General features: G+C 41.2%; 3 protein-coding genes across 4 annotated transcripts; all 3 read left to right on the top strand.

Annotated features, from left to right (window-relative positions):
- The first annotated feature begins 392 nt into the window (after nucleotides 1-392).
- Nucleotides 393-18,042, top strand: zgc:91976 (uncharacterized protein LOC492359 homolog). The gene is made up of 6 exons (XM_034608679.1): nucleotides 393-680; nucleotides 11,773-12,641; nucleotides 12,742-12,859; nucleotides 13,990-14,143; nucleotides 15,059-15,225; nucleotides 15,728-18,042. Exons 2-6 carry the CDS (start codon nucleotides 12,031-12,033, stop codon nucleotides 15,902-15,904), a joined length of 1,227 nt encoding a protein of 408 aa, XP_034464570.1. The 5' UTR covers nucleotides 393-680; nucleotides 11,773-12,030; the 3' UTR covers nucleotides 15,905-18,042.
- A 17,341-nt stretch (nucleotides 18,043-35,383) lies between these two features.
- On the top strand, nucleotides 35,384-115,500 carry LOC117775561 (cGMP-dependent protein kinase 1). Of its 2 annotated transcripts, none has more exons than XM_034608860.1 (18): nucleotides 35,384-36,131; nucleotides 45,094-45,260; nucleotides 64,439-64,552; nucleotides 83,921-84,026; nucleotides 86,823-86,886; nucleotides 92,342-92,419; nucleotides 94,303-94,397; nucleotides 102,397-102,462; nucleotides 104,678-104,752; nucleotides 109,089-109,185; nucleotides 109,277-109,416; nucleotides 109,837-109,926; nucleotides 110,742-110,883; nucleotides 111,514-111,677; nucleotides 111,941-112,063; nucleotides 112,160-112,222; nucleotides 112,332-112,398; nucleotides 112,836-115,500. In XM_034608860.1, the coding sequence occupies exons 1-18, from the start codon at nucleotides 35,875-35,877 to the stop codon at nucleotides 112,932-112,934; spliced, it is 2,007 nt and encodes a 668-aa protein (XP_034464751.1). In that variant the 5' UTR covers nucleotides 35,384-35,874; the 3' UTR covers nucleotides 112,935-115,500. The 2 variants fall into 2 exon arrangements, with proteins under 2 accessions (XP_034464751.1, XP_034464750.1); XM_034608859.1 differs by lacking the exon at nucleotides 35,384-36,131 and adding an exon at nucleotides 39,025-39,926.
- Nucleotides 115,501-117,393: 1,893 nt separating this feature from the next.
- LOC117775866 (dickkopf-related protein 1-like) lies at nucleotides 117,394-119,389 on the top strand. Its single transcript, XM_034609409.1, is given in 5 exon segments — nucleotides 117,394-117,778; nucleotides 117,914-118,055; nucleotides 118,244-118,378; nucleotides 118,509-118,642; nucleotides 118,645-119,389. Coding segments are annotated over 5 exon segments (759 nt in total). The 5' UTR covers nucleotides 117,394-117,562; the 3' UTR covers nucleotides 118,777-119,389.
- The last annotated feature ends 2,493 nt before the right edge of the window (nucleotides 119,390-121,882 follow it).

Raw genomic sequence — 121,882 nt, forward strand, 5'->3', positions numbered from 1 at the left:
CCTTTACATGCTGCCTTGTGTGTAAAAGTTGATTTTTGTCTGTTCACTCAGGGATCGTGCTTCCCTTTCTGGAAACACAAGCGAGTAGTTGCCTGTGTACACTTGTTCAACTTGTGGAGAGACTTAGAAAACCCTCTCAACTAAAATAAAAGAACAAACCAATCAATCAATCAATGAATCCGTGGTGTGTTCACAGCTCCACCGACAGATGGCTTCAGGTGGAGTCGAGCTGGACATTTGGCCTCTGCTGCTCCAACGCTGCATTTTCTGCGTGGCTGTCACTGTTGCTGCTGCTTTCACGTGCGTCTCCGATTTCCGAGTTGAAGTTGTGATAACTCGTCTCGTCGCGTAATATTTTGCTAAACAGTACATCGAGTACACACGGGTGTTGCTTTATTAGTACATGTAACAGTCCGGGTTAGGATCGTGGTGCTGCAAACACATAAACCAGCCACTCCGTTGAACGGTCGTACGAGTTAGTGTGTGTGTAGCGCTTCTTCGGGGGAATATGTTTGACGGCGCGTGAACGCAGCACGAGTGACGGAATGATGAGAGCTCGCCGCCTCAGTCAAACCGCCCACTCATGAAAGCACCGGACGGACCCAGGCACAGCGACGGGCCACCGCGCCGAGCCGACCGACACGATTAGAGGAGGGCTCCCTCAACACTTCCACAACAAGGTAATAACACTGAACTCGTGTGTTTCACTGCCGTTCGTGTCGAACAAACCCCGGAGCCTCGGCCACGGAGCCTCCTCGGTCCCGTGTTGTGTGTGTGTGTGTGTGTGTTCGCGGAGCCGAGTGAAGGTAAACTGGTCGTGCATGTGTTACACAAACTCTCAGGTGAACGAGCTGTGCGGCAACACACGCAAAACCCGCGGTTCCTCGGCCGTGTTGCTGTGTTTAAATGGCCGATGTTGTCGTGTTGTGTTTACGCTCAGCTAAGGGACGCTGCTCGCCGGCCTTGTGTTCAAACATTACACCGGCTGACGACCGAACATCTCCCGTCCCCGTTGATCCCGATGCAGCGCGAACGGGCGGAGCAGCTACACCCGAGTTGTTAGCGTCGAGGTTAACGTGCAGTTCACGTGAACGTGTTCGCACCATGTTCGATCCAACAGCCGCGAAGCTAACTGGCCGTTAACCCCCCCCCCCCCGAAACCCCGCACTACACCAGGACCCCAGTGTTGTTGCTAGCGAGCTTAGCACCGAAGACGCCAGTTTGCCGTATCTATTTTTAGGGTTTCAGACTATAAGCTCTTAAGCCCGCGCTGTACAGCGGCTGTCGGGGCCTTTAATGTGAAAGTAAGCAGTGTTTTGAGCCACCTTTGGTCAGCCATGGTGTTTTTTTATGTAACGCTGTGTCACAGGTGTGCCGCCGACTAACGTTACACTGGCGGCGGTGGGAGTGATGGTCCAAAATATTCCCAGGCGGATTCCCCCTGTCAATATTAACCCTGGAGTTTTGAACATTCGCCTGCTCTGTTGTCCTGGCACGGTCTGTTTTGTTTTGCCTGGTTTGGCTCGGAACGGCTGACCTGATTTAGCATTGAATTCCACTAAGTCTTACAGACACGTATCTTCTTTCTGGGGAGGAAAGAGTTGATCACAGATGTGTTTCAACAGTTTGGGAGGGGGGGAACACCCACCTGCCCTGTTAGCAAGAAATGCTAACCCAGCATCCACTGATGCCACAGTAAGAGACAGAGAGATGACCCAGTGAAATGAACAGGGAGATGTTTGTGTGCAGGGGATGGTGAGAAAGCAGCTTTCCACACAGATACAAACAGTGTGAATGCTCTCTGTGTAAAAGGCTGCAAAATGTTAGGAAGTCAATGGGATGCATTGTTGTCACTGCATCCACAGCCTCCCTCGCAGAGAAGCAAACATCATTGCCAAAGCAAAAGCATGTCAGACTATCAACAAGCAAGCGGGTGCATTTGACAAGCACAGGCACAGCAGTGGTTCTTGTCCTCTAGTGGAAACAATTACTTTTCTGTAGACATAGCTGTGATTCAGCCCTGGAAAACCGTCTCAGCTGACAACCAAACCCATTGACTAATCCGAGATCATCAACTTTCCAGACACTGGCAAAAAAGCAGGTTTCTCGCCCCTGTTGTGTTAAGGCGAGAGGCAATTTATTTTTTAATATCAAGTTTCACATTTCCTCTTGAAAGAAACGTCTTTTCTAACTCTGAGCCGAGCGCACACACTGCTACTTCTCTATCGAGGCTGTTGGTTGCACTCATTGGCTGTTCTTCACGTCACGACATTAGAGTACGCTGTAATTTTTATGAATGAAAGCAGCGTAGCTTTACTGGATATGACTCAGTCAGTCAGAGCTTCGGATGTAACATTCCATAGCTAACTGATAGCATCCCTTTTAGCGATGTTTGCACTTTTCTGTATGCCACGTTAGTGTCAGCTTCCTCAGATATGTCATCTTCATTACGGAGAAAAGACAGAAACAAGGAATAGGACAATTTTACATGGCGCCTCAGAGAAAGGATGAGTGAAAATACTACAGATCTTATGGTAAATGTTGCCTGTCCAAACCGTACCGGCATACTTGCCGGTACGTGTTTATAAAGGCGAGTAGAAGTCTCTGGGTGTTTTTGATGAAGTAATAATGCACATAAACCCCCTTAAATACCTGGGTAATCACTTCGCTGCCTGAGCAGATCGGACTTGAGCAATAGAAGCTAACATTTAACAAATGTTTCCTCACCATCAACTTAGAGAAGAGCAAACACAGTCTTAAAGACTGTATTTGCTATTTTCTTCTTACCCCACTTTGGGTATAAAACAATGTTAAATTGTGCCAGACTATACAGACGGTACTTTATTAGGTACACCTGTAGGATCTAATACGATCCAATAAAACAGAAGTGCCACTACTTTTGTCTTTACAATGTTAATAATGATGAGTTTGGAGAAAATGTCTAAATACAATTATATGTTTATTATTGCGTGAAAAGATTAAGGTGATAATGTACATTGTACTGAAAGGTGAATAATCTGTGTCCTTCACATTTAAATGCTTGTTGCAGTGATTCGAAACACCTTAATTTATTATCATACATTATATTTAAATATACTAATGTATATACATCCACTAACCCCTCAAGGCTAAACACATAATAGCATTAATACCTGTATCATCGTGTCAATAAATCTGGACGTTATTTGTGTCAGACTTTATGACAGACCAGTTTTTTTTTGTGTATCTAATGAAGACTGAGTACATGTTTTTGTCTCCATCACACATTCAGTACGTTATTCTCTATTCTATATTAAACCTCACCTCCATAGATGTAATATAATATAATCACCTTTACTTATCTCAAGGGTACATATTGAGTGTAGTGTAACACGTCACTGCAAACTTTGTTTTTCATTATATGTCAGTGTTTGTTGTCCGGACGAAGGTGAGAAAGACGATCAAACCATTGCTTCATTAAATGTGTTCATGCTATTGATTCAGTTTTGCTGAAATACTCAATGTTTATTTTGTTGTACAAAACTCCATCAGATACCTAATGGAAAATACTGTGTGGGTCTTAATACATCCTAAAAGTGATATACATTTAGCTCTTGAAAGGCTAATTGGACATTTCTAAAATGATTACAAATTTACAAATACTCACATCTGCTCCTCTCCAACATATTTGAGGCTCAATCCTCAAACCACAGTTTGGGTATAATGCTATTACCTGATGGCTTTGGCCTGTTTGTTGTTCAGGCATATGGCACCAACATGTTAATCCCAGCCGACAGCCATTGATCATTTGATTGCCATCATATGTTTTCCTCCAGAGACACAATATGTAATGGTTTTAATCTTGTTTTGGCCATAATTAGAAACACATGAAGTTTTACGGCCAAGCATGTGATGCCCCAGTTTCCTGTGGCCTACAACTGCTTTTCGTAAATCTAGGCTAGTAGCACTTTGATTAAGCCTGTTTTGTGTATTTTAGAAAATAAATTGCCAGAAAATTAAATGAAATTGTAATAATCCTTGTTTGAATCTATAAAGGAGCCACACAGACTTAAAGTGAGTTTTTTCCCTCAATTTGACTTCAAATAATGTGTACGGGAGATTTTGTATTGAAAAAGATGGTGCAGGTACATGACAAATGCGGTGGTAAATGCATGTGGACAAGGATGTGGGGTGGGAGTGATGGTAAGGAATTTTAAGTAGTGCAAGCTGCCCCTGTGAACACTAGCTTATTCTCTGTTTTGTGCTATTGTCTGACCTGCTTACACCTGAGCTGCGTAACCCCTTGTCCTGACTTGTTTAGAGTAACTCTGTCTTTCTCACGCATTCCACATATGTTAATCAAGTTTCTCAGGGAGTTTGCTTTACATGCACTTATAATTTGAGTATTTTCAATTTAAAGTACGCTTTCCGTGACATTTTTAAGCAGTAAACCAGACACCAAAGTAGCCTAACCGCTCCCGCCCTAAATTCTTTTAAATTAAACAACTTCCCTTCTATTTTTTTCTATGATAAGAGTTAGACAGATGTAGGATTGGTGGGCCTTGCTCTACTGGATTCCATTCAATTTGAAATTGTAATAGGAAACCGGGTTTAAGCTCTAGGTACAATGGGGGAGATCTTCATATTAAAGTTGTGTAATACAACACATCAGTCTGATGTGTATACCCACAGAGCTATATTCATGTCCAGGGCTGGAGTCATCAGGTTATATTACAGTATTTAAAATTGTAGATTGGTTTACATTTCCTTTTGACTTTAAGTTTAAGAAAGATGAGTATTTTGTGAGTTGCGTTGTGTTCAACAACATTTGTGGACTATGCCATTACAAGTCTATTTAACATGGCTCTTGTTGCAGGGTATCAATGATCATTCAAGAGCACGGTTGGAAGGAAACATGATTTTCTAGTTTTATCCACGTTGTCAGCCCTAGTAAAAAACTGTCATGTTTTTGTCACAACATGCAAAGTCATTGCAGGTTTGCGTATTTTCTCTTGTCCGTTGTCACAGACCTTCTGCAGCTTAGATATTATATATGTTATATAGGTCCGATGAGTGTTGGTCCTATGAGGCTTGCACACTCATCAGTGACTCATAAAGCCACAGCTGATTCTTCTCATTAGCAGACAGCACCTACCAGTTCAGTGGTTGTTGTGCCATTCAGTCCAGCTCCTCTGAGAATTCTTTGTTTTTTACGGTCTGTCTCACCTGTATACTTGGCCACACACTGTTGGAACATAACAATTGTTCTGTGAAGATAAGGTTGCTAAGGGTCTGTATGACGGAGCACAATCTGAACTCGGCTTGCTGTAGATTTTATCATATCTCTGTGTTTACACAATTAGATAATGTAAAGAAAGATCAACTAGTGGTGTTGTAATGTGACGTAGTGAGCACTCCTATAGAAAACAAGCTGGGGTCAAAACTTTTCTGTTTGGGTTTCTTCTTCACCTTAAGCGCGAGTATAAAAGGGAAGGCTGTCTTGTCGACATCACAGTTGGCATGTGCAATGACCAATCCACCAGGAATAACCACAGCTTAACTGGTGGGGAGCCCAGGGTATTTGACCTCTGGGGTCATTATCAAGGCCATTGATTTCACTTGGTTCATTAGTGCTCCTGGTCGTCTTAACAACAGTTGTTCGAGTCCTTGAAATCTCCTGAGGCAAAGTGTAAAGTAGTTGTTAAATCTCTTGTGAAGGGATAAAAGGACAGAACAATAGCTTGGGGGTAAGTGGTGTCATAGGCCTATAGTAGGTCCCCCACCAACAAAGTTAAATACCTGGGACTCCCCACCAGTCAGTCAAAACTAATGAAGCCTCTTGGATGAGAGTTGAATGTTTAAGTACAGCCAAGTCCAGTTGCCCTCATTTCAAACCCTAATCTATAACCATGACCTCGACAGTCAATCAGAAATTAAATAATTGAATTAATTTACACTTAAAGCAACCACAGAGGAAGCATTTTTTTGTTTTATCTCCTATTAATAATGGTAAGGTTTTTCACTCTCCCCTCAAGCATTAATTTAGAAAAAATAGAGGTGCAGTGTTTCTAGGTAGTTGTACCTTTCTTGTAAACGGAATGATTAAAAATATATATATGGATAAACATCTGTGGTATCAAGAGAAGCTTGGAGCCTTTCTCCATTAACTGCTTTATGCCTATTTTATGCGCGTTTACTAACATGTCAGTTATATTGATCGATTGCTGTGAGCCATTGTTCCCCATGGTTGCGAGTAAGCTGTTTCTCAAGGAAGCCGTAGCTCTTGCGCTGAATGGCATCCAAAGATTATTTCTTGACAAAGGAAATTAAAGCCCTGAAGCAAAAAAGAGTGGATGTGGTACAAAATGTAGAACGGATGCTTGTGCACTCAAATGCACTGTAACACGCTCTGCATTGGCTTAAGTATTGATTTGGTCTTGTGGAAGGCTGTGTTGATTTATGTAATCTACAGGTGCATTGACTTTGAATGTTTGGGAAGAGTATAATCATACAGTCATCAAAACCAAGTGAATAGTTTCAGTATTTATTGTTTACTTAACAAGGGACAGAATTAGAAGTAAGCAAGAGTTAATGTGTCATATCAGTTTATTTATAAGAATGTGTAGTACATTTACAAGGTAAACACCATAATATGATGACACCAAAGCTGTTTTCAGACATGAACTGCAGTAAGGTTTCAGAAATTTAGGTCCTGACACGCAGCAGGAGATTGTCCGTATCAGACGCGTACACAGCAACAGGGAAATGTTTGTTAGGGGAGCTCACCATGTAATCTCTAAAAAGATGCACATTCCAAGCATTTTGTCATCCTGTGTGCTTCATTGCTGAATCAATTAGTCTGTCCCTCCCAAACAAAGATAAGGTATTACTGCAGCTGCTGAGCATCTTAGAACTTTACAGTGTATTATCAAACTTATGTACGACGTATGAGTGATTGTCCATTTGATTTTGCGTTATGAATGATTTATTGTTAGTAACTTACAGTTTGTTAGAGCATCATGCTTGGTATAAGCATATTTCCTCATTCCACCTATAGGGTTAAACTCATATATAATCAGCAGCAAGAACATACAGTTAATTTTTAACCACAAGATATTTCTCTTAACCAGGTTGGCCACTTGTGTAAATATTGGCCCTAGTATTTTCCACCTATAGGGTGTTTGTATATTGGGTGTAAATGGATACAGGTGAGAAAAAGTTTCAGCCCCCACAATAGAAAAAAAAAAAACTGTAAATGGATGAGACTCCTTTCAAAAGCTGTAGAAAGAAAAGGACAACACCCTGAAGATTAAGTTGGGGAAATGGCAAACAGAGCCATTGAGGGGGAATACCATCTTTGTTTGGCTTTTTTGTGACTGACATTGTTTGCAGGTTATGCAATGTCTTGTCGTTTCAAACTGTCCTAAGATTTGACCGATTTGTGTATCACACAAAGATAGTATCTGTTATATCACAAACAGGACTGCTCTGTTGACAGCAACAGCTCAAGAAAAGTAGTTCAGATGTCCCTTTCCCTTGCAACATTTCTCAGGTCCTCCTGGGAAATCACAACGCTATCCCAGGCCAGATAAGATATATAAATAACGTCTAAAAATCTGCCCTGAAGACAGTTTGCTAGTTATACTGATCGTGTGTGTGTAAGGGTCTTACCTAAGACCCACTCCTGATATACACTGACCACCTGTGGATGGTTAAGGCCTGCATTTGAGCTGGAGGTCCTCCTAAACTATAATGTTCCTGTCAGGGTGGTGTAACTGTCTCACCTAGACGTGACTGAATGTGAGCCCGCGATCCAGGAACATCTTGTGGAAATCCAATGCTACAACAAGGCCCAGACTACTTTCTATACCACTGAGTGAAGCAGCATGTGGGTCAAAATATACCCTGTTTGACTCGGCTCTCTGGGACATGTCCAAGCTGCTTTTTCTTGCTGGCCCTGCAACATCGTTGAGCAGAGATTCAATCAGGTCTTCTACAGCCCATAATCGGTAGGACTTCATGCATACAGCTTTTAAGTCCATAACCTTTACTCTGGTGATACCGATGTCTTACTTACTACCAGGCACTGTTAAAAAAGGGGGAAATAAACATGTATATTTAGATGTATCTATAAAACATCCCAGAGAACACTTCTGTACCTCATTTGACAAAAAATAAGAATAGCCAACACAGAATGAAATGAATAGTGAGAAATGTATGTGCAGCTGTTGAGATAGAGTGGGATAAAGGAAGAGGTGGAAACTGAAAGAGAGAGTGGCGACAGGTCAAAAATATAAATGTTTCTCCCCTCTGAAATCAATTCTGTTGGAGAGGAGGGAATGTATGAACATGAGCGATAAGTTGTGTATCGCAAAGATCCCTTTTTGAGAGTTGCTAAGCAATCTCCTGAAAGAACATCTGGCCTATTTACACAAGCAAATGTTTAGTAACGCCATGTTTAGATGTAACCTGAAGTTTGGTTAAAATCAGTGGTCTGTCTTCTTTTTGGAAGTTGTTATGCCCAAACTGAACAGACATTTCCCTTCTTTGAAAGGCTGTTCAAAAACAATGTGACTGAGTCATTTGGTTCTACTTCTGGCTGCTTGAAGATGGGCTACGGATGGTTTGTTTATGGTTGTGTCGGCTTGACATATTGTCGCCCCTGGGTGGGATCTCTTTCTCCGGTGAGGTCACATGTACTGCCTTGTGCTGAACTACCCATCCCCCCCCCCCCTTCCTCTCTTCTGCCTTTAGCCTCACCAAACTTTCAGGGCCCTGATTTATGAGACAGGACCAGTTGCAGTAATGTTTTATTATACTGTGATACAGTCCCATTTTTAGTTTTAAGGCTTGTCAGATTTTCCAGTGAGCACAATTCATTTAGCTGCTCCATGTACACTCTTGTCATTTTAGTTTGTCGGAACAATACTTGGTAGTATTTAAATCTGTTTGGCTTGATTTAGGTGTATACAGCACAGACAGATCTGAAAACTAGAGTGAGCAGTGACATCAAACACATGAAAGATCAATGCCCACAATGTCTCAACTGTCACGTGAGCTGCTTCTTCTTCATTAAAATGTTTCTGCAGGTCTGTTCTACTTTGATAATCCGTTTTCAGATATGACCTGCGGATTAAGTCCGGAGACTTGGATCCAGACTTCACCTGCGTTTCTTCGGGGGGGGTGTTTTTAACACTAGTCCTTACACTAGAAAGGAAGAGGGCAACCATGTTATAGATCAAAAATGTTTTACTGGATGAGACCTCACTGGAACGTGGAGTGAGAAGCTTGACTAGAGTGAGAAGCTTGACTATAGTAGAAAGGATGAAAAGTGCAAAAGGACCATAAGTGCTTTCTTTTATCTTTATGAGTGTGACTGCTGGCTGCTAAAGTTTTCCTATTTTGGAGGGGGGGGGGGGGGGGGGGTTGTTCACCAACATCTTCTGCATTCTTCAACTGATTTCAACCATGATCTGTCAAAAATTCAGCTTGTTTAGCACATTCCTGCTCCCATTTTTCTTATTCCTACTCCACATACTTTTTTCAATTATTCAACCTTTTCTGCAGTTCTTGTTTACTAACAACTCCTGCATACTTCAACTGATTTCAACCACCAAAAGGTTCAACTTGAGCAGAACATTCAACATATTAATTTTTTCCTACACTTTTTGACTGGTGTCTGTGGGAGCTTTACAGTGTTGGTTTAGATTATCATGTTAATTAGATTTTTGCTTTGTGACATTATATTCTATTGATGGGCTCTACTTTTAACTATTATACATTTTCAGCTTGATTCAGAAAAGCATTCACCACATTATGAGGCTGAAGCATTTCCAGACTTTATTTTGCTTCTGTAGCTCTCTGCCCTTAAACACGATCGTCCTGAAGTCATGTTCATTCAGACTTCCATCTGTTTTTCCTTTGGTAGAAACATTTGATCAAGCCTTCTACTTGGTGATCAGGTGTTGTTTTTCAGCACACACGGGCAAATGCAAATTTTTTACAACCTCTGTATCAGTGTGTTCCTGCAAGGTCAAGTTACAGCTGTTGAAAAGTAACTCTCTGTACTCCAGGAATGTGTCTCCATGCTTGAATAGGAGAAGGACGTCACCACCCTCTTTTCATTCCACAATTAAATGGAAAAGCTAATTCTCATGGATTATTAGTATGAAAATCACAAAACACAGCTAACTTTGAAACCGATTTCCACTTCATAGTCAGGATACGTGTTCCCTGATATCTGGGTAAATAAAGGTTAGTTTCAGGATTAGTTTGTTTTTCCCAATCCCAGCACAGTCGAGTGAGATTATTTCTTCACCGAGCACATTGTAAGCTGATTCAGACTAAAGGTCCTCAGCACACAGCTGACTCAATGACAGCTGATCTTTGATCTGTCTGAATTGCACACTGTTAACCGATTAGTGCTCTTTGTCTCCGTTTCTCCTTATCTCTACTTACTCCTTCTCTCCCTTGCATTCTTCGCCGTATGTACACATCTGGGTTGTCACGTAGCAATGAGGAGACTCATGCTGTGTCGTTTGCATGCTAACCGTGTGCTTATTTTTACTCTTCCCACCTCAGTGTTTGTACATTACATTAGAATCAGCTCAGTTTGTTCTCCAGGCCTCAGCAGGAATCGGTCTGATTCCAGGTGTTGTAGATGACCCAGCTTGTAGCCTGTTTTATTTGGCGCTGATTTGCTGGCCTAAATGTGTGCAGCCCTCTGAGCAGAGCAGAGGTGAGATGAGGCAGTGATGTACAGTTTGTTGTCCTGCCAACCAGTCAGCCTGCCAGTGTATTTAGCTGCTATTGGCCTGAGCTGATCTGGCTGTGCTGGGGCCTGCCTGCTGGCTGACTGCCCTCTTTACAGGGGTGGGGCTGTCTTGTTGCTCGTCACTGACCGTCACTCTGATTTATGAGTTCCTCGTTGGAGTCTGTTTCCCCACCATCCTCCTCCTTTCCTCTTGTGCTTGCAGTACATTAGAACTGGCTCGCAGCTGTACCTCACACTCCCCCAAACATAAGCAGGCCACCCTGTGTCCACCACAGACATCGCGGTCTATAAACAAATGCATAATATGCAGCAGATGTGTGAGAGCTCCTTTTTTTTCTAAGCTATGGGCTGTTGCCAGATGCCTGGATGAGAAACACACAGCAGTGCCAAGTTAAAATACAAGACAGAGCACAAAAAATCTGTCATTTATCAATAAGTTGATGAACAGATAATCAAGCTATTTGAAAATTGAATGAATGTATCTGACATTTTAAAGCAATATTTCAGCTTGTTAAATGCAATCTCTTATCAGGTTTTCTCTGTCTTCTACGACTAAAGAATATCTGTTGGTTGCACAAAACACATCTATAAATAAACCCACTCAGGATGTTACACTATATAGTTTTCCTGTTTCTTTTTGATAGTCTTAATTTTTAGAATTTTGGTCGCCAATACCTCCTGCATACTTAAACCGATTCAAACATCAAAACTTTTAGCTCATAAATGCGTTTTCTAGTTCATTTAATATTTTATGTCTGAAATGGAGCCTGAGTGGTTTGGTCTATGATATTCAGTAGTTCAGAGTTGACTAAGCAGCCTGTGCCTCATGCTGCTCTCTTATTCAGTCAGAGTATACATACAGATTTCCTGGACTGGCCAGGCATCCGCTCTAGGGCTACACCCACGAGAGTTTAGTAGTCATTCTAGCATTATGAATCATATAACAGGGGTGGAGAATGTGGAAATGGTTAGTCATCACTATATTGATTCACAGTCTTTTTTTGTTTCACTTTTAACAGGGGCTCAGTGTTTGGGGGTAAAGCAAAAAGAGGCCACTGTGGTTCATCAGCTGTATATTGGATTCAACCCTGAGTGACCCTGCTTCTACTTATCTACATCATTGCAAGAGGAGGTGGGCGTCCCTCTGGGTGTAAGAAACACCATGTGCCAAACCTGGAGAGGACTTCCCTCCGCATCGTGAGACTGCCAAACCTCTTGAGAACCTTCCTCTTTAGTCTGAGGACCCTCCTAATCCTCCACGTTGCCCACCGGCAAAGATGAAGAAGGTGGCGACGTGGTCAGCAGAGGATGTTTCTGACTGGCTGAGCAAAGAGGGGATGCCAGAGTACATAGACGCCCTCTGTCAGACGGATGGGCCTTCTCTGCTCAAGCTCACCGAGGCAGATTTCCAGAACCCCCCCCTCTTGCTGGTTTCGTCCGATGGAGGGCAGCAGATGATGGAGCGACTTGAGACGCTGCGGATAGAGAACCATATGGAGGCTCACAAAAACGGTCATGCGAACGGGCATGTCATCGGACTACCTAACGGGACGAGCAAACCCCAGAGGAATGGCACACTGGGGAGGAAGGACTTCATGGAGATGGTGCGAATCTCTATCCCCACAAAGGACGCTTCACGCACATCGTTCCCTATTGAGTGGAGAAAGACAGGCATTGCTTTTTCCTATGCGGTGCTGTGCTTTGTTACCACCACCATTGTCATTTCAGTGGTCCATGAGAGGGTACCGTCAAAAGAGCACACCCCACCGCTACCTGATAAGTTCTTTGACCTGTTTGACAGAGTGGAGTGGGCCTTCTCCATCTGTGAGATTAATGGCATGTTGCTAGTGGGACTGTGGCTGATACAGTGGATTCTACTAAAGCACAGGTACAGTCACAGTTTGGTCAGTAAAAAAAAAGATACAATTTGAATTCCAACTCAATTAAAACATCATGTTAATACTTTTCTTCTGTCTATTTTTCCACAGGTCAATTGTAGGCAGGCGGTTCTTTTTCATTGTGGGCACACTTTACATGTACCGGTGTATTACAATGTACATCACCACTCTGCCTGTTCCAGGGATGCACTTCAAATGCTCTCCAAAGGTAGAATACATACTCACTATTATTTTTCTCTCCACTACAAAACATCTCTTTTTATACTTGGCTGCTTTTGGAAAAAATGTGCTGAACGGGCAACTGCAGCAAAAAAAGAGATCTCTTTTGTAAGCAAAAAGCATCTGAGGGCTCTCTACTGAACACTTAATGTAAGATTAGTGCCTGCTCCTCCTAATGACTAAGAGGAGCTTTAAATAGTTGATTCACTGTTGTTCCTGTTAGATGTTGTTGCAAATTCTTTACTAGGAAAGCAGTTTCATGCATATTTACTGAACTTCATTTGCTCAAAGCCACTGTGTGCAGAAGTTCTCGTTCACTTATCTCAAGTTTATTCAAGATTTATGTAGCACGTTTAAAACGGCCGTTGTTGTTAAATTATATATATATATATATATATATTGAGTTTGTATCTTACCAGTGTTAATAGAGCGGGAACATTTCATCAAAAGTGGAAAACTATTTCAAAGCTTTAGAGCTGCCACCACAAAGGCAGGATCCCGATTTTCCAGTAGCCTCTCCACCAGGGAACAATTAAAAAACTAAGAACAATTCCTCTTAGAGGCAGAGAGAAAAACATTAAAGAACCAGGGCAGACTTGTATTAAAAATACAACCTTGACATGTTTTTTGTATTTCTCTGCAGGAGTATTTGCACTTTGTACTATTTATTTCGTCAATACCACCACTAATATTTTAGAGGATATGTTCGTGGAATATAATACTATCCATTGTTGTGGACGGATTGCCCTACAGCATTACTTTGCTTGTTAGTGCTGAATGCTTTACTCTGAAAAGAGCCATTCTTCATACAGTTAATTAGTGTTTTTACTTGTGATTCTTCAGCATTTTTACTTATAACTAAAAACTTGGAACTAGGAGTTTAACATGTAACTAAGTATTGTTATGCTACAACTTCTTATATCAAGCTTCAAGAGACCTGTGACCTCTGTAACCTGGGGTCTAACTGTCACCGGGCAACATTTGTAGCAAAAGGAAATGTATGAATATGTTGTCTTTCTTTCCTTTTATATTTCTAAGAAGGTACCGTTAACAGTATCACTTATCCTACTTATGTTAATGATCTATAGATGATGTTATGTGTGGCTCTGTTTCTTTCAGCTTCTTGGGAACTGGGAGCTACAGATGAGGAGAGTGATGAAGATGATCGCTGGTGGGGGCCTGTCCATCACTGGTTCTCACACCATGTGTGGAGATTATCTGTACAGTGGTCACACCGTCATGCTAACGCTAACATACCTCTTCATCAAGGAGTGTAAGTTGTACTGCGTCTTTGCTGTGGTTGTAGTAACAAGTTGTGTTAACAAGTTGTGACACCCTCTGCCCTTAACCCTCAACAATAGTCAGGAAAAACTACAAAAAAAAACTTTTAACAGGGTAAAAAGAACGTAGAAACCTCAGAGAGAGCCACATGTGAGGGATCCCTCTAACAGGACAGACAGAAGTGCAATAGATGCCACGTGTAAAGGAGAACATCAGAAAGATAAGGGTGTTTGCAGCCTTGAAACCTATTCTCAATCTTAGTAATTTGTGGTTTAGTTTCACAGAAAACCGAATTTCTCAATCCCATTTATGACTCAGTGACAACAAGTCACACTTCTTTTATTTTGCAACACTTCTCTAAATTCGGTCAGAAAATGTAGCCACACAGGAAATGTAGTGTGCACTATACACTGACATGTCTGCTAACATGTTCGACTCTGCATGGTTAGATATCACACTGTTGCGTAATCCCATTTTCTGTCCCTCAGCAGGCATTTTCATTATCTCACTCACTGGTTCTGCACATTCAGTTAGTTCAAGACAAAGTACGAGGGTCAGGAGTTGGGACATTTTAACTGCTTGGAGAAGTTGTACAAATTTCTCCTGAGAGCTTTAAGTAAACAACTTTCATCCATGGCATCACATGCTCCTGTCAAGCATGTCATTGAGCCTGATTGATACAGCAGTGACATCTAGTGGTGAAAAGGAGAACGGCTCGCTTAATACTTAAAAAAAGCCCAAACTTCTGAGGCCAAATGAACAGTTTTCCCACCTGCTCGTAGACATTGACTGAACCTCACGAGCCAGTTAGCTGCTAAAGAGAATCCCGTCTTCTATAGGGTTGATACTGTTTGTTTAATCTTTTGCGTTTACCCCTGATGTTTTTTTTTATCTGTTTGATTTGCAGATTCTCCCAAGCGGTTCTGGTTTTACCACTGGTTTTGCTGGACCTTAAGCGCCGTGGGGATTTTCTGCATCCTCCTGGCCCATGACCACTACACTGTGGATGTGGTGGTGGCATATTTTATCACAACACGCCTCTTCTGGTGGTACCACACTATGGCCAACCAGCAGGTAAGAGATGTTATTTAGATTTAGAATTATTTAAAATGTTCTGCCTTCTAGTCCTGATTCTTTTCTCCTTTTAATGAACAAACTGGATTGTATTTTAGTTGCTAATGGTGGGAGAATGTACAGCTACGCAGCCTGTAGGACTGTGTAGGCCCCGTCATACGTAACCTACGTTGTTGTGAGCATTTACACTTGTGCTACTGACCTGATTGAGGAGGTGATGATATCTCATTGTGTCTAAGAGACATGGATGAGGTGTTGCTTTGCTGTGTAGTTGAACCTGTTGGGGAAGGCTTTCAGAAAATCAGTGTGATGAATTATCAGAACTTTATGTCGCAGGATTTGCCATAATATCAAAGCTTTTTGTTAGAAAAATCCAGGTGAAAAAAAAGTGTGAAATGACAGTAGTGGTCAAATAATTATATAATAATTTTTTTTAATTTAATTTGGATTTGATATTTATTGACTACGTTAACAGCATTTGGTTTTGTTGTTTTTGTTTCAGTCGCTGAAGGAGACGTCGCAGAGCAACCCCTTCTCGCGGGTGTGGTGGTACAGACTGTTCCAGTACTTTGAGGAAAACGTCAACGGGACAGTTCCTCGTAACTATCAGCTGCCGTTTTCATGGCGAGGGTTTCAGTGGAGCCGCAGCGTCAAGTACAGCAGACTGGACAACCAGTGACAGCTGCACGTCACAGCAGGCGAGGGCTGTGACTTCCATAAGTGCTGTTTTTACCCAACGAAGACGGCACCGGTTAATGTAGCGCTGTCCTTTCACCTCTAGCAACAGACACATCCATGTTCAAATGGGTAAATGGGTAGCACTGTGACCCACCTAGTATTTTTTTTTTCTGGTTGTCATCTTTTCTTTTCTGGTCGTATTTGTTAAGACAGCACTAATTTATATTTGTTTTATGTCTTTCCCACTTTGTGGGCAACAGTTTCTGCCTCTGGAGCAGATCTATGAAGCATTTCGATAAACTTGTAAAAAACGTTTTTTCGGCCATGAGGACTCAAACCCCTTTTCTTCCTCTCAGCACAAAAACCATAAATGTGTTCATGTTCTTACGAGACTCTTTGTGCAGATGGTGTCAATTCAATTGCTTATTTGATAACCAAAATGCCATAATGCTGTTTTTCTTTCTTTTTTTTTTTTAAATAGCAAATTACTTTTTGTAAACTGTCCTTGCTAAACTGAGTCAAAGGTGCAAAAAAAAAGTTTTTTTCTAACTATGTCAAACTTTATTTTTCAAAAGCAAATGATGTCCAATAAAAGATTTTTAGATTTTTACCTTTTTCAAGATGGATGACAGAGAGCATAAGAATCCAATGTGGTAAAACATTATTCCAGTGCCTTTATTAGCTTGATTGTAAAACAGTTCAAGTACTATGTGTCTTGTATCTCTCTGCCGTTGGTGTGATCACGCTACGGAGCGAGTTGGTACTTAGTTAATGGTCTAATTCCCATGAATGTAAAAAAAAAACAACTACGCCAGCCTTACCAGAAGATTGGTCTTCCCAAAAAGAAGTGCAGTGAGTGAAATGTCCCGTTATTTATTGATGCTTTATGATGTCAGTTTGTGCTTAGTTGGATAATGCTGTTCTAACAGGAAAAAATGACTGTTAATGATTTACTTTTAAATGTCCGTTACATTTCATTTGAACCAACACCAGCCATGTTTGAAGCCTGATTGTTGAGTCTGCTAGTTTTGTTTTTCCTCCACAATATTATCTGCTAAGCATCACTGCCTAATTTAGAAACTAATGTGAGAAATGTCTCCAAGGTGCAAGTTATTCTGGACCTGGACATGTCTTGCGCATCATCGCTGCTCTGGAGATAATGAGCCCCCATCTTGTTCTCCACATCGAACCCCAATTTAAATCAGAATTATCCTCATTACTGTCTTCTCCGGGAACCTTTTCACCGCTGAGATGTGGAGGAAGATGTTCAACGTGACTCCGGCGCTGAGCTTAGGGAATATCACAGTCGTGAAAACAGAAGCTTCAGACCAAGTTTCCGAGCATGGCTGCAATGAATTTGTCAGAGCTTCGTTTAGTTTGTGTTGCACTAAAAAGAGTTCCTACCTTTCAGATTGTAGACGGTGTGCACGTCGAGCAAATGTTCAACGTGCACATTATTTTATGTGGGGAACAGAGTAAAGCACGGAGAAGGTGATTTATTTGGCCACGTGTGCAAACATTGATTTCCATGAATGTGAAAATTCTTTTTTTCCTAATCATTTACTGGTCTTTTGCTTTTCTTTGTGTAACTATGAATGGACTGTAAAGAATAAGTATTATACAAGTTCATCTATAGGGAAAACATTTAACTCATGTTAAAGAAGAAACGTGTTCATTCAGCTTTAGATGAGACAAACTCCAAATCCATCACAACGGTGATTTTTTTCTTTAAACGCTGTCAAAGGGAGGAGGTGAGAGAGTATGGTCGGTTTTTAATGTGAATCAAATTTGAGGCGCTCCCTATTGTAGCATTGTTCAGATGTTTCACTTGTACAGAGAATGGTTTTAAAGAGCACAGCTCGTGTAGGGCCATATTTCGGTTTCGGATAATATTTGAAGTCATGTTGAAAAATTATGTTTGATGAGGATAAAGTTTGGAGTCGATGTTTGTCTTCTAGATTGCCAATCATGTTGATATGGTTTTTTTGTTTAGTTTTTTTATGTCTCCAAGAAATGAAAGTTGTTTATGTATATTTCTTTGTAAACATCTCACCCCTTTTTTGTGCGTATAACATGTTTGTAAGATATGATGGAAGAATCCTTGGGACGCTTTTGAATAAACCATTTTATTATAATGTATTTGATTTATCCTCCGTCTCTTGGCTTATCGGTGTAGAACAGCTCACTGTGCCAGAGGATGACGTCATGACAGACCCACGAGCAGCCAGCAGATGGACACATTGAGCTGAGTAAATAAAAGCAGTGAGGGGTGGTCTCGCCCTGAAAAGACGTGTTTTTGCTTCCAGGATGTGTTGGTACACTCCACCTACTGCAAGTATGTCTGACTTAGTCATATCCTGTCTCTTCAGCTCGTTCTCTGCCTCACATGTGTTTACAAGTGTTTACTTGCTCATGTTTCAAACTTAAAGTAACGTCTCATCTCATCTACCCACTACAAAGATGGACAAAAAAAGAGTTGGGCCAAATCATCATCGCCCCCTGGTGGGATCAACCAAATTAAAAGTACATGACAAATAAGTTGGCTTCTGTCATTTCACGTTTGGTTTTAATCATTTATTTGATGCTATAAAAACAAGGCAAAACATCATTATTGACAGCTGAGACTGACTCGCGATTGGTTCAGTGTCAAATTGATGCCACAACATCAAGAACGCAAGATGGCTGTACCTTAATTCGGGATATTCAGCTTTATTTTTGTACACCGAAGGAAGTGGAAACCCATTGTCTATCTTTATGTAAAGTCCGTTGAATAAACATGCACAACCGAGACACATTTAAACTCAGGATTTCTATCTCCATATAGCCACATATACAATACTTCTAATACATGTTTTATAGTGACAACTGGAATTGGCTATAATCTATATTTTTATTACAACATGTTAAACGACAATGTGAAAGAATCTGCAGCTCTGTAATTTTCTGAGCAGCAGACGGTCGTAGTTAGTGACGAGCAGGTGAACATGGGGGAGCAGACGGGAGCTAAAGAGAGACATTTCCCTCATGAGACACAAGACACAGTGATTATTGGAGCTACATTCACCAGGTGGTCCGAATCACGACTCCATATGACTGTTGCTGTGTTACTGCTGGAGGTGTAAGTAAGCAACCGTTTGAAAACCAACTCAGAATATCAGCTCCAATGTTGTGTTTACAACTTGTTTCCACTGCTTCTGAGTATATATATATTTCCCTGTTCTAAATTTTGAATAATAATTTGTTAAACAAATAAAGTTAAAGGGGAAAAAAACAACATACTAATTTAACTCAGCAAATCTACATCCTCAGGACTTTGTGGGTGTATATTGATCAGAACTGATCGAAAGTGGCAACATGAGCAAACAACCCTGCATCACATTTATATTCAAATCCTCATTGATGCACATAATCTTTTCTAATCAACTGAAACTCAGTGACCAGTGAGAAGAATACAGACAAGACTGAAATACAATAAATCTTGTGTCTAACAACTAAAACTGATCAAAGGTGTCCGGGAAGTTAGCTTCCAAGTTGGAACTGTGTGAATAAACATGTTCATCACTCATTTCATTCACTGACTCCTCTACTCCTGATTGTCGGTGATTCTTGCCACAACAGACCTCCGCGGCTGATAAACCGTTGCTTAGTTTTCGGGGTTCACTTCTGGAGTTTTGTCTGTAGTCGCCTGCTAAAAGAGCAAGAGGTCCTCATAATTCCTTGGCTGAAAACAGACATGTATTTATTTTGAGCTGGCTGCTTGACTTGCCGGGGAATTTGCTGGCACCCTGGAGCTGACTGGTCAGCCCAGCCAAACTCCCACGCTACTACTGTACATAGTCAAATGAGGGAGGGAGTCTGTGCCCTGAACATCGGACAGTTTCAGCTGAACTTTATTAAATAGGCCACAGTGATGCTCTGAAGATATTTCACAGTGAAATGTGTCTGAAAAATACCTAAATTATGCAGCTGTGAAGGAAAAAAACTGTCTCGTCCTTATTACTGTCACCTTGGATGTGATTTGGGAGTGTGTGTTGGTGAGATGCTTTGTGTCTTCCCAAATATAGTTTCATATTATTCAAATTATATTCTGGAAAAGATTTTATTACACAAACAGTGTGACAGCATGTGAAAACACAGCCTCTGCTCCGGCTCCTGTCCGCTCTGTTTTCCAATCTGGCAACTCGCTGCAGTCCACCAACAATGTCTCTATCAAAATAACTGTCTGTGTCAATATGTGAAGGTACAAACCTTATCTTTAGTGTTGCACAACTGCATCACAACACAGTCTGCGGCTGTAAAGAAACCTATCCTCCCTCAAGGCGACCAGGCCAAGAGAAACAACACTTTGATTCATGGTTTCACAAGCAAATTTTAGTCTATTCTCAGCAGTGCGGCGGCCTTTTCACTGTAATACCATACTTAGTCTGAGCAGATAATGTTGTTGGAGAGAAAATGGAGTTTTGCCTATTAATGGATGGCTTGGAAAGTGGGTGGTATGAGAAAGAAGGATTTGGGTAATAAAAGTGCCACGGTGTACACAATTGTGCTGTCCTCATCCCCTCCTGTGTTTACACTGCACTTAATGGACAGAAAGATACACGGCACTCACATGAATCAAAGGAGACGTATTGGGCTGATATTCAGGTTAATAATTTTACTACTTAAAATGGTTCACATGATCTAATGCTCAGTAAATGCATCACTTTCCTCAGACTGTCCATTGCTGTAGCTCCTCTTTTCTGCCCTCTGTCTAAAACTGTACTTTGCTCTCACTTTAACTTGCTTTGTTCGTGGGCAAGCTACACTAGAGCTGCTAGGTGCATTATACAAATGTGAGGCTTTATGACGTCACTATGATGAGGAAGCATCGGCCGGGCTACTGATGCAGCGTTTCCGGATCTTCAGGAACCATTTCTTCCCTTAAATGTAGACTTTAAGCTTTTAGCCTTTGCTGAATTTTTACATACACAAAAAATACATGGGGAAAGAAAAACTGAAAAACCATAGCATGTCCCCTTTAAGTGTTATTGTTAGAAATCATGTAGATTTTAATAAGTTTGATTTAAGGATGAGTTCCTCTACACATTTCTGTTTTGAATATTTTCTATTGTCTTTTGAGTGTTTTTGCATGTTAAATAATTATAACTTTTGGTCACTAGTGGGCAGCAGAGACAAGTTGTCAACTTGACACAGACATATGATATATTATATATATGATGTATAAATATATATAATCACCTTTAATTTGATATGGCTTAAACAAACAGTTGCTTATTTGCGCATTCACAAAGTACAGAGCAACATTATCATTGACTCAGAGTTGTGTTCTTGTAAATACAATAATTCCTGTGTTGTAGCTTTTAGGTTTTGATCTCTACAAACTTCTGGAGGAAATTTCTGGCTCCGCTATGTTCACCAGCTCCATTTGTGGTTGTCTGGCGTGTTTGATGCTCAGCAGTTAGTGTAAAGGGGGGGTTTGTATAATTATCACAGTTAACAGCTGCCTGTGACACAATGAGAGAGGTGAGAGTGAATCAAAGCTGTAAAGTTGCGGCTGAGCAGCTGAACGATGAGATGAAACTGCCTCTAAAGCTGCAGAGCTGCAGATTCAGGTGGCAAATCTCATCACTGCCAGAGACACCTTCCACATTGTCACACTGTTCACATTCAAATTTCATATATGCTCCCTGTCTGTTTTTTGGTTTGTTTGTTTTTCAGCAGGATTATGCAAAAACACCTGAGCTGATTGGCACTAAATTTGGAGGAAGGATGGGACCTGGGCCAAGAAAGCACCTGTTAAATTCAGGCTTAGACCAAAGAGGAAGATCCATGAATTTGTTTTTAGTTTCTTTAACATTGCATGATTGGGCATTTCACCAATTTCCCATGAAATTATTCATAGATCTTGATCAAAACACTATTAGGAGACTGATATTTCTGAGTGTGTGGGATTTAGTGCAGCTTGAATGAACTTAAGAGGCTGTTGGCCTTGGTGAAGGTGTGTGCTCTACTGAGTGCCCTTCTAGTCATTATTCAAAATATTGACCATAGCCACTTTAAGTATAAATTATCTTTGTTAAGCTCTATTTTCCTGCAAGCACAGATTCAAAGGACTGCAAAAAGGCTAAAACAGTGACATTCAAAAACATCAAGATAAGCTTTTTAAATCTAATGTACTGATAACTGCATTTGAGGTGCGGCGTAGTCAAGACAGAAACAGCACTACATAATGTTCATTTCAAGTTCCCCCTCAAGAGCCCATATATCAACGCATGATACTTGATCGTTATTCTCATCACAGACACAATTATCAATGCTGGTGAGATGTAGTGGCTCCCTCCCCTCCCCTCCATCAGGGCTCCACACACTTCTGAAGAAGCCATGAAATGACCAGCGCCTTAAACAAGCAGCCGTGTCATCCCCTCCCTCCTCACCGCCAAGCTTATCCTCGCCTCAGAACTCGCTCGAGTCGCCACGCTCTGTCAGTTGGGCCAACATTCCCTACGGCCTCTGACCATTTGAAATTGCATTGCAGTTTCAGTCTATCTACCCCGGCCCTGGAGAACTGACACAGTAACTGGCAGTCATAACAGCCAATGTGACAAGGTGGTGATATTCAGTGGTGGTGGTGGTGGTCTCCCCTCAGGCCGTGTCACGCTCTTAAGGTCTGAGGCTCCAGCTCAGACTGTGTTGTTAAGTTGGGACTTGCTCTGTGACACGATCTACTTTCTGTAATCTTGGACAGGCTCCCTGGCTGAGCTGGAATCAGCTCAGGGAGCGACATACTGCGTGATGTAACAAGTCAAAAGTCAAATCCCGCCAACTGAGGGGACACCGTCATGACTGATGGTAACTGTTTCTGTGCCATCTGTCGTCAGCACTCGGAACCGGAGCCGGCACAGCGGACCGAACAGACACATACGTCCTCGGTCACCTTGCCGCTCTGCCTGGAAGGCCGAGCTCGATGCATCATCCTTGAACAGACACTTTGATCTGTGGCTAGTGAGTAGTTTATTTCTGTTGAGGGAATTTTGGAAACGGGCCATGTTGCCGACATGTTTGGGTGAGCAGATGGAAGAATGAGTCAGATCCTGTTGTCAAAGGGCCATTTGTATAAAGACCACACCTCTGCTGAACTATGGCATCAACAATGTGGAAATAGCTTGTCCTCATATTTCAGTGACTCTACTCATCGGTTCAAAGGTCAATCAACAAAATTTTAAGTGTTTTTTATTTTTTATTTGAACCCATTACTATTTTGTTTCCTGGAGGGTGGGGAGGGAATGGGTGGATTATTTTTATGTGAAATTATTCGATGTTATTTGTATACATGCTTAACGACAAAAATATATATCATATCTTTATAACAGAAAAAAAAACAGACGGTCATAATTTGCTGCATGACCTTGTCCCTATAGGACATGGCTCTCAAGGCATTAAGGGAAACTGAATATGACCCGTTTTCTTGCATTGACTAACATTACTTGCTCAAAGCCTCCCATAAAAGCCCACAGTGAAAAGTTGAAGTGTCTAAATTCAGAGACTACATTTTTTTTTTCTCCATCGGTTTATGCTGAGTCAGAATCCAGACCTGATCGGGCTTTAAAAGGCCCATCAGCACGGAGTCGATCAATACAGAATGGTTTTGAAGCATCGCAGCCAACTGCAACGTCGACTGAAAGCGAGCCTCCCTCGTCCTTCCCTCCTATTTTCTGCTCCTCTGATCATTCTCAGTGGGACGGTGAGTAGCGCTGATGATGATTCTTGGCAATCACGGTTTTCTGATGCTTTGCATCAACTTTGACTGACTCTACTCCATGTGGATCTTTTTTTTTTTTTTTTTTTACAGACGCCAAAAGCCACAGACACAGGGCTTTGAAGTGAGAGGACATCGTGTTTTAGCGTTTGGATGGCATTTGGACACGGAGAGAAGAACAAAGCATTTGGTCAGCAGCAGAGGGGAAACAGGGAAATGTCAGCGAGAAGTAAAGAAAGTCTTATGCAACACTGTATGTGACTAAATTAAAATGACCACAGACAAAATAATGACCATACATAGACAGTGTTAAAGCAAGAAAGCTTCCACCCAGCATGATGTCCTTGAGCAATTCACTGGAGCACTTCCAGCTTCACAGGATGCTCCACTGCAGTTCAGCTCAGCCAAAATGCATGTGGTTATTTTGAATGTCTTATAGACTAAATGTGTTATCTCGCCTTTACAGGAGGAGGCGCTGTGTTCTGATCTATAGCTTCTCCATTCAGAGATTTTCAAAACTCAGAGGAGAGCCTGTAAAAGCTTCAACACTCATTGTTTCATCTTTATCGTATTTTTTGTTTAAAGGCTGATTTATGTGCCTGAACCTCTCGAGTCCACCCAGTTCGGTAATCAGGCTTTTTTTGGGACTGTGGGAACGTTACCTTTTGCTCTACTATAAATAAGAAGAAAAGGAGTTTCATGAGCAGATGAGACGTATTTGACTTGGTTTCTGAGGCCACGATGGTAGAAATTGGAGAAACGCTGAAATCTAAAAGGGGATCTAAAGTGTAGGGGATGATGAGCGTGTACACAGAGTGATGCAGCTTGTCTTGATGAGCATGTGCGAGGTCAAGGGGGTTGCTATGATGGAGACCTGCATGGCTGATTCACTGCAGCACACACAAATGAAGAGTGATCACGCCTGGAACATGAGGACTTGGGAGTGTTTCCCAGCAGCCATGCATGACTTAAAACCAGAACTCCTTCAGGCTCAGAGTTGTCCACCAGTTCTTCTTTTCTTTTTCTTGCAGCGGTGAACAGCGACATGCACTGATCCAGAAAACACGGTCAGATATTTTACTGCGTATGCAAACTCAGAAGAGTCTAAATGCAGGGTCAAGCTACTGCACGCTGTTATGCAACATAGGCAAAGATTCACCCGAGCGTCTTTTTGGAAGGTCTCTGTTTCTGTTAAAATCTCTCACATGCACTAACGCTCGGCCGTGATATCCGTGAAGGAGACGGCCACTCGCCTCATACATATTACATTAGTGAGCAGTTGCCTCTGGAGGCCTGTCCAGTTATTCTGGGTGAGCTCTTCTGGCGCCAAGTGATGTCGATTGGAAATGAAGAGGGCGTTGCTGGCTACTAGGCAACTGCAACAACGCGCAGATCAGCAACAACTGAAGAGGAGCCACGGACAAGATCTCCGTCTCACCTAATATCAGTCCTATCTTTGTTATGCAAATGTAGAAACTACATTTGCACGTAATCAACAGTGAGCCTGCTCCTTCTTGCTGAGGGATGGTTTCTTCCATCTGACATCAAAGCTGATTGTTGCGTTTAGCTGCCAAAGACAATTAATGATGCTTGTTTCATTATCTTTTTAACAGATGACTACAACAAAAAAAAAAGACTCAAATTGTTAATGGCCACACGCTGACTCACACCAATCTGAGCGAGACGACAATGAGAACGAGACAAAGTGATGCGGGAGGAACAAATGATGTTCCAGTGTGGTTTCATCAAGTTGGTTGGAGGGGATGTCAGCATGTGGATGTGACTGACAGGCAGAGTGTGGGCTTTTTTTTTTCCTCACGTTTTTCCCACCACAGGCTCAGATGTGACAGCTGAGACAAGACACGGTATCTCTCCTTCCCTCACTGTGAGCACGCACAGCCATGGGCGAGTGTCAGTCAAAAACATCAGCCTTTTGTTTTAAGCTTTAACTTCATCATCTATATCTTCAGCATCTCTGGATCTTTTGTTAATCAGCTTTTATCTCTTATCTGTTCTTTGCTTTGTGTGTTGCTTTTTATACTGTGATTTTATTCCAAGTACTCCTCTTGTATTTTTTCAGTTATTACTTGACAATGTTCACTAACAAGTACTTTCAGACTCTATTTTTACAGCACCCCGCAGTTAGGGTGACGGTAAATGGTTTAACAGTGAGAAGGGGATTGTTAACCCTGCATGGTTTGTTGACATGCTGCAGGTGGTGGCCTGTTGAATGTCCAGCTGAGCCAGGAATGTGGAGGCCCTCTGGGCGCAATGCAGCCAGGATCTACTGTGCAGGCAGCAGAGGGTTCTCCTAAAGGGCTAACGCTTTAAGTATCAGTATATTAGAGGACTGATGAATCTTCAAGTCATTGTTGGGAACATAAAAGCACCAGGATAGACTTCAGAGCAGAAAAACTGTACAGCTGGGTTATTAGGTCACAGTAAACATCATGCGAGGGCTTTAGTTCAGCGCATTGGAAGCCAGCTAAGCTTCACCATCTGAGGACCCTTTCTCGACCCTGGGGGTCTCCGACTGATTTATTGCCGTCCCTCTGACCGCCTGTGTCTATCTTTAGCTGCGCTGACTTTTATGAGCACATTGAAATAAAGGCGTGCTGTGGCACTGCTGTCAGAGCTGGCTCCAGACGCTTGGGCCGGCCTCAGTCCTGACTTTACATGATGCCCCTCCATAGGTTGTGCAAAGCTTGTGTAGTGTGCAGGGAACCCTGCAGAGATAGGCATGTGCCAGAGGAATTCAGGGGGGCAATGGTTGTTTTTTTAACACTTCTGCAGCTCAACTGCAAATGTGTTACCGTCTGCTACAGCTACTGAGTGTAGGTACCATTACTCAGTTGAACATTTACAAATTTGAAGTTTTTAACTTTGAGTTACAAGCTTTTCCTCTACTCCAATATAAAGCAGAGGGAAATAGCTTATTTTACATACCAAACATGAGCTGAGTTTATACAATTTGATGCATTATTAAATATAAAACTACATCGGCGTATAGCCCAATTAGAACTGAAACAATTAGCTGACTGACAGAAAATGTGATTTATTTTAATAAATGATTCATTAAATAAAGTTCATGTAAAAATTCCAGATTGATGGTTACAACTTCACAACTTGAGGACTTGCTGCTTCTACTTGACCTTAATTACAAAATAAATGAATAATTTGGGGGTTTGACAAATCCTCAGGTGCTATAGACCAAAATAATAATCAAGAGAACAATCAGTACATTAATCAATAATAGAAATTATAATCAGTATTAATCATTTGTCGCAACACTTCACAAAAGTCTCCACCTAAACCAAACACAACAGTAAATTCTGCAAATACTCAAACCAGTGAAAAATAGCAAATAATGATATAATAATCTAAGGATATTATACACAGTATAATGACCCTCAGTTTTATGCAACATTTATTTAACTTTTCATGTTTTAGCACATTTTTGTGTTAATATTGATGCACTGCTGTCCTCCCCTGCTGAGACATGATGACTTTGTCTACATGGTTGTGGTGATATTTTGTATTATTTAATGTGTAATTATTTGATCATTTACTATTGTTATTGACTTGTTTTTGCAGACTATTATTAAAGGCGCTGTTGTTGGGATGAATGTCTCTTAAAGATTCACTAAAACCTCCCAGAGGAAATTCACACAGCAAATCCAAAGACATTAAAAACTAATTTAACAAAATAAACTAACATTTCCCCTGTTGTCTGTTGTTATAAAGATCTGTTTTTGTTATATGAGCTTTTTTTTAAAATTCCAACCTCATTTTGTTTTTATGTGCTTTAATAGTCTACTTCAAGCTCCTGAGGTCTTTTGGGGATTGAACATTTTCAATTTGAGAAAAGTTTAAAATGTCAATTATTAATTTGGTTGAGTGTGAAATTGAATGAGCTCAATCATGAAGCCCCTGACATTCAGCTCTTAGAGAACATGTGTCCTGCCTCAGCTTCTTGCTGCTATTTTCTCCTCTGTTTAAAAAAACCCTCAGTTACATAAAACTTTATCTAAAGGCACATAAAGCATCTCTCCCGTCTCATGATGACAGTTATTCACCAGGAGCTAAAAGGTTGTCAAGTAAAAACAGTTTTTAGAAAAAACAACGGAAAATTATTGTGTTGGGTTTCTCAGTTCCCCTGGGTACTGACAAATATATAAGTAAAAAAGTTTAACTTGCCACAGTTAGAGATTTCCATTTATATTAAGAGCAAATGTTAAAAACCTGCATTCATTTTTTATTACACATCTCTTCAGGATAAGAAAAATATCTTAAGTCAAAGAAATACAATATGTATACATAAACATAAAAAAAGGTTCAAATCAAGCATTATAGCTCTATTAACATTTTTATAACCAAAAACTATTTTTGATGATGCATTGTTGCCACAACACTAGTTGACATGTAACAACAGTTTTGAGAACTAGTTTCATGCTGTTTGATGTTTTGTCTTCTGTGAGAAACGTTCTGAATTTTAAGAAAATGTTTGCATGAGAAATGTTATTGCATGAAATGCATTTATGGTGTTGTTGCTGTGTCTTATTAATTTAGCTGACTTCCCCCCCATATAAAGTAATGATATCCATAAACATAACAAAGAAATACACATTATTAGCAGTTCAGTATTTATAGAAGCAGATCAGACTTGTTCTTCTGTGTCGAAGTGAAGAAGCTTAACTGTTTATTTGGGAGATGGTTCATCTTTACGTAGTTTTTTACATGTGACTGTTGACTTGCTTTAATCATCAAAAATCATACTGCATTTACCAGATTAAGGGCTGAAAAATAAATAAACCCAATGACATAATAGGACTTATTTGGCCAAGTCTTTTAACTCAATCTGGTCTGTACATTTTTATTAAAATCAAAAACAGTCATAGAATATATATTCAATCATCACTAACAAGTCAATAACTAAGATTTGTTTTTCTTCCTGGAGCAAAGCTACAAGAAAAAGTCTTGTTTTGGAAACTGTTTTTTTTTTTCACTGAGAAGTGCAATAAATCTTTCAACAAGTTATCACAGGTTAAAATGTGCTCTACTAAACGACTGAGAATAGCTTTGAAAACATCCTCAATCTAAGGCTCCTACCAGAGGAATAATCTCACTGTACAGTAAGTAAGAGCTCTCCCTCCTGACCTTGCAGAAGAAGACTATACTGTTGTGGCCTAAAGCTGAACATATAGGCTCCATATGGTATGGTTTACGCTGGGGGAGTAACGTGCTCGCTCAAACTAGCTTCCATTAAACGCATTCCTTGCAAACAGCCTGATAACGACACGCTAGTAGGTCCCAGCTTTATGTGACTCATCAGTCAGGTGTGTTTACGGCGTATTACGCAAGAAGAAGAGGGAGAAGCCTCTCGGGAGACAGACTCTGTATCACGTTCCGAGCTCCAGGAAAAAGTCATAGTCACTCATCCTCACAGGCAGTTATTCACCTCAAATGTGTCGCAGGTGACGACCTTTTCAAACATGTGCTCACACTTAGCACAGACGCACAGGAAGAGCGGCAGAGGGAGTGTGATCATGCACGTGTGAGGCTGAGGGGCCTGAGGTGAGTTAAAGACGCCAACAGGGTCATTTCATTTCACACCGAACCATCAATTACATCCCACCTCTATATGAGTTTGTTGCTTAAGTGCGGCGGCTGCACAGCCAGCTGGGGATTATAAAAAATGTTTGTTGTCTCACAGCCTGAGAGATGAGAGGGATTCTCCACAGCTTACATAACATGTCTCGTTTCTTTCAATACAGGCCGGGCTTCGTCCAGCACTCTTGATGGTTTTCTATAATATGAAGGGTGCAGGGTGGGTTTGTTTGGCACCAAATCTGAACCAGAATGAGATACAAGGCAAACAATTATATACAACATGGGTATAATGTGTATAAATGGGTAAATAAAGCCAGATCACCATACCTCCTTTATTGTGGTTAACTCCCCACATCAACACACATATCAGCCTTCTAAACTATCGCAGGCCACAGTGCAGTTTAGGTAAACACGTTTAGGAAACCAAAAAGTAAACACTTTTTTCTGAGATCACATCACAGCCGTTTTCGTCGCTGCTTCTCAATGGTACAGTGTCACAGAGCTCAGGCCATGCTTGACAAGAGACACCTCTTACACCAGAGAATTACTGAGGGAGCAGAAACTAATCCTGATCCGAGCGAGCCCAGACGAATGCAGCCTCCATTTTCTCCAGAAAAATGAGCTGATACAGAAGTGATGTGGAGTGGTTTGGCAGAGTGACAGAGGGATAAGAGCTCATGTAGATATCTGTGGGTCTGTTTCGATCTCTTTTCCTGTTACCATGTTTCCACGCCGTTTCTCCTTGAAGCAAAGACTTCATAAACCCTGTTCACTTATCTTGACCACAAAAGATCAGTCAACTGAGACAACAACTACCACAGCTACTTTTTTTTCTCCTTTTCAGCTTAACTTTTGATAACGCCACCTCATATGTCAACAAAACAAAGGCGGCGGATTGCTGAAATAGATGAAAGACAGATTGTGTGTGTGAAATGAATATTTCATTTCAGTATATTGTTATTTTCAGTTGACATTTTGTTGATATAAGATGCAACTCTGAGACAAAGCGCCGCTGTCACAAGGTGGAGAACCCGGTCATCCATTCATACTATCTAGACAGCTTAATCCTTGAGGGTCACAGAGAGCCAATCCAATTCTGATATACGTCATACATAGAGGTGGGTGCACCCTGCTGACATACAGTGACAAACAACCACACCTACGGGCAATTTAGAGTGACCCACCCTTTGTCAGAGAAAACCCAAGGGGTGAACATGTAAACTCCACAGATGCAAACTGACCTCCTAACCACCTACTAACTTTTACTGTGAGGCAACAGTGCTAACCACTGTGCCAACCCCTGTGCCATCCTCAAGACCCAGTAAGTGGCCCTGAAAGCTTAAAGCATGCAACTGAAGAAAACATGCAAATAGACAAAACACAAGCAGCTAAAGACAGACAGACACACACACACACACACACACAGCGCACTCATATGTACTTCAAATATGAAAGAGAAAACTAAACCAAATAAAGAAGAATGCAACAAGCACAGAAACAAAAAAAGCAGCAGATAGAGAATCAAAGATACAGACTAACTCAAACTCAAAGATGGATTGCTCAACTCCCTGTGCCCGCCAGCTACAGAGCAAGAACAAAGAGAGGACAAAACTGTGACAAAAAGACGAAAAACAACCTCAAAGAGACAAAGCGGTTACGAAGAGACACAAAACCAATATAAAGAGACATAACATGACAACAAAGAGACAACGATGCACAACACAGACGCACAGGAACGTCAAGGAGAACAAACAAAATGAAGTTTGCTTTATTTTGTATTTTTCAGAAGTTGTCAGCGGTAGACCTTGTGAAAGTCTGAGCCCAGGAGACTTGTTTCATAATCTGTCCATGCTCACACTAAGCAGGTCATTGTGGGGATTTGATCGTTTTATTTGAGTTTGGCAATAAATACCTGCGATAATATATGAATCATTCTCGGAGTACACTTAAACTAAAATAAGCTCCAAACCAGCTGACAAGTCAACTTCAGCAGCTGCACAAGGTTTTTTGTTCCTTTGCAGCACTTGTTTCTGAATGCTGCTTATGGTCCTGTCAAAGTGGGGATGACGTGTTCTTCTTCATGTTCTTGTGACTGATCATTAGCAACTTTATGAACGTGGAACACCTGGACGATGACGTGAATGCAGACTTCCAACCAGTGACCCCCGACCTTCTGTTCACCTCACAGACTCCTCTCTGTATAACACCAGGGCCAACACCTCATCTCACACTCAGTCATGTTATCTTTGAATCAGATTACTGTGTTCTCTTTCAATCAGACTTTACTATTAAAGCAGCGCTTGGAGCCAAAACTATTAGTCTTTTAATACATAAGACGATCTACAGAATATGTACTGATGATGATTTTATCAATATATTGGTTGTTTGAGTGATAAATGAAGTAAAAACACCAAATACACACTGATTTCAGCTTTTCAAATGTGAAAATATAAGGATTCTCTGGAGGATTTTCTTTTCTACCTTTTAAAGTAGAAAATCTATTATAGACTTAAACGACTGAGATTAAACATTAAATCAACAGGAACATCTGACGAGAAAAAATGTTTTGTAACACATGAGACTAATGACCTGTAAACACAACACTGGCATGCAGTATTATTGCCTTTGCATTGATATGGTGAACCTTTCAGAAACTGGTTGCCTGGTTACACATTCAACAGATGCAGAGCAACATTATCGTATATTATATTTCAAGGTTTAAGTCCAATACTCCCTCTCATTTTAGCTCTGTTTTTGGTCTCCACCTTCTCCTGAGGGAAATGTTTTGCTCTGTAGCTAATAAATGTGCCATGATATTCACCAGGTAGTAGCTAACGTTGTCTGCAGGTAGTGTACAGTGAGTTTAGCAGAGCCATTGAGCTGGAAACTACCTGGTGTGGTTGGTAACAATGTTGATGAGTCGTGAGAGTGAACTAAAATGGTAAAGTCGAGGCCTCTGAGACTAAAACAATTACTTAAGAGCTAAAACAGCAGAGTCTGTGATAATTCTCATGAAGGTTTGACACTGCGCGTCCCCTTTCACATGCAATTAACAGGGCCGTATTTATCTATTTTATCACCATATTGCATGCATTGAGATCAGGTCCTACATAATACATATTTAGTTTTCTGAAATTTACTTAAAATTACTGGATCTGCCGGTTTATCCGGAGCCAAATCTTAGTGGGTCTTTCTTGGGTAATGTCCCAACCCTCCACAAAATTTCATGGAAATCGGTTAAGTAGCTTTTGAGTAATCCTTCAGAGAGACAGACAGAAGGCAATGAAAACATAACCTCCTCGGTGGAGGTCATGTGATCTATTGAATCTTTAAAGATACTGATTACAGTGACTTTAAACACAAGTACTGTCTTATTATATAACGTATCACAAGTCCAGCTACCTCTGAGTGAAAATCGTCATAGACTCATTTGTTAATGCATTTATTAATAATTAAAATCATTATTTGCAGCTCTGGCATTGTGACAGTGAAATACACCTTATTCTTACCTATCTGATTTTGACAGTACTAAAGCAGGAAGGCAGGAAGGAAGTATCATTATTGCGTTCGCTAAGTCAATTTCCTGAGCTCTGGTTATATCCATCTCCAGTGTGAGCCGCGTGATCAATCTGCAGCTCTGGATGTGAGATCATGTTACATTTTGAGACTACGCGGTTGAGATGTGAAGTCAGCGTATGATATTGCTGCTTAAGTGCTGGACTTGCTGCAGTTTCTTTACGGGACCGGAGGGGCACAGAAAAAGATTGCTCCAGGCTTAAGCATCTCTCCTGTCCTCGTCACATGATGTCTCCCTCTCAGTCTTTCGCCTCCTTTCAGCACTCGTCTCACTTCTCCTGGGACTGCAGGCCCAGGCAGGTGGCCAGCTGGTGGAGTCTCGCTGGGACGGCAGCAGAGACGACGAGCACGCAGTCGGACGTTGTATCAAAGACATTTTGGGCTCAAGGGGGTATGATTCTCCAGAGACGTAGCAACATACTGTTCTTACCATTGCTCTTATTAATCCCCTCCAAGGTTTCCTTATGAGCTGCTGGCATGACCAAGTTTGTGTCTGCAGGGATCTCAGCTTTGTGAATGGTTACATAAATCCTCGTATGTGAGCGTGTGCGTGGGTGATTATGATGTGCAAGCATATGTCTGGGTATACCCAAGACACCTCTCTCTCTAGTTCTTGTATGAGTGTGTGTGAGTGTATTACAGGAAAACAGTGACTAATGTCTGCCCTCTTCTCTTCCGTAAGCTGATCTGTCCCCGAGGCCAACGAGAGGGCACCAGCTTTTCTCTGCCCAGAGACGCTTCAAAACCGCTGTACAGACAGCACATGAACCTTTTATTACAGCGGCCAGACTCAGCAATAATGAACTCAGTGACGCCCGTGATCGGCCACTCTTGTGTGCCGACAGACCATCTATCTCTGGGCGCTGCGTGGTCAACTTGGCGTCCATTACCTAACCCACAACATCCAAGGGAGATGACCCATGTAGCGCTCAGACAACACAAGCACAAACTGGTGCAGCATAACTCGCTCTGTGTAAACATGGACGTAGCCAAGTGTGGGGGCAACGCAGAAACAGGTTTTGAGCCAGTGATGCTGATATAGTCATGGTGACGATGTAATGAGTGTGTATGTAGGTGCAGGCACTGATAGCAAGTATTGATTCTGGTAATAACATGAGATCAAACACCCCTGATGAATGATATTCTGCTTATTTTGGACTGAATGCATGAATGCTCTTTTCTTGAATAAGAATTCTGTAGTGCTTTTCCACTGCGACCACATTTTCTGTTGGATATGGATAAGGTCATAGAAGGTGACACTTAATCTACCGCTGTCATAATGGGCACAGTGTCTGCTGCATACATAATTAATCGATCACTGTTTTCCACATTGATAACAGCACGACCGGGGTCCTCACCTTGTCTTTCAATGCTGGTTGCATTCACTTTGCTGCTCACAATGACTGCCCAACATGCAACACTCTCACACAGAGAGAGAGCAGCAGTAGAAGAGGGCAGATCACATGGGCTTCATGATGAGAACAGAACTGCAATCTACAGCGGAGATAACTCTCTCAGAGAAATTATCAAGCCTGGCTAGTTAAGTGGGTTATCACAAGCCACACATGGGAGATGAAGGTTTACGATCAGTTATTATTATGGAATAATATTCTACCCTCTGGATGCATTTGGAGAGCTGCAGATTAAAGACGGAGTTGAAATGTCAAATAATGTGCAATAAAACTCTGCAAATAAAGACGTACATACTTCCCAGCGTTAATCTCTGGCCCAGTAAGAGGTGAATGGAATAAGGAGAAGGCGAGCAGTAGACATACGGGTGGGATATGTTGAACTACACCAGCAAAGAGAAGATGTGTTCTCTCTATTTTTAACCCAGAATCTTAATGAAACACCCCCCTCTTGCCCATGAGCTCGCTTTTTTCTCAATGAATCCATTGAGCTGAAACAGATTTAGGCAGCAGAATGAAAAATGATGCATAGAAATGACTTGACTGGGTCTGGAGATTAATATTACAGCGAGAAAAGTGATGGTCTTGTACTGAACTCTGGGCGCGACGAGGATGAAAGTGATGCGCACTGTAATTAAGGATTAGTCTAATCTGTGAGATAACACACTCCAAACCTGTTGTCTCATTAACTTCAATTCATTTTTGATGCACACAACAGCCTCTTTTTTTTATCTTCTGCTTTAGTTATCATTCCTCACTTCAAACTAGTTTCTGAGCAAAGTCTAGACTATTTTTGTTCTGATAAAATTATCAACTCCACTCTAGTGTTTTAAAAAGTGCAATCTTCCCACAATCATGGACATAAACCAAATTAATCTCCATAGCAATACTGATAAGCACACATAAGTGCCATTTGCCTTATAAGGATATTACTTTCACTTCACTGATGTGTGCCTACTCCATATATAATATAACGTGACCCCATTGCAACACAGACCTGTCCTATGAGGCAAAGGGTGTGGGACAAATTGATTTTTCCCCTCAAGGGTTTGGGTCGGGGAGGTGATCTGGGTGTTTAACATTGCGCTTTTGTCGCTCCAAGAGGGCGCAGGGTTGTGCCGATTGACCGTAAACAAATATTTGACAGCAGCAGCAGCAGGAGCAAGAGCAGGAGCCGCAGCAGTTCCCTCTGTGGTGTTTGCAGTGTGAGAGGCGGTGAACTACAGGAGTTACTCTCGGCTCTCCAGTGCCCAGCTTGACGGCCTGCCTGCGTCCTCGGAGAGGAAGAGCCGCTGTAATTGTTTTCTCAATGAAGGATCATCAGCGGCTCCCCGGAGGCTCGGTGGACTGTAGCGTGGCGCGGCTCCATCAATCGTCCGCCTCCCGTCTGTAAACACCGCTTTGCTCTTTTCTTCTGAAATAAACAAGTGGCCGGTGAAGCAGGGGGATATTCACGGAGCACCATCACCATCATTCCGCGCGTACCAGGCGAGAGAGAGAGAAGGGGTGGGGGGGTGGGGGGAAGGATCCGTGTGCGTCCTCACAACCTGTGCGAGTACAACACGGGGAGTTGACCGTTTTTCGCGGAGAATCGCGGCAAAGTTTAACGCGGATTTCGACATGAGTGACCTGGAGGACGACTTTGCCAAGATCCTGCTGCTGAAGGAGGAGCGGATACGGGACCTGGAGAGGCGGCTGGCGGACAGGGAGGACGAGATCCAGGAGCTGAAGAGAAAATTGCACAAATGTCAGTCCGTCCTGCCCAGCGCTCAACTTATTGGGCCGAGGACCCGCAGGGCGCAGGGCATCTCCGCGGAGCCGCAGACGCACCAGGACCTGACGAGGCAGTCCTTTCGGAAATATGCCAAGACCGACTGGTAAGAGCGCGCTGCTGCTTTATTTTGACTCAAACACAAGCTTGTGGAGGCTTAATGTCCCATCTTGAAATCTGTCACAATCAAAATGTGTGTCATAAAAGGTGTGAATATTGTGTAGGACGCACAACTCTCGCTTTAACTGAGAATAAACGTGCTGGTGCGGACACTACTTCCAAACACACTTCTTGAGGCACTTTTTGTGTCCCGTCTCTTTTCCCTTCCATTTTCTTTCCTTTCCTCTGCTTTTCTTTAAATGAAAGATGGGGATGTTCGCCATGAATGGACGAGCACTTTCATTCTTGGCGGCCGATGACGCAGCTCAAAGGCGAGCTTCAGAAAAGAGCTCCTAATTGATCAGATCCATCATGGCAGTCCCTGGGGACACAGACAGGAGGAAGTGCGATGCATTATTGGCTTTTAGTAGCTGGACGCTGAGGACCCGAAGTGCATGTCTGAGGATATTTAATACTCCATTAGAAAACGCTTTGTTTGACCATATGCTTCCTTTATCACCTTTAAAGGTGCTCGTTTTAGCTGCACAGTTTGGGTGCCTGAAGGATGAGCATCTCATCCTCTCACTTTTAGTCTCAGTTTGTTTGATTCAGCTGTGAGCAAAGAAAAAGTTTGACTCTTTCTCTTCATCATTTCATTTCTTATCATCTGCATTTTTACTATCACAATCCCATCAGATCAAATCACTGTGTTCACTCAATTAATGTAACAGAGAACAAGGTTAATTGTATTAAGGTGGCAAGACTTAGATTTCCAACCTTCTTTTCTATTAGCGCACAGCATACAGACAGACTGTTCCTTACTTATTTATTTAAGGATGCTCAGTGTACTTTCAAACAAACACTGCTGTCCACAGAGAAAAAGAGGAAAGCAGAATAAAATATAAATACCAAACAATGAGTTGTGGAGTCGTGCTGACCCTGGGAACAGCTACAGCCTATAGAAGGCAGAAATAATCAAGTGAGCTACTAATCATCATATATCAGCCTTTCTACAGGACCTCTAGATCCACAGAGTTCAGGCTGCATGTGCTCATGCACTCAGGGAAACTGAAGTAAAGATGTCTGCGTTTTTGTAAAGCACAGTTGAGATGACTTAACTGCTTTGAGCTCTTCCGGTGACTGGAGGAGGGCGTCCACCTGCGCCCCGCCATACAGGCTTGGGCCGCCACGGGGTCGGGGACGCTGTGACCCCTCATCATTAGAGTCAGGACGTGGCACCAGCCGGCGGCCCGCCCCGCTCATCGGATTACCGCAGCATGGAGCAGCGGATCCAGTTTCTATTGATCTGCATAGGAAAAGGGCTGAGCTGGATGGTTAGAGAGGTGAAATTTAAAGCGCAGAGGTGCTTTGAAGGACAATGGGAGGGAGCCTTTTTAGATGATGTGAGGATGAGGGGATGGATGCAAAGCTGGACCGGGGAGAGACTGAGATCTCCAGACACAAATTCCTGATGCCCTGCACCCTGACCTTGACCGAAATGGGCCTAAAAGAAAATATGATGCATGCTTTTAAATGACCTCACATGATAAAGGCTGTTCTTCTGTCAATACATTGGTTGTTTGAGTAATAAAGTAAACAAAAACACCAAATACACACTGGTTTCAGCTTTTCAAGTGTGAAAATATGAGGTTTCCCCGGAGGATAAGGATTTTCTTTTCTACCTTTTAAAGTTGAAAATCTATTATACACTTGATCTCGACTGAGATTTAACACAAAATCAACTGGAACATCTCAGGAGAAATCACATGTTCTTCTTTAGACTTGTTTGATGTTTGAATTTAGAGACAGTATAAACCTTACAGCTTCCATTTTAATGACTTAACCAGACAAATGTATCTTTGTTGACAGGTGTTCCCCACGGTTGCTTAATCTCATTTAAAGTCTTGCTGAAAAAGTTTGGCACTGTTTGCTATGATGCTGAATGTTGGCTGATTCCAATGGTTGACACCTTGGAGCACTTTTTTGCACACATGCCTACTCTATATGCAAGTGTTTGCAATCACAGACATAACTGTCGATTACAGTATAACCGACCTATTTCCTGAACACATTACTTCATCCATTAATTCAGGGACCATTGCTAGAGGGATGCCACCTTCTTGTTTAACGCCTGAGTTGATCCTACAAACCACCACAAGAGGGCAGCTGTGATCTGTTATTAGGCACACCAGTGTCAGTCTGGCATTGTTTACATGGTGTTTGCCAGGAATCAGATGCTGTGCACCAGCACACTAAATAACAGAAGACACGTATATGTGCTCGCAGCCAGACAGACCTTGTTCACGCTGCTTTTCGTTTTCACTGTCACCCTGTGATTCGCCCACCCTCCCAGAACAGTAATTGCAGTTTCAGCCTCAGAAACATCTCATCCTATCAGATTGTCCTTGGCAGTTTATCCTCCCCTGAATTTGTCCCGAGCACATGAGGCCAAATGCTGTTTCGCTGAGCTCCAGATGACTCATTGGGATAATGTGGACGGACACCAGCGGCATTCGGGAGTCCGCGCTCGTCACAAGATTAGATGAGGAATGTGGAGCTGCATGTGGCGGCTCGTGAGCCTCAGTAGCTTTTAGCATTTCCACCTCTGCTGCTTCTGTTTGACAATATTCAAGATTATCATCTGTTCGCCTTTAGTTATTCCACTTTTAATCAGTCACTAAATGAGCCGTTGCAAGGCAGGGATTTGGATTTAGCGTCTTCCGCCTCAGCATGCTCCAATCAAAGCAGTGGAATCTACATTCAGATAATAAATCACGTTGTGTTATTCGCACCATTGTTGACGATGCATGCAACAGCCTGCTTCCTCGACAGTCCATACAACGCGTTGTTTATTTTGGCATCGAGGTTCATTAAGTTTCCATCGCCTCCAACTTCCATTAAGGCTCCGATGCTCATCTATTTGTAACTCCGCAGCCTCGGGGCGAGCAGCTGAGGTATGATGACATGTTTCTGAGAGCCGCCGCTTTCTCACGCAGTCCATTATTCATGTGAGACGAGCTCTCCGTGGAGTGGCAGGCTGCACTGTGCCACAGATTCCTGTAGGCGCCCTTCTCGCCATGCACTCTCTCCGGGTCGCAGCCTGACGCACTCGGAGAGGACGCTCCTCCACTGTCTCACCGCCGAGGGAGGGAGGGAGACACACAGAGAGAGAGAGAGAGAGAGAGAGAGAGAGAGAGAGAGAGAGAATGAGAGAGAGAGAGAGAGGAAACTTTGCGTGATTGTGCACGAGGAGCTTTACAAGCTCACCTTGGTAGTCGCGGTAACCACCGAGCACACCTTCTCTCAAATTCCCAACATCCGCTTGCGACGCACAGCGGCGAGGAATCCCCCCTCAGGAGAGCCAGGGGCTGCATCCTCTCGAGCTGTTCATGCCGGATAAAGTTTACGAGCAGCGTGGCAGAGGAGAGGATAAAGACTCGACTGCGCACCTTTCCGGAAAAACTTGTTGGGAAAGTCGCTCGTCGCCGCCAGCGGAGATGGGCACCTTGCGCGACCTCCAATACGCGCTACAGGAGAAGATCGAGGAGCTGCGCCAAAGGGACGCGCTCATCGACGAGCTGGAGCTGGAGCTCGACCAGAAGGATGAGCTGATCCAGAAGCTGCAGACCGAGCTGGACAAATACCGCTCCGTTATCAAACCGGCAACCCAGCAGGTCCACAAGCATAACGATCTCAACGAGCAGCAGCGGACGAAGAGGCAGGCGATTTCGGCCGAACCCACTGCCTTCGACATCCAGGATCTTAGCCATGTCACCCTACCCTTCTACCCCAAAAGCCCACAGTAGGTGTCCAAATGTTGACCGTTTGATAATTCACATCTTGTGTATTCTTTTTGCATCAACTGTTGGTTCTCCAGTTCATTCTGGACTCCGTTCACCATTGGCCACCTTTCTAGATTCCTGTGCGTAATGTTATCGTGTGGCGCAGCAGGTGCGGCACCTGTAGCACATATGGATGGGGTATTGCTCTCTACTCCATACACACACGCACACACCCTGCATGTGAAGAAATGCCTTCACGCGTGACAGTTATCAATAACACGATCAGCAGCTCAGTGATTAAAGGCAGATTATCAATAAGCCACAGGCTGACAGAGAACTCATCTAATGAAGGGGGATTACATCTCTGTGTAATGTACCAGTGTGTATTTTATACAAGCTGTGATTCTGTGACAGGCTCTCGTGGATGTTTGCCTTGTGATTTAACTACTCTCACTCATCTCTCTCTCTCTCTCTCTCTTCTTTTTCTCTTCATACTCTCAAACAAACACCTTCCTCCTGCTTCTCAAGATGAAGCCGTCACTGAAATAGCTGTAATAATCCAGCTGTCTGTTGGGTTTGAATTTAAAGGTTGTGTTATTATCAATCAATACACGTACCCCCCTGGTGGACAGCTCTTCATTGTGCCAGGGCACTGTAAAGTGGACATATTCAATATAATCAGTTTCAAAAAGTAAATCCAGCTGTGAAATGTGAAAAGGCTCAGACAAGTCAATATAGTTAATATACGCAATTACTGCAGCTAAATCCATTACCTTATCAAATCAAACATTGTTCTCTCATGTGGGTGTTTAATGCACAGATGTTGAACGCACTAATTGTAAGTCGCTTTGGATAAAAGTGTCCGCCAAATGACATGTGATGATGATGTAATGCTCAGTGGGGGGGGGGGGGAAACACCAATCAGACTTTGCAGATAGATCAGATGTGTCAGATATGAGAGTCATTATTGGGCTGAAACACAAACAAACAAAAGCTCCAAGGATTTCATCAAAGAAGATTCAAAAATAAAGAATGTTATTCATCTGAGCAGGAACAGGCCATTAGTCTTTGTTTTACCTGTCAGCTCTGCGTGTTGGGAGAAAAATTGTGAAAGTGGACTCTTGCTTGTATTTTGCTTTTCTTTGTGTCACTGTCATGAATGAACGCGAGATCCTGGACGCTGGCTTTGGAAAGGCAGACGAGGAAAACACTGTTTCATTATGATAACTACCCTCAATGTTAACATCCTTACTTTAAATGTTTATTGCCATTACAAGGTTTCCCCAAAGAGGCTTTTTGTGAGACCAACTCATTCAGAAAAAGTGAAGGATTGTCCTGCATTTTTAAAAAACAATTTCCTGATCTCTCGACCAAAGAAGAGTTTCAATCATTTGTCAGCTACGATGGGAAAGAGGTGGAGATTTGACAGTGGTTTTGAATGATTGCACGATTTCTGATAGAACTGAAAATCAACTTCTACCTATCGAGAGGTTGGTTTCTGCCGAGCATCTGCCGCACCTGTTCACGCTCCCCGTCTGACAGAGAATGACATTTGTTTTGAGCGTCTCTATTTTAATGAGCTCATGTATGAGACAAAATTATGAAGGACAAGCTGACAGAGTCGAACGCAAATGACTTGAGTGTGTTTGGGCACCGACCTTGTACTTCAGCATTATTATCATCATCATTCAATTTGTTTGGACGCCTTTGCTTGAGAAAAGTTTGTGTTTTTCTCTCGACATGCAGCAATTAACGTCAGAGTCAGAGTTATTTAGTTTTTGTGTGACTCTTCGAACTCTGTTTTTGTTATTGCTCAATTGAGAATAAAGAGGTTTTCTTTTTTTATTAAACATGCAAGTTCCCTCATGGGGTGAAAAAAGCTCCACTGCACTTTTTATTTTCATTGGTTATTAAAGAGTAGCAATAATGTTGGATTCGGCAAAATGTTTATATTTTTCTTTCATTCTCACCCTTTTTATGTTCTTTACAAGGCCCATAGAGCCTTCCTAGCTCAAACTTCATCCCCCTGTCTGCCTCTTTTTTCTGCCACCCCTTTCTTTTTTCCTTCTAAAAGAGCATATTTTCTCCTTTTAAGGAAGGCTGAACTTGCTCAGCCCCAAACTTCACCAGTGGACGAAGGCAAATATATCATCCTCACAAAAGGAGAGAGGAAGAGCAGATGTTTTTACAAGGGAAGACATTGCTCAATGCTGCTATCAGAGGCTGAAGTCCGGGGGGTCCCAGTGAGGGTTTAAAAGGACAGAAATCTCCTGGGTGTAAATAAAACAGCAACAGGGTCAATGAAGCGCATTTCCCGAGGACGGGGGGGTCAACTTTGGGAAAAGAATGGATTTCCAGTTTGTTACTGTTTGTTGACTTATTTACAAGCAGAGTCTGCAGGCTCAGCATAGAAAAAACTGTTTTGATATAATGACCAGAGCATAAGGATCGTCACAGTCTGAAAACAGCACTTCAAACCTTTATTAATGTTTTCAAGATGAATTCCAAAAGATCCTCTCCTGCTGCTGAAAAGCAGAGGAGGGTCTGAGAAGCACAGTGCACATATGAACATAATCAAACGGTGGGATTTTAAAAATAGGCACAACGCCAGAATTTTCCCTTCAATACACAAGCCCCTTTACACAGCCTGTTCTAAGCGGGAATGTTGTGCCTTTATTCAATCTCGCCGTTCTATATCAAAGGTGCGAACGAAGGATGGGCGGGGGACATTGCCAGCAGCGGAGGTAGTCAGATGTTCAAGCTCTCCTTTTTACTCAGTTGGATCAGCGTCTGTGTAGAAGTGAGAGCTGGAACACCGAGACAGACGTCGATGCGGTTGTGTTACGCACCTCACCTCTGATTTCGGAACGCCAGTATGCTGTCTAAAATCATACACGGGGGAGGCGTTAGTCGAGCTTGTTTGTTTCAGTGCAAAAAACCAAAGGGGGTCTTCTTAACAGCAACAGGATCTCTGTATAAAACGGGTGGGCAGAAACTGTACTGCAATATCCTACGTTCAAATCAATTCAAATCCTGAGAGTCTGGATGCTTGTTACCTGACCGTCTATTCTCATGTTTGCTCAGTAAAATGTCAAACAAGGGAGAAGTTTTCTAATGTAAATTCCACCACAAATGACAGGAGGGTCTGGAAATATGACCCCCGCTACAGGACAGTCTGAGTTGGCTCAAACATGTCCCTTTAAAGCAGGTTTTCTGACCTCTGTGTCATATATCAATGTAAGAATCATCACTGAGAAACCAAGGATGGCAATTTTTTTCTTCTACTTTTTTGTACTTTGTTTAAATAACTGAAGTAACTGGGCCCTTGAGAATGCATCCTCCACCAGGGCTGATTGGCCACTTTATCACCATGTTGCATCAGATACATACGTAGGCAAGATATCAAAGAAAATCAGTTTCGTAGTTTATGCGTAATCCTGCTTACCGACAAACAGCAATGAACACATGACACTTTGTTGGAGATAATAAATCAGTGTTGGCTAAATAAAGTTGGTTGTGAGTTATTCTTCACTTTTATTGACCTTTTTAATGCAAAATACACATTAGGAAAATAACGTTATTGATATCTTTTCACACTATTTATGATCCAAACCAAATGTGATCGTTCAGCCGAGGGTGGGAAAGTGACACACTTGAAAAGTGTAGATGCTGTCCAGCTAGGCTTGAAATTTGTATTTATGCTCCAGACGTTGATCGCTGCTTTTCAGCTGAGACTGGCAACTCTCTCCGTTTCAGCAGATTTGATATGAGGGAGCTACAAAGTTTTCTTTGACAGATTAAAGTGATAAAGTGTGTCAAGATTTAATGGAGCGGCGTTAATGAGACCTTAAAAGATCGAAGTTAGCCCTTGTCGAGATTTAAGACCATAAAACTTAACCTCACATACACATGAACGTACAGAAGAGTTTTATTATTTGTTCTAGAAACATGGATATGTGCTAAGTGCTCAGCACATAAAAAACTGGGCCCTGCCGATATTGTGGCAGACAGTGAAGTTTTGTTTGTGTATTTCTGTGGTTTGTCTAAGACTTTGCTGCAGGCTGGCAGCAGGACAGAGATGCCTGTGTGAAGTGAGAGCACCGCTTCATAAAATGCCTTCAAGGATGTTTGCCCTTTTAGCTAAAGCTCCTCAGGTGATCTGCGTCAACAGTGCACATAGAAATCAGAAAAGGACAACAAGCATAAAAAGGCAACAGGCAGTTCACCAGTGCCTTCCAATCGCGCTGGAAGGGAGTAGTAGCTCTCTGTCATTTTTTAATGAATTAGGTAAAAAAAAAAGATTCACTGCTCAGTAGGATGGGACTTCTTGTTGGATTAACCCTGATACATATTATTAACCTCATTCATCCAGCTGACACTTAGCAGCCACGCAGCACTCAGCTGAGCAACTCAGATTGTGGTGATGACATGCTTCAATGAATGAGTGATCTTGACTCACTGCAGACTTCTCTCCAATCACACCGTCCCATCACAGAGGATCTGACTGACGCTTGGCTTTGACAGTTTCAAACTGCACGGCGTTCATCTGTCGTCAACACATGCATGGGACACCTTTTATGAACAAATGTCTCTCCTCCATTGGTGGTACATCATGTCTAATTTGCTCTCCCTGTTTTTAATGATAATTCTACATAATGTCCACTTTCATTATGTTGTCCAATTTCATTTAATCTGCCTTTCCTTTTCGCCCACCGGCACACAGAGCTGCACCTTCATTAGCTTTACAGTTAATTACATTCACTCCCCTCCTCACATAGTCATTGCAGGGGATACTTACCTATGAAATACACAAATGACTCGGCAGTCTAAAGGCCAATGTGGCTTTCAGAGGTGCATCCCTGAATGGAAACAATCTGTTTTCATTAGGCATGGATTTTACCATTTATTGGCTTGTTCCAGCATTTGAAGGAAATAAAAACGTTTCACCTCGATGTCTTTGAAGTGAGGATCATTTTTTTGAAAAGCTATACTGTGCAGAATGAATGGGACTTTAATTGCCTTAGAAATAAGCAACATCCCTCCTTGCTGAACTTGTCAACATCATTCAGAAGATTTGACTTAAGATTCTTGTCCTCGTCTCTCTCCCTTGTTATATTTACCACCAACATTGCACGACTGTGTTTCTACAGTTAGAATAATGGTCTCATTTTTTCACCTCGTCTCCAGGTCCAAGGATCTGATCAAGGAAGCCATCTTGGACAATGACTTCATGAAGAACCTGGAGCTGTCGCAGATCCAGGAGATCGTGGACTGCATGTACCCTGTGGAGTATGGAAAAGACAGCTGCATCATTAAGGAGGGCGATGTGGGATCCCTGGTCTACGTCATGGAAGGTAAAAGCACACATGCATTGTTGTAAAATGTTTTTCCTCTGGAAGCCCAAATCGATTCAAATAGAGACTGCGGCTAAAAAGACTAAAAAGAAGATAATCAAGCCTCTAAAAAAAATGTAACTGGATCTGCAGCACTGTGTCTAGAGACCTTTGAAACCTTGTCATGACAATGATGAAAGAGAAATGAAAGGGCATTATTGATGGAGGCCTGCAGGGCGATGAACTAAAGCTCAAAACTACAACACTTGCTGTATGATTCACTCATGTCCTGTTGCATCCCTTATGTTTCAGAGTGTGAGAGCTCTGGTAACAGTAATAACAGCACAACGTTCACTCTGCTCCGAACGGGATTTGTGAAATGGCCTTTTTGCCACATGATTTGTGAGATGTGATTCTGGAATAAATTGGGCCATTGTCCCTGACAATAGATTTGACATCAGGGAAAATGGCCTCAGTCAATGCCTCCGTAATATAAATGATCATAATATAGAGGGGAAGTCAGTAATTCAGAAACATAAAACACATCAAAAAGTTGAAATATTCTGCTGCCGAGTTAAAAATGTTGGACGTTTTTCACACCACAGCTTGGCCCTCTGTCACATTCAGCCAGTTACTGAGACAGACAAGTGTGTTTACATTATCAGGAGACAAAGCAGCTCTCCTCCTCTGGATGATCTGTCCTGATGTGTCTTGTGAGAACAGCCTCTCACAAGACACTGCTGTTGACAGACACTTAGGTTCAATGGCCTGGCATGTGTGCTTTCTCTCTTTGACCGCTCCAGGTCTATTTTGGGTTCTGTTTTGTAGCTGTCCAGACATTGTTCCTATGGACTCTTCCTCTTCATCTGTATGAGGTTTCAGAAGAACCTAAGGGAAAAAACAACATCCTCCTCTTTGGCAGCTGTGTGTCTGAGGATGGTTCTTGTGCAGGTGTCTCACGTCACCAGGTTGTGTGCTGACACTAAGGTCCTTAAAACCTGGGGTTGGAATTCTGTAGAGACCCTTCACCATGTGATGTTGGAGCCGTCCTCCCATTAAGCCGGTCTGTGGTAAAACAGTTTTCCACATAACTATACAAATCTGATCATCATCTGAAGGCTCCATAACTCAAGTGGCATAAGTCTGGCAACACCACTGAAGAGGAGACATGCAGCTCTCCCTCAAACAGTTAAGTCACATATCAGCAATGGAAGCCCACGAGATGTTTTAAACATGTCGGTAAATTGTTAATTACACAGATAAAGACACTCACTACCTTCCTGTTTGTATGCTACTCAGGCATCACACACAAACACAGAGACGGACACACACAGAGAGAGAGAGAGAGAGAGAGAGAGAGAGAGAGAGAGAGAAAACAGCAAACCAGAGACATATATTAACCTACTTGCAAGGTTCAAATTCCTGCAGCCTTTAGCAAGTTTGCCAATTTGGCAAGCACCAGTGCGGCCAGCATTTCAATATTCCTGTTTTGCTAAATCGGTGTTGTGGTCAGTGGAACCTTTTTTTCCTGCTGGGTTCACGTCAACATCTCAAGGGTAGATTTCCACATTGCTTCAATGTCTTGGATGAGTGATTCTTGCTTATGTCCAAGGGCAGCTTCTCTTAATTCCTGGGCGTTTGATGGACCGTGTAAGTGCCCGACAACTTTGCGACATTTGGTCAGAACATTCACTAATCCACGGTCGTGAAGGGAAACCGTGATCGTCCTCTGCAGACCGTGGGCTGTGCAGGGCAGGTGCTCATAGGGAAGTAGTCAAGCGACTGCAACTGTTACGAGCGCTGTCAGTGCCAAGGCTGGATAACTTTTCCTCCATTTTCCATTCTTCTACGACGGTAGAAAAGTGTTGTGATGCCCAAGTAGTTGGCATTGCTCACAGAAGCTGATCTTTGTTTGCTCAGGCAAGTTCCTCCACTGAGCCCTTCACACAAAGTGTGTCATCTTTACACAATAGTTCCCCTTGAGGATAGATTTTATGAGCTCTCCTAATGCTATTCGAATGGTTTCTCTCCGTACATTGTCCTCTTCCTGCTAATTGGGTGGCTGTTTTTAGCTTTCCAATTTGCGAAAGCATTAGTTACTTTCTCTCTTTCAGGTTTTGTCATTCACTGATGAGTACCACAGTTGTGTAATGTAGCGAGCCGTAGACAGTTAAGTTAGGGTGTTAAGCTTTGGAGTGAACTTTAAATATGTATATTTTAATCATATTTTATTAATATTTGAATGATTAATGAATTAATTTTGACAGCTCTACAAATAAGGATTAAAAATGGTTACAAATTACAAATGTTAACAGAATAAAGAAACTGAAAAGTGACATTTTTCAAAAATAATATATATGTGATAGACTGTGGCATTTAAAGGTTAATAATTTTACTTGGAAGAATATTGATCCTATTGTTTTATGCTGGCCGCCGACTTTTATTATGAGACTGGAAGGACATTTCCTGAATGCAACATTCAACCAAATATTGTAAAGAAAGCATATACAGTATGTGTATATTGAGACAGCATTTTTGCCTAACTATAAAAACATACTGCACTTGGCTTTCTTCAAGCAGAGGAAGGAAGGACTCCAGAGACAGGCAGCGTCTGTTTGGATGCCAGCATAAATGTTACGGCTGCTTTCTGTCTTCATCTGCTCTTTAGTGAGTCACTGGGTCTGAATTCAAAACCTTTCGTTGCCCATCTAGAACTGTGACTTCAAAGGTTATTCCATGAGGGAGATGACTCCGTTGTATTGATCAGTACACCGGCATAGTTTTGTCAACTATGACTGAAACAAATACTGTTGTCTCAGAGAAATAGACTAGTGTACTTACATAAGGGATGATATAAACAGATGTAAAGACACATTTCTAGATCAATAAGTGTGGTTGCACTGAACTTTTAAAAAACAATGCTAGTTATGTGGCTCCAGTCGTGGCAATATTGATCATCCTGGCATAAAATATTGTAACAAAATATGAAATTAATTTCCCAAAAATATTGTACAGACCGCCGTGGTGCCCAGAGGATGAATCATATGGAATTTATAACCAAATACCTGCTAATTCCCATTCGTATTTGTCTCAGAATTAATAAATGTGAGCCTACTAACATGGTAACCATTACATACCTGCTAAACATCAGTATGAGTGAGTATGCTGATATTAAAATCTAACAGAGCATGGCTGTAGACTTGTTCAGTCCCAATAACTACACTGTTGTGTTGCTGTAATGCTACATACTTAGTAATATAACAGTCAGATGGGCCATTACCCTGCAGATGTAAATAGACTTTATTGTAAATAACTCGGAACTTTCGCCTGTAAAATTGAATACCACAATTGGTGCATCTACTGAAGTTAATGATCTGGGTATTTCTTACATCTTCTCCCATGCTGCAGCCACAAAAAAAACCCACAGATATGTTTAATGAATTTCAAACAAGGTTCTTAAGGCACCTTATCCACATTACATACACATACAATTTACAAAGATAAAAACTTTTCCATTTAATCCCACAAATGAGAGACTGTGGGTATACACAAAATTTCTAAATCAAAATAAAACTATTTTATCTGCTGAGAGGGACTCTGACCCATCTAACAAAGGGCAGTAGCTCAGCATGTAGAACAGGGGATGGTCAGATTCTATCATATTGTTTTGACTTTGTGAAGCCTGTTCATAAATAGACTGCAGGAACGTGTCCTTGCTTGGCCCTATAATCTTCCCTGCAGTGTGCATCAGTCGGACTGGTTTGGACTGAGAGATTACAGAAATCAGGGTTTAATGCCACACATGATAAGGCTCTGTAAAACTGCCAGATAAAAGACTAACATACATTTTTCATCAATGCAATAAACCATAAGTAGCAGTAGAAAGTGCAATCGTTTTTGTAAACTGCTTGAAAAGTCTGTCCCTATGGGTGTTACAACTTAGTGAATTGACAATAAAAACACCAATATATTTGTGTGAAACGACCTGTGAGATACTTTTGCTGTGGATGACCACAAGCCTGGGAAAAACGCCTCTCCTGTGTTTTGTCCTCATACCATTTCACAAACATTTGTATCTCTCAATAGTAGTCAGTAGGTCACGATCCTCACTAAAGCCTATTAAAGTGGTAGTAGCGTCTGAGGATTTGATGACGTGATTATCAGGGTTATAACTTTTCATTAATGTACAACGTAGAAGGACCAGAGAACTGACACAACCCTGGGCAGCTCTTGTGCTTAAGGCTCTAGGTTCAGAGTGGGTATCATTAAAATAGAGAGTCGGAACACTAAAGTCCCTTTTCCACCAACACCCACTTACGTCTGGCTTTTGTCTGCAGTAGACACAGTTTTGTGTCCTCTCAGATCGTTAGTAATGGAAAAGTGACACCCAGGTAAACACGCTAATTTGGCAAGACAGTGAGGTGAGCGAGCACCTCAGCTTGGTGCATTTGTGACGGACAACATGACGCAGCGGGAGGGAAAAAATAAAAGATGAGTCCTCAACTGTCAATGGGAAAGGAGTCAATCAACTTTTAATTTTTCCAGGTTTACGTGTTAATAAACAATAAATAACAAATGTTGGTGTAAAAGAGGTATAAGATCATTCATCTAGCTGCAGCTGAACTGTATTAAATTCTCAACTAAAATCTAGACGTACATATGAGGTAAGTGCTTATATATAAAATGTAACTTGGCTATTTAGGCATCATCTGTCCATCCAAGTTTTTACTGACGATCAGAACATTCTCAAACCACTTCATATCTACCACAGGCAATGTGACTGGACAGTTCTCCATTTGGCTTGCTATTTTGGGAGCAGGGATAATAAAAGAGCTTTTCCTTATAGAAAATTAAATTGTCGTCACCCATCGCCCTTATCTGTGGACTGCAGAGAGAAGACCGATATGTAAATAGGCTCACATGTAACTGGCATAATGCAAATTAAATGCAAAACACGGCAACAGACAGTAACACAGTGACCTGAGGTGACATTTTGGAATTTGGTGGTGTGCTGGGCGATGTGACAAATTTAGGGAAAAATTAAGTACCTTTTAATTCCCTGACAAGTCACAGAATTTCTAAGCTACATCCTTGATTATTGCACCACCAGGTCCCATCCAGGAGCTGGAGATGGAGAAAAAAAAGGGAAAAAGAAACAGGGGCCAGAACATTAACTTCTAGAGCTGACAGTCTAAAAATCCTTGGTCTATATCGAACACTGGTCACCCGTACTTAAAAAAGTGAAAAGATTTTAATCTCTCCCAATGACAAAAGGCTGTGAGGAGATGATTGTACCAGAGGTGACTCGTCATGCTAGGTCACAACTGAGCGAGCGTCACACTGACTTGATGAATAGGTTCCTCTCGACTGCAACAGAAAAAGAGAAATGAAAAGATACAAATCTCTGAGAGAAATAATTGTTGAGGGGCTTTGTGAATTCCTCTCTGACAGTGATAGAGGTAAGAACAGCGGTGTAGTTAGAAATGGGGCTGTAATTCAGCAGTGGTCATATGGCAACTACTATGAAATGTTTGGTTAATTATTTCCAATCCTTGGGGTAGACTTAACATATCTATTTTGAATTGAAAGTCATCCAACTCTTTCTTTGCCACCTTCTGTTCCTGTCCCGTTTGTTTGTCTCTGTGTCCCTTCCATGCAGTTTTCACCCAAAGTGCCCCTGGGCATTGACTCGTTTTGCATTAAATTAGGGATTTTAAAACGCATTTGTCCAAGGGGTGATGGCTTTGTGCCAAGATACGTGGAGGCTCATCACAATCTGTCAATCCACGCTGACAGGTTGTCTGACTATCAGGTCGTTTGTATATAATTTTCCTAGCAAATGACACGTTCGCAGCACAGACAGTGGTGTCATTTCTCATTGAGACTCCGCAGGCTAATAATTAACATCATGCCGTGGGGCTGAGGCTGTTTGCCATGTATTATATATCCACACGTACAATACTAACAATAATAGGAATATTAATAATAATGATGGCACATTGCATCATTGCTTTCACTTCATACGTTTTTTTGTTTAAAGATGAGAGCATTATGCATAATTTATTTTCCTCCATTGAGAGACAACACTGATATAACAAAGAATCAGAGCCAGTCTTCTTAAACAGCCTTGGAGTAGTTTTGCTTTTGTTGTCAATGCACCTGATAATTAGAGATCAGACAAAACACAAGCTGTAGACAGAATGGATCCTGGCACTGGCTGGCTCTTATGATGAGGCCACCTGCTTGGACATCCCTGCCGTGTGTTGCGTTTTGGTCCCATCCACTGGGCTGTAACTGCTGTCGGGTCTCTTTAAAATACTAATTGCGGCTGGGACAAAAGCTTTTGCATTTCCATGGAGATGAGAGGAGGTTTTTGATTGGCTGTGTCATCCACGAAAACCCATACAGGTGGTTAATGATGATAATAGCAATCACATCTAATTACTATCAAGTATTTCACTGACAGGAAAACCACCTACAATTTCCTTCCTAGTCATCATTCAACATAATCTAATCAAACTGTGTTTACTAATACAAAAAGATAGCTCTGGTTCTAAATGTCCTTGAGAAACATTTTGCATGAGGAGACGATATTAGGAGTAAGCTTGTAAAAGGTGCAACAGAACCAAATCCTTTGCTCTGAGAAAAGATATTAGATGATTAGTTTGGAAGATGTAAACACACTGAATACTGGGCTTGTGAAGAGCACATAAATGGTTTGGTCTAATTTGCAATAAAACGTTAGCACTGCACCTGTCAGCTGGGCATTTCAAGGAGACATTTCAAGACTTTTTAGTTTTTTGTCCCCTAATGCGTTACACAGGTTTTTGTAAGAATGTAATAGGTTTGCAAAGTTAAAAAGCCCAAAGTCTGGGTCAAATAAGCCGCTCTATGCCATAGAAATCCCACCTGAAGCTCCTGAAATGCCTCTTCAGTAGTTTGACATAAGCCAGGTAAAGCGAGAGCAGAGGCAGACATTTCCTCCAAGGGCTGGAAGTGGTTGACCAATCGTAAAAGAGTGGGCCAGCTGGCCAATCAGAGCAGACTGGGCTTTATTGGGAGAAGGGCCTTAAAGAGACAGGAGCTAAAACCAAGTGATTCAGACAGAGGCTGAAGAGAGGAGCTGCAGCAATGGATTTATGTTTGGATACAAATCATGCAATGGTTAAATTTAATGCTTTGGTGTTGTTAACGTTAAGGTAAAATGTACAGTGCTTCTATGTCTGCACCTAACTAAAGTTTGGTAGAGTTTAACTGATCCAGTAACTTCTGGTTAAAAAACGTTATAGTGGTAACAGGACGTAAAGTCTCTCATGATCAAGCTTTCCTTTCCAAACTCTGCATTTTTTATATTCACTTACGCTTAAGTTTCCTTGCCTCTTTCACCCTGAATGAAAAGAAATCTACATTCAATGAAATGAGAAAAAAACATAATCAGGAGGATGCATGATTCTGAATGTCATTTTTAAATGAGATCTAGCCGTCTGCCCTCACTGTATATTTATATATTTTATTAGTTTTACTAGGTGTACAGGGAGGACATAAAGAGGAGTGAGCAAAGTAATCTGAGAGCGGTAATACTGCAGTATAGCCGTTTTCCGACATGACCTCTGAAATAACTCCACAGTTTCAGTTTTACACATGAACGCAGCGGGAGATTCTCTGCTCAGACATGTCACGACAGCAACAAATCCTCTAGAGATAAATACAGACCATTTGTGTGTTTGGCACCAATTTTTCATTCGGATATAATTGTGTTCTCCTTGGATTTTTGTATTTTTGCATCTGTCGCTTGTTAGAAATGTCATTGAAACCCCCACTTGCTCGGTGTGAATCCGTGGGAGGATTTCCTGCTGTGTGCTCACATTGACTCCTTCTGAGTTTCTCTGGACTTTACACTAGGAGGCCAGGTGGAGAAACTCCGGTGGTGCTCACTCGGACATTTGCGTTTACACATGCAGCCCCTGCAAAGAAACTCCGGAGGAGTTCAGTGCATGTCTGAAAGCAACTTATGAATCAGCGCCAAATCCCAAGTGCTCACAGCACATTGACAGTTTCTCTGACAGGCTACCATTGATGCACTATAGACCATTTTACTCAGGTGGAGGTGTTAAGGGGATTTGAGAATACACCCAGGATTTCACATTTTCTCAACACAAATTGGATAGAGTCTCAATTATTCTATTTGGTCGACTGTTAAGCAAAGCGAATAAAATATTCTGACAGATTTCTGCAAGAAGACCTAAAGTTTAAGTGAAGCTTAAATGGCATCTCTTAATGCCTGAATAAGACACAAACAAACAATCTGCTGCTTTGTGGCTTACGCCGAACCATTCCTGTCATGCTCATTTTCTTCACTCATTTTTCTTTTCCCTGCTGCTTTTACCGAGATATTCCCCTGAATAATAATGAATAACAATATTTACCCACATTGTACCCTAACCCTTTCTCTCTGTAAGGGGAATACTTGATTGTGACTCCTAATGATGTGACACTCAACACTACACTTGGTAGACATGAGTGTGCGTCTAAGCATCGAGCACTGATCTGTGTACACGTATGTCTATTCAAATATAAACAGTGCTGGGTAATGAGAGGAGCTGATGTCTGTCTTCATTTAATTTCATGGCATATTTTACCCTGTGATAATCTCCTTTAGTACTTCACCAACTCTCTGTCACCTCTTACTCCATCTTTCTGGGTGAGATACATTCACTTTTTTGTTTGATTTTCAGATCTTTATTTGGGAACATGACGGGGTATTAGGGCCATTTTGTAGAAAAAAAGAGTAATGTTGCAGTATAACAAGAATAGAGTCAAAGAACAGTCGTGATTTTATGGGAAAAAACCCATCAAGAAGAACCTGTGCCTCTTGGAGTTGCCAATCTCAATGTTACTTGAGAAACTACAAACCACTTTGAATAGCACACAAATGTAACCACTGATTGCCTCACAGTCAACCACTATCAAACATTTGCTCCTCTACAAAATAGACCATTTCCTTTTAGTCTGTGTAGTTCTTTCTTCAGAATAGACAGTTTCTTGCAGAAAGATATAATTATAGGGTACTAATGTGTCCGCCATAGTAAAACATGTTTAAATTCTTCAATTATCTTAACTGAACAACAGCCAGCAGCTACTTCATGTCACGTTTAAATACCTCAACCTGAAAGCAGACTAGCAGCTGGCCACTTTCTTCTACGACATCTAAGAGACTAAATTAAAGGAGCATGTATGTCTGAGCTTGTGACAGATGTTACAGTTTTAAAGACACATTCTCCCACAGTGTATGTGGGGGAGTCTTCAGAGAGATGCTCTCTGTTCTCAATGGCCAATGAGGCAGAGTAAAGGAAGATGGGCTACTCTCTCATCTTGAGCAGAGATTAGAGTGGTAATCAATAGGGGCACCTGAGTGTGACTCACTGTCATAGGTGTGAAAGGACATGATATGTAAAGCAATTTCGAGGCACCATCTTGCATTACTACTGCTTCTGTTACTACTCCCACTACCTAGTTAAGACTAACTGCTGCAGCCACTGCTGTTAATAAACTATACAGCTAATCTTCGTAATTATTGTGATGTATTTGCATGTTAAAAAGGTTATATGAAAATAGAGAATGCATTGGGTTACAGACATGCGAGTGCACAAGCCCATTGCACTGCATTGTTGCCTGGCAACTTAACTAATGCAGACCTACTATTGTTGCTGCTGTTGCTGTCAAAGTAGCATCTCGGGAAAAGGCTCAGCAAAGTAAAATGTTCAGACTCAGATTTTGATTGGCCCTGGAGAAAACAGTATGTGCTCGATAGAACAACTGCAGCTTATTATATCCTGACAGCAGTGTACAGCAGCCAATTGTAGCTTAATAATGAGCCCTAACCCACCGCTGAGGAGCACACTCACCTTGTCTGCTGAAAAGGCATCTGGGAGAACTAAATTTCAAATACTTGGAAATTGAATTTACGAACAACTCTGTGTGTTTGTGCACTCAACTATGTAAAATGTAATGTGTCTGTAGGACTGTGACGACAAAAAGAATGTCTCCTATATAGCTGGCCCTCGACACGGCTATCGGCTTAATCATAACTCTAATGAGGGTCTCAGGAGAGGTTTATTAAAGCATCATCGGTGGAAAAGGTGAAGGGTCTATAGCTGACATGACAACTCATCCTAGTTATCTCACATACACAACAGGAACAGGAATCTGTCAGGCTCAGGTGGTAGCCCTATGTCTGTCCACTTACATGGGGTCGCCACCGAACCCACCCCCTCTATAATGAAATAGAAGGAAGTACGGAGATTGACAAAAGTTGTACATTAAACAATTAAATAAAACGACTTTCTTCTGTGCTGAAATGTCACAAAGAGAATCTATATTAATTTACTCTGAAAATCTATATACCTACGATTCAAATAATTATTTTCAATCATTTGACTAACGACTTTGTTTGTGTGACATTCAGGTATTGGAAATTAAATGTTGCGAAAGAGACTGTAGAAAAGGTTTTCACTTCCTGGCATTTGCGATTTGATTTCTAATTTAAACCTGAATTAACCAGATGCAAAGCCTCTCTAGGTCGGCGCTACATGAGGAAGGGATTTTTTGTTTGTTATAAAAAGCAAAATGAAAAAGGGAAAATGTGAGCCCAGATGGAAATAGCAGGAAATCGTCTTCTGTGCACTACAAACAGTTGAGTTGAGCTATTGATTTTTAAGAAGGGGTAAACATTCGCCTGCATTCGCTAACATACAATAGCCGGATGATCTGAAATACCTCTATCAAGAGGAATACATCTTTAGCTAATGTGCCATTTATGTGCAAATGGTGTGTATGCGTGTGTTGCAGCCTAATAATCTCACCTACGCTGAGCAGTGTGTGAAAATACGCTGTCTCTGCTATGTGTCTTATCTCATTTGCCCTGGCTGCCTCCGAGGTGTGCCCTTTGTCACTTTCTCTCACCTCCATTCCCTCACTTTAACATACAAGTGTGCGCTGGTTCAAGTTATCGATTCAAAAAGCACAAATACGAGACTGGAGCTGTGCATATTTCCCCTGTATCACTCCTCACGTTTTAGCGACTTTGACCCCAATCTTGTCACCACCTTTCTCCGCTTGCCCATCACTTTTTTCACCCTACTGTCCCATTCCCTTTGTAACTCTTCACCAATCTGTCCATCTCACCTCAATTCAATTCACTTTCCCTCTTTATTTTTCCTGCCTATCTTACCTTTCAATGTCTTTTCCTACTCGGCAATTAGTAAGAAGACCTTTGTTTTTTTATCCCGCTGAACCGGAGACTAAGAATTGATCTTCATTTTCACTCCACAGAGGCCGATGAATACACCTCTGAGCAAGAATTAATGAGTAATTTGTGAATGATCCCGGAGCCTTTATCCCCTTTGTTGCTTACCCCGCTTTTGAGAGTTCCTCATCTGGCAGTGTCACACACACACACACACTGACAGCAGTGTGTGTGTGTGTGTGTGTGTGTGTGTGTGTGTGTGTGTGTGTGTGTGTGTGTGTGTGTGTGACACATACGAGCAGTGGTGGAGGAGTAAAGAAAGGCAGAATTAGAGGAAAAAGCAGACATGCATCATGAGCTGAATATTATGCAAATATAATTCCTTTCTTTGCTTTGGCATAGTTTTGTATACACACACATTTATGTATAGATAAATTGTATATATATATATCGAGAGAGAGAGAGAGAGAGAGAGGGTTTTTAAAAGGGTTTCATGAGAAAAGGATGATAAATATTTCTTATTTATCGTCCTTGAGAAAAACTACAGAAAAAGGCTTCATGTACAGGGAAATTTGTCTGTTGATCTACCACCTTGGTCCAGGCTGAAACACCTCAATAACTATCGGATTGGACCGGAGTGAATTGGATTAGCATGAAATACAGTACAAATATCCATGGTGCCCAGAGAATGAACCCCTATGTTAGGTCTTTCACCTTAGAACCACAGGCAGCTTTTGAATGGATTGTAATGACATTTTATACGGACATTTGTGTCCTCAGAATACATTTTAGAAATTTAAGGGATCTCTTGACTTTTTAATTTTGTGCCGTCATTGGGTCAGAAATGTAATTTTGTCCAACATATTCCTTGCAAAACGAATGAAATCCTTATCTGCCTGAGCTTTGCATTGTGTTTAGTGCGAATTATTACATATTAACATGCTAAATTAAGATTGTAAGTCAACATTATACCTGCAAAACATGTCAGCATGTTAGCTGCTAACATGACAGTAGATTCTTCGTAGTATAGTGTATGTTTACTTTCATGCATGTAAATACTTTGTGTGTGTTTGTGTAATTACTTGTCTGGGACACTGGCAAGACATTGAATGCAAATGTTCCTGTTGTCTGCGGTAATACTGTGGCTACTGAAATGAGACCATGCTGTGGAAATGAGACAGACTTGTTCAAGTACATAAGACATTATATTAATCTGTATTCTGATGCTGAAGCTGTCTAATCAAGTCTGTTGTGCATAAAACAACAGCTACAGTATGTACACATGGCGTGGACTCTAACTGCTAATTACGACGCAGTGATTTGGTCTGTGAATACGAAGTGATAATTTTCACTGCCCCCTGCTCAGGCAGCATAAATCAGCTTGTCAACATAAGAGCCATAATCGGAGTTTGATGATGACGAGGAGAGCAGCAGAGATGGAAAAATAAAGTTTTAATGAAAACAGAGATAGCCGAGTGGCTCAAGACAAGCGGATCCAACTGACGTGTTTCACCTCACATGTCCTTTTACAACCACTGAATGAAAGAAGCCTTCACTGTGTGGCTGAAAGGTTCTAAAAGAAGACATATGGTACTATGGTAGATTCTTGATGAATCCCTGTCTCCGAGGTAAAATGATGTAAAAGGGATGAAACCATCTGCCCTTCATATCCTGCTAACAACAGAGCACACTGTTTAGTGTCTTTAGGTCTCACAAACCACTTGTAAAAAACTGCAGTGTAATTTTCCACTGTGCCGGTGGCAGGAAGCCCTGCATAATGGTGTCTCAGTGTGAAGTGAAAAAAGATGTGAAGTGCTCTCTTCTCATTCGAGATTATGTTCAGCAGTTCTACCAATGGCATCAGGTGCTATTTCTCGTCTTCCTGCGTTTTTCTCCCCCGCTGTCCCCCTGCTTCTCTTCTCCTCTCTTCATGTCTACCTTCCAACATTTCTCACCCCACTTCTCCCCACACTTTATTTATTTTTCTTTTATTGTTCTTGTAATAAAAATGCCATATGTTTAAGAAGTCTGCCATCAGCTAGTTTGCAATCTGATCTAACCAGCAGTGGTGCATATACAAAACTGTCGGGAAAATGAAAAGGAATGGTGGCAGCAGTGTTTCTAGACAAGAAGGTGGAGTGAGTTCAGCCACAACAGCTGAGAGTTGTGTTATCGTCTGTCAACAGATTTTTGAATAATTCCCATGCAGTTGGAGAAAGTTGTGAGAAGAATTACCTCACATGGCCAAGACGACCAATGGGATTTGTGTTCTGTATCAGGGCTGATTACTTGCACGCTTGAATGTTGAAATATTTCGGTGCAACTTCAATCAGCATTAGTTGATTTCAGCTACTCGGTATGAAGTGCAATCTCCCCCCTTCACCTTCAGCTGGTACGACTCCTGAAGCTGCAAAAGGCTGCACAGCCTGCTCCACAAGTTTGTTGACGGAGAGATGATAACAGCCAACAAGCCTACTTTTTGGGAATGATGCAGACATGCTGCACTGTGGGCTGGGATAGAGGACTCAAACTGTTTTCATGTTTGAAGAGGCCATACAGAGTAACTTGTGCAATAGCTTAAAATACTTTCAGAAGGCCAGAGATCGCTGCCGCCGCCTGTGTACACATCACTGTTCGCTGCAGCAGAAATGAGAGAAGGTCCACATGAGTGTTTTGGCTCAGTATCAGTTTTAATACCCATCCATACATGCCTGAAATAGTATATCACATGACCAGTCACATACATTGGGGCATGTGTGTGCCGGCGTACAAAATGGGAAGCAGCAATGGCAAAAAAGTAAAATGCAGAAGTTAAGTGCACAACAGCTGTTAGCAAAGACAACCCGGTCAGCAACACTTGTAATTAATTATCCATCTTGTGTTCTACACCGGTAGCTCAGGCTAATGCCTGTCCCTTTCTTCTAGAAGGGGGGGTCATGTGATAGGAGCCTGACAAATCAGCAAAGGCAACGTTGTGACGAAAAAGATCCAAAAAGCAAGCGGTTGAGAGCTTACGTCATAGTTTCCAAACAATATCTGTTTCTGACTGTTCAGACTAAAATGCAGTCCTGGAGGAGTGTGGACTGCAGGTGTATACAAAGCAGAGCGGATGTTTTTTAAAACGAAAACATACCTTTTTCTACACTGAAGAAAACAATGCACAAGCTGATACTTGTGGTATTTGAGGTTCCTGTACCACGAGCAGTACACAACTATATCAATTAATACTCTGCTACCTGTGTTGTAAGCTACAACATGCTTCAGCCACATTATGATGGGATTAAGTAAAGGGTGGGATCAGCTGTTTGGTAAAGGTTGTTTGCATGATTGGATGTAGCTGATAGCTGTGACGGCAGAGACGCACCCTGCCGCTGCACATTCAAAACGGAGCTCTAACATTGCCAGGTGGCTGGTGCAGCGGTAACCACCCACTGTCTGAAGATGAATTAAAATTGTATTCCACGACAAACACAGCACATCTTTCAATCAAACTCCACTGCCGACACACACTGTCGTCATCCTGATGTGGGTATTCTTTCAACCCGGCAGTTAATACAAATAGAGATTCCCCTCAACAGCGCCACAGTGCCAGGGTGAACTTGACACAAGTCTCTTACATAATGAGCCACCCAGCCAGATTAAAAGCACAACTGTGTGCGTCAGTCTCTGCCTCTCTTTGTGTTTGTTCTTGCTGCTGGCTTCAGCTCACATCCTTATTTTCTTAAACTCTGGGGTTTATTTTTTCTAACCGGAGAGACGAATAATGTATGACATGTGCTTGAACATGACCATGGAACATGACTGAACATGGTCACAGTTTTGCGATCAGGGGGAATTTATTAAAATTTAGATTAATTTAATAAGGTCTACAATAATTAGCCTCAAGCACAAGAGTTTTGACTGGTTGCCCTGCAAATTTATTTCCACCAAGTGTGACGTAGAGTCCTGCATTCATCTTGAAATCTATTAGTTTTATTTTTCATTCTGCACACATTGTTGATTCGTGTCTCGTTTTTCATAACTGTGCCGCAATGAATATTTTTTTTTTTGCTAGAAGTGTTTGGATTTTTTTACGAGACTCTCATTGTGTTCTTTTCAAAAACAAGGTGACAACACCGCTCAGAGCGGATGTATTATCAAAGGCTACCATTTCAAGCTTTTCTTCTGTCAAACTTCTGAATGAGCTACAATTTGAGATATTGTATCTTTCAAACTCCCTCTTCACAAAAAAATAATAATAAAGAGCAGATGGAATTTTCTCAACCCATTTCAGTCCCTGTTGAATTGATCCCACGCTCGACCATAAGAGCTTTCAGTGTCAGTCATGTTTTCACTCATGGCTTTTCCTCCATTAAATCATCCAAATTGTCACACAGAACGTGACCGTTTTTCTCGCAGTCGTATCATTGCTGACCTGAAGTCTGGCTGAACTATCAACTTGAGCTTATAACACCTTTTGCCGTAATGGCTCCATTCTTTGACCAGTGGGAGCAGGATGAAACATTGTTGTGCTTGATCTAGCATCAGTGTTCCTCTACTGCTCTAATGGATAAGAACAGCATTTGGTAATCTGACCCCATAGCGGTGGCGAAAGAACAAGCGCCGTCATGATGGGATAGTTGGTTGATCCTCTACGGGACTGAAACTCCCCCACATCCTGTTTCTTGTCTCCACTTTGTGCTGCTCGGGAAAAAAAATATCAATGGGAGAGAGGAGGAAGAATTAAACAGTATCCTCTGCCTCACCCCCTAGAAACTCTATTTATTATTTTTAGACACAGTCTATTGACCGCGCTGTGACTCCTCGCTGAAGTTAACAGATGTCCATGTAATAGAGCACCTCTTGTCTCATGTCTGTGAATGCACAGAAAGACTCGCTGCAAAATTGATTTATCTAAAATCTATTCCGGTTTTTCGCAGCCATCAGTTTTCTTCTGAAAGAAAAGTTGATAATTTTGTCTGATATGCTTATGGATACTTGGACACTTTAAATCACTCCTGTTAGAGGTTTAGCGAGGAGCACCCTCGTGTTGCTTTTAATCTGTGAAGTCATCGGCACCATCGTGAAATAAAGTCAGCCCATAAGACAGCAGCTTTTTGATTTGGAATGCAGCCAGAACCACATCTGATCTTGAGCCAGAGGGAAGTCTGCTCCGAGGTCTGTCCTGATGCCCCGCTATGTGGAGCGCACTACTGTGTGCATTCAAATGATCAGCCATTAAACACAGCTAAACCCCCTGGGGTGGAAGAACACATGCTGTAATACATTGACACTAATAGCAGTACACATTATAAATATGATATTTTGGGCATTTTTAATTTCTCTGCTCTTCCTCTTATCACATATCTTAATTTGCCTTGAGACAACACGACATGCTACTGTTGTTAAATGTCTCAGTGAGATGTAAATGTGCTGCACTTGGATATCAGATGGACTGCACAATGAGAGAACGTGTATTTGCCTGTGGTCTTGCTATTTGAATGAGGCTCGAACAGCACTCGCATATGAGAGGCGAATTTACAAGTGAAATTGGAGCTATTGTAATAAAGCGAATGAAAAGCAGGCCTTATTAGACACAAAAACGGGAAATGAGCTAGAGCATGTGTTGGTGTGTGTGTGGATCCATGGTTTCTCAAGAAATAAAGGAAGTTTGTGGAATTCCAATAATTGTATTTCTTAATTTCCTTGTAATTTCCTCACAGCCTGTAGTCAGTGAGTTGTCCCAAGACAAGCACCTTGTGCTGCTATCACAGGAAATTATGAACACTGTTCATAGTCAAGCGAAGCTTTTTGCTACCTGTTGAGTGGTTGTCTTTGTCCTTGCATGAACCCATCTTCCAGACAGTGCTGTTATTAAATCACAGGCTGCCCTTCATTGCACTTAATGAAGTTTTCTGTCCTGCATCCTTTTAAACAGGATAGAAATGATCCCTTTAGACATGGACATATATTTATTTATATCTATACATCACTGCATTTATGTTCTTCGTTTGCACTCCACCACAGAGATTATTCCTCTATTCTTTCGATGGATCAAAGCCCCAACACCCAAACAATGTTTCTTTTGCTTACAATTTTCACACTGAAAAAAAAAAAATGCCATAGGGAAACCATCTTCTAAACTATTCATCTATTCTCTCTCTGACATCCAGCTTCATTAGAAGTTATAAGTTATAAGGGCTCAGGAGGTTTGAGAGGTGATGAGTCACATCATCATCTCACCCCTCACAGTTCACTGATTAGCCTCAATCGATTGTAAATGGCTGCTTTCCAACTTTAAACTTGTAGTAAATTGAGCTAAATAATTACAGTCTTTTTAAACTTTGCGTGGTTGTCACTTTGACATTACAAAAGATAGTCAGATCCTGAAATGTTTTACTGTTGTTGCCATTGAAAACGATGCTCAGTGCATCCTGGGAATAAGACCTGACGTCGACATCTATTTCATGTTTATAAAAAACGACTTATGTTAATTGAAAGAAGCAGAAAATATGAGAAATATGAGAAACTGCAAACAACAATGTTTTCAATCAAACTTATGAAGTTGCTGCCATAATCAAGATGAGCATTGCTGGTATTTTGTACTTTAAACGAACATTTTAATATCTCAAAGGAATATCATCTGAACAACATTGTTTTATGTTTAATTATTTGATCAGATAGTTGGCTTTATATAAAGCATCAAACCCATTACTGCATTTGAAAGAAACATCTCAAAGAGAGATTAAACTGATTTATTGGGCTTAAGTTTTTCAATCAATCTAAGAAACCTCTTATGAATACTAAAGTTTATGATAATGAAAGATGCACAAGCACAGCTTCTTCAAAAATCTAAATGCCACTTTTAGATGCGAGACATTTGATTTGGTTTTCTATTGAAGGGGATGAGAGCAGCGTTACAGGACGGCTCTGACATGAAAAAAAGGCTAAACAGGAATTGTGAAAACAGCAGGGAAGTAGACGAGTAGATGGTGGCACACATAAAGAGGGGGATTTTCTCTGTGTAAAGCTTCCTGCTAGGTGTTAATGGATAATGTGCTGTTTACCACTGTTCAGTGGAAAAAAGATATATATGTGGAGAACAGAATTAGTCCTTTAATGTAGCGAGTTCTTTTTGTCAAAGGGGTTCCTGGCCCTCTCTAACAAGATAACGTGTCAAACAGTTTCCTCTGAGGAAGACTCTTATCGTCCTGCCATATTTCATCACTTGTTTGGAGCCGACTTGAACTATTTTCTTTGGGTTTTTGCCCTCTGTGAATCAGAGTTATGCTACGACTGGAATGCTGAGTTTCCAGGAAAGCAGACCTCCTAGATGAGGCTTGTCTAAACACAGAGGCATCAGGGATACAGATGGGGGGGTTCATGTATTTTTTGGCAAAATCCATTGTTATTGCATAATATTACATTAATGAGGTGTAAATTATTCTTTAATTGTTGCTCTCCATATAACAAAAATGGTATTTAATGCTTTTTCAAGACAGAAATATGTTTATGTTGGGGGACAATCTGGATGTGTGAATCCATACATACATTCTTTAAAATGCCACATGTTTCACATACAGTATGTCGATTTAACAGCCCTTACCTTACGGCATACCATACTGCATCAGTGAGATATGGAGTGTTAAGCTTTAAGTAGAATTTTCTCATGTTTGTACTGCTTATATGCTTTGGTGGGAGGCAAGTGACCCTTGAAAAATCCACATTGCAAAATAATCATTTTTTTTTCTAGCCCAGTGAGTCACGAGCGGTCTGGCTGGGTACCCCCAAAAATGAAGCAGAAGCCCTCAGACACCTCTCATCCACTCCATTTCATCACTGAAACTTTGTGTCCTGCACATTTTCAATAAAAGCAAAAAGTCTTGCACACTTGAGTAATCATGCAAGGAAATAAATGGGCAATTTGAATAGCATTACGACTAATAGTCTACCTCTGTTTCTGTCCATGTTTCAGATGGGAAGGTGGAGGTGACGAAGGAGAGCATGAAGCTCTGCACCATGGGGCCAGGGAAGGTGTTTGGAGAGCTGGCTATTCTCTACAACTGCACCAGGACCGCCACTGTCAAGAGTGAGTCTCCACAGACACCTGGAAAAATGATCCAAAGCGCCGTGTTGAATGTACACATGTTCCCCCAGGTGATAGATAATATCACCTGTTCACACACTCACATAGAAATCTCTCCCCTTGATAAAGAGGATTAGGGGTCTTTCTGCCTCCAAGTTATCAGTCCTGCATTTACACACCAGAAAACCATTGTCACGCTGTCATTATGAAACACAGCCCATCATCAGTCCACGTTTTTACAACACTACATTTAATTGGCTTGCGAGACCCCCGTTGAGCTGAATGTCAAGGTTTACTGCCTCTGCTCTGTCATGTGTCAAAGCTCCAGCAATGAAGGATGCACAGTGGGTGAGTAGGTGGTCAATCTCAGACTGGCAATCTGAATAGTCAGCCCTGCAGTGTAAGGAGACGAGACTGAGAAAGGACAGGACAGATGGTAGACCACGCACACATTCAACGGTTTGTGTGTTATAGGAGTGTGTCAGGATGAAATATGTGTGTTTATGTGAGGCAGGGACTGGGAAATAGCTTAAAAATGTGTTTTTGGGTGGAATATTAAACAGATAAATAGTGAGATGAGATAAGGTCTGGTGACAGAGTGAACACATAAATGCAGTCAAAATTAAAAACACATGAATGTAGGTCAGTTTATGAGTGAGTGCTCCATCTGGCACATACAGTAAGAACCTATCATAATACAGTATGATCACTATTGACCTTTTTTCTCTGTGGTGAAAATCTATGTTTGACCCAGGACATGAATGAATGCATGAAGGGCAGCGGGTCAGCTGGACCTGCAGTGGAGGGTAAGGTGGTGTGAGAGGAGGAAATAGGGTTGAACGTGGTGGCATCAGTTTTGCACCCCCCTTGGTGACCCCTTTCATGTCTCGTGATGCCCTACCACTGACCAGCCAACCTGAAGGAACTCCCAGCTCCTGTTGCTATAGCAACAAGTACCCACGGGGAGATGAGCCAACTCTTTTCGCTCTTCCCCTTTTCCAATGGCGACAGAGTGTCTGTCTTTTTCTTTGTATATTCTTTTGCCTGCCACTTGCCCACCGGCCTGTTACTTTCCGCCAGTCTTTATGTACGTCAGCGCTTTGCTTAGCTGGTGAGCTGGCTCTGCTCAATAAAAACTCTGCATGGAACAAATGATGTAATTGTCTGCATAGGCAGGAGTATGTTTACAGCCTCACGGGGTCACTGGCACTGTCTCCTGTCTCTGTTTTAATGTATGTCTCAACACAACAATGGGCCAGGAAAAGTTTTCCGCCACATTCTAATGGAAATCATGCAACAATGTCAAGTGTGCAAAGTTTCAGCTTTCAAATCGATCAATTTAATTAGATCTGTGTGTAGAACCCTGTAGGAGGGAGTATCATCAGTGTAATTTCAATTTACATTGCATGGTGTCCTAAGTTATACGCATGAGTAATTACATCTTGGCAGAATACAGATGATGAACCAGCTAATGCGGAGTCAGTAGCTCATACCCTATCACTCTGTCCTGTGACTGCAAAGCCAACTCACAACACAATGACATTACTGCTAAGTGTGATAATGAAGAGATTATTGGAGTCTGTCACCTATTTAGAAATCTCACAGAAACAATTACAAGCCATTATGTAAAATGACTCATTAGGAGAAATTGTGTGCAGTTATGTTTTGAACCAATCAAGAACAACTCAAGGCTTTCCGGTGTTTCTTTTGGTTTAAGAGCTGTGGTGCAATGTGTATGCTGTCTTTCTGAGAAAATGGGCATGAACATTTAAAATAGAATTTTCAGTCCCCATGAACAAATATATTTATTGGTAATTAGTGTTGAGTAAAAGTAGTGAATTGTCGAAGTTTAGCATATTTAACATCGAACTGTAATGTGTTAATCACATTTACTTTAAAATAGTGACAAACATTTCCAAAGTACAGTAAAGTTCTAGGTTTTTACTGGGTATTTCCTGTCATTCAGACATCATTTGGTTTCTATTCATGTCAGAACATCATGAAAATCACAAGCTTGAAGCTTAAAACCAACCGGATTTTGATAATTCATTACACTGAGCTTTGTTGCTGCTGGCTTTCCAAGTCTTATAACAAAGAGACAACATGAGCTGTGCAAACAATAAAATCAGACCTATTGTCTACTGTAATAGATGATCTATCACAAGCACAAGTTGTTCGTCACATAGGAAGGAAACCCATCACTGCCGAAAAAAAGAAAAAACACTTGGAAAATTGGGAAATAGAATTAGCAGTATCAGATATATAGTTGAATGTCTCAAATATTAAAATATACAAAATCACAAAAAAATATGTGGATGTATTGCAAGGATTAAACAAGATTGTCAGCTCTACGCAACAATACCAGGACTAGCTGAATTTGTATTAACTGTTGCATTTGAATGTTTGCAAAATCCTATAGGGACCGACAAGGATATATGTTTTCCATCATTCCCCCTCCTTTTCATCCTTTAGGTGATGCATGTGGGAGCACTTGCTTCCACTCTCCCAACAGTAAAGGATCCTTTTAAAGTAAGTTTGACCTAACTTGCGCTTTTCAAGTAGCACTTACTCCCAGGCTGTATAGTGCTCCCACAAGCTCCACCAATCAATATGTTATATTTAGTTTCAGGATACGGACACTTAAGTGTAGAGGTATGGTCTCAACTGGGGTTTGGCTCTGCCAATCTTGACAAATGAGATGGGATTTTTACATTTAAGCCTAAGAGAAAAATGTTGCCCGAGACTGTGTTTACAAAAAAGTCCACTTGCCCTCTAATCCATATCACATCATTTTCACATGAAAACGTTCCGTGAAGCTGCCTGCTGAAGAGAAGAGAGTAAGAAAAGGGGTGGAGTGAGAGACAAACGGGAGAAGTGATAAATACAGGACAACTGTGACAGAAATATGATGGAGTGACCTCAGGGGACAAGTGAGACAAAATTTAAAATTTTTGTCTGCAGACAGAGAGTGGCCTTCTACCAAAATATTCTTTTATGCCATTAAAACATCAGTTTCATGAGGACTTGGTGTTGAAAGCATCAGAGGATGCAATTCAGCACAGCAGTGCGGCATAAACCAGTGCAGCAGTATTTTTATACGTCAAATTGATTGACACGTGCTCAGCATCACTGCACCACATGACAACAGCTGGAAACAACTCATTCAAAAACAGTACTGCTGTTATGGCTTGGTCTATTTCTTGAAAATGCCCACATAAGCTATGGAATCCAAGCATCTAGTTGATTAGCTCAACAATGGGGCTATAAATAATCACTTTCATGATCAATTAAAGGTTCAGTGTGTAAGATTTAGGTGAAAGAGATCTATTGGTAGAAATTGAAGATAAATTAATCCTAATGATGTTTTTGCTAATGTGTTTCATCTAAATTGGACGAATAGTTGTTTTCTTTACCCTAGAATGGGCCCTTTATGTTCAAATACTTTTTATTTACATCTGGAGCGGGTTCTCTCTACGGAGGCCACCATGTTTTTACAGTAGCCCAAACTGGACAAATAAGCACCTTTTGAGTTTTTTTGACAGCTGAAGGCTACCACAGGTTCACTAAATTCTACCCACTGAATCTTTAATTAAATAACTATTTTCTGATTAAAAAAGCAGCAACTATTGACTTTGGAGAAGTTGTAATGAGGCCTTACTTGAGCATTTAATGATTATCAAAGTAGTTGCCAATTAATTAGAATTCAAAAATTCTAAATTGCTTCGCTGTGTTGTAAAAGAAAGTTAAACACTAGTGTCCTTCAAACTGGTTCCATGGTTTTATTGAAACTGACTCATCAGCCGCTCTGACCTTACCTGCTGTAAATATTGATGCTGTTTGAAGTGCTTTAATTGTACACTCGACAAAGAAAATATGCTTTTGATGAAAGAAAATGTCTATATATTACTTTTTTTTTTTGCTTTTCACTTCAATTCATAGTCTTTCTGAAAAACACAAGACCAAAAGATATGAAAAAAGAAAACAATCTTTTTCAAACTACTGTTTCCAGGGTCAGGAATTGTAGACATTATACAAATATAGACCTTTTTTGTTATTAGCTAATTAAATTAAACTTTCTAAAATAAGATTGTATCTGTAACATATGGGATACCAGCACCAGCACGAACACAATTTACAAAATCGTAATGTTCATGCATGGCAAACAAGTATCGGGAATCTTAAATTGTTTTGGACCAATCATCTTTTAGTGGGTGAGGTCACTGCCAGTCACTACTAACGTAATCAGTACGACTGATTATCTGCGTGCTCCATCTTAATGATAGTGGTGGAAAAGGCTGTCTGAGATGTTATTGCTGAAACTCAGCTGTGCTCTCAGTTGGGATCATATCTTATGCAGATGAATGGGTTGGCATTTGCCCAGATACTAATACTTCCTCAAATAATATTATTGTCATAAGTTATTCTCAGATTTATCAGGCTGCACAGAACATTAGGAGGAACATCCAGGTGAGGATGGGGGCAGTGTGCGTTTGAAAGGAAATCTTATTTAGTCATACACATCAAGTATAGTGCCGGGTAATGGCCAGCAGCAACCACACACATTTCTCCTTTTAACTCAGTCTCTCTTACACACACACAGATTTTTGTATAGTGCTCTCAGATTTGACAAGCATTTATTTTCATAATGATCAATGACCAACTTGGCCTTTCTTCTTTTTTCAAACTGGCACGTCCTCCTTTCACGCTCCTGTGCACATTTGAGAATTAGGTTTTGGCTGTTTTAAGGAGCGTGTGTGCAGGTATTGGGAAAAACAAGCATGGCTCAGAAAATGGCAGCATTAAATTGGCTGGAAACTAAGTGACCAGGGATTAAAAACCAAAGAGCTTTTGCCTGAAAAGTGAAAGAGGAGTTGGTTTCCTATCTTTTGGATGATCACCGTTACTGCTGGGCAGAGCTAAATGCTTTATCGTTGTCCAACAGAAGGTCATTCCATAAGTGCACAACTGGACTCAGATTACATGGCATTATGATGATGATACATGTGTGTATTCAACATGAAAATAAACATTAATACAAATTGATGCGCCGCAATAACCAACGATAAACCGTGAACTACCAGCTCAGTTGTGAACCTTCACACGACACAATGCAATCATGACACCATCTGTAAAGCAGTGCGTTCATATTTTGCATGTGCCTGACCATACAGTGACCACTAGCTGCAATTCAACAGCATTGTAAGGAACTAGTGATCTGATACCACTTCAAATAAATAATAATATTTCAGCAAAAACCCTAACCCTAACTGATATAATCACTCATAATGCTATAACTATTTATTATTGGGATAGAATACTTTTTAGTAAAATATTGAACTGGAAGATAAAAAGATATGAGAACCATTTCTCTTTGACCTTTATTAAGGGAGATATGAACTAGTCAAAGTCACACAGTCCCCCTTCAACATTTGTTAGCCCATAGCGCTTTTAATTGCCACCCGAGACATATTAAATTATGGTTCCATTGGTTTCTCATGTGACCAAATCAGCAAACCAAATTTTATTAAGATCGTGACGGTGCGTCCCAAAAGGGTGATGATTTGACACGGAATGACCCAATTGAGAAAACATGAAAACTAACTACCAAGTGAGCATAAATAAATAATTATCTATACAACAATCAGGATTTAAGATGGAAACATCCAGCATCTGCCATTCTAAGTAGTTATAGTAGTAGTAGTTGTATTAGTAGTGGCAGTGCAAAATCAGACCTGAGGAAAGGTACTGAGGAAAAGTAATTAATAGTCTATCTATTCAAAAGCCATTCTAAGAACACATATCGCATGATATGTGGTGTCGATGAAGGGGTATTGTTATTGATCTATCAGGCTAAAGACATCAGGAGCTATGTATGTTCTGTAGTATAGTCCAAATGTTTACACTCTATACTGTGCATCCACTATCCAGCTCAACAGTGAAATTTCCTTTCTCCTAATGATCCCCATTGTGAGACATTTCTGCAGCTGACACTGACTTGAGGTGGCAAAGGAAAATGCAGTCTTAACTGATGTGATGGAAGGTTTACATTTCCATTCACGCCACGACTGAATCTGTACTTTAAGAGTAAGGGTTCTACTTCCATGAGGGTGCATGCTGGGTACTTGCAAGATGCACCACTGACTCATGAATATGGAGCTTTAAACGCCCGACTGGGGGAGTTGAAGACATGTTTACTTCTCCTTGTAGCTATTGTTTTTTTCCACGACATGGGAGTGAATTCAGTCCTACAAGGTTAACACACTGAATGCTCTGAAAAGCCCCTCTAAACCCATATGGACAGCACAGACATCCATGGCTTTGTACTTTCTGACACACACACACACACTGCAGCCTGCGTTCTGACAGGTGCTGTTTTGGAGAAACTGTCTTTCACTTCAGCATGCTCCATAGATGAAACATGACAGCTCGCAGAGGGCTGATGTTGAGCAATGCTAGGGCATCGGTATTCATGCCTGCGCACACACACACACACACACACACAAATTACTAAAAACAGCACTTCATGTCAAAATTAAGCCACAGGAGCAGCAGCAGCATTGTTCTGCAGACTTCTGAGAATGGCCCTTGTAACCAAGCGAGAGCTCAGCTGTATAAAAACGCTTCCTTCCGCCGGGAGTCAGCAAACATTTGTCTTTCTAATCAGACAGAGAGGAAAACGTGCATGCCATTTTGTGTAAATCTGTTAGTGTGAGTGTGTAGTGCGCTACATCTGCTTAGTCTCAGGAATCGCCCTGTCAACGGTGAGTAAATCTTGTTTTGGCAGAAAGAGATAAGTTACAGGTTCAACTCCTTGGAGGAGGAGGCACCATTTTAAACATTATGACTAGTGTGGAAGAGAACGTAGGCTTTTGGGTTTGTGTTTAAATAATAAAACATGTTGCTTATCAGACCGTCAGTGTGCTCCTCTAACATAATTATTCCTCTGAAGGTTATTCTTGTTTCTCTTCATTTGTGCCTCTCAAAGAAATCAAAACTACCTAAAAAACCTCCTTACTTTTAAAATCTTTCCACGTCTGACTAAAAAGATAATGAATTGTGAGATCACCTCCAGCTCTTCATGGACCCAGCAGTGTGATTCCATGACATCAATACTGTATTTATTGCCCATTCTCACACTTGTGTACGACTCTTATCGTTTTTCTTCAGCAGACATCATTTTATGTCTTTATGGATTCGCTGTGATAAACATGAAGTTAATGCTGTCTGTCAGTCCAACATAACAAGAGTCCTTACTTAAGCTGCTTCTGACACTCCGTAATTTCTCCGGAGGAGGTGCATGTGTGAATGCAAATGTCTGAGTGAGACACTCAGGGGATCCCTGCTGGATTCACAGAAAGCTGAGGAAAACAAAACAAATATCTACTTTTGAAAAAGCGGTGCCATACACGTAGAAGACACAGACGAAGATGTCAAGACAGTTTGTGGTGATAAAAGCTGAAAACGCTGTTGGGGTGAAGTAAACATGATCACGCGATCTACGCAGCAGAGTAATTACATCACTTCCTGTCTCTGTCTGCTGCACCCGGCTGCTGCTCTTCTCGCATTCCTCTGAATAACGCGGAGGATTTGATGCTGTTGTGAACGCATCTGTGCAGAGAACCTCCCGCTGTGTTGTGCATGTGTGAAAGGCGAACCGCGGCTAAAGCCAGTAGCCAATTCTCCGGATTTTAGGTTATGTCTGAAAATGGATTTTGTGCGTTTTTGAAAGCCGGTCTGTACTTGAAATATGTCAGTGTCCCTTAAACTCGGCTGCAACTCCAATTTTTGCATGCTAATGTAAGCAATATGTTTAAGTGATTGAGTAATTCGCAACCATTAACAGCAACACGAGCCACATGAGCCACATTTAGTAGTGAGCAAACAGCTGAATACTGGTGATATAATGCAAGCTTAAGCATTAGTCTGCAGTAGCCCCTCAACAGCAGTTAGCGCCTCCACTGTTCCTGTTCCCAAAGAACATTTATAAGCTGGATATAAGTGCTACTCTGCTCTCTTTAGTCTGCCAAACAGGTTTTTTAAATGGTGTCAGGCATTAATGCAGCCACATATGGAGGTGCTCCATGCGGCTGTAGTCTCTGCTTTCTGGGGGACTGCGTCATTCTAAATATGAGTATCTTGCAGCTAAAAGATAAAACAGGAAGAGAACAGCGAGTCTTACTGCAACCATATTAGCACTGGTTTGTGCCCAACACAGTCACAGCAAGAAGGTTCTGGGTTCGAACTCTTGCTTGACCTGTGCCTGCATGGGCTTTCTCCAGGAACTCCATCTTCCCCCCACAGCACAAAAAAGCATGAAGGTTAAGTTTAATTGATGGTTCTAAATTTCCCCGTAGGTGTGTACCCTGCCTCTCACCCAATGTCAGCTGGGACTGCCCCCCCCCCCCCCCCCCCCCCCCAAAAGGAGGAGCAGTATAGATAATGGATGGATGGATCTCATGTAGTCCTCCTTTTTAGAGACTTCATGATTAAAGTCTAGTCACTGATATAAGCTTAGAGAATGAGAGCACTTCAAGCCTTGTATCGTTATCTATAATTGTGTTTTTCATGTCATTCAAATTTGTTTTACTTTATAGTATCATTTGTATTTTGCTTGTTTTTCCATTGAGTTTTCCAATAAATAATGTTGACCAGGTAGAAAAAATGTGAGAGATTTATTTAAATATGTAAGACTCATATTGTCTGTATACTCCAATAGGACTATGTACTGCAGCTGTAATATATAACTACATGTATAGAATATAGGGAAAGGAAACGTGGTACAAGCAGGCTGTCTTAATGTGGCTGAGGGATTTGTGTTTGAGAAGTGAAAGAAGACACATCTGCTGAAGGAGGAACACACTGAACCATTGAGTGAAAGGACAGATGATTAGTCAGACTGTCTATTGTATTATTATCTGGGAGATTTAAAACCAGCGCAGCCCTTAAAAAGAAACAATAATTTGGATTCCTATCCAGGTTGGTGGTGTGGACATGAGCACCATCATTAGGCAGGGCTGTGTGGCGGAGAGGTGGAGATAAGGGCACTTAGAATCAGAGGTAGTGAGTGCACCCTTTAAAAGGAAAACAAAGGCACCATGTAATGCAGTGCTGTGTTGTTGAGGATATTCAAGATCATCAGAGGAGCAACTAGGAGCAGTGAAATGAAAAGCTGATGAGGCAGAGACACAGATGCGTCAAAAGATAAATCATGAAAGCGCAAAATTTGGGAATTGGTAAATGGACTGTTATGTTAATGAAGCCATTCCACATTTGAATGTTGACAAGCAATTAGACAGAGAAATTTAGACATCACAAATATCTGAAATTACACTTTGCAAAAGGAAATCAGTGAAATATCAGAAATTTGCTCTAAAAGGTGAGAAGACAATAAAGCATTGTTCTTGCCCATAGTTGACAAATGCAATTCCTGTTGATTGTTCAAGCTAAGCTCAAGCCAAGAGCGATTTCTTTCGCCGGAGAAAAGAGGGATTACTGTGAGATTTGTGATCAGGCCAACAGAGACTCAAAATGACTAACAATTGTTAGCTCACAAATTGGCCTCTCAATTGCTGTGTCCATAATGATGCGTAGACATTTTGTTGTTTAAAGCAAAGGCAATGTCAACTTCCTTTCAACACCTTGTGCTGGTGTGTGTTGCCGAGGCCCTGGAGAACTCCACACTGGTATAAAAGGATTTATTTGGATACTGAGGAACATGCAGACACAGGGAGGCAGAAAGAAGAAGATAGAATTGCTATGGTAGACAGAATTCCAGAGGGACCGAGTCGGGGGAAAATCTTCTCTGTTTCTACGGCTGCCATGGTAACACTGTTGCCAGTGTGCAGCGAGACATCTGGCAGTGAAATGGTGATGGTTGAGGGGTAGCCTGGCGCTGGGTATCCCTGTGGCAGGGTAGTCGCTCACTCACTTGAAGTCATGGTTGCTGTGCTGGTCACTGCTCATGTATGTTTGAGTGATGTCTGTGTATGTAAATTTATTAATGGTTGTCCCTGTGTGCCTGTGTGAGTGTGTGTGTTTCTGTGGTTGAGAAAAAGCAGATTTGGGGTCAGTGGTTGAGATTAAGGTAAATTGTGGTTATTGTAGGGGTTATGGTAAATCTCAAGGAAATAATGTCAGAAGTGACATATAACAACGTGTGTGTGTGTGTGTGTGTGTGTGTGTGTGTGTGTGTGTGTGTGTGTGTGTGTGTGTGTGTGTGTGTGTGTGTGTGTGTGTGTGTGTGTACTGTGGGCCCCTGCTGCTATTGTTTTCCTGAGTCTCAGTTGGAGCGCAGGTGTGAGCCCAGAGAGAGAGAGGCTCTTCTTGGGCTCTAGGCGACTTGAAAGGTTAACACACAACCTCAGACAGCAGCTATATACAGTCAGTCAGTAAGAAAACAGCCCTGCAGGTGAAGCTTTTAATCTATTACTTTTTTCTTTACTTTTTTCATTGATATTGTTATGCTAATAGCCTCTTGTAACAGCGACAGGGACAGGCTAATAGCATAGACACGACTTTAGCTCAAGGGGAATGTTGGATAAGTGAGGGCATCTCTGCACAGAAGGATTATTTTGGTAGCTTTAGCAGTTTTGCATTATTAAAAAAGGTAAATTTGCATCGCTTGCCATTTTTGAGGCAAATTTTGGGACTCATTTGCTTACAAAAGAGTAATTTGCTTGTAGCACATCATGAGTATCGGTTGGGGAACATCATGGCTCAGGAAACAGTGAAGCAAATCAGGTTTTCCTGTAATCTTGAACCTCATTTACACACGTTCAGTTCATGCATTTTAGGCAGAATGAATAACTATCTGATCTTGATAATTTTTCCCGGGATAGACTGATATTCTCTGGCTCAAAACACCTCCTGACAGCCTTTCTGTCCAAGTGCAGCTATGTCAGTAAGCACACCATTACCTCTCATGTGGAAGATATATTTACATTGAATTGCACTTGCCATCAGAAGGAGCACTGACCTGTCTTAAGCACTGAGCAGCTTTACCAGATCCCTGAATGGTTCAACCACCAAATTATACCCAACTTGAAATGGTACTCAATAGAGCCCATACCTCCGCAAAAAGGCCCAACAGTCAATTTATGTAAACACATTTAAATCCACTCTCTGGATTTGGATTTGGATCTGCACCAAATTGCACATAAATATTAGTCCTCTGTTTTGCCTAACTATTCTCTCTGAAATCAGTGAAATATAAAAAAAATCTGCTGTAAAAGGTGAGAAGACAATAAAACATTGTTTTTGCCCATAGTTCACAAATTGAATTGCTGTTGATTGTTGTAACTAAGCTCAAGTCAAGGCTGATTTCTGTAGACGGAGAAAAGAGGGATTACTGTGAGATTTGTGATCAGGCCAACAGACACTCATCTTTGTAATTCAGTGTGAAGTGTCTTGAATCTCATCTTGCTCATAGTTTCATGTTGCATCTGAGTGACATGAGAGAAATTGTCCACAGATCAAACTGATGCACATATGACTCACACCCTCGGCCGTTTTGTTGCCTTATTGACATTAGGCACTTGTTGATCTATCCATGGAAAATAAATTCTATAGGTGAGTGCTCTCACAGTAGAAAATGTAGCCTTGAGAAATTATTATAATAAGGAAATTGACCTCTTCTTACCACTTCCTTGTTCTCAATGCCAACCATAAAGCATGTTCTGTGTAACACACCCACACACACACACCTAATTTGTAGAATGCTGATATTATCTAACTAGCTATACAATATTCCTGGTCCACCTGCTTCCTGAAATGTCATGCCAAATGCTGCTGAGGGCAGTTAGGAGGCCTGATGTTTGGTAACACAGAAAGACAACCTAAAGCAACTGACTGAGAACCAATGAAATTCCTATTTGCTGACGTTCACCGTTCCAAAACCAAGCTTAATTTAATGCACCATGAGGAGTGGTTGATAGATAGATAGATGTACTTTATTGATCCATTTGGGAAATTATTGGTATGATAACAGCATTTCAAGGGCATTTCACATAGAGCAAAGAAAAAGGCTAAAGAAAAAAGGCTAATTACAAAAGACGACAAAAGAGACAAGCGTTCAATTGCAGTATTTGTTTGAAACATGACGAACACAAAGTGTAGGGAAGAGAAAGAAATTGAAAATGGAGTTCGACCAATATGGATATTTTGGGTCCCCAGCTGATACCAGAGAGTTAGAAATGTATATATATATATATATATATATATATATACACACACACATACATACATACATATAGTTGAGTCTTGACATTTTCCCCGTTAACAATACACTTTATTATAAATATTTTTTTTAAATACAAATACAACCAAATATGTAGAACTTGAATTGAGAAAAAGCAAATTTTTTCATTATGTCAAATGTAAACATAAATGCACATCTGCTCTGTATTGTCTATTCTGTAAAATAAAACTAACCAGTGCATATCGGCAAACAAACTGTGAAAGGCTCATATCAGCCAACCAATACATCAGTCTGGCTCTAATCTCAGTGAGAGGTTTGAGTAATCTTTGTGTGGTTCTTTATTACTTATGAGATGTTTCTCCATAGATTTCGGCAAGTTGAATGTAGATCTCTTGCAGGGTAAAAGAATAATTACCGTTGGGAAAACAGTGGAATACGCATTTGCAATGACGACAATGTGCACACATGCTGGCATGCAGTCACTCACACAGACACAGAAACATTTATTCATCGCATTCTGCCACAGCAGAGAATCATCACTCTGGCTTTTCTCAGTATTTTGGGGCGCACAGATTTGGGCCTTTTGAAATACAACAATACCACAGCAAGTCATTGCCTCTTGTATTCACAGCTAAAATACAGAACATTCTTATATTTGTTGTAAATTTAAAAACAACATTAAATTTCACTTGTCATGTAGGATGTTTGTAAGATATTAATTGAGAAAAAACAGCTGACAATGTGTGAGAAAAGTTTGACATTGTTCTCAGTTTATTTAACTACCTGAAAAAACAGTGCTTTGATAGATTTCAGTGCGGAGTATGAGTCATCCACATAACCAGTTATATAGAGAAATGTGTTACCTGATACAAACTGGTCCAAGGACTAAAAATAAGCCGCTTGCTGATGAACAGCATATATACTCCATTTCCTCTATTTGATTCTCTACAGCCGGGTGGACTGAAATTTATCAGGTTATTTCAAACTGATTTCCTCTGTGGCAAATTGTTTCTGGTTGATTGTCTATAATGAGGACAACAAACAATTAAAATTTATCTCGCGACCCGATGAGAAAGCAATTTATGCTGAAAAGAGATTTTTTTTTATTGGTGTTCAGAAGCAGCAGGCAGCAAAGATGTTTTCCTTATAGCCCTCTATAGAAGCAGTTACCCCCACCATTGACATCATCAGCTCAGGTAGCAGCACTTACATCATGAAATCTGTGTAGAACACATGAATTCCTTATATTTAAAAATGTTCTCAACAATAGGCTTGTTAAAAACTGATTGTGATGATTAATAGCTTTAAAAAAGAATACATGTTACGAGAGTTCGCTCTGTTGTTATTTTAATGCAACACATTGTTCTTTTTTTCTTATTCATCTGTCCGTTTTTGTCTACCAATCACTTACTACTACTCAAAAAGAGGTATTTTCCTTTTCCTCTCCACCTACAAACCAACATTTATCATTAGACTCCACAGTTGATGAAAGCTTTCATGTTGAAGTGTTTTATTATAGGAGTTGGTGCAGCAGCAGCATACCCACTCGCATTTATGTGTCTACATTAGGATTATAAGAGACCTATAGATGAATTTGGTTCAGACATTCATCAACTCCCTCTAGGATAAACTGTAATAACTTTTGCTCAACCTCATTTCCTGATTTTAAATTTGATTTGGCATACCCATGAGCCTTGGCTGTACTTTTAGTTTAGTGATACCTATAGCAAATGTTAGCTTAATAATCGGTAAACATGACGCAAGCTGAATATCACTAGCATGGCTGTAGAGTGTCAGTCTTATTTTCTTCTGTTTTGTTCTAACATGTGGTTTTGACCCAAAAGTGAACTTGTGGCAACACTGTTTATGAAATAGCATCAATCAATAGTAAATGTAACTATCATGACTGCCTGGCCACAAGACAGCACATCTTGTCCAGAGGAGCTATTACTTGAATGATTGAAGAAGTAGATGCCATCATAAACCTTGATGAGTTCCACTGATCAAAGTGTCAAAGTCTATAATGTTTACCATTTTTAATGAACATAACCAACTCTGCGGTCACAGAGCTCATTTTAGATCAGCCACTCTCCTCTCAGGATAATGGATTGCTCTAGCTTTCCAAATGTGTGCGTGTTTATCCTGAACTTTCAAACAGGATCAGTTGTATCTGATGAATAAAGGTTGGGAGTGAGGTTTGTTAATGTTACATGCACAGATTTATGGATTGAAATGTAATGTAACTGTCTTTTTATTTAACAATGGAGTTGGATGTGTTTTGGATTAAACAATTTTTATATCACCACAACTAAAATACAATCAGATGGTATAATAACAATTTAAATTAGATATTTTCCAAAATAGAAGATGGATCATTATGGGTTAGCATCTATTGTCAGAATTGGCAGCTGGAGATTGCATTTGATTAAGCCAGCTAGTATTCTATGTTGGGATTCACTGAAATGGGAGTTGTTATTTGGAAGATGAATTTTAGAAAGTTATTACAGTTTTGTGGTTTAATATGTTTTTCTGTTATGTTCCTTTAAGCATCAGCGATAATAATGATTACAATTATTTCTATAATTACAAAGAGAACTCTTCTAATGTTTGTCTTTTTCCATGCTATCTGACACTTTCTGGCGTAAATGACCTGTCCAGCTTTCTCACGCTCTGAAGAGCTCATCCAGATGCAATCAGACCTGGCTGATGTTATTAATGACTTGGGGGGCAAGGAGAATACGCTCTTCTACCCCACAGCCCTGACATCATCGCTCTTAATGTTTTCAAGACATGAAGGAAGCCTCGAAGGAGTGGAGTTTACGTGACTATGTGATTTACAAGTGTTTTTGACACTGTGTGTCTGTGTGTGTGTGTGTGTGTGTGAGTCAGTGGTGTGAGAATGGTTGATTTTCAAATTTTCTTAGACATCATGGTGAAGGAAAGGGGAGGGGCTTTAGTTGGAAATGTTAATAACAGAAATTAAGTTGCAGGAGTTGGCAAGTCGCAGAAATTTACAGTCGGAATCCTCGAATCCAAACATGACAACAGTATTCCAGAGTGGAAATTCTTCTGGTGGATGCTCTCACTAATTGGTTTAGAGACAGTACTCCTGTTGTCAGAGCTCGACTGCATAACCCCAGGTTAAGCATCTACAAGTGTTAAAATGATAATTCACAAACAAACACATCCTGATAGCAAACATTGCACCGAAGACACATGAAGATTGATATTCCAAATGTTTTCTGACACATTTCCTTTGACTATGACCCACAACAACGATTTGATTACTGGCATGGTTACGTCAAGTGCGAGAGAGAGACTAAATATATTTTATATATTATCTCAAAGTACATTTCATCCTCTGTCATGATCTTATTATGGCAGGTTTTTTTTCCTCCTCCAGAGAATGTACCTGCTGGCACCGCAGTAGGCAGATAATAAATGCAGATTTCCCTGCATCCATTATTCAGATGAATATGGAGAGAAAGAGAAAGCTTATTTTAGAACTTATTTTCTTTCAGATACTATATAGTAGATGTACAAGTTTCTTGGCACACTTCAGTGCTTGGGATTCTAGTAAAATCTTAATTTTAGTACCACATTAATGTAGCCCAGTGGAGCTTTTGAAGAACAAGTTTGATGTTGTGCAGTGGAAATGGTAGATGCTTTATACTTCAGCTGAATAATCACGGGCCACACAGACTCTTCAGAGTCATTTTAAACTCCATTAAAACTTATGGCACTCCAGAAGAGAAATCAGGAGACGCACAAAGTTTTGATGCTTTCAGATCCCACGCTCTCCGATTGCAAACTGTCATGACCAGAGATCAAAGAAAAGAAATGTTGCTGATGTCATCCTGGATTTATATAATTTAATGAGCAAAAATTTGATTACAAGAACAAACCCGCATGGATCATTTGCATAATGCCGCAGGCCGGAATTCAGTTACAGTGAATTATGAGCAGGCCAAATGAATGAGCTGCTCCTTCCACCACATATGTGCTGGGTCCTGCCGTCTTGTTGGCGACAACCCATATTTTTTTATATTTTAGCGGCGTGAATGCAGACCCCCTCTTTTAGTGCCCAACATGCAACAGGATATTACGGTTTATCACTATTCACAATCAACACTATTGATGTGTTGTTGCAAATAATTTTTGCGGGGTGACAATCACTGCAACAAGTTATATTTATTTGGTTGTATTTTTTGTCTTTATTTGTAGTAATTCCTAATAAAGTTTGTGGTTAAACTGTAATATATCAAGATTCAATTACATTTCTTTGTCATGATGGTTTGATAAGGACATCATACAAACATATATGGGCCAATATAACAGTATCTGAATTTTTTTAATCCCCAATATCGCTATTAGGTAATTGATATCGGTATCGTCCCCCAAACGTCCATATTGGTCGGACTTTACTGTTTACTACTGTTACTTTGAACAAACAACCCCTGAATATGCAGTATACATATTTCATGCATTTACAGCTCAGCACCAACGATCATCCCGCTGGAACAACACACTGCCCAATTCCTCAAAACCTCTCACAGACAACATCCTTGCAACTCTTCATCACTGCCTCGGGTGTTGTGTTCATCCAGAAAGCTGTGAATCTCATGGTTGGCAACCCGTGAGCATTAAGACATTAATCTGCGCCCTCACCACAAGATAACTAGCTCCCTGGGTCTCACCGCAATTTAGTCAAGCCACTGAATAATACGTTTACCTACTGCAGTGTGCTGCAGGCTTCCTACATATCTTATTTCCCAGTGCCCCATACTCCCACTTTCTGTCAAAACACTCTATTGCACACCGCACAGTGGGCAATGATGTCTAACCTCCCACTCTTGTTGCTTCAGGGTCAAATTAGAAGCCTATTCTAATCATTTCTCACAAGACCCATCTCCATATATGAGGTTTGTTGGTTGGAGGAGATGTGTAATATTGTGGAACTTGAGTGTGAGCATCAGTGTTTTCCATCTTTACTTTCGTGCCAGATGACTGGTTAACGCTTATCAGTGTGTATGTGCAGACAGCAGCATGTGTGTGTGTGTTTATAATATCTAAGAGGATATTCCTCTATGTAATAATACATATGTGCAACCTGTATATCTGTGTCAAGATGTCTGTGTGTAATATACAGTTTTATATCCTGCAGTGTGTTTTGGATTTTCTGCTCCAAGAAAGTGTCTCTTAGTAAAAACAGTGTCAAACTGTGTAATGAGGGCATTTCCCTTGTGTTTGGGGCTATTTTAAAGTGCTGTCAGAAGGAAAGATTTGTAGGGTCTGTGGGAGTGTGTTCAATCACTCATGTGTGTATATGAACATATCGTACATATTTAAGAGTATGTGAGTGTGTGTAGGAGTCTAGGTTTGTGCATGCAGTAAAAATACTTGAAAGCTCAACAGGCCTTACTAAAGTCCTAATATATACCCTTATCAGTATCATTTCCTAAAAAAACTGTACAATATTTTCTTGAAGAAATGAGGTCAACCTTTGTACTCACAAGGATAGAAACAGAAGTTTGTGTGCTGTGAGTATCAACAACTGCAATTGATTTTAAAATATGTGTAGTACAAGTAAGTATAGTATACTGTTCTACGGTTAAAACCAGACAGTACACAAAAAACAATTTCAACAATAAATACCACAAACGTATTAACAAAACTACAGGTTTTACATTTAAAACTCTAAGGAGGTAAGGGGATGTGAGAAAATGAGGGGCACTAGCAACAGACACCCAGACAATTAGACTCTTAGCTGATGATTTTTGTCTATTACTACATTTCCCTGCGGCCACTGGGCTCCCTAGAGATTTCCAGATTTGTTTTGGGGTCAGACATAGATTTTATTCATCTTCTCCTCACAGTCTACTGTACAGCTGCACAACTGAAGCACTACAGTCGAAACAAGAGCCTCTCTTGTAGAATATAATGACACTGGCAATTGTAGGAAATGCCAGAGATATTTTGAATTAATTATAAGTGATGCATTCGAAAATCTGAGTGTCATTGATACTCAGCTGAATGAATAATGGAGTTTTGTTGTACAATTTCTGCCTCAACAACCCAAATTCTTTTGTGAAATGGGCTTGAATAGTGGAATATAATAACATTCAGGTGTGGGTTAAAGGTCCATTGCCATGATGGAAACCCACATAGTCTGAATTGTTCAAACCTGCTATTCACAGCCTTTAGAGGTCTGTTCCAATCTAAAGTGACTATAGACAACCTCAGAGAAAACACTGTTGAGGCTCAAAACACAGGAAATTGTAAGAAAAGGGACATTAAATGATGCATATCGGGACTTTCTACCACTCACTAAAGTCTATTATCAGTCTACAATGAGAACAAACAAGTTTTCCCATGGAAACACTGCAGAGAAAACTGTTCTCCAAGGACAAATTATTGCCTGTCTAATGTCTGTCTCAGTCCAGCTGGGTGCTTTCTGGAACAGTTCTGCAAAAACTCTGTATACCCACATTTTAACCTCCATCAACTCCATGTGCAGAGAGTATTATGGTGTGGAGTCGGTGCCTCAGGGCCTGCACAGATTGCAATCACTGGAGGAACAATTTATTTCAAACTTGTTCCATGAAATTGTACACAAAAATACCAGGGTAGCTGTTTGTGATTCAAAATGTAACATTACTTTTGTCAAACGGTTATACACACTTACCCCTATCACAAAGAACCATCAGTAAACTCACATGCTTTAACCAAACAAAACATGTGGCTTAGTCAACTCAGACTCATGACCTCCAGCCAATTAAAATGCTTTAGCATGACTGGAAACAAGTCATCCATGCATGGCATTCCAAAAATATCAATTATCTCCAGCTGCTGGGTACAGAGTAATTGTCCAGAAAAACCTCCTCCCTCCGAGGACTGATCAGCCAAATAGAGAATACTTGTGGATCACACTCTATAACCAAAAACTAAATGTTCACAGATTTCTCTGGCCACACCCTCTGAGCACTACAGTGGAAAAATCTACTCACAAATACCACTTGACAATAACTATTCTTTCAAGTTTGATACCAGACACTTTAAAGTGCATGTTCACTATATGCATATTGTGCATGCACAAAGCATAAAGCTGTTATATATGTATATGTGCTGTTATATTATACTGTTTGCCTCATGTGTATTCCTTATGTGTGTTCCAGCTCTAACAAATGTGAAGCTGTGGGCCATCGACCGACAATGTTTTCAGACCATCATGATGAGGACGGGTCTCATCAAGCACCAAGAGTATATGGAGTTTCTGAAAAGGTGAGGAACCAGGGTTTATTGTCCCACATTGACAAGACAATTGGGCTGAGTAGAGCTTTCATCTGAAATGCAATGAATGAATTAACAGAATAAATTCAGAAGAGTGTGTCTGAGCCGTTCTCAGAAGATTCCCGACCCGTAATTTTTGCCAATAAATTACATAACTCAACATTAATTTCTGGTGCGTCAATCAAGGTGTTATTCATCCTACTGGGAAAATACCTCGCACTTTTATCTTTCTTCAACATCCTGATCATTATTAGAGAGCCCTACGCTGTAACCGCTTCTCTATAGAAAGGTAAATTATCATTTAAAAGGCCTGCAGATGTTTTCTTTCACTTTAGTACAGGATAAAAGCAAAACACATCAAAAAACAGAGGGTGAGCATTGTCCCGTGATCAAGATGCACTGTATAAATCTCTCTGCCCCGCTATCTCCATTTAACTTAACTTTTTTTCCCCCCCATCAAGCACCGTAGTCTTCATCAAGACAATTATGAATATCATATCATATCAGCTCTATATTACATGCGCCACTCCATTATCACATTGTGTTGGAGGAGGTCAGAGCAGAGACCAGAATGGCATCGAAAAGAGGTCTCTACTTTAGGGTTGTTGTCGATACTGTGACAATAAATTGCTTAGCAGCAACGGTTTTTGAAGCAAAGGGTACAAGATAAACAAGCCTTTACTATCTATAGCAGACTGGAGGCCATCTCTAATGTATAAGGTACACACCCAGCCAGTTGCTTTCATCGTTTAATCTAAATGAAAAACCTTTTTACAGCAGTACAACGTCGTGCTACTTCTGCTTTTGCTACTGAGAGGGGCCAATTATTATGCCACAAGATACTGCAAGTGAGCAAAATATGCACGTAGGTTGTTTTAAGTATTTGAACATAATCACAGAAGCAGATGTTTTTGTATTGAAATACATTTTCTGTACTCTGACCAGTTTAGCCACTTGGCATTTACAGGTCAGTCTCAATAAAGCTAACCAAGCACTTGCTGTACCTATTATCCTTTCACCGGACTATTAGACATTTGGTACCAAAAATATAAATTGAGACCAGATAAAAGCATTGTTGATCTGGCTTCTCTGTCTAACTCTGAAGCTTTATTTTAATAATGGCTTTCACAAAAAAAAAGTCTCCATCCTAAGATTACACTGAAAGGAAGCTCTTTCCTCTCAGCAGCTCTTACATAACAGTCCAACAAATAAGTAAATATTTAATAGATGTACGTGTTGCTTGGTTTGGGCTCCCTCGGTGTGTTTGGTTTATAAAGGGGCCTCTTGGGGGGAAATAAAGAGATTTATAGCAGCGTTTGTTAAATCACACTTTGTAGATAACTTAATTAATGTTTTCTTTCCCGGAAGTAGATCTGATAAAGTAGTTTTAGTTTAAGTGCAGAAAACAAACACACAGTCTTCCCTGTGAGACCTCGACCCACTCTGTAAGGGCTGTGATATTATATACTGCATTTGCTTTCAAAAGTTGTGGAGGAGGAACACTGATGAAGAACTGACAGAGAAATCGCACGTTGTATCACATACACGGGGTGAGAATACTTGTGAAGATCTGAAGAAGGATTTATTTTTCCTCATTCTATCATGTACTCTAAATTACAACATTGCTCCCTGAGAAGGAATATCAAGGGCAGTGTCTAGCTGACGAAGAGCATAGAGTGTGTATTGCTGTGTACTGATATTTTTAAGGTTGGTGGGCTATTATTCTTCCCTCTGCCCCTTTTCGATAAAAGTCTGGCTGTAAAGGCATAGAATAAAAACGGACAGCCATCTGCCTAACAGCTTGAAAGAAGGCATGGGAAAGTGCTACACAAACCCCCTGAATAAAGAAGTAGTCATCACACATTTTTCATTTGTTCTTTGCAAGAACACCATAGAAACCGTTACATTTTACTCACAGTCACACAGGGCCATGGCTGAAATGATTAAAGTGAATACAAAAAAAGGACACATTAGTGAAACCGCACATTCCCCATTGGCTCTGTACTATTATTAATTTGCTTTAATGCAATTAACTACAACAGAGGATTTTTGTTTTGTGCTTCACTGCTTGAGGGTTGAAACTCCATATGTTTCATGTAGACTAGGGTCATCTGTTCATTGCGAAGCTGGTTAGCTAGTGCCTCCGCCTCTGAGGAGGCAACAACACAAGGATAAGCACAGTGGCTCTGGCCTGGGTTGGGGACTGAGACAAGATGGTTCAGATTACTGTAATAAAGCATGGAAAATGAGGGGGGAGGGAGGTGGAGAAACACAGAGAGAGAGAGATGATATGGGGAGATAAGCTCTTTGGTCACCAACACTGGTTCTTTTCTCTCCTCCTTGATAAACATAGAGCCAGTTTTATTTAGTAGGCTCGATAACAGACAGATACTGTTCATTGAGGCTGCCGGTAAGAAACGGAACAAACATTAGAGCCTCATACAGGTGCATTCAACCTCAGCATCTGATCCCTGCTGCGTAACTAGGCACATCACCCAGTTCATGCAACAATATTTATATACATATACTGTAATACAGTAATAAAGGCCAACTCCCACAACATAAATAAATAAATAAATATATATATATATATATATATATATATATATATTTATATATTGTTCACAACAGAGCCAAGGTAGATTCTGGTCAACAGTTTCAAAGCAAGCTGGCAGCATCACTGCTTTTTATCTGACAGACACAGAATTCTAAATGAGTGATATATTAAATATGTATGCACCGATCTGTCCATTTAACAAAGAGCACTTTCTTTTCTTTCTCCTGCAGCGTCCCCACATTCCACGACTTGCAGGAAGATATCCTGAGCAAGCTTGCTGATGTCCTTGAGGAGGTAAGTGCATCGTTCCAAAGTGTGCGACATCTGCAGCCTACTCCACACATCTCGATTTATTTCCATATTCCATTAACGGAACAAAGTGTGCACAGTTGGGAATTTCCAAGCAATTGTTGCACTTTATTATGTGCCCAGTGTGGTGATTTTGAACTAAATTGTCCACCTTCAAAAAGCAACTAATTTCATCAACCTCTTCAGGAATTCATTGTACAGCTTTCAGAAGCCATTTCAGTTTCCAAAGAGGCTCGAGCAGTCTAAGCAAGCTGAGGCGCATCATAATCCATTTTTGGATTTGTTGTACGGTGCCATTCAGGTTGATGAGTAACTGGTATCATTTTCACCTTTTGAGTGTGTCGGTATCGGTTATTATGCCGAAATGTGGTCCTGGAAAAAAGAAATACGCTACATTCATGCTACAATCACCACATTTTAGCTCTGTATCAGAAGTAATCCCTTGTGTGGGCTGTTGTAAACAGGGAACAGATTGTTAATTCTGCAGCTGATTGCTTAGTTATAGAAAATTCTATGAACAAGAAACAACAATGGTGAAAAAAATGAGCAGTTTTCTTTTCTTGGACCAACAAAGAGGTGGAACTGTTACTGACAATAAGTGTTAGCAACACTGGTAATCAAGTCCTGACTGAAAAGAACCAATCAGACATCTCAGTTCCTGCCTGTCCGTACCACAACAAAGCCCCAGAGTTTTCAAACAAAATTGGGACCAGCAGCGTTTACAAACTTCTATTTTAGGCCAAGTTCATGGAGGAGTGTGATCTGACCCCTGAGTATTGTGTATTAATTCAGACCACTGAGTAATCATCGGCAGGATAATCAACAGGTTGATATGCGACAGGGCCTCATAGTTTTCCATCTTTTAATGCAGATACTGAAAAGCCTCTTTTCTAAAAAGGTGTGTTTTCCATCAAAATTAAGATATTTTCAAATCCGATTATCATAATATGATAATATAGTTTAAGTGGAGATTGATTTGAAAGATCTGAACTGCATTAGCTCATAACAATAATATAATTTTAACAAAGGTTTATGCGGACACGGTGTCTGATATGATGAATTACAAAACTCAAGTTTCAAGCTGCTGCTAATCGATCTTCATTCCCTGTGCAAACAAAGGCAAGCCAGTGACTGCCAGGAAACGGAAAAATACATTCAAAAGACATGAAACACTACAGCACGGTTGCAACAGCTGTGGATGGAGCAAGACGTGTTTTCTCTTCACTTTAAATAGACAAAATTATGGGGGGGGGGGGGGGGGGTGTACGCTGCAGACTGTGTGCACTACGAGATGTGTCTCAATATCACATGTTTTTACCGATCGGCAGACCACTTCGTTTGATGTTGTCTCCAGCATAATTTAGCTATGCAAACATATTCTCATTTACATTTTTGATGTTCGCTCCCAACTTTGAAGCTCTCAATATGTCGAACTGCCGACTTATTAGTTATTCGGTATCACACACATATGTGTAAAAAAGTATTAGCAAACAGTCCAGAGGCTTTCGCTTAAAAGGTTAAATAAGTCCATTAATTATGCAAACTTGTTGAAGTTATTTTTTAGACTTAATGCCTACATTGGTTTTGGGTGGGACTTTCTAGTTGACTGCTCTGTATAATAATAGCAAATTAATACACAGTTTTAAATTAACATCATACACTGTTATTTAATATGAACATGAATACATTGCATAACGGGGACTGATGCAGTACGCTGATTATATTTACTCTCAAGAACACAAACCTGCAATTATTCCCAAGCACTCAAACTACAGCAGCACATCCTGCCTGAAGTCGTTTCACCTCATTCAGCAAATATTTCTCTAACAACCCAGGTGACATGAACAGGAAGCGACAAAACCAAACATTTAATTCCTTTTCACATTACCTAAACCTTCACTTTGTTTAAAATGTACTGCAGGCTTACATTGTAGGTGTTTTTTTTTTACATTTCATTGTATCAAGAGTTTCCATTTCTGGACACATTGGTCAAATCATCACTTAAAATTTGATTTCTTCATAAAAGCCAAACACAGAAGTAGGCTTACCTTCCAAACTCTTCAGGCATCAGACCAGGCCCAGTCCTCTTCTTTGTGGAGGTCAAATCCCCTAAAAAAATATCAGTTATAGGTTTTTAATGATGATTTATTATGTTTATAATATTAAACCTAGCTTTGCATCACCAAACACAAATCATGTTCATAGAAATATAATGATGTTAGCTTGCTAATGAAATCCACTTAGCATTTCTAACGGTGTTAGCTTGCAGCTGACGTTATCTTTGCTAACGGTGGCTAAATGCTACGGTGGTAACACTGTAGTGAGTGGACGTTTTCAAGCTAGCACAGGCTCACCTGCTAACGACAGCATCGAACGTGAAGCATCTAAACACGGAGGACCAGTTAAAGTACTGCTACTGAGTACTAGTATTTGATAATATTTATTATACTGAGATACAATGGTCTTAGTAAAGTAAAGTAAATATGAAGTAAATGTAAAGTAAATGTAAAGTAAAGTTGGCGCAGGTGTGTGTGATTGCTGCGTTCAGGGCCTGTCGGATTTCTCGCTTCCTCAATGTTGGAGAGAAAAGCCAGATGCGCTCTGTTTATTTTTTTTTAGAAATATAACAATCCTTCATTTTGATCCCGTGTGACATTGCAGGATAATTCAATGATGATGTAAGTCTGTCAATATCTGTTTTTATTTTCAGTTTCAATAAGCTTTATTGGCATCACATCCTCATGTGCTGCAAAAGACAATCAAATAATCATATTAACAACCACAACATACAAAAAACAGAAGTTATTATCATAGTAAGATAAAAGAATCAGTCGCTCAGTGTGTATTACTGTAGATACGTCATGACTACTTGTGATAAATATAAATGTATAGCCTTCATCTTGCTATAACCTACATTAGCTGATTCTGTGTCGAATGTGACAACATCAGTTATCATGATAAGATAAAATAATCAGTCACTCAGTGTGTATAACAGTAACAACATCATGAATACTTATGAATATTGTGTTTAATATTGGATAAATTAGCCTGTTGATCCATCTTATAGATTCAAGTACTTTAATACAAGGTGGTATCAAACGCACTCAGGCGTTGTAATAATAAGAAAGTAACCATGGTACAGCATATTAATGAATCTGCTCATAATTGTCGCGTAACAGCTCAGTACCTTGTTTTACTTTAAATAGAGAACCACTGTTTGTCACTTACACACTGGTCGATATTGTACCGCTTCAAAATCTACTGCACATGTATTTATAGCTCAGGCAATAACAAGTAATAATTTGTAGCAGGGGGTATACCGTGGCAAAACTAAAAATACCATCACAGTGTGGAAAGCTTTGACCATAATGAATCAAGAGAGGCGGCTCTGAACAGCAGTCTGCATCGGCTGGGATACTGAAGGGCAGGGTAACCAAGAAAAGAAAATCTATGGCGTTACACATAACAACCATTATGGAGGAGGACAACTCCATCAAAGAGAGGAGAGGTTTGGGAGAAAGTGCATCGGCAACCCCAGCAAAGCGCATGTCAGAGGCTGAATTGGAAAGTGTAAAGTGGAGGAGATGTGATTAAAGGGGACAGGGAGGAATGGAAGTAAATGAAAAGTAGTTTCACAGATTAAAGATTTCCAAAGAGAAGTAGTGCTCGTCCCTTGTCCTGGGGCTTGTATCAAGGATGTAAATACAAGCCTGTGTGATGACGGATGAGACACAAATTACCCACTCTCTTATCAAACGTCCTTCACCTCGCTGTGATCAAGTCCTCTTTAACCAGAGCCGTTTAAAAAGCAAAAAACTGCTTTGCCAGTAATTAAATTAAGGAGACATAATGATGTAGGTTTGGTTGAAGGACAATGTCTCAGTGAACTTAGAGAAGAAACACGGCTCATAGTATTGTTAGCCCTGTTAAAAATACATGTTTTGCATGGACAGGCTTATAAATATACTCTGATTATTTTGCTTGCGTTGTAGGTTGAGGAGATGTTGGGAAAGGGGCCAAAATGAGTAACATCTCTTAATCCCATACTGTCACCCCCATAAATAACCTCTTTATAAACAGAATTATAATAATTCTCCAGTTTTTAAAAGTCAGTTCAGGTTTTTACTTGTATGTGTAGAGGATGTTTAGCTTTCTGATGCTGGGTCACGTAATGATTAAACCCATCAGGCTGTCCTATGTTTCGTCCTCTACCATAATAGATCACTTTGGTCTGTGATTGATTTTTGATTGGTAAACTTCAGCTATTTTTTACTCTACTTAAAGACATTCTTAAGAAAAAGGTCTAAATTATATAACTGAATAATGTCACTCAATAGGGCACATTCCTCGGCCAAGGCCCAACTGCCCCCTTAAATTCAGTCAAGCTGCATCAGTTCCTTAATCATGCCCAATTTATTTTCACCAAGATCCATGAATCTTTCCCTGGGAAATTGGTAAATTCTTTAGGAAAAAAAGCCACATCTCTCAAAATTAAATGAATTCTTTCTTGATCCAAGTCCCATCCTTTCACTCAGTTTCGTGGAAATCTGTTCTGCAGTCTTTGCGTTAGCCTGCTGACAAACAAATGGACAGGGGCGAAAACTTAACCAAAAACCTAACATCATAACAACAACCTGTGCTCAGTGTAAGTAAGGCAAATGACAACTGCATTGTTGAATACGCTGATGATGAAACAGGAAATTGCGAGCCCTGTGCTCCATCTATACTTGTGGTCCGAGGGCCTGCACATTTTCTGGGAAGCTGAAAAACCCAACAGAGGTTATGATATATATAAAACCAAAAAACCGATACGCGTTAGCCTGTGATCCTTATCAAGGTCTGTCAGTGATTGCTTTTTTTCTTTTTGGGCTGTAGAAACTTCAGCGAGAGGTTTTTCACATTAAGTTATGTCACACATGACCTATTGCTTCACATACCTGAACTGAATCTGTCCTTGGAGCTCACGCATTCCTTGTCCATCAGTGTTCTGAGTGTGAACATGTTGTTTTTTCTATCTATGTGTGTTAGCCTTGTTTTTGACCAGTCCAGACTGTAGCCCATTCAGTGCATGCTGGGATATGTTCCAGCAACCACAACCCTGGAACAGGATTACTGGTTACAGAAAATGGTGTGATGGATGAATATCCTGTATTCATTTTTACTCTCAGAGAGGAGTTACAGCAACAGCATTCATTTATTCATTAATATTCCTGACTTGCTTATTCATATTGAAGGTCGCAGAGCATATCCAAGCAAGCAGTGGGTGGAAGGCTGAGAAATACCTTGGACTACATGCCAGTCTTTGGTATTAACCAGAAAAGAAAAATGTAATTGTGATTTATCTCAGTGCACCGAATGCAGATTTACTTCAACTCAAGTATATCCCGTTTCTGACTCCCACATATTCCTAAATAATGCTTCTCTTCTCTCCTCTCCTCAGACACATTATGAAGACGGAGAGTACATCATCAGGCAGGGGGCTCGAGGAGACACCTTCTTTATCATCAGTAAGGGAAAGGTGAGAAACGCTTCCTCCGGCTTAATCGTCAAAATAATCAGCTCTGACACCACAACGGGGGCGTCGTGCCACACATGGCAAACGGCACCTTACTGTACCCTTTGAGGCAAAGTGCTGGTATTTTGCGGGAGGAAGTTGTCTGTCACCAATCATCCGGGGATAGGGGGAGAGGAGAAGAGCCGCCTCTTTCATCATCGTGTCTTGCAGCAGCAGTGGGAGTACTGGGAAGGAGAGTGGAGTCACTTTCATTTCACCTTTCTCTCATCCACTCTGACTTACACACTGAGCACAGATGACACACTGTCCTTGTCCAGCAGCAGCGCCACGGGAGGGCTTTCTTGCACTCATACTGTCAACACGCTGTGCTCCCCCCTAATCAATTTCCTGTTTCTACTTTCACACTTATTGATGTTTCTTTTCCACCCTCCGCTAGCCATTGTTCTCATCATTGTTGCGTACATTTATCAACCACGCATAAAATCTCTCAAATCCACAAACATTAACATTCAAACATGGCTTAAGAGTGTCAAATCTCACTGCATTTTCCAATAGTGCACACCTCCAGGACACAGATGTCATTGTAAAGGATGAGGATACATTATGTTTCCTGTTGTACTCTCCTTTGACCTCAAACAGATGTAGCGCACTCAAACAAAAGTCAGCACAACTACACGCACACACATTCGCACACGGGCACAGACATGAACACGTGCACGTACACTCCCGACCTTATCATTGCTTTCTGCTTGGTCATTTCCTTGTGTTACACTCTGTCTCTACATAGACTGCAGACGGTTTGTCTAGAGGACATTCCACCAAAATCTGGGCATGTCACAACACACACACACACACACACACACACACACACACACACACACACACACACACACACACACACACACACACACACACACACACACACACACACACAATCGTACCGTCACTCTATTTCCTCTCTCTGCTTTTTTCTACTCCCACATACTGGATCATGAATAATTATGCCATCACTCAGGTGTAGACAGCATTACAGTGTGCTGCTGCTGGATTCGCTGCCACACATGTGCGGAGCTGACTAATGGATGAAAACAAGATCCTTCATCAGGCAAAACGGCCGTCTTCATTCACTTCCTCTAAACATCTCCTCAAGTGCCATCACTTTGATTTGTAAAGCACAGCACAGTGCTATCACTCACATGTCACCTGGTTAATGAAGTGGTCAGCTGTGCCTCCCAGATCCCGGCAGTCAGCTGTTTGTAACAGACTACCTGTGCATGAGGTATCTGTCACACCAGCACCTCTCCCCCGTGTAATAGTTAACCTGCCATATTGAGTAATCATTTACGTTTTATATTTCTTTGGCATTTTATGGTATCATATGTCGAACTAGAATGGCACTCAGTGGAGTACATACCTCCGTCAAGGCCCCACATTTCTCCTATGAAACCACTCTTATAACAATCTGTCTGAATCTGCACCAAATTGCACCCACTCATTAGTATCATGCCTGATTGTGTCATCAAGATCCCTGAATTCCTCTCTGAGAAATCAATGAAAATGTAAAAACAAAAATGCAATACCTCAAAATGTTAAAGAAAGTGAACAGTTCTTTTTTAGATCTGCCCCCTGATATTGCAGCTTTCCACAAAATTTCATCGTAATCCGTCCAGAGGTTTTTGTGTAATCCTGCTAAGAAACCAACCAAACAAATGCGAGTGAAAACCAAACCTCCTTGTCAGGGGTAATGAAATGTTATCCATCTCTAACTAAATGTATCACCTCTGTGCTCCCCATAATTCTTCATACTGATATACATGACTCCTTTGTTCCATCCTCCTCCCTGTCACACTACTCTTGTCCTCTAATCATTTCCATTCTTCCGCTAGGTTAATGTGACGAGGGAAGATTTGCCCAATGGAGAGCCTGTCTACCTGCGCAGCCTCGGAAAAGGCGACTGGTTTGGGGAGAAAGCTCTGCAAGGGTAAACCTGTCCCCTAATAACTCTGCCTCTTCCAATTCAAATCGTCTGCTGTGTCTATATCCGTCACTATCAGCTGCTTTCCTTCTCATTTTCACTCACAGCCTGTCTCTAATATGCTCCCTCTTACACTTAACATGCATCAGCATTCTTTCTAATTTGCCATCCATCAGCCTCCAGCTCTTATCTGTCTCTTTTTTCCCACCTCTCACTCATCCTGAAAGGAGCCGTAACTTGCAAAATGTTTGGAAATACTGAAAACTGGGCACACATTACACTATATGCCTGATTTACTGTGGCTGTTCCAGACACATATTTAAGATCTGACACATAACTCTCTGAGGAAAGGTTGATAATTATGATCTTATTCAATAGAAACGGTTCAGCTGTCATATTTAATTATTTGTTATGAAATAGCACTCCGAGCTGATGCTATATAAACAGCACAAGTATCCAAACATGCAGGTATTTTGCCGCTAACACTCTTTGCAGAAAGAAATGAGAGCAAAAGCAATTACTTCAACAAGCTCTTCTTCCCCAAACTCAGTTTTTGCCCCAATCAAAGGAAAAAATGTGTTTACGTGGAGATTATTCATAATCACAGTGTGTGTGATTGACAACCCGGCTGTGCTATATTTTGCACATGGCTATGTCACTCAAAAAGAAACCATGGAGAAGAAAGGTCATTAATTCATTCATTTGTGTGTGGACTTTTGTGTTTGACACGTATACAGTAGAGTGCTCCCAGCTCCCAGATTCCATTCAGACAATATTATCTATACGATTCTCTAACTTTTTTGTTTTTCTTGCTAGTATAATGATATCAGGGCCAATTCACTGCTGCCCTTGACTGAAATAATGAATTTCCATGAATAAATTCAATCATTTGTATACGTTTGTGTAAAATATGTGAGGATGGTCGCCGTTAACAACCACAGAGAGCTTGTGGCCATAGAGATAAAAGTGTGTTAGCCAAGCAGGCACAGTCCCCATCATCTACAAACAGCTGTACAACATAAGCCTGTGCCAGGAACATGTTTTCTGGCTATGATGATGTACCGAGGCAGGTTTTAACTAACCAGGCTGTGTGTACTGTTGGGACCAAATGATTCAAAACAACTGCAAACAGTTGGTGCCATCAATGCTTTCTCTGTAACAATTCTCCAGTTTAATAAAAATATGTCATATGGTGTCTGGCATCAGAGACCAGTGCCCTGAAGTGATATATTCACCCTGTTGTTTGTCCATCTTGTGCCTCAGAGGACAATGTATTATTAAAACAGAGGCGGGGTACAAATAGAAATAGTCTGAAGTGTTTTGTATCAGCGAGGGGTCAGTTAGCAGTGGAGAGAACATATGCACTCATGCACTTTGAATACATGCATGTGCATAGCCAATGGTGTCAACATGGAAATAAATGGAGATGTCGCCATCTTGTGGTCACCGAATGCTCCCAGCGCTGAAGCTCTTTAAATAATCACCTACAGCATATTGTAAGCACATCAAAACAAAAAGAAGCAGTATCCTATGAAAAATATATAGCAGCTTGTGTGTTGTCAAAGGGCACTAATGATAAGCCACCAGTTTTATTTTCAAAAGGAGCCCTCTCGACCCAAAATGGGTCAGTCGACAGCTGGAATGGCACAGATGGTTGGACCTACCCCATATGTTGAAGCTAATTAATATAGGATATAAAAGAAGACACAGCATTAAAATGCATGCAGGACATGTGAGACACGGGGGCTCCTGACAGTAGGTTGTTCCAAATAGAAATGTTGTACTTTTACTCTAATGAGATGTAAAAAAAAAACGAGCCGTGTGATGAATGAGAGCACGGCAGAGGTTACTGTACTGTAATTTATAATGGATTCAGCAGCTGTGCTACTTTTGTGTTGGACTATTTGAGTTTTCTAGAAATGCAAAAATGTTGAAGTATCTCTGCGTATATACATATAAGCCTTTATATAAATACATTATAAATCACAAATCACAGGAATACATATTCAAACAGAAGCTCTCTCACACCCAGTCACACCCACTAGTTCCCCAAGGATGACTAGTTTTATCTTATAAATATAAAATAAGTACACACAAAAGGTATACACATACAGATTTACTCATACGTTAGGAATAAAATAAGTTCCAATATCTTAAGACAAAATAAAAGTAGTAGGTTGGTAGTTACAAACAGGAGGAGGTTGTTTGAAGACGTTTGAAGATAAGTAAAAAGATATGACTCAAAGTAATTAAAAGAAGCAAGACAGTACATCTGAGAGAGCTGGGCAGGCTATTCCAGTCAGAAAAAGCTTTACATTTAAAGGCACATCTTTGCCCCATATCCTCACTGAATCAGGTTTCAAGTATCATGCAATTTTGAAAATCTCATCAAAGCACCTTCGACAGTATCTCATGCTTTGTTTAATCAAGAAAAGCACATCTTTTGTCCGTCCCACTGAAACAAAGTGCTCCGCTCACCACAGCATCTGCTTGGTTTTATTATAATCTATTGTCGGGTAACACCTTTTGTCTTGGAGTGTCTTGAGTGAGAAAAGCCCGCTCAGCTACACCTTTGATGGTCAACGTGGCCCGCAAATTTGAAATCATTGAGATGCAGGCCATCTTCGGGCCGGGCTTTTGATCATAGTGCTTTCCTGCAGGGGCCGTCTTTCTAATTAGAAGTTAACTGTGTGTGTCCTTGTTCATGAAACTCAATAGCCCCCTACTCAAAGGCTACTCTGTCCATCTGAAGGCGCTTTGATCTGAGAGAGCGACATATTTACAGATCACAGTCTGTCCTGCTGCCAGACATAATGGTTTGTTCGAGCTTGATACCGATACCAGCATCGGATATGCCTCAATGACGGCTGGGGCATTGGCAAGTACGCAAATCTACGTACCCATCCGATACCAAGTTTATTGTCACCGTGATAAAACTGCAAATATTTTTCAAATCACTTCTTCTTCACTAAAACAGTACTTCCTCTGGAAACTGCTGCTTACAGAGAGGCGGAGAATTGATTTACGGTAGCGTTAGCCAGAGCTAGCTAAAATGTCAGCAATCGTTCAAAAGTAAAACTGCGAAACAAGTACCATATGCAAGACTTTAGTTTTGAGGGGTGGCATCACTGTTGTTTGCTGTGTCTTCTTAGATTGTGTTCTTTTTCATTTATGACTGTCAAACGAAAAGACATAAGAAGTTTTATCGCATTCACTTTCTGTATGTATTTGTTTTTCAAAAGGTTTAACCTGAGCCAAGTCGTACATCACTGTGTCTCATCCCTGTGGATAGTCAATGTTCCAAGAGACGATGCTTTAAGTTTAAGGCTGTTGTTTGGATATAAGTCAACAATATATGTCATTGTCCCTTTGTCATGGTGAAGTCTGTTGAGGCGTACATCCATCAATAGCACAGACAAAGTGAGCCGTAACCTCCACCCTTGAGTGTAGTGTGTGCGTGTGCGTGTGCGTGTGATATATAGTCGAGGGAGTTGAGAGATTGTTAAGAAAGTAGGATGTCACTGACAGAAGTGTGATTGGTGTCAGTGGCAGACCAACTTCATGGCAACAACAACCCTTTTGATAAATTACTGCGAGGGCTGTGTTTGTGTGGGCGAGTTGCCACAGGTCCCTTTTCTTACCTCTGTGTGACAGGGTTTACAGCTCTGGAAAGTTAACACAACAGCACCGGTTTCTCCTGTTTCAACCGTGAATTTTTATGATATTACAACACGGCTGTAAGGGACACATTAAAAAGGTTTTTAGCCATAGCTCTGCTGATGCCCACCACTTTGGTCCAGAATGAAACTATATTTTATCAATTATTGGATGGATTGCCTTATAATTGAATACACACACTGCAGGTGATGTACTATAATGATTTTGTTGACACAATACGAGTTTCAGGTCTGTTGTTTTGAGTGGATTATCTCAACGACTGTAAGACAAAATTCCAAACAGTCATGCACCCTGGGATGACTAATAAACTCCTTTAATTTTTCTTCAGGCACCATCACTGGATAATATATTTTTTTCCTGTACTTAAAAAATGACATTTGCTGCACGTTGTACTTCATGATCATTAGCGAACATTCCTGCAGCACTAAACACTAAACTTGATAAATGGAATATATCCAACCATTCATCGTCTATATCGCTTGTAATTTTTGGGTCCAGGGCAAAGCTAGAGCCGATCCCAGCTGACATTGGGCGAGAGGCAGGAAAAGGTCACCAGCGTATCGCAGTACAGAGTCAAACATCCATTCATGCTCACAATTTTAGAGTTTCCAAATTACAATCACCCCAATCTGCATGACTTTAGACTGTGGGAGGAAACCAGAGAGAAACCCGACACATGCACTCCACACAGGAAGAACTGTTGTACCGTGAGGAGACGGTGCTAACCACCAGTGCTGCCCATGAAAAATATTACACCTGTTTAACATCAGCAGATATAGTAATGTTGTTTGTGTGAGTATTAACATTTAGCTCAGCCTCAGCAGGTGTGTGTTTTACATGTTCCTGCCGGTTTCCTCTGTATATTTTTACATTCCTCTAAAAGCTTACCATAGGTTTTTATACTGTTGAACTTACAGAGAGAGAAGAGCTTCTCCTCTCACAACCTGTTGAGGCAGATGGCCGCCCACCCTGAGTCTACTTGTGCCAGTGGTTTTCTTCCCGCTAAAAGGGTTAGAGTTCCTTTAAATACATTCCTGTTAAATTCTATACATGAGGAGCACAGATTTACAGTTTGTGCTTTCATGCGCTTGTGGTAAACTCAGACACCTGAGCCTTTAGAACAACCTTTTCACATTATCCTTTTCACACCCTCCATGTTCTGAAAGCGTCGCTTTTGAGTTAAATATTGTTCAGGACCTAACACTTCAATCTTGAATGTTTGAGCTTGAAAAGAAGGCAAATGAATGCACCAATAAGCGAGTGCTTTTAAAGCAATCTTAGCTTTCATAAGAAGCCAGTGGCTGCCTGGAAGAGAAATACATTAATTCATGTAGAAATGGAATGTAGTCGTACTCTGCAGTTGTGTAGAGATCGCACAATTTGTAGTTAATGGGGAAAAGCTGCACAAACACTGGCGCTGCCACTTACTTACGTACTTTAATACCAAAGCACAAATCAATGCGTACTTCACAGCCACCTCTTGTTCTCGCCCTCATCCTGACCCCCGACTTGGCTTCCCACATAGCTACTGCCCCATACAAGCCAATGCGTTATTTTCATAAAGCCCTTCCTGGTACACCAGATCACTGTCTAATTACCAGGTTCATTTCGACCATCTACTGGAAATCAACACCACAGGCTTACTCCTGTGTAACTCCAAAGGACATTCCAGACACCGCATGCAGCTGCTGTTAGTGCCTGAGTGTGTGTGTATGTGCGTACGTGGGCTGGTTTTCCAATCCATTTCTTCTTACGCCACAATTAACAAGTGCAGAGCCATCTTTGGCTCACTGGATGACTTGGGCTCAGCGGCGTGCAAGTGAATCACACTGACAGATACTGTATAGCGATTGTGTTTCAAACAGAACACCGCTAGTTTCAGCTCAATTGCCCGCTAAGTTGTTTTCCTCAGCAACGCAGAGCAGCAGGGGACAGGTGTAACGAGCTGCTCTCTAATAGGAAACCCTTGAGGTCTCTTAAGGATGATTCATGCTTACGTAATCACTATTTCAGTATGGCCCGAAGTGTTGTGTTGTTTTGTTGTGTCACCATGGTTAGTAAGTGTCATAAACACTGTCGACTTCCTTTATGAGACAAATCAAGTCATGTAACAGATTGCGGGTGTCACTGAAGGCGTAGCTCGTAATCACACATGAGAAAACTGATGTGTGTCTGTGTGTTTGCCATGTGTTAAAACACCATGTTAAAATGTGATTAAAAGTTATTTAAAGTTGTTTAAATCCTCGACCTTGAAACTATCGAATAATAACTACTCAAAATTTCAATCATTTATGCTGAGACTGGACACATAATGACATTAATTGACAATAAGCCAGTGCAAGTTAGAGAGGAAGGTAAATATGAAGAATCGAGGGGCGATAGCTTTTGAAAAGTGACTCACAGCTGGCAGATTGTCACTGGTAAATTCACAGCTGGCACATTATAAGTGTTTGTGGCTCAACAGCCCTCAACAGTGCAAGATGGCTCCCTGCTCAGCTTCTGAATATAGGAATAATCTTCAGTTTAAACCGTTTATGTTATGAGCAGCTCTTATGCTTTGCTTTATGATTTACACCTATTAAAACATCTAAAATAAGAAGAAACATATGAAATGTCTCTCTTCTCCTGTCCTATATCCTCTCATCTCATCTCATCTCATCTCTTCTCTTCTCTTCTCTTCTCTTCTCTTCTCTTCTCTTCTCTTCTCTTCTCTTCTCTTCTCTTCTCTTCTCCTCTCATCTCCTCTCATCTCATCACATGTCCTCTCCTCTCCTTCCCTCTCCTTTCCTCTCATCACATCTCCTCTCCTCTCCTTCCCTCTCATTTCCTCTCATCTCATCTCCTCTCCTCTCGACCCTCCTCTTCTCTCTCAGTAATTTGCTCTGAATTAAATCACTCGTGCAAACCTGTGGCTCAAGTCGAGTTACACAATGCAACAGACTTGTGTGACGAACCATTGAGAACTCATGAGTGCCACTCATATCAAGACTCTTGTTCCCCAAACTAATTATAACACATTCAATAGTAACGGCTATGGTGTAGCACATTGTGTTCGTCCACACAGGGACGTTTGTTGTTCTTTCACCCATTAACCCAGTTATTAATAATACTGTAACTTTGTTTATGTAAATGGTTTTGAATGCTGCTGTGGGCCAACAGGAGAACAGGTGGAGCGGCGCTTGCCAGAGTATTGTGTTAAGAGCATTGATGCAAGTCATACGAGCTTTTCCTGAGGTAAATTAAACACTGTGTTACACTATCCAGAGGACTCCAATAGTGATCTGTTAAAATATCCTGTGCCCCTGACAAACGCTGCCCCCCTTGCTTCTGCTCGCTTCTCCCCTGTCGTCCTCACCTTCCAAAATGTGTTGTCCCCACCACCAGCTGTGGCCTTTACTCGCAGGGGTCAGCAGAGAGAGAGAGAGTGTGTGTGTGTGTGTGTGTGTGTGTGTGTGTGTGTGGATGAGGGGGGGGGGGGGGGGGGGGTCGCACATGTGTGTATTTGGAAGAGGGAAGGCAGAGGGAGTCGACATAGCATGAGGAGGATTTGTCACCTCAGCTCATTGAAATAGGTTGCCACACACATGAGTTCAGATCAGACACAGCCTGTGATTGTTAGTTAGCACAGTTAGCTGTTAGCACTCCAGCTGAATGGAAATCCTTTCAGCATCCAGAGCAAAGCCGAGTTTTCACTTTTGATTTGCTACCCAGCGAGATAGTGAATTCACCCGGAGAATGATCCTTTTTTTGTCCTCGCTTTTAAGAAGATGGGGCGTGAAATAATCTACTTATGGGGCATCCTCTGAAGAGTCTCCGCTCTTTTTTGTTATATTTTATTCCCTGTTAGAGAGAATAACTCTGCACTTGAATTGGAGATTTATACTGAAGTACCACAGACGTGTCTTTTTGTTGGAGGGCTGCCCTGGGCAGTGTGCTGGTTCAGAGTTAGAGCTTACCGCCGTGGGACTCTGAGCGCAGAACATTTTTCACAGTAAAGGATGAAGACTTGGGATACAGACTCGGAGGATTCCTGTGATTGGGGCGACTCCTCCTCCGAAGAAGCATCATCTTCAGGAGAAGATGATCTCGATGTCAAATATGATAAAGAGTAATGCCAATCATGCAGTGATGTGTGTTGCCTGTCAGCGAGATGTTTTCATTCTGTGCCAGTGCTATTTATTTAGTAAATTGAGCTTAACAAGACATGATTGATGGTTTTTTATTAGTGTTTAATTTTGCCTGCTGCCAGTTTAATAACTCTGATAAAGAAGTCACAATGAATGAGGAGGTGAGTTAATGATAATTGTGTGTGATCTTTTCTCAACAGGGAGGACATCAGGACGGCCAATGTCATTTCAGCAGAGGCAGTCACCTGTCTAGTCATCGATAGAGAGTGAGTATCAATAAAGTTCATCCTCACAAAAGGACAAAAGCTCAATGAATAAAAAATGAACGTCTGCCATGAGCAGCGGTGCAAAACAAGCCCACCAATTCTGCTTTGCTCAAAATTGTCAGAGAAGGAATATTTCTTGGAACCAGTCTACACCTCAGTGGGTGAACATGGCACACAGTTAGTATACTAAGTTTGAATTAAATTCAAATGAAAAGCAGTCTGGTATGACCAGCAGTATGTTTGCTAACATAAAATTAAGATATTGCTTTTATCTGAGTCAGTTTGTTGACCAAATAATAATAACTTGATTTATATAGCACCTTTCAGCCGTTACAAAGTGCTTTCCAAAAAGGACAAATGAAAACAACATACCAAAGACAAGAAACAAATTACTTCAATGTCATTTTAAATCAAAAACAGCAAATTATATAGTTTGAAATCTAAAATCAAAGACAGCAGATAACAATGGAGGTAATTGCTCATTTAAGGAGCAATGTGCTGATGTAAATGTTACCAGACACAAACAGATACATTTATCACACTTGCTTTGTTAAGTGACGTGAAGGAGACTTGTCCAAAATCAATTTTAGGAAAGAGTTTAGATTCAGGCCAGATTTGAGCAGGAATGACTAATGCTAAAAATATTTTTCCATCGATGTTTGTGAGGAGATTATAAAAAGGGCATAACCACATTTTTCAGCCTTGCGATGCCCTTTACGCTACCTCTGCACAAACATGTGCTGTTTTCTGCTTGTGGCAAAAACATGACTTTTCAACTATTTCATTATGACATGTCTTTTGTTTGTCCAAAGAAGTTTACATCAGGTCACACTCTCCAAGGATTAAATGGCTTTTTAGCATCTCTGTCTCTAGCATGAAGTCGTGATGCTAAAATATAGAAACAGACGGGCTGGGCGTTGGTAGGAGGTATCAGCTTACCCAGGGCCTCCCTCTGGCCTCAGGGAACACAGCAAGCACAAATGGGCCATCCTCAGAATTAGCAGAGGGGATAGTGAGTGAGTCATCCAGCACAGGTGATTACCAGTGCCATCCATTGTGCCTCTCATGGCAGCGAGAAGCTAATGCTGTCACAGCCCACAAAACTAGTTCATTATGTGCGTCTCCCACCCAGCAAGGCTGGTCGTGGTGCGGATGCCAAACCTTTTTTGTTAATTTTATGAATGCCAATGCTTGTGTGTGATGCCGTAAAAAGGAAACAATACAGCTCAAGAAGTGGCATAAGTCTAATTGTGGTAGTTCTGCTGGAGGAGATAGAGACAGCAGGGAAGAGACGGGGTATTAAAAAACAAGCGGCTGGGAGTCTGTAAGCGGCTGAACATTTAAAAGAAAACCCCGCTCGCAAACAGCCCGAACTCCCAGGCATTACGGTCTAAACAGGAGGAAACACCAGATGTATCTTGTGGCTGACAGCTTGATGCATGAAAACCCTCAGTTTGTTGTTACTCCAGGAGCCTTTTGCATAGGCAGCCATACTTGAGAGAGAAATGAACTAAAGCGCAGTTGTGATTTTCCGTGTCGCACATCTCCCCATGAGTGCAACTGCTTCAGCAAGTTAGCATATTATGTAACTTGTTATTCTGCAGAGAACAGCACAGCACGATCTTTCTTCAACTTCCATATCCACTGTAGTCACATTAATGACAATTACCACAGTAGATTGATTTATTATCAGTCATTTTACTGACATAAATTTGAAAGACCTAAAAATAATAGTGTTGGACCATTTCTTTACTTAGCGCTAAAATAATAGAAAATATTACCAATGATTCTTTGACAGTGACTCACACTGTGTCTTTTCTGTTCTATAATTCATTTATTAAAAATGTTAATGTGCAGCCATTACATTTGTCTCCAAATGTCCCACAGTCCCTGACTGCTAACCCTGTTTTACACCTCTGGGTAGCTCAGTCCTTCTCGCCTGTTCTCAGTGATTTTCAGAGGCTCGTCTCTAAAAGCAGACTGATGAATATTTAATAGTAACTGGCAGTGGGTTTTATGACAGTCTGGCCATATATTGCACCAGCTTCGATCTCCTGCAGTTTACAAACGGCTTTATTACCTCTAACCATAAGCCCTTGGTTCATTGCGTGTACTTTAGATCAGAGCTGGATGGATTGCAGATTTGTGAACTAAATGGTTTTCAAACAGTTTTTGTTATTGTGTGCCTTTTCAACCTTTGCCGTCTTTGTTGCAGTTCATTCAAGCACCTGATCGGAGGTTTGGAGGACGTGTCCAGTAAAGGTCTCGAGGATGCTGACGCCAAAGCCAAGTAAGACAATTAGAATTGTTGTGCCTGAATTAATGAATATACCAGCTATGCAAATGTGTGTCATTGCTTTGTGCTTGAAGCGTCATTTCTTGTTTTCTTTATTTGTTGTTTTAAGCATTTACTTTTACACTACTTAATTTTCACTTTCAAAAAAACCTTTCATCGTATTTCTGATGACCCGACAGCTGCAGAGTTTTTTAGCCCTTAATGCACTGCGCCTTTAGGTCTGTTACATAACAAGACAATACCCGGGTGGGAGGCCAGAAAGTAGAGTCTCTGACCTCTGCCTCTATTTCTGGAGGAATTAACATGTACTCTATTTATCGTCGCTATGGAAACAAGAGCAGAGCAGCATAGGAAGCACAGGACACCTTGGCATTGAGGTGGGCATCTCCAGGATTCAGACGGCCACGTGGTGGCACAAGCTGAGACCTCGCTCGCTCTGTGCCGCGTTACGATGAGGAGACACAAGAATCCGGTAATGACAGATTAGAGGGGGCGAGAGAGTAGGAGCCGCTTAACACCGCAGACAGGGAGAGAGAGGGATGTAGATGGATGGGAGGAGTGAAGAGAGCCGGGGAGAGAACAAGACGGGTGACGAAGCAGACAAGACTTCTGTCCAGTGCTTTGGATTTCAAGCTGACTGCTCGGAGTGTCAGTCATCTTTACAAGTCAGTGGCATTTAGTCAGCGAGGAGCAGAACATTACACAAGTTACTGTGTTGGAACGGAGGCCCAGTGGCTTGCCCCTGGCATTTAGCCCTGGCCAGGTGCCCCCCCTACAGCTCAGCAGCACAGACGAGTGCTCCTCCAGCAGATGTGTTTGATGGCGAGAGCTGCAGCGAGTATTCACGACCCCGTTCCTTCCCACGTTGGCCTATAGGGACACTAGTTTAAGATTGATTTTATGCAAATGAACAGCATATAATGCTTTTGCATGACTATAATTTATAACCTTGCCATCAGGCCTGGTCTCTACGGAACTTTCCCTTAAAATAGAGCCACTCTCTCCCACTGCTGTCTGAAATCTGTCACATGAGAGCTGTTTTCATTATGATTAAACTGGCTTTTCCCCGATGTGTGTGTGTATTTGTGTGTGTTTGCTGGCCCTCCCTACCCAGCAGAGCACATTTTCTTTGTGAGGGAAATCCTGAGTCAGGGTCCCACGGTGATGGAAACTATCTCTAATTGGTCACGGCGGATAAACAGCTGCACAGTAACTATACAGCTGCTCCCTTTGAGTTGGACAGGTCTGTTCTTCAAACACTACCCTTGTGCGATGAGCGATGAGCATACTTTGATCGAGCCGCCACTTCCTTCTGCAGGAGGAGCTACACACTGCACAAAGTAGAGCAAATACATACATCTCTATTGTAAGGATTCACTTCTATTTCTAACCACATAAAACAGCGTCTATCTGGTCTATTAGTTACTGCTCCGACCTGGAAATGCAACGTCCCTGGTTTGAATCCAGTCGATTTACTTCTTCTCCACTCATGTCCTGTCATCTCTACTATTGACTCTTATAAACGTGTCAGATGCTTTGAAAATAATCTTAAAAACCTCTGTTTTCTGGGGTAATTTAAACTATCCTCTCATCGGCCAAAAGCTGCTTTCTGGTTTCCGTGGTCTTTATTATCTCTGCGAAGGAGCTTATGTTTTCATTGCTGTTTGTCTGACCCTCAGCAGGATTCCACAAAAACATCCAAAGCAATTTTCTCGAAACTTGGTGGAAGGTTGGGATATGGCCAAAGGATGAACCTAATAACTTTAGGAGTGGATTCCATTCTTTTCATTTTTATTCACTTTTCTTTAATATTGCAAGTTTTTCAGCATTTTTGCGAATTTCTAAAGAAATAATGCAGATATGTTACTGAGAAATGAAATCATGTATATTTAAGGGACTGATATCTATGAGCGTGTGCAATTTGGTGCAGCTTGATTGAATTTAAGGGAACTGCTGGGCCTTGGTGGAGGTATGAGCTCTTCTGAGGGCCATTCTAGTTTTTGTAATTACATTTTTTTCCCATTCAAACTACCATCAAAAAGCCAAGAAAATGTATGAAACTTGCAAATGCTTCATATTGAGTATATATCTATCCTCTTTCTGCTAAACTTTGGCCCACCGAGCAAGAAAACACCTCATGATTGAAGATTGATGAAAAAAATGTGAGCCTTTATGACTCAGTTCTCCGTCTCTTGAGGTGTGGGAGTTCAATAGGCAAGAATTACTGGTAAATAAACGTGGCATTTAGAGAGCCTCGGCGTTAAGGTCAGAGATTATTTCTTCTCCTGTCTCCTGTCCCTCGAGTCAGACTAGACCAAGAAGAACCGGAGCAAAGGAAATGAGGATAATAGCACTCACACAGACACACAAACACACACACACTCTTGCATACACACTCACACACACTAAGACACATGGGGATTGCATCATTTCATATGATCTCATCCGTTTACTGATACAGATTATGACCCACTGGGGTACTACTTGACCCACAGAGGAGCACTTTGTGTTGCAGTACTAGTAATGGATTTGCCACGTAACAGTTATAAGTTAACATGTTATTTCCAGCTCCTGGCTTCAAGGAGCAGGTAGTATATAAAATAACTGGGGTTGCGTTACAGCGTTTGATGCAGCTCGGCTCTGTGGTAGTTTTCGTTCAAGGTCATGGTTATGACGTCTATTTCAGGTGGATGTATGGCTCCAATCCCACTGGGTCTGCTCACTAGTGTCAGATTCCTGTTTCCAACATCTAGTGTTTCATCCACGGATACAGACAAGTGCTGCTTTCTGGAAAAAAAGGAATCGGAGTGTTTGAGTTGGAGCTGCTGTAAAAATTGCCTCCAAGTATTGACGTTGAGAGCTCACTGTATGCGTATTTGGTTAAGACACAGTGTGATCGAAAGGGTTCAGCTTTTAGCATGAAATCAGAACGGTTTCCATTATAATAATACAATATTTTCCTTTTGTGGTTGGGCTCTGAATGGCACGGAATTGTTCTTCGTCACCTTACCTTGAAATGCGTACTGGAGCGATGCTGCCATCTGCTGTCCAAATACCAGGATTACTATTAAACTCCTTTTAAGACCTTCATAATGTAAAACGATCCACTGATCCCTTTATATCATGACAGACCTCCTTCATTAACAGGACCCTAACACATGTCCACACCTCGTAGATTTTGCCTGCGTGTGCTCTTACAAATCCCTGCACCTGCAGGTGTCGGTCACCTTGACCTTAATGATAATCCTGTCCCACACCCAGTGGTTCACGTCCTCTCAGTTACTTCTCTCCGCCCTTTTCTTAAGCAGAGTACATTTTGTGAGTTACAGTGAGCGTATTCTGGGCTGACGTCCAGATAATGGAGGAACAGAAAAGAAGAAAGGATCACTTGAGAATCTCACATGATAGTAGTAGTGCCTATATTCACACACAAATAAACAGTGGCTGTCCTGGCAACCTTGTGTTTCTGAGAAACACGGCGCGCAGTAACCTGCCAACACGTGCCACCCTTAATGCCCACTGGCATGCAGCTCAGGGAAAAGGTTTTACTGTTCCGGCTTAAATTGTAGCTGATGTATCTGGTGGATTTTATGGAGTGAAAGTCCCTTTCCAGGTCTCAAATGAAGGAAAGGAAGTCATCGAATTCAAATCTGGCTCAAAGGATGAGTCATTGTTTAATGTAGTTCGTGTAAACAGACTTAATCTTTGCCGCTCTGTGAGGGAAAAATGCTCTCTAATTTAAACAAAGATGTGTTTTCGATAAATCTCTGTTACTGGCGAACAGCTGTACTGGTTTTGTGAGAAAGAAGAAAAGGCCCGACATCGAAACAACAGTCTGCTGCTGAGTGACCCAGAAGGGCCCATGCAGGCACAGATCTGTCCTAAACCCACTGATCCAGAGACTGAGTCCATGAAACTCTGTCTGGATCAAACAATAACTAGAGAAGACATGAGGCATCTGGGGATGGACGTGGCCTCCGCTGCCAGCGTGTGCAGGTCAGCGGTGGCATATTGGGGTGTTCGGTGCCCGAGCTGAGGTGTGCCAGCTGAGTAATGAGCAGTCTTTGTCGTCGCTGTTCTTTCCAGTGAAGAACGGGGACAGTTAGTCCGTCAATTAGTCAGTCAAAGCCGTTTGCTAGAGGATTAAACTTAAGCGCATCCTGTTCAAGTGTTCGTATCTTATTCACTCCAAATCCCCAATAACATCCTTGATAGATTACTGTGAATTGATTTGCAAACAAAATGTGCTCAGTGGAGAGGTTGTAGTTGAAAGTGGATTATCTCGTCTTTCATCCTTCATCTAATCTCTAATCTGTTCCCGGTTCCTCAGGTATGAAGCAGAAAACGCCTTTTTCTTCAACCTCAACCTGGCTGACTTCAATATCATCGACACTCTGGGGGTTGGTGGCTTCGGACGTGTTGAGCTGGTAGGAGGCGGTGTTTATTGCCTAACACGCTGCTCAGGTTACTGTGCAGGATAACCTCTGTATTTGAATTTCTTTTCCCTTTCACTCGCAGGTTCAGCTCAAGAGCGACGAGAACAAAACCTTCGCCATGAAGATCCTGAAGAAGCGGCACATTGTCGATACGAGACAGCAGGAGCACATTCGCTCAGAGAAGCTCATCATGCAGGAGGCCCACTCTGACTTCATTGTTCGGTACAACCTCACTGAAATGCAACAGAAATAATCTACAGTCTATACTACACACGTCACATAAGGATCCCTGCTTTATTACCTCGGAGCCAGAAGGATGTGAGCTTCGTTACTGATGTTTTCTCTGTGGAGTTTGTATTTTTTCTGTCACACTAATAAATATTCACTCCACATGTAAGTCAGGTATATTGGAAACAATTTGCTTTCTATCTTAAATGCAGAGTGAATGTGAGTAGGAGTGCTTGTCTGCATACCTGTGATTCTGGTGACCCACAGTATGCAAAGTGTTTTGCTTTCTTGCATACTGCAGAAATCCCCCAGCGTACAAAGCTTGCATAAAGTCCCCTCATTGATTAGCTGCACTTCTTCCTATTCTTTCTTCCGATGGCTGTTTGAAGATAACGTCCGCTCTTGTGTTTTCAGACTCTATAGAACCTTCAAGGACAGCAAGTACCTCTACATGTTGATGGAAGCTTGTTTAGGAGGAGAGCTATGGACCATTCTTCGAGACAGGTGAGCGCTGTCACACCAGGTCAGATAGAATTAAACTGTGTCATATCTCTGTGTCCGAACTGTGTTGTTCTACAACGTTCTGAGCTATGCAATTGAAGACAATTGAGTCTAACTCATCCCCAAGTTCTTTCCCCTTTGCGGTTTCCAATTTATCTAAATAGACATTTCACATTTTCCTCAACATGAATTGCATTTTATCTAAACATGACTTATGGAGCAGCAGTATATTTATGACATGAGTTTTATTATTTTCCCGAAAACCATTTCAGACTTGGATTGAAAACATTTATTGCCGTGCACAATATGAGTGATGATAAGTGATGTGATACAAATGAGAGTCCATTTAGCACTTAGACCCCTTGAGACGTCTTCATGGTTGTAAGGAGTTGAGGCTGAATGTTGAGGATCTGAATGAGGTGATGAGTGAACTCAGCTGAACTCACTGGATGTGGAGACTGGAGGCGACTGGGGGAGGAGGAGGAGGAGGGCCGCAGCAAATCACTGAAATGAAAGCTGACAGCGACAGAGAGGAGAACAGACCTAAAGAAGCAGCAACGACACATCTGCTTGGAGCAGTGCAAACACCCAACAGCCAGCTGATCAGAAGAGGAGGGGAGAGTGAGAGAGAATTGTGAATGGATGAACATAGAGAAAGTCTTCCTGATGAACTTACACCAAACTTACGTTGTTCTGACAAATGAGGAGACTGAACTATCTTCTGTTCGGTCTCAGAAACCACATCACTGTTGAATACAGACAGTTCGTCTCTGCAACTTTACTTTGTTCACAGCTCTATTGTCCTGCTGTGTTTGCAGGGGTTCATTTGAGGATTCGACCACCAGGTTTTACACGGCTTGTGTGGTGGAGGCCTTCGCTTACCTGCATTCCAAAGGAATCATCTACAGGGACCTCAAACCAGAGAACCTTATATTGGACCACAGGGGATATGCCAAACTGGTAAGAGATACATATGAGACCAGAGTCCCACAAGGACCCTTACCCACAAAACTCCGACCCCTTACCCGCAATCATCTCAAAGCCAAATACAGGCCCAGCCCAGACTAGTTAGCAAATTACATGAGACCCGATCCGTCGCCTTTGGTTAAACATTCTAGGCTTTCACAATAAAACACATCCCTTGTGGCGGACAGGATTTAGACGTTAAAAGTTCTGCGGCATCATTTTAATTCCTGATTTCTCAAGAAAAATAACTACTTATGTTCTCACCCGCTGCCCCCCCAGTGTTTTACTCATACCCATTCATTACCCTTTACACAACTTTTTTGCATGTTACCCAACCCAGTAAAGGACCCAAAAGAAAATCTGTGTTTTCTCAGTTTATATGTGTAAATCTCATCCTTTTTTGGTGCTACGTTGAAGGATGAGATTTGAAATGTTTGCAATAAATTTAAATATAATTGAAGTATAAAGAACACGCTGTATATATTACCTGCTATCCATCCAACGCGTTAAGTGAAATGGTGTAACATTTAAACAAGTACACTATTTCCAACTTCTCCTTTATTTTACATGTGACCAAGTTGATTTGTAATGTTTGTATTGATTCACTTTCTTTCTTTTCTTCAGGTGGACTTTGGTTTTGCCAAGAAGATCGGGTTTGGGAAGAAGACGTGGACATTCTGCGGGACGCCAGAATATGTAGCACCAGAAATTATCCTGAACAAGGGCCACGACATCTCAGCTGACTACTGGTCCCTAGGAATCCTCATGTTTGAGCTCTTAACTGGCAGGTACACACAAGCCCGGGCACGTCCATGAAAACTCATTCATTATGTCATCCTCGGCATTGGCATGAATTCTGCAAGTTGCCATGTACAGCAAAGGAAACATCAATAAATGAGAAACTGTATTTGGAAACTTTGGAGAATTTCTTGAAAACAAGTGACGAATTCTAACGTAACACATCAGTACACAAGTAAACAGTTTAATGGCTTTAATTAAAGTCGCGTTAGGAGAAAATGATCCATACAATATGTTTACCTCTTTCATCTAGCCCTCCATTCTCTGGCCCTGATCCCATGAAAACATACAACATCATCCTGAGAGGCATTGACATGATCGAATTTCCAAAGAAAATTACCAAAAATGCTGCCAACCTAATCAAAAAGCTATGCAGGTGAGTGTTGGTGCCTCTGGCAGTTAAAGACAGAGTCATTATTTTTAAATGGTCTTATTTGCTGAATCATTGTGGTTTTCTTTTTTTTTATTACAGGGATAATCCTTCTGAAAGACTGGGAAACTTGAAAAACGGTGTCAAAGACATCCAAAAGCACAAGTAAGCACGCTCATAAATTCATATAATCCTCTGAGTAATTTATTTTTACAACTCTGCATGAAACATAATTATTAACATAATATGAATTCTTTTTTTTTTTTACTTTTAGATGGTTTGAGGGCTTTAACTGGGAAGGCTTGAAGAAGGGGACATTGACTCCTCCTATTATCCCTAATGTAAGTGTGGACTGTGTGGACTGCTTTGTACGTGCAAATGCAATTGTCCGAGTCAGTTTTTTCCTGCCAGATCCCCAGTAACAACTGTGGTAAAAGTACGAGTGAGCCAATGTGAGAATACCTCAGGATTATGTGTAGAGGTGGGCACGTTGATGACGTCAATTTTACAGACTTCATGTCTGAAAACTGCTGTAGTTGCTCGTCTGTGTTGAATCCTTTAGAAAATCATTAGGGGCAGTTATATGACACTTTCCATTTAGAGAATAAAGTAAAAAAAGTCGAGAATAATTTTTAAAATTGAATTTGAAAATATCAAACTATTATTTATCAGCACATATGACTGCCTATACAAAATGACTTTTCTAGATTAGTTGGTGAAGCTGAAATTCTTTGTCTTTTTTTGTCTAATGTGGATGAATTTTCTGTCTTTCCACCAGGTCACATCAGCAGTCGACACAAGTAACTTTGACAACTTCCCGGAGGACAACGAGGACCCGCCTCCTGACGACAACTCGGGCTGGGATGTTGATTTTTGAAGTCCTCCTCTCCCCCTTAAAACCAAAAGGAACTTGTCTTTTGTTGGCTCCGAGGCCATCCTGAGGACATGGCTGTGTTGTAAAAAAAAAAAAAAACTGCATTCAAATGAAAGAGAGGATATGAAAAAGAAGATGGACAGATGGATGGCAAACCTTCTGGGTCACCGATATGCCTTTATTTCACTGTGGCTCTGGATCAAGCATTTATAATGGGACTGCTGTAGCACTTCTCAAGTGTTGTCTTACGCTCGGCTCCGAAGGCAAACGGCGAAGAAAGTGCAGGGATACACACAATACGACAGAGGCAGATGATGGAGCCAGAGTTTCCTATGTAATGTGGAAAGGTGTTTAATGGGTGAATGAATGTTTGGTAGTTTGTCTAAGTTCCAGGATGAATAAGAGACTGAAAAGTGTAATGATGGACGGCTGAACAAGAGAGGAGGCTGATGATTGAATTTTCTTTCTCTGTGTTCTATCCTCCGCAGTATTTGGTGAAATATGTGGTGGACTTTGGGAGGTTATAACATGTTACTGTAGTCGTTCCCTGGTTTTTGACACGCGGCCGCTCGCTACAGGTTCAAATCCTCTTCAGAGATCCACGGTTTGCAAGTAAACCCGGCATCAAGTGCTCAAGACTATTCTGAATGTCGCTGATTCTCTTCTATTCAAATCCTCATAGGACACAGTATGTACGGTACATAGTATTTGAATTTACAAGTCACACAAATCAGATACTTAGTACCCTTTATATAGAATAAACATACCCTGAAAAGCACAAACACTGTGCAGTGAGTGGAACCAGACGTGACTCTTCAAGTGCCCTGCTCCAATTCTAATGAATCACACACCGACACACTTGAAATGTCAATTAGTATTTCCATGAAACAATCTGTCATTATGCACTTAAGACCATTAACTGAGAAAATCACCAGTTAGAGCTTAGTTCAAGCGTCAGTAGATGAAGTCACACTCACTTTTTTTCTTTAATATGCTTTTAATCACATATATAAAGCTTCTCTACCAACGTACTTCTTATTTCGTATTTTTTTTTTTTTATCACCCGAATGCCTCTTCCCATCCAACCAAACGGGACGTGGTCTGTTTGCTCCTGTATAGTTCTGATATAACTGTGAACATGGTTTCAATGTCTTTGGTGCTGTTAATGATGAATTATAATAAGCAATTGGTGACGCGACAGTACTGGTTATTGTTTTCTGTATAGTGATTTTCCTTTGTGCTTGGTTTCTTTGTAAACGTACTTGACTTCCTTCTTTAGAAAATCTGAGACTTGTGTCGATTTGTAAACTTGAGTGAAGAATTTGTTTGGTATCACTTGACGCCATGTTGCATTGTGCTAAGTGGTGTTTTTCAAGGTTTTTTAAACAGGTTTAAACCATCCTCTTCTTTGAAGGCAACATTGACCACATTCACATCATATTACAACGACCTTAACTTAACTTAAAAACATGTCATAGAGATTATACAACGTCTCCTGGAGGCAGACAGCAAAACAAAAGGAGATTATATTTTCTGAAACTCACACCTTTGACCACTATCCCACCACGATCTTTCACCCAGCTCATCACCTCTCACGTCCCAATCAGAAGTAATGTAAGTGCCTTAAATCAATGGCATATAAAAACGATCATGACGAAACCTTTTCGATGCTGCATGAACACATATACACCTCAAAAACCTTGTGTCCTCTTAGATGGCTGCTTCTCATCCTTTGTTATACCTAATAAATACATCAATCACCTTGGAAAGAGAATTTCTAGTCATTTGAAGGCGAGATAAATTGTGTATGAGATAAATTTCCTGCTTTGCCGAGACAAGTTCTCTCACAGGAACATTTATAAACAGTGAAAAAGAAAAAAAAATCATCATACCCAACAGAGCTGCAATGACATGCTTTTCTCTACATATCTAATCATGTGATATACTGTATATGAAGTCCAACCACAGCAGGTCTGATATGAAGTGAAGCGTAAATCCCAGCTCAGAGGGACCATCCGTCATCTGATTCAGTCCACAAACCTCCACCAAATCTGAGCATTTAGAGATGGCAGGAATGATTTGCAGTTTTGAATGTTTCAGGAATGTGAAAATGATATTCTTGTTTACCACTGTTGACAATCTTTGACTGTACGATAGCACTGATCATAATGCATCATCATCATCTAGATTCTCCTTTTTAACGGTTTGGTTCGAAGAAAGTGGAACAGCACAACTCATGTTTCATCCCAAGAAACTAAACTCACACTCCTACTGACATTTAAGATTGCATATATCAATGAAAACTATTGATGGCTACAAATGAGAAGGAATCTTAATACTGTAGGTACACCATAAGTATTTTATTGTATTAAGGGCAGGTTATGTCATCACAAAGCCTTATGTATGTCATCACTTTACAAACCACTGATTCAGAGTCTTATATGACCGCCTTCTTGCAATGTTACCTGATATTTGCCTTGTGTTATGTTGTTTATCCTGCTGTAAATTGATTTTGCAGAGTGCCACGTGTAAGATTTTTAAAATTATAGAGTAAAAACAATACTTTTGAGTGGTGTTCGTCTCTTAGTTATTGATGCCAGTGAGATTGTTTTGTCGTATGTGCCACAAGAGGGAGCTGCAGGTATGAAACAGACCTGGCTGCAGCCTGATGTGAACTGGCGGAGGTTGCCTGGCGTCTAATGATCAGTCCTCCCGAGTTTATGTCATCCACTTTGCGGTAAGTGCGGATGATTCAGCTTCTCTGGTGTTTTTTCGCACAACAAATCTGTTTGGGGCAGAGGGAAATGGCTTCAGCCGTAACAACAGGGTGACACTTCTGCGAGATCAAAGGAGATCAGTGTGCATCAAAGGGGCTCACCTTACCACCACTGACATTAGTAAAGTGCAGATAAAAGCGCTACTTCAAAAGATATACAGCAATTCAAAGTGCCACAGTGTGTTTGTCAGGTGTCTACCACGCATCTCATTCTCAAACACACACTCAAACACGCGCACACACTCAAACACGGGCCACGGATGACCAGCAGATGACGTCCAACTGCCAAAATATCTTCTGAGAGAAACTCAAGGGGCTCGTTTCCATCAGGTACATCAGCACCTGAGAGCTTTATCACACATCCTGCAACTGTGGATAAATAAACGTGTAAAGCCTCTCTGAAGTTTTCTTTGATGTTTCTTTTTGTGTCTCTAATCCATTCCCAGAAATAAAAACGTATATTTGCCACAAAATGCTGTTTCATTTGTTTTCATAATTTGAAGGCTTGAAGAAGAGGCTCAAAGACCAATCTTGACACAAAACAAACTGTTTAGTGGAAGAGATATGAAAAAGCTTAGCTGGCAAATTTGGGGTGAAACACACGCTGTGGCCATTTCTTGCAGGGGGGTTGATCCCACAGGGTCAGGGCGCGGGACAGATCAGAGTCCCCTTTAATCTCAACGTGCCAGTCGAGCCTGAAAGGCCTCGCCACGGAAGTCCATTAATTCGGTAAACTTTTCACACCCCTTAATGGTCCGCATATCCTTCACATTGATGTCCGTAACTGGTGTAATCAAGCACACTCTGGAGGATAATTGCCCCCCTCCGCAATCACAGGGATCAAATGAAGTAGTTAATCGACGCAAGTGACTTCAATCACCGTCTTCACAGCCAAAGGGCAGTTAGGCTACTTGAATGTCAAAGAAACTTGGAATAACCAAACAGCCTTTATAGCGAGAGAGAGGGAGGGAGGGAGGTTGTGGCGGAGTTTATGAAGAAAGAGACGCACGAAATAGCACATTGTGAGGAACACTGAGGTTTTAATACACTTATAAAGATATTTCACATTTACAATGTTTTGTAACAGTTGTTCTTTTAGAATCATCAATTATATGAAAGTCATTAAACTATTCGTAACAGTTGGCAATAATGGAAAAACAGAATATTACTTTGATTAAAATGAATAGTGACAGTTTCGTTTGGCCTCATAAACTTTTTTCTGTGGAAAACAATATAATTTAAAACTTCTCATAATAAATGAGGCTTATTATCAAAGTGATGACTGTCACATTTTTTATTCCACAACGTTCTTGTTGAAATAAAGCAGAAAATGAAACATAACTACATTTCCACACAATGACAGATATTTGAAGAAAAATAATAATCATAAAAAGGAAGCATGAGTCATTTATTTACTTTAAAAAAAAAAATCAATAATGTGATTTTATTCTAAGCAGGTTGAGCAAGTCCTCGCTGTGGATGTGCTTCTTCTCTCCAGTCTGCGTTCACTATAGGTGATGGGCTCTCAGACAGACTCTGCAGGTCATTAACATCTGCACAAACATCGTGTGAAACGCGGTCCTGTATAGAATAGAAGGCCATTTCCGTACAGTGGAATTCCACCCTCCGCCTTTGTTGTGCAGAGCGAGGGGCGGGAAGACAAACAGGTCCACATGTATAAAGAGATCATCCCAGTCCTGAAGCGACAGGAGACTTCCAAGCATTCGTGTTCGCAGCGCTTTGGAAAAACTTTGGGATTCAGGACTCAGGTTCGCTCTGGACTTTGTCACTCGGTCTTTTTCCTTTCAGGGATTTTTGTTTCTCGAGTGTTTGCCAGCTTTTTAAGAGGAGAACCATGTATTCACCGTCTGCGCACCGCTTCTTGGCTGTGTATCTCACGCTGTTTGGATACCTTGGGGACGTTTACGCCGGCACAGTCCTGATGAACTCCAACGCCATCAAGAACTTACCCGGAGCTTCGGGGGGCAAAAGCGTCAACACTGTCAGCCCGAGTCCGCGCACCTCACCCCCCGGAGGCATAGCACACAAATTGCCCGTGGACACCTTGCAGGTAATGAACTTTCCCGTGCGTAAAAGTCAACTAATCTGTGCGCCACTGCAAATGCTGCGTACGTGCACGTTCTAGAGGCAGGCACAACATCTAAACACTTAAATGACACGCTTATCTGATCTTATATTATTGCAGCCGGGTGTTTGCACTGACGATGAAGACTGCGGAGGTGATGAATTCTGCAATGACGCCCGAGGCGCCTGTCTGCCCTGCCGTAAGAGCCGGAAGCGTTGCGCACGAGACTCCATGTGTTGTGCAGGAACCCGCTGCAGCAATGGTGAGCAGAGGCATCCCATCTGAAATAAAAACTAAGAAGTAGATGTTGATCTCAGGATAGTTTTCTTGTTGCCATACTAGTTTGCATGTATTTAATATTCATGTAATAATAATAACATAAGTGGAGGGCTCAATATTCACTGTGTAGATATATATAGACTAAATCTTTTTTTCGTTTGCCCTTTTAAGGTGTATGCCAGGCAAATGATATAGAAGGCACAAATGCATCCATCATCACTGACGGGCACAAACACAACAACACCATGGAGCATCAAGCCAAGAAGCCTCCCACTACCCACGTCCATCAGCCTCATGCTGTGAAAGGTGAGTGTCCTTATAGGAATCCTCTGTTTTTATTACATTCAAGAAACAACACAAGATGGTTTCAGTGAAGTCTGTTTCATGTGGCATGTTTTCTAATGTGTTGTTTTCTCTCTTCTCTCCCTGACTCCAGGCCAGGAGGGGGACAATTGTCTGAGATCTGCAGACTGCTCAGAGGGTCTGTGCTGTGCCAGACACTTCTGGTCTCGCATCTGCAAGCCCGTGCTGACGGAGGGCCAGGTGTGCACGCGCCACCGCAGGAAAGGACACCCATGGGCCTGGAGCTGTTCCAGCGCTGCGACTGTGGCGACGGCTTGTTGTGCCGACAGGAGAAAGGGGAGCGGGACCTGAGTGTCAGCAGGACTGCAGCACGGAACCTACACACCTGTCAGAGACGCTGACACAAACGTGTGGACACACACTCTTTCTCTCACACAGACACACACACACTCCTTGGGTCAAACACTCTTCAGCCTTGCATACATCAGAGATGCTGACACACACATTAACTCTATCTAACACACGCACGCACACACACACACACAGTGACACCCAACACCTAAGACATTCTTTCCTGCCAAAGTTGCTAACTCAAGTCCAGCACCCGGAAGGATAGACATGATTCCTTGAAAAGTGATACACCCAGAGGGATGCAACAGTGCAAGATGGACTGATCCAATTCCCCATCAACAGACGAGGAGTCGGAAGTTAGGAAGTGACATTTCAGAAGTCTTTGGAGTATCGATTCATGTCGTTGGTGATGGCAGAGCTGTTTTTTGTTTCTCTTTTTATGGAACTTCGAACCTCAGTTATTGCAGTAAATTACTGTATTGTAAATATTATCCTGAAGGTGGCACTTAATTGAGCTATTGGAATCTGTCAACACCAGTATTATAAAGACATGGTGCTGCATGCTGCATTGTAAATGTGTTATATATATTGTTTTATAAGAAAATGTTATATATAGAAAATTTGAATATATTTGTTTTTATTAAACATCATGTGATAACCGTACTCCTTCTTTCCTCCCCTCATTTTTGGCAGCAGTGTTTTACTGCTCGACAAAAGAAATGTCTACTGGGAAAATTGTTTTAGCAAACGTGCAACAGTTGAGACCGTTTAGCCCAAATATTCAGTTTAGATTATTTGAACGATCACTCAGTGGTGTTTAAAAGCTCAAATCCTTGGTCGAGGCTGAGTTGAGGGTTTAAATGTTTGGCTCCGATACGCTTCTCAAAGTCATTACACGCAATTGTTGAAATATGTGAAGACACACAGTCACAGAAAACACACTGACAACAAACCTACTACTTTAATGGATGATTAGTGGAGCCTCAACAGGCCACATCCTGCTAGGGAAGCAGAGGATGGTCCTTAGGGGCGATGTCATCCGACGAACATTCAAACAGGACAGGATACTGCCATATCAAATGATAACTGCACGGAGGTAATAACAAAGTATGTGTGTCCTGGTGAGTGTTTGCCACCTAACCCTTTGGTGTTGCTGGATAGTTTCTAATTATAACGTCCCTGCCTTCATGTGCAGAAGAGCAGATAGCTAGCTATCCAAGCTAAAGCCTCTAATTACTTCATCTTACTCAAGCTACACTGGAGTTCATGAAATGAGGTGCACCACGGGACGTCTTGTGATGCAACTCTCGAAAAAAACATCTCGGTTTTCGATCTTTCCAGTTGCACAGCACACCCCCATTTCCTGGCTGTTGTGCAAGGGATGCGCTCTAATGTGTAGGCCATGAATCCACCCAAATACACTTTGGTGTCTGTAATTAGACCTGTTTAGATTAGAAGATGGTGAGGAAATTACTGTACTTTCTGCTCAATTCTCGTGTCAGATCAAAAGGAGCGCGGGGCTCTCTTGATATTTGGCCCTGCCAGGTAACCTCTCTATCTGTTTACATCCACAGACATTAGTTTGAAGTTTGTCTACGGAAGACAAGGTGAGGTTGACTCCAACTGTCATCAAGGATTAGTGATGAAAAGTAACATAGTACATTTCTTCAAGTGTATTTAGGATTAAGTCTGAGGTTCTTGTACTTCACTTGATAATATTCATTTTATACTATAAAGGTACTTTTCCTCCTCAGTTTTTTTGAAAGCTGCTGACAACAGTAACTTTGTAAAGATGTTTCAATGCCACATGTATCAGCACGTAAAACTACTGAACACGATAAATAATTGTTAAAATCAGCTGTTTGCATGTAAATGCATCCAAAAAAAACTACAATATAATATATGAAGATGAAACACTAGACCGACCTGCAATTGTTAGCGATACATATAATATCTATATAATACTTATATATATATATATATATATCATAATTTTGCTGATTGTACTTAAACAAGTTAACTTAGTTACCTCACCAAGGAGGTTATGTTTTCATATGCGTTTCTCTGTTAGCAGCTAGCAGTTAGCAGCAGTTCACTTAAACTACTGGACAGACTATCATGAAAGTTGGTGGAAGGATTTGGGTCAGAGAAGAACTCCTTACATTTTGGTGCATATTGATTGGGGGCGGATCAAGGATTTTATTTATTTTGCTCATGTATTCATGGATATACATGATAAAAAATCAGGCATGTTAGTGAACTGATATCTATGTGCATGTAAAATTCAGTCCTGATTGAATTTAATAGGACTGTTGGGCCTTGGCGGAGGTTTGCGCTCCTCTGAGTGCTGGTCTAGATTTGAATGCAGGACCTTTACCCGTAATAAAGTGTTTTTAAATGTGCTGTCAGTACTTTCACTGAAGTAAAGAATCCGAATAGTTGTTTCACCACTGTTCAGGAGAGATGCATTGACAGGGAGGCAGACATACAGAGACACACTCTATTTAAACAATTTAGTGTCCATTCCTCAGAGTAATTAAGAGTAATGGGAGCATTGTCAGCATTACAATGCAGCATGGAGGCCGAGCCAAGTCATGTTTGTGGGGGTCCTGGAATCTATGTGTGTGTGTGTGTGTGTTTGTGTGTGTCTGCGCCTGTCATCATTACACCAACCACAGGCTAACAGGCCACAGGCATGTGTCCTAACTCAAGGAAAGCCAGAGTGTGTGTGTGTGTGTGTGTGTGTGTGTGTGTGTGTGTGTGTGTGTGTTTGCGTGTGTGTGTGTGTCGCACACGCAGCTATGGTGCATTCAGTGGACTCCAAAGAAACAACAGCAAAAACCAAAAACAACATGATGACGATAACAGACACACACACTCTTGTCCCCACATGCCACCTAACAGCCATTACACATTTAAGCATGTCCACACATGTCCACACACACTCACACACCCTTCCATGGGTAAATGTTGGGGTGTGAGAGGGTTTGGAGTAACACCACACTCGCCCACGCAATGGCATCCTGACCAACAACATTTGGTTTTGGCCATACCACAAGAATGAAACAGCATTTTCACAGACGCACGTTGTACACTTTCAAAAATTGTGAGCTTCAGCAAACGTTTGTCTCAGCGTTGTGCACGTTACGACTCGTG

The sequence above is a fragment of the Hippoglossus hippoglossus genome, chromosome 15, assembly GCF_009819705.1.
Source record: "Hippoglossus hippoglossus isolate fHipHip1 chromosome 15, fHipHip1.pri, whole genome shotgun sequence".
NCBI lineage: Eukaryota > Metazoa > Chordata > Actinopteri > Pleuronectiformes > Pleuronectidae > Hippoglossus > Hippoglossus hippoglossus.

What these genes read in the sequence shown, in the direction of transcription:
- zgc:91976 (XM_034608679.1), top strand. Translation starts at nt 12,031, where the DNA reads ATGAAGAAGGTGGCGACGTGGTCAGCAGAGGATGTTTCTGACTGGCTG. An exon ending in TGGATTCTACTAAAGCACAG is followed by an intron (nt 12,642 to 12,741) that starts GTACAGTCACAG and finishes ATTTTTCCACAG; the next exon opens with GTCAATTGTAGGCAGGCGGT. An exon ending in ATACCTCTTCATCAAGGAGT is followed by an intron (nt 14,144 to 15,058) that starts GTAAGTTGTACT and finishes TTTGATTTGCAG; the next exon opens with ATTCTCCCAAGCGGTTCTGG.
- LOC117775561 (XM_034608859.1), top strand. Translation starts at nt 39,514, where the DNA reads ATGCCGGATAAAGTTTACGAGCAGCGTGGCAGAGGAGAGGATAAAGAC. An exon ending in ACAGGGGATATGCCAAACTG is followed by an intron (nt 110,884 to 111,513) that starts GTAAGAGATACA and finishes TCTTTTCTTCAG; the next exon opens with GTGGACTTTGGTTTTGCCAA. An exon ending in CTCCTCCTATTATCCCTAAT is followed by an intron (nt 112,399 to 112,835) that starts GTAAGTGTGGAC and finishes TCTTTCCACCAG; the next exon opens with GTCACATCAGCAGTCGACAC.